This window comes from Dermochelys coriacea, chromosome 23 (genome assembly GCF_009764565.3).
Source record: "Dermochelys coriacea isolate rDerCor1 chromosome 23, rDerCor1.pri.v4, whole genome shotgun sequence".
NCBI lineage: Eukaryota > Metazoa > Chordata > Testudines > Dermochelyidae > Dermochelys > Dermochelys coriacea.
This window is the reverse complement of record NC_050090.1, coordinates 10,614,609-10,728,743: the sequence shown is the minus strand read 5'-3', so window position 1 is coordinate 10,728,743 and position 114,135 is coordinate 10,614,609. Positions and strand designations below refer to the sequence as shown.

General features: G+C 50.9%; 3 protein-coding genes and 2 long non-coding RNA genes across 5 annotated transcripts; 3 read left to right on the top strand and 2 right to left on the bottom strand.

Moving 5' to 3' along the window:
• The first annotated feature begins 9,209 nt into the window (after positions 1 to 9,209).
• LOC122457259 lies at positions 9,210 to 17,182 on the top strand. Its single transcript, XR_006276735.1, has 4 exons — positions 9,210 to 9,293; positions 13,677 to 13,701; positions 16,215 to 16,264; positions 17,151 to 17,182. It is a non-coding gene; the product is annotated as an uncharacterized LOC122457259 (long non-coding RNA).
• Positions 17,183 to 20,125: 2,943 nt separating this feature from the next.
• Positions 20,126 to 20,641, top strand: MZF1 (myeloid zinc finger 1). The gene has a single exon (XM_038382237.1). It carries the CDS (start codon positions 20,126 to 20,128, stop codon positions 20,639 to 20,641), a length of 516 nt encoding a protein of 171 aa, XP_038238165.1.
• A 3,021-nt stretch (positions 20,642 to 23,662) lies between these two features.
• Positions 23,663 to 44,898, bottom strand: LOC119846894. Its single transcript, XM_043501678.1, has 8 exons — positions 43,850 to 44,898; positions 42,344 to 42,539; positions 39,050 to 39,917; positions 32,424 to 32,474; positions 32,204 to 32,213; positions 29,563 to 30,441; positions 28,241 to 28,415; positions 23,663 to 26,279 (listed from the first exon to the last, which is right to left on the bottom strand). Exons 1-8 carry the CDS (start codon positions 44,585 to 44,587, stop codon positions 25,396 to 25,398), a joined length of 3,801 nt encoding a protein of 1,266 aa, XP_043357613.1. The 5' UTR covers positions 44,588 to 44,898; the 3' UTR covers positions 23,663 to 25,395.
• Positions 44,899 to 58,587: 13,689 nt separating this feature from the next.
• LOC119847436 lies at positions 58,588 to 81,629 on the bottom strand. The gene is made up of 7 exons (XM_043501677.1): positions 81,587 to 81,629; positions 80,876 to 81,071; positions 74,820 to 76,104; positions 67,546 to 67,841; positions 66,213 to 66,916; positions 65,158 to 65,353; positions 58,588 to 62,659 (listed from the first exon to the last, which is right to left on the bottom strand). Exons 2-7 carry the CDS (start codon positions 81,027 to 81,029, stop codon positions 61,770 to 61,772), a joined length of 3,525 nt encoding a protein of 1,174 aa, XP_043357612.1. The 5' UTR covers positions 81,030 to 81,071; positions 81,587 to 81,629; the 3' UTR covers positions 58,588 to 61,769.
• Positions 81,630 to 81,941: 312 nt separating this feature from the next.
• On the top strand, positions 81,942 to 97,498 carry LOC119846956. The gene is made up of 5 exons (XR_005290034.1): positions 81,942 to 81,997; positions 89,174 to 89,376; positions 91,690 to 91,797; positions 94,780 to 94,903; positions 95,786 to 97,498. It is a non-coding gene; the product is annotated as an uncharacterized LOC119846956 (long non-coding RNA).
• The last annotated feature ends 16,637 nt before the right edge of the window (positions 97,499 to 114,135 follow it).

The window sequence follows — 114,135 nt, the reverse complement described above, 5'->3', positions numbered from 1 at the left end:
ATAAGGTGACCGGACGCCCCGATAAAATCCCGAATTTGAGTTCTTTGTCCCAATATTTTGTCTGTTTCATCTGGTCACCCTAAGCGTAGACGTACCCAATGAACCAATGGTTTCAGAGCAGCAGCCGTGTTAGTCTGTATTCTCAAAAAGAATAAATTTGTTAGTCTCTAAGGTGCCACAAGTACCCCTTTTCCCAATGAACCAAGGGTCTCAGAACTGATAACACGTCAGACTGAACAGTTGTTACCAAACAACAGAGAAGGTCCCACATCAGCCCCTAGGCAAAGCCCACAAATTGCCCCGGGGGTGAGCACCCTCAGCTGATAGCACTGCTGGGAATGAGGGGAGGGAGCATCACACCAGAACGTGTAGCATATAGAGAGAGACCTGCAGTGCTGCAGCCTGTCACCCGGCCTCAGACCTCCTGTTTCTGTGCCGGGCAATCCCTTTGTGGGGCTGACCTGCACAAGTGTGTAACTAGGGTTACTGGTTGGCAGGAGCTTAGCTGGGGAAGGGTCCATGGGGCTGTGTAGCACTGGATTTACTGTCCACCCCTGGAGATGTGGGGTCAGATCTCGTCTCGACTCCTAGTGGAACAAGGTGGGTGGTGGGGCCCATCAGAGTGCACCTCACAAAGCCCATATAGAGCATAGTAGGGTTTGGAAACTCTGTTCATTCGAGGCGCAGGCCTAGACTAGGAGGGGGGAAAACAGGACAGGACGGAGAAGCTGCAGGCTGGGATAGCAGGGAAGCTGTGGATATGGACTGAAGGATGCCAACAGAGCTGGGGCTGAGGGAGGACACCCAGGGCTGGGATCGCAGGGGGCTGCAGGCAGCGATGGTGTTTGTCCCATGGGGACCCCCTGCACTGCTCAGTTCTAGGGCCCCTACCAGTGACCTGGCATGTGTGGTGTGTGCAAGGTCACGCTGTGCAAAGGGCACCATTCAGAGCCCTGTCTAGAACAGAGCAAGACAGAGCAACTGATGCCTGGTGAGCCAGTTCTGTCTTTTAGGGGGCCCCTCAGTGCCTCAGGATTCCCAGCAATTGTACGGTTTGCAGGTATCTAATGCCACCACTAGCTTCAGGTCAGGATTGTGGGTCACCAGCAGAGCTGTGGGGCAGGACAGCCCAGGGCTGGGATAGTAGGGGGCTGCTGGTGGGGACTGAGGAGCACCAGCAGAGCTGCATGTGTGGGAGCCCAGGGCTAGGATAGCAAGGGACTGCAGGTGGGCAGTGCAGGGAATGAGGGAAAGGAGCATCACACCAGAACATGTATCACGTAGAGAGAGGCCTGCACTGCTGCAGCCTGTCACCCAGCCTCAGTCTTCCCATTTCTGTGCCATGTAAACCCTTTGTTGTGCTGATCTGCATAAGTGCGTAACTCTAGGGTTAGTTTTGGCAGGAGCTTAGCTGGGGAAGGGCTCCGTGGGGCTATCTGGCACTGGTTTTACTGCCCACCTCTACACCGGGGGGTCAGGACCAGTCCCAGCTCTTGTGAGAACAAGGTGGGTGGTGGGACCCATCAGAGTGCACCTCACAAAGCCCATGTAGAGCATAGTAGGGTTTGGAGGCTCTGTTCATTTGAGCCCAGGCCTAGACTAGGAGTGGGGGAAACAGGACAGGACTGAGGAGCTGAGGGCTAGGATAGCAGGGAAGCGGTGGGTGGGGACTGAGGAATGCCAACAGAGCTGGGGCTGTGGGAGGATGCCCTGGGCTTGGATAGCCAGGGGCTGCATGCAATGGCGGTGTTTGTCCCATGGGAACCCCCTGCAAAGCTCAATTCCAGGTCCCCTTCCACTGAACCTCACATGTATGGTGTGTGTGAGGGCGGGGGAGAGGTAACAGGGCTGGACAGGACTGTGGAGCTCAGGTCTGGATAGCAGGGAGGCAGTGGGTGGGGATTGAGGGGCAGTGACAGAGCTGGGTGCAAGTGGGGAGCCCAGCACTGGCAAAGCAGGAATTTTGCAGGTCAGAACTGAGCTGTAACCACAGACCTGTATGGAGGAAGTTTACCCAGCCCCTGGCTCAGGGCTTGTTTATATAGCCCTATAGTTCGGCATATGGGGATATGATGATGTGCAGTTTGCACCAAAGTGCTGTGCTGTAACTACCCACTAAATGGTACCTAGCTGGTCCACTTCAAATAGGACTATTGGAAATGTAAACTAGGAACCTTTTAGTTCACACCCACAGCATCCACAAGGGATTGTTACAGTGCAACACTTTGGTGTGTATTGCTATTCACACTCCTGTAATCTGATTGGCCAGTGAAGATATAACTTGAGTTTCACCAGTCCATGTGCATTAAATTCACTCTCCGTTGTTCAGAATGATACTGAAATCTGAGCTGCAAACCCTGCAGTGGTTGGCTATTTCCAGGGCAGGGGGAGATGATCATGGACCACCGTATAAGGTCCATACAGTGTGTGGTGATTTTTCTATCTTATTGTATCATGGAAGCACAGACACGCATTTACTAGGGGTTTAGCCAAGTACCTGCTTCTTCCCAGTCTCTGAAATGGGAATAGAAAAGCGTTAGACCCAGAGACACACACTGTGCGGTGCTACACAATCCCTAGTGACTGGGGTTAGTCACAGACATCCCACACCCGCACTCCCAGACCCAGTGCAGGAGCTGGTAGGTTTGACTGGAGCAGGGCTGGCGGTTAGTGATATGCACCAACATGCAGGAGACATGGGGAAGTTACAGAGTAGTAGCCGTGTTAGTCTGTATTCGCAAAAAGAAAAGGAGTACTTGTGGCACCTTAGAGACTAAAGAATTTATTTGAGCATAAGCTTTTGTGGGCTACAGCTCACTTCATCGAATGCATTCAGTGGAAAATACAGTGGGGAGATGATTTATATACACAGAGAACATGAAACAATGGGTATTATCATACACACTGTAAGGAGAGTGATCACTTAAGATGAACAATTACCAGCATGAGCGGGGGGGGGGGGGGGGGAGAAAGAAAACCTTTTGTAGTGATAATCAAGGTGGGCCATTTCCAGCACTTGACAAGAATGTCTGAGGAACAGTGGGGGATGGTGGTGGTGGGGAAATACCGTGGGGAAATAGTTTTACTTTGTGTAATGACCCATCCACTCCCAGTCTCTGTTCAAGCCTAAGTTAATTGCATCCAGTTTGCAAATTAATTCCAATTCAGCAGTCTCTCATTGGAGTCTGTTTTTGAAGTTTTTTTTGTTGAAGAATAGCCACTCTTAGGTCTGTAATCGAGTGATCAGAGAGATTGAAGTGTTCTCCGACTGGTTTTTGAATGTTCTAATTCTTGACGTCTGATTTGTGTCCATTCATTCTTTTACGTAGAGACTGTCCAGTTTGACCAATGTACATGACAGAGGGGCATTGCTGGCACATGATGGCATATATCACATTGGTAGATGCGCAGGTGAACGAACCTCTGATAGTGTGGCTGATGTGATTAGGCCCTATGATGGTATCCCCTGAATAGATATGTGGACACAGTTGGCATCTCTCAGCAGGGACAGCAGAGACCTCAGCAGCTCAGAATGAGGAGTGGGGGCAGTCAGGGCAGAAGTGGCTGGAAGTGGGTGTGGAGCACAGGGCAGGTGGAGACTAAGCAGGTGGGAAAGTCAGTGCAGTCCCGTGGTAGGTGTTCTCTGTGGGAGGGGGTGGGGGCAAAACTCAACCCTGTGCACCAGGACAAGGACATTTATTTCCCTCTTAAGTCCAGAGGGTGAATTTCTCCCTAGAGGAGCTGGGACCTTCTCACCAGGGACAGGAGACCAGGGTGGAGGCAAAAGCTTCAGGCTCATCCAACATCCCAGGTCCCCCAATCACCCAGTGACGTTTCATACTGGCCCAGCTGTGCCTTCATCAGGGGCTTCTTGGTCCCCAGGCAATGAGGTGGGGTGGGAGACGTTTCCTTAGTGATATGTTTAGACTCAAATAAGCAAACCAGGCACCTTCAAGTCTCATGGGAGCAGGAAGAGGGGCTGGCTGAAGCATCTAACCCTGGAGAACAGAGGGGGGCAGATCAGAGCAGAGAGAGAGAGACCGGCGCTTCCCTTCTGCTGAAGTCAGACAGATCAGTGGGGACAGGTGGGAGCAGGGAGTTACGGCGGATTGTCTCCTCCCGACCACGTCAGCAGCAGAAGCCTCTGGGCTGTTTCCATCCTGATCTGTTCCCCCCACTACCTCAATGATTCTGTCTCTGTGCCTCTTGCTGCCCGGTGAGTATGCAGGAATCCTGCGCTAATTCGCAGCAGGTTGGGAGGAAACAGAACCAAGAGCATTCTCTGGGCTAGACTGCTGGCAAATCCTCTTTAGCGGGAGAGAAATGGGAACCAGTGTAAACACTGAGTATAAGAGTTACTGGGCCAGATCCCCAGCTGGTGTAAATCAGTTTAGCTCCACTGGAGTCAATGCCGGTTTACATCAGCTGAGGATCTGGCCCTCGAGAGAGCTGAAGGGAAAGCTCAGCCAAGGTCTGTGTGCGTGAGGAACCTGTAATGCCCGAGATCTAACATCCTGCCTGGTTTGCTTCTTCAGGAACACACAAATCAGGATTTTTTTCCTGTCTATTAAGGCAGTTTTTGTCCTGAAGAGGGATCTCAGAAAAGGGGGGGATTTTATCTCCAGCACTAACCACACGGCACCTTTCTCTTCCCAGCGCTGAGTCCCAGCAGCCAGGAGATCTGCTCAGCTCCTGGTGAGTCCATTTGTCTGTCTGTCCCCAATCTACCCATGGCATTTACCCCTCTGTCTCTAGGGCATCCAGCCACTGCCCTCAGGCTGTGCCCCGCTCAGTGCGGTGTCAGCGGCAATGGCACAGGAAGGCAGACGGGGCTGTGTTGGATCCCAGCAGATTGAACAGGTCTCCCAGTCGACCTCTCCCTGGCCAGCTATCTCTCAGCTCTGCTCTTATTCAGGGCCGGTGTGGGTCAGAGAGTCACGTCCATTCCCATCCCACATCCGGGGCACTGGCCCTGGGGAGCAGAGAATGCCACAGCTCTGACCCCAAGGGAATTACCTACTCATAGCACCAGCTCCCAAGTCCTTGTGGCTGCAGCTCTCTCCTCTGGAGCTCACCCCCTGCATGGACTCAGGCTGCACCTCATCCTTAAATGTCAGCAGCGTCACTAGAAAGCAGCACTATCAGAAAGGACCATTAGCTCACCCAGGCTGAGCTCCTTTATGACCTGGGCCAGGGAGCTGTGCCCAGCGACCCTGCACCCAGCCCTGCAAGGGCTAGCAGAGCCATTTCTTTGCTGGCTGCCTGGGCAAGGCAGCGGCTGTGGGCACCACTGGGCTGGGGTAGGTGGCAGGCCACTATTGACCTGCCCAGCAACAGAAGCAATTCCCCGACAAGTTCAGAGCTGGGTCCCATGACTCTAGTTAGTCCAGGAAAGGGAGGATCCTCTCTCTGCCGCTGCTCCAGGATCTTCCATTAGCCTGGGCCTGGAATTGCTGTCGGTGACTCCTGTGCCAGCTGGGGGCTGGAGGCAGGAGGGGCACAAGGACAAGGAGGATGTTAGAGTAGACGCCGAAGGGGCTAGGGACTGGACACAGCTCCTTAGCTATCAGCTGGTGAGCTCCCTGGGGCAGCGACTGGCCTTCACTGGATGGGCTGCGGGGGCAGGCCGAGGTGTTGGCCGGGCCCTAGAAGCCCTCAATGGCCGGGAGCCGGCCTCGCTGTGGGGTCGCCTCTCTCCCAGCCGTACTGCCCCATCTGTGTCAGCGGAGTGCCCACATCAGGACCCCTTGTTCTAGAAGAGTGCGCAGCACCAGACAATGGGAGCCCAGCTCGGCTGAACCTCCAGCTCTTCCGCAACCCAAATGATCCTGGCTAATGAAACTCCTGAGCACCAGAGAGAGCTCGTCCCGCATGATTGCCCAGCTGGGCTGGAATCAGAGCCTCCATCTGAGACATGGTACAGATACACCCGCCATTTACCTCCTGCCCCATCAATAGCACTGGGCACCACCAATACCCCACTGAAAGCTCTGACGCATTGCCCTTCCCAGGCGCTCTCCATGGCCCCACCCTCTACCTGAACCAGATGTCTGCCCAGCCAGGGGACTCTGTATGGCTCCAGTGCTCTGTTATCTCCCAGTTCCTGGCCACCTGTGTTGTCTTCTGCAAGGACCGGGAGGAGATTTCATCCCAGAAGAGCTTATTGAGGAAACTCACCTATGGCTATGACCTTGTGGTGTCCGGGGGCAGCTTTGGGAATTACTTCTGTGGGTATGAGATCAGGGACAAGGACAACCGAGTGATCAGATCCCAGCTCAGCCCTAACCAGCACCTCAGCCTCACAGGTAAGGGATGTGTGTGTGTGTATCCCAGCTCAGCCCTGCCCAACAACTCAGCATCACACAAAATGGGGAGGTGATTGGCAGAGCGAGAACGACAATTAAATAATAACCACCTGAAAATCCAAACGCCGAAATTCATGAAATTTTGAAATGAAAAATTTCCAACAAAACATCTCTGTTCAAAATTTGACACAAGGAGCCCCACCCCCAATATTCACCATCTCAGCTCAGAAGGCCCAACCCAGACAGGTTGGGGATGGGAACATAATAGAAATGTCAGGCTGCAAGGGACCTCAAGTTGTCATCAAGTCCAGCCCCCTGCACTGAGGCAGGACCAAGTAAACCTGGATCATCCCTCATAGGAATTTGTCCAATCTGTTTTGAAAAACCTCCAGTGACAGGGATTCCACAACCTCCCGTGGAAGCCTATTCCAGAGCTCAATTTGGAAAGTTTTTCCTACTGTCTAACCTAATCCTCCCTTGCTGCAGATTAAGCCCATTACTGCTTGTCCTACCTTCAGTGGGCACTGAGAACAATGGATCCCCATCCTCTTTATAACAGCCCTGAACATATTTGGACACTATTATCAGGTTCCCCCTCAGGCTTCTTTTCTCAAGACTAAACATGCCCAGTGTTTTTAACCTTTCCTCCTAGGTCAGGTTTTCTAAACCTTTCATCATTTTTGTTGCTCTCCTCTGGACTCTCTCCAATTTGTCCACATTTTGTCTACTTTTCCTAAAGTGTCACACCCACAACTGGACCCTGTCCTCCAGCTGAGTCCTCATCAGTGCAGAGCAGAGCGGGACAATGACCTCCTGTTACATACAATGTTAGCCCTTTTCACAACTATCTCACACTGCTGACTCAGATTCAGTTTGTGATCCATTCTAACCCCAGGCCCCTTTCAGCAGCACGGCCACCAGCCAGTTATTGCCCATAGTGTAGTAGTGCTAGGGTAGCGTATGGGCCTGGAGTGGGGCCATGCTCTGCTCTGATCTCTTGTGTATTTATTGCCTAGGTGATGACTCCAACAGCGGTGGTGTCGGGGGTTCCTCCCTACAAGATAAATTATTCTGAAGCGTTTCTTTATTTTGGAGACTCTATTTAGGGAATGGTGGGCTGGGCAACCCCCAGTCTGAGTGTGAGCACCGTGATGGTAGATGTAGAGGAAACACACAACGAAACAACAGGGTCCAATGCGGCATTCTCTCTCCCTGCAGCTCTCCAAGGCTTTAACAAGCATTGCTGATCCAGGCTGCATCTTTGCAGGGCAGGAAAATGGCTCTTTCAAAGGGGGAATCCCAAACCTTTCTGATGGGTGGGAGTTTCATCTGTAGTTCAATGACCCCCCACTGCTGAACCAGCAGTTAGTGAATTATTTCCTCCCTCTGCAATCACTGTATTTGTTGTTACTCTGGAAGGAGGCACCAAATGGCATTATCACACCTGGACTCACAAGTTCTTTCTGTCTGTGTAATTAGTTATTTATGCTCTCTGCTCCAGTCCTGGAACAGAGGTGTCACAAATAGCATGTGGGCAACCCCCTCTTTCAAGGACTCTCAGCCCAGAACAGTGCCTGGTTCACAGGCAGCACCGGTGTCCCAGGAACTGACTTTAGCAGAGCCCAAATCTGACTGTTTGCCCCAGCTGCCCCCAATGTGTCTGCATCAACAAACCAACACCCAAGGAGTATGCCTGCAAAGGCTATGTGCAGAGCTTGCATGGAAAGGTAAAGATGGAGTCAGACTTTGTATAACTCTTGTCAGAGCGATACTAATTTTATCTGTGCCTCAAGAGCTCCTGGGAACACAGAATTTCTGTCCTGTGAGAAATTCTGACCTTTTACATTTTATTTTCATCTTGAATCAGGATGAAAAGTCAAAATTTCAAATTTTGCAAGGAACAGAAATTCAGGAACATTTCCATTCCGAAAGACTGAAGAGCCTTGTCGAAAGGTTTTGATTTTGAAGAAACAGCATTATCTGATGGAAAATTCTTCCACTGGATATTTGTAGACCAGCTCTGCACATGTCTCTGCATGCTGTACTGATCTCTGGAAAGCTCTCAAGTGTGTGCTCGAGTCCAACCCTATCCAGGACAGCACCTATGTATGTGCTTAACTTTAGGCACCTGCTACAGTCCCATTGCTAAAACTAAAATGGTCGTTTGAAGTTAAGTTTGTACCTCAGTGCTGCCCTGAAACATGATGCTTCCCTGAAGCAGGGCAGTTCCCATATGGATGTTTCCTGCCTTGAGGAACTTGCCCTTAGAGCTGGGGGGAAATCCAGGGTTATTGCCACAAAAAATTGTGAAGAAAACTATTTCATTCAAAACTTGTTATGGAAAATGTCAGTGTTTTGATGAAAAAATATTCATGAAACTCAACAAAAAATTTTTGTTTTGACTAGACAGTTTCTTTTTTTGGGAGAGCAACAAAACAAAACTATCAGTTAGAAACAGAGAGAGTTTCACTTTGTTTAGTTTCAAAGCTAATGGACATTTTCCTTCCATTTCTGGATTTTGAAAACCAAAATGAGACAAAAACTGTCAATTCAAAACAAAACAAAACGTTGTCTTTCATTTCCAAATTATTTTTGTGGAAACAAAACAATTTCCAAACAATTCCTTGTGTGTGAATTGTTTGGGAGAAAGATTGTGATTTCAATTAAACTGTGTTTGGATTAAAAAAAAAAGTTTGGCAAAAACAAATGTGGAAAAACTTCAACAAACTTTACTCACAAAGAACAGCCAATGATGTCGTCCAGCAGATAACTGCAGAGTGAGCTCCCCGGGTATATTCATGAGGACATTAGGGGTCACTTACCACGGGACTCCGCCAGCTCCAGCTTGTGGGGACTTGCTGGTGGCTGCTTGGAGAGGCCATTCACATCGAGATTCTTTCCTAAGGCCAGATCTAAAGCTCCTGTTGGGAATTACAATCCCTGCCATCCTGGTTCTGGCTGTGGTGCTTTATCTGCTGGGAAAGAAAGGTGGGTATGAGAGTGAGGCCAAAACTTGTTATTGAATGTAGACAGACATGGCAGAGACAACCCCTTAGATACCCTGCCCTAATGTGTCTGGGATGGGGGGAGAGAAATGATCAAAGACATGGTGAAATCGATCATTCATTTTTGGGAGGCTGGTTGGGGAGAAAGATCAAAGGGATGATGAAAGGGATTATCCCTTTGACTCCCTCAGGGAACTGATGGGCAGGATCCCCTGGGAGAATAACATGAAGGGGAAAGGAGTCCAGGAGAGCTGGCTGTATTTTAAAGAATCCTTTTTGAGGTTACAGGGACAAACCATCCCAATGTGTAGAAAGAATAGTAAATATGGCAGGCGACCAGCTTGACTTAACAGTGAAAACCTTGCTGATCTTAAACACAAAAAAGAAGCTTATAAGAAGTGGAAGACTGGACAAATGACCAGGGAAGAGTATAAAAATATTGCTCGGGCATGCAGGAGTGAAATCAGGAAGGCCAAATCACACCTGGAGTTGCAGCTAGCAAGAGATGTTAAGAGTAACAAGAAGGGTTTCTTCAGGTATGTTAGTAACAAGAAGAAAGCCAAGGAAAGTGTGGGCCCCTTACTGAATGAGGAAGGCAACCTAGTGACAGAGGATTTGGAAAAAGCTAATGTACTCAATGCTTTTTTGCCTCTGTCTTCACAAACAAAGTCAGCTCCCAGACTACTGCACTGGGCAGCACAGCATGGGAAGGAGGTGACCAGCCCTCTGTCAAGAAAGAAGTGGTTCGGGACTATTTAGAAAAGCTGGATGAGCACAAGTCCATGGGGCTGGATGCGCTGCATCCGAGAGTGCTAAAGGAGTTGGGGGATGTGATTGCAGAGCCATTGGCCATTATCTTTGAAAACTCATGGTGATTGGGGGAAGTCCTGGATGACTGGAAAAAGGCTAATGTAGTGCCCATCTTTAAAAAAGGGAAGAAGGAGGATCCTGGGAACCACAGGCCAGTCAGCCTGACCTCATTCCCTGGAAAAATCATGGAGCAGGTCCTCAAGGAATCAATTCTGAAGCACTTAGAGGAGAGGAAAGTAATCAGGAACAGTCAGCATGGATTCACCAAGGGCAAGTCATGCCTGATAATCTAATTACCTTCTATGACGAGATAACTGGCTCTGTGGATGAGGGGAAAGCAGTGGACATGTTGTTCCTTGACTTTAGCAAAGCTTTTGACACGGTCTCCCACAGTATTCTTGCCAGCAAGTTAAAGAAGTATGGGCTGGATGAATGGACTATAAGGTGGATAGAAAGTTGGCTAGATTGTCGGGCTCAACGGGTGGTGATCAATGGCTCATATCAAGTGGAGTGCCCCAAGCGTTGGTCCTAGGCCCGGTTTTGTTCAATATCTTCATAAATGATCTGGAGGATGGTGTGGATTGCACCCTCAGCAAGTTTGCAGATGACACTAAACTAGGAGGAGAGGTAGATACGCTGGAGGGTAGGGATAGGATACAGAGGGACCTAGACAAATTAGAGGATTGGTCCAAAAGAAACCTGATGAGATTCAACAAGGACAAGTGTAGAGTCCTGCACTTAGGACGGAAGAATCCCATGCACCGCTACAGACTAGGGACCGAATGGCGAGGCAGCAGTTCTGCAGAAAAGGACCTAGGGGTTACAGTGGACGAGAAGCTGGATATGAGTCAACAGTGTGCCATTGTTACCAAGAAGGCCAATGGCATTTTGGGATGTATAAGTAGGGGCATTGCCAGCAGATTGAGGGACGTGATCGTTCCCCTCTATTCAATATTGGTGAAGCCTCGTCTGGAGTATTGTGTCCAGTTTTGGGTCCCACACTACAAGAAGGATGTGGAAAAACTGGAAAATGTCCAGCGGAGGGCAACAAAAATGTTTAGGGGTCTGGAGCACATGACTTATAAGGAGAGGCTGAGGGAACTGGGATTGTTTAGTCTGCAGAAGAGAAGAATGAGGGGGGATTTGATAGTTGCTTTCAACTACCTGAAAGGGGGTTCCGAAGAGGATGGATCTAGACTGTTCTCAGTGGTAGCAGATGACAGAACAAGGAGTAATGGTCTCAAGTTGCAGTGGGGGAGGTTTAGGTTTGATATTAGGGAAAACTTTTTCACTAGGAGGGTGGTGAAACACTGGAATGCATTACCTAGGAAGGTGGTGGAATCTCCTTCCTTAGAAGTTTTTAAGGTCAGGCTTGACAAAGCCCTGGCTGGGATGATTTAGTTGGGGATTGGTCCTGCTTTGAGCAGGGGGTTGGACTAGATGACCTCCTGAGGTCCCTTCCAATTCTGATATTCTATGATTCTGTGATCATTGTGATTAATTATCTGTATTACGGTAGCACCCTGGAACCCCAGTCAGGGATCAGAGCTCAACTGTGCTAGGTGCTGTATATGACGGGTTGGGTCACAGAAACCCCCTTGGGAGTGCCACCTGATGTGCTGAGACTACCTCTGAGCCCGTTTTCCCTGCCAGCTTGGGACTTCAAAACCTTGCCTGGTTGTGCCAGACATGCTAGCCTGCTACAAACACAGACCCAGGTCTGAACCACATCCCCTAAAAGCTGTAGGCTTAAGTGAAAACAGCTTAAGAAGTGCTCCTGTCTCCAGCACTTAGATACCCAACTCCCCATGGGGTCCAAACCCCAAATAAATCTGTTTTACCCTGTATAAAGCTTATAAAACTCATAAATTGTTCACCCTCTATAACACTGATAGAAAGATATGCACAGCTGTTTGCCCCCCCCCCCGCCCAGGTATTAATACTACTCTGGGTTAATTAATAAGTAAAAAGTGATTTTATTAAATACAAAAAGGATTTAAGTGGTTCCAGGTACTAACAGACAGAACAAAGTGAATTACCAAGCAAAATAAAATAAAACATGCAAGTCTAAGCCTAATACAGTAAGAAAATTTAATACAGATAAAATCTTATCCTCAGAGATGTTTCAATAAGTTTCTTTCACAGACTGTATGCCTTCCTAGTCTGGGCACAATCCTTTCCCCTGGTACAGTCCTTGTTCCAGCTCAGGTGGTAGCTAGGGAATTTCTCATAATTGCAACCCTTTTTGTTCTGTTCCACCCCCTTATATATCTTTTGCATAAGGCAGGAATCCTTTGTCCCTCTCTGGGTTCCCACCCCTCCTTCTAAATGGAAAAGCAGCAGGTTAAAGATGGATTCCAGTTCAGGTGACCTAATCACATGTCACTGTAAGACTTCATTACCCACTTGCCAGCACACAGGTATACAGGAAGATTTACAAGTAAACAGAGCCATTTACAGTCAATTGTCCGGGTTAATGGGAGCCATCAAGATTCCAAGCCACCATTAATGGCCCACACTTTGCATAATTACAATAGGACCTCAGAGTTATATTTCATATTTCTAGTTTCAGATACGAAAATGATACATACATACAAATAGGATGTCCACACTCAGTAGATTATAAGCTTTGTAATGATACTTTACAAGAGACCTTTTGCATGAAACATATTCCAGTTACATTATATTCACACTCATTAGCATATTTTCATAAAATCATATAGAGTGCAACATCACACTGTACATTATTTATTAGGTATATTACTGTCGTGCCCTGGAGCCCCAATCGGGGATCAGGAGTCAACTGCGCAAGCTGCTGCACAGATCAGTAATGAAGGGGACAGACCCTGTCCCAGAGATGGTCACAATCTAGGAGTCAGCCAGGGGAATGTGTACGGATGGAATATCAATACACAGATCACTAACTCTGCAGTTCAGGAAGGCATCCCCTAATGAGGAAGGGCCATCACATCTGTGCCCATGTGTAAGTGCTTTCCTGACTGAGGCCCTAACAACTCTGGAAATAGAGCTCTGGACACAGCTCTGCCTTCCACACACAGCATCCACAGCCCCAAGCTTTCACAGCACTCAAGTCACCTCAACAATCTCGAGATTGGCTTAAAACTCATGGGATTTCCAAGAAGTCATCAGTGTGGGGTCTTTGTATTTGCCTGGGGGATTTGATCTTTGTGGGCCTTTGGGTCACATTTTCAGGCTTTTCTCCCCAAACAGCATGGTTATATTACTTCTTTTTTTTAATGAAAGCTGAGATTCTCACTGAACCCCCTGACTCTCAGACCTGGGGCTTTATGTAGAACATCAAATGCCATGAAACTGATTCTTAAGTCATCAGACTTGGCCACACCGCTCCCAGGGGCAGTCAATGGGGCTGGTGGAGGACAGCGCTGGGCTGGGCCATGGGGATGGGTCTCTGCATTAATATGATGATGAATTTGGACCATGTCACACATTTTCTCTCTCTCTCTCTCTCTCTCTCTCTCTCTGCCCACAAGGAAACATGGCCACATCTCTGATCACATTGTCTCACTGCTTCCAGTTGCATCTCTACCAAGGGAACAAAGGTAGGAGGAGATTATTCCCTCTCCCATCTTGTTTTCTTTCTGGGTCTGTTCTCTCTGAATCAAATAAGGGCCAGCAGCTGCTCCAGAGTCCAAGCGGAGCTCAGCTCTCTTGCTGTGGGGGAGGGAGGGTGTTTCAGTCTGGTTGTTGTGCAGGAATTTTTGAAAAGGCCAGGGAAGGATGGATCCCTGGTTGGGACGGGATCTGGGGATTAGGAGGAGACACTTTAAGGAAGGGTTTTGCCAAAGAGGCGTGTTCCCATCGAATTCACCGGCAGCAGAATGGGCATGTTTGAAAATTGCCCTGAGGTGTTTGAAAGAATGAAAGTGATCCCATTTTACACTCAGGGAGTGTCGGGGCTACTCGTCCACAAAGCAGCATCGACCGACCCAGCCAGTTCCCCAGAACTGTGTCTGTTCTTCTGGGGCGGGGCTAGTAGTGGCCAGGCCTGGCTGGGAAACAAGTCCATCTAGCTGCAGTGGGTAACACGCAATGTTAAATCCATCGGCTGCAGCTGCATGGGCAGCACGGGAGTCCCCCTTTCGGGGAGGCTTTCCCCAGCCCCACCCCTTCTGCCCAAGGCCACTCCCCTCCCCTTCTGCCCCCCCTCCTGGAGCCTAAAGCCCCCCACCATGGCCAGCGGAGCCCCGCCTCAGCCACCCTGAGTCCAGGCCCACTGGCTGGCCCAGGCCACCAGCGACTTTCCCCAGATGTCCCAGGCTGCTAGCTGACCGGCCTGCCTGCCCTAGCCTCAACCCCAGCTGGCTTGGGGGGAGAGGCTGAGTGAGGGCAGGAAGAGGAGCAGCATGGGCAGGGCCATAGGGGAAGAGCAGGATGCAGGAAAGGGGCCTTAGGGCAGAGTGTGGGTGGGGCCTTGCCCAGCTGTTTTGGGAGGCTTAGCTTCCCCTGGCCTATGATACCCACCATCCATGTATAGCTGGTTTAGTGCCAGGCAAGGCGCGTCCACACATGGACTTGCCCCGAAACACCCACAGTGGGTTCACTCACAGAATTCATGAATTTGGTGCAGGTCTGTGGGGGGTGGCCAAGGCGCTGCCCCCTCCCCACGCCTGCTGGGGAGAGCTGGGCAGCAGGGACGCCTGTGGGGATTCAGAGCACACTGTACATGTGAATAACACACAGGGCAGAGGGGGAGCTTCCAAGTGCTCCTGGCTCCCTGTCTGCCCAGCACCACACCCAGAGACCCTGCAAGGACCCTGCAGAAAGTCTTTAAGGGTCACTTCCCATTGCTTTGCAGCCAGCACCTGCCACTCAAGGTTCCCTTGACTAATGCTGCCTTCCCCCTCTGTCCCTTCTGTAGCCTGCTGGGCTCACTGCAGCCTTCCTGAGGGCCACTGGGCCCATATGCTCATTCTAAGCCCTGAGGGTGGGGCAGAGAGAGCCAGGTGGGAGACCAAGGAGTCCATGGGGTGACCAGATGCACACAGAGAGGGAAAGGTGAATGGAGAGACTAGAGGCAGTTTCCAGGCTCTGGCAGTGTTCTGCCCAGACTGGGTTCCCAGTGCAGCGACTCTGCCAGTAAAACTGGTGGGGGTAGAGAGGACACGACACACAGACCCTCAGTGCTGAGAGCCCCCACCCTGACTCCCAGCTGTGTATGTTCCCTGCCTGCCTCCAGTGCTCCCCACCCCTAGGGCTCTGTAGCTGCCTCTCCCCAAAGATTCCTTCCTTCCCTGCTCCTCCCATATGACCATACTGTCCCACCAGACACCCCCACCCTGCCTTCCTGTGTCATGGGAGCTGGTTAGCAGACTGGGCCTGAAAGGGGGCTCTGAAGCTGCATTTCCACATTATGCAAAGACATTAAAGTCGAGCCTTAAGGACCTTCAGCCTTTTTACATTGTGAGCAGCCCCGGGCCAAAAATCCAGTTTTATTTGCGTTAAAAAAATTCAAATAAAAATTTTCATCAAAACTATTCACAGAAAATGTGGGGTTTCAAAGTGAAACAAATCAAAATGTCCATTTGAAAGAAAACAAAATGAACATTTTGTTTAAGATTTTTTTCACTAAAAATTTCATCAAATCAAACAATTTTGGCCAAACTTTTGACTTTGGTTAAAATATAGTTCATGAAAAAGATTCCTGTTGAAAAATGTCACCCAGTTTTAACTTTGTGAAAATGACAGTGTTCTCTTCAACTTCTATCCTAATTTGTCATGGATTTTCGGTTCCCCCCCGAATCTTAACTCCATGCTAACATAGTGGGGTTTGGTGGTTGGTTTCTGGCCATTTGCTGAAGTAGAACAGGATGTTCAAGTCTCATCTTTATTAGACTTTCCCTACATAAATGGTGAAGCCGCTACCTTCCCTGATTATCTTGAAGTAGGGTTTGCTGCCTTTCCACGGAGTGTGAGCTGAATCCTAGTAGGAAAACCAGCCATGGGAAGAAATCTACTCACAGCTGGATCTCTGAAACCTCCTCCGTGTAACTAAGGTGACAGTGAGAGAGCATGTGGCATCACTGGTACCCCCTGTCCTTATTTCTCCCCACAGGGAACAAGTCCAGTGCGACACCAGCAACACTCCTGAAGATCATATTGAATGTAAGAGCTTTTGGAGAGTATTGGACTTACTGGGGTCACCTGCACATGAGGGAGAAATGTGGGGGCTGGGAGTAAATGTGTTAATTGGTGGGGGATGGACAGATCCCAGATCAGACTGTCTGGCCAAGAATTACAACAACAAACTGCCTGTGATCAAAGTGAATGAGGAGAAAAAGCTCTTGTGGTCTCAGGGCTTTTGCATCTGAGTTCCTGAGGTTCCTTTGTCCTACCCTTTGCCTGTAATCCCCAGTCCTGCATTGCTGTAGTTTAGGGGACTGAGGCAAAATGTTACCACTTCCCTTCCTTCATGGAAAGGACACATCCCAGGGAAAGCTCCCATTGGAAAGTGTCCCACCCCCTCCACTGGGAGCTGGGTCCAAGATTGCCTCATAGGCATAGTTTAGGTGCTTCATCCTCCTGGTCTCTTCTTTGAACCAGGCTGTCTGACTCTCCCATTTTCTGCACCACTTTCTCCCCTCTTGGAAGTAGTACATCATGGGAGTCCCTAGTTGCAGTGAATCATGGGAGATGAAGTCCAGCCTGTAGAGGAGAATATGAGCATAAGGCACTCATTTTTTGAACAAAATCTTGAAGTTTTCTGCCAAAAGCTGACCCTGTTTCTGACAAAAGAGCTCTGTGGAAACCCAGACAGACAGTTTCCACTGAACATCTTCAACAGCCGTATTAAATCCTTCTGCTTTGGTATCCCCTAGTGACCCTGCTCAGGATCAGGCTCCATTGTGCTCAGTGCTGCCCATGGGGGAGCCCTGCCCTGGCTGGGAGAGGGGTGGGAGCCATGGGGTTATAATTCATGCTCAGTGAGGTGCCTTCCCTTAAGGGTATTTACAGCCACGTGACAATGTGTAACTGTCATACTCTTCCCCAGATGCCTTGGTGAATTGGCTGGGAACCTCCAGGGTGAGTGACAGCTTTTATTAACGACAAAGTGAAGTGATAGAAAAGAGCAATTTCTTTGCCTGTTCCAGCTCGGCAGCAACCTGAGGGCTTGGAACATGGATTTACTCAGGATTCGGGTTGTGCCTTTACCCTAGTCTCACTGCTGGGGTCACAGATCTCCACCCAGGAGCAAGTAGCTGCCTCCCATAGCTGCTGTTAGCCTGGCCAGTCAGGCCCTACCCCCCATGGACACACAGACACGCATCCAGGCAAGAGGAAAACATCCTTCCCAAACTCCACACCACGGTGATAGGGGAGATACCTCCACAGCCTGAAAATCTATCTGGCTAAAGAGGGGCTTTCCCCACCAGCCTCTGCAGTCAGACAAATAATCAAGGCAGAGATGTTCAAGGTTAAAAGTTCCCATTAAAACTCCTGGGAGCTGGACATTCCAATCCCCCAGGCAGGTTTGAAAACCTCCTTCAAAATAAAAGGAGTACTTGTGGCACCTTAGAGACTAACAAATTTATTAGAGCATAAGCTTTCGTGAGCTACAGCTCACTTCATCGGATGCTCCCGATGAAGTGAGCTGTAGCTCACGAAAGCTTATGCTCTAATAAATTTGTTAGTCTCTAAGGTGCCACAAGTACTCCTGTTCTTTTTGCGAATACAGACTAACACGGCTGCTACTCTGAAACCTCCTTCAAAATGTTATCCAAGTGGGAATTGGTTCTTGTGAGACAGATCCTATTAGTAAAGCCCCAGCACCACTTGCTGGTAACCCTCCCCATCACAGCCCTACCAAAGGGGAAGGAAGACAGGCAAGGGGTGAAATCCTGGGAGTTTCCCATTGACTTCAATGGGGCAGGATTTCCCCCAATAGGTTTGTATGGGATGTAGGTGTCAGAGGGGCGTGCACGGTCTCACACTGCTAGCAGCTGCTGTGCGGTGGTGTACACACCCTGGGTATCATGTTAGTGGCAGGGAAAGCTGCTAACACAGAGCTTCCTTCCACCAATTGCTTCCTTGTGATAATTATTTGTCCATACTCTGGCTGATATTGTCAATGAACAATAACCTTGGATTTTTATTTCTCCTCCTCTAAAGATCCATGGGAGGAGTTTGGGTCACTGAAGTTCTGTCCTAGTATTATTATTATTTTTATTATGTAACATTTTATTGAGCATTTAAAGCAGTGTCACAAAGGGAGGAGGTGTGTTCTTCTATCATGGAGGTATAGCTGGTCTCCTCAGAGTTAAGGTTGAAGTTAGCATCCCGTTATAGTCTGATTTTCACACACACACACAAATCTATTCCAGTGGATATGAAATTTGATAACTATGTCTCATCACTGTGTAGATCCTGTCCCGAAAATTTGGGGCAAAGAACTCAAGTGATCTCAGAGAGATGGAGTCTCGTTCACTTTCTGGAGATTTTGCTAGTATTACTTTGGTTGTTCTTATACTAGCAAATGCCAATTTATCCCTTAGAGATTTTAGTAAATGACTGTAGGACAGGGTATTACTTACAGAGATATTTATGACTCGTGAATTCAGAAGCTGGTTTAACCCCATCAAAATTATATACATAGGTTCCGCTTTGACCCATGATGGTCCCTTCTGACTTTAAAGTCTATGAGTCTATAATAACACCCCATCGCAGGGAGAACCTGGCACTACCTGGATGGGTCGGCGGGCATGGAGAGAAGATGAAGGGCTCCTCTGCCCAGTTGGCAGGTGTCAGGGCAAAGCCCAGCAGTCTGGGGAGCAGAAAAGGGCCAGGCCAAGGCTGGGGAGGGGGAAATCTGAACTGGCTGCCTCAGAGGGGCTTATGGAGGATGTGTAGTCGTTGGTGTTTCCCAGCCTAGATGCCCATTAGAACAGCTCCTGATGTACGTACAGCAGTGCTTTCAGATGGACATTTTCTGGCTTCATTTCTCTGGCTTTAGGCTGGTTAGTCAAAAAAGTAACATTACTGTGGTTTATCTTAAAGCATCCACGGTCCCAGAGAGAAGAGACACCGACATACGCGACCATTGGTCTGCAGTGGGACAGATGTCATTAATGCTCCAGTTGCTGAAATGCAGGACTCGTCAGTGTGCAGCTGAATCACAGAACCTCCCAAAATCAGAGGCAACTGTAGAGGCCATGCAGCAAGGCATTGGGGGACCTTCTCTGGGGCCACATCTGGACAATGCACAGCACCCTAAAGTGCTGTAGGACACTGGAATATTCTTAGGGCAAATGTTGCCTGTTTTTCTTTTGGAAAAAAAGTTTCTTCTGAATAAAATTGGGAGACTTCATTACCCACTTGCCAGCACACAGGTATACAGGAAGATTTACAAGGAAACAGAGCCATTTACAGTCAATTGTCCGGGTTAATGGGAGCCATCAAGATTCCAAGCCACCATTAATGGCCCACACTTTGCATAATTACAATAATTACATGTTATTGTAGGACAGGTGCCGGGATCCTGAGCAAAGCCGAGATACAGCCTCATGAGGAAGGGCCTGAAAACCTGGAGCTGCCTGACATGTTACAAGGGGGATCAGCAGAGACTGCTTGCCAGAGTCCTGAGCAGGAAGAAGCCAGCGAGAAGTAGAAGAGGAACCAAGTTTGGAATGTGTCAGATCCCTTAGGGGAGTGCGAGAACAGATTCAGACTTCCCCAGCCACTTCCACAGGGCAGACCTGGGACTATGGGAGATCTTAATAGCCAAGAGAAACCCCATAAATGTATAGACTGTAGGGAAAACTTCCATGAAAAGCAGGAACTCTTGGCCCATGGGAGAGTCCACAGAAAGGAAAGATCCCATCCCTGTGCTGAATGTGGGGAGAGGTTCAAGCATCAGTCAGAGCTTTCTGAACACCAAAGATCCCACACGGGGGAGAGCCCCATTCCTGTGGAGAATGCGGGAAGAGCTTCCGGCATTTGGCCACGCTTGCTGCGCATTGCCAAATCTACATGGGGGAGAGACACCATCTCTGTGGTGAGTGTGGGAAGAGGTTCAGCTGCCCCTCAGATCTCAGTGAGCACCAAAGGTTGCACGCTGCTGAGAGGCACTATTCCTGCCCTGAATGCAGGAAAGGATTCAATCACCCCTGCGAACTCAGCAGGCACCTGCAAATGTACACGGGTGAGCACCCCTTCCCCTGCCCTGAGTGTGGGAAGGGGTTCAGCCAGAGCTCGGATCTCAACAAGCACCTGCGGGTGCACACGGGTGAGCGGCCCTTTCCCTGTGCTGAGTGCGGAAAAAGGTTCAGCAGTAGGTCGGATCTTAACAAGCATCTGCGGGTTCACACGGGTGAGCGGCCCTATCCCTGCACTGAGTGTGGGAGGAGCTTTAGCCAGGTCTCCACACTCACCCTACACCAGAAAACCCACACTGGAGAAAGACCCTACATCTGCTACCTGTGTGAAAAAAGGTACACACACCCATTAAACCTCGTTAAACACAAGAGAATCCACATGGGGGAGTGACCCTGGGGAAGGCTTTAGGAGGAGAGAGCCTCTGGTGTGCTGCCAGAAAATCAGCAGCATCATGATGGCAGATCCTAAGGGACAGAGCCTCCTTGCAGATCGAGTGCCACCCAGACTGATTTCTAGCTAGAGCCTACCAGAGAATTCAGCTAGACAAGTGAGACCTTCCCAGACGTGGACTTCGCTCCAGACATATGTGTATAATAATGTGAAACTGAGGAACAGGAACCACTACTACAGAGTTTGAGAGACATTGGCCCCTGCCCCCGACTCCCACCATCTCCTCCCAGAACCAGTGGTTTAAACCACTGGTTCTGGGAGGAAGGGCTTCCTCTGAGGAGTTGTCCAGTGCCAGAAATCCCCCAGAAGCAATTAGTCCCTTACTTGCTTTTTACCAATCATGGGGTAGCTTGTCTCTTCCCTGCATCCGTGTGAACTTATTTTGTTCCCTGCTCTGGCTTCCTCGGTGGCTGGGATGGAGCCTACTTGGGGCTCTCTGCATTTGGGTAAGGGAGGTTTCTTTAGGTGTGTTTGGGATTCCCCCGGGACTTGCTAGGGCTGTGAGCAGGAAGAGGTAGAGAAAGAGTTCGTCCCATGGGTTGGGGAGGCCCCAGCATCCACCTGAGAGATGGCTCCGAATCTTGCACCACAGAGTCAGGTAAGATCTTTACAGATTCCAGACCTGATTGTCCTCTTACAGCAGTTTTACATTGTCATTCTCTTGACTTCAGTGGAGTTACTCCTGATTTACAGCAGTGGAAGTCTGGGCAGGACCAGGACCAGCATCCCCTGGAAGCGGAGAATATATTTTATTCCTGTCAGGATTCTCAGAGCCCCCGCCTAAGTGATTTGAGATATAGATGTGGCCTTTGGGTAGAATCAGGCTGTTGGTGTCTGAGGACTGTTTGGAACTTCCCAGCAGATTTAGGATCTCTCCTAGATCCCTCCTCCCATAGACTCTTCTCATGGGAGCCACGTAGTAGTTCTGAATGGTATTTTAATCCTACACTTCTAGGATTGCTGACCATATTTCTGCAAAGGAAGCAATGCTGTGATTTGCATGGGAGGTGCTTTCAGGGTTCCTGCAGCTCATTGGCCCAGGCAGAAAAGTTACCCGGTTCCTTTGGCCTTTATTTTATTTTCAGAGCATATTTTTTGGCAATTCATGTTGTACTGAACATGACCACAGTCCCTTCTCTTACTGCACCCTCTCCCCAAATACTTGATCCTGAACCAATTACAGCCTGCCTTTTAATGTGGATTTGATTGTTTGGTATCGTTAGGCCCGATATTTCCTTCCCTGATTCATTTAAAACTCCAGTTGCTAACGGAAAAATCAATTACAACCCTAAGATTAGGAGAGACCCTGAATTTTCCCACTTTCAGTGACTTGAAATGTTTGCAAACTCTGGCTTTATTGAAACCAGCTTAGGAAAAGGTTGTTCAGGATTCAAAATAAATGACGTCTCCTCAGCACCAATCCTCTCCTTGTATGTGTTCATCTACTGATTTCTTGTGGTGTTGGCATTCACAAATGCAGATCCAGAGGATAAGGGTCTGTCTACACAGAGTCGGGAGCACTAAGTAACAAGATGATGGGTTACATGCCTCAGAGTGGCTTTAGGCTATGTCTACACTATGCACCTTTTAGTGACACAGCTGTGCCACTAAAAGGTGCACAGTGTAGTTGCTCTTTGTCAGCAGGAGAGAGCTCTCCTGCTGACAAAGTGCTATTCACACAAGTGCTTTTCGTTGGTAAAACTTTTGTTGTTCGGGAGGAGTGTTTTTTTCACTCCCCGAATGACAAAATTTTACCGACGAAAGTCCAGTGTAGACAAAGCCTTAGAGAAGAAGTTAGGAAAATAAGCAGCATCTATAGGGGCTTTGGTGGTTGCCTTTACTCCATAATAATGACCATTGGGAAGCAGAGGTCAAGCGTGCCCTGCAGGTTAATGACTTACCCAGTGCCGTACATCTTCCTGTATTCATCCATATAGCATGGGAATAGAGCAAGTCACAACACTCAGGCAAAGGAAGCTGCAACAGAGTGTGAATGATGCAGTTCTTTGACCAGGAAGGACTTTTATGATCACCTAGTCTGACCTCTTCCGTAACACAGCTATAGCATTCACCCAGTGACTTCCTCCATCAAGCCTGGTTAAAATGTGTCTTTGAGAAAGACATCCAGTCTTGATTTAGAAATTCTAAATGATGGAGAATTCACCAGATCCCTTGGTAACCTGATGCAAAGCTTACATATCCTCACTGTTACAATTTTCATCTTGTTTCCAGTTAGACCTTTGCAGACTTCAGCTTTGGACCTCGGATTATGTTATGTATTCATTTGCAAGATTAAAGAGCCCTATAATATCAAATACTTTGATCAAGTTGCCTCTTGACCTTCTCATCGTTAAGCTAAACAGAGTGAGTAGGTCTTGTCAGTGCCTCACTGTATGACATGTTTTCCTAGCCCTCGGGTCATTATTGTAGCTCTTCTATGACGTCTCCAGTGTTTAAAGTGGACACCGGAACTGAACCTACTATTGAAACTGTGATCTCCACAATGACATGTAGAAGAAATATCAACTCCTTATCCCAGCCTTGGGGATCATTGCTCCTGTTATTCTTACACAGGGTATTGTGACTGGGGCTCAGAACTGGTTCCACTGGGCTTGTCCTGAAAATGACCATGTGAGTCATAGCCCCATTGGAGCCAATTCCCCACCTCCCTGCCAGCATCTCTCTCCATGGTGGAACCTCCAACATTTACTAAGAGCTGAGCTGCTCTCCACTAGCAATGGGACTAACACCTCATTCTCACATATACGAGAAGCCACCAGCCCACAACCGGCCCTAACTTTCAGCTACTCCCAGCCTGGACTAAGCTTGAAGTAAGGCCCCAAGATGAAAGACTGCCTAGCCCATTCTCTCTCTGATGTTGTTTTACCTCTGGGTAATTTAATGTAATATTTTCCCCCAGTGGGGTTTGGACCTGCATAAGCCAAAGAGCTGGGAACAGGCTTCAGTTCTCATAAATGTTTTTTATTAAAAGGTTTAACCAGCTTCTATAGAAATAGACACAACAAGCAGGAGAATGGCTGTCCCAAAACACCCTCCTACATAATCCTCACTGAGAGGTCTGCCTATGCTGCTGAGAGTTAGGGACACTTGGGAGGATAACTGTGCAAAGGGCCTGGAATGTCCCCAACCCTCATCATTGGATAGAAGCAAAGGAGTAAGAAGAAAAGGTTTATTTGTGGTGATGCTGGTAGAATGGGAGGGGGGAGGGGAAGGTGTGTGTCAATCTAGTAATAAGTTAGATTTGATCTAGGGGGAAGAACTAAATGATGGAGGGCCCTGAAGGGGATGGGGGAAGCAGGTGCTGTATAGGAGATAAGATGGGATCAGAGAGGGATCGGTCTCAGTGATGAGACTGGTGGATACTGAGACAGGCAGGGGTGAAGCAGCAGAGGAGAGAGGAGCGTGCTGGTTGGACGTTTGGGTAATGAGTATGAATGACAGATAGCTAATTACTAATTAAGGGACAGTTCTGTAAGACAAGTGACTAGGGAAGGAGTTAAGTACACTAATGACTGAATTAAATGTTAAATTCATTATAATCAGGTGAACAGGAAATCATATAAATAAATCAGAACAACAGCAACTGAGGTATGTCAGTGAGTTAAATACTGAGGGTCCATTCCTGCACTGAGCTCCAAAGGAGCCTGTTCACATGGAGCTCCTCTGCAGGATCAGAGTGTACGTAATCTGTTCAAAACCTCCCGTAAGTACAACTGAATTGGTAGTTGTGGTCAAAGGCAGCTGAGCAAAAAGACAGCTACTGAAACAACAGGGGAGTAAACAGAAGTGATATCAGAGTAGTGATCAGGGCAGGAGCAGAAGACAAGGGTGAGAGACGAATAAATAGCTGGTTATTCAAGGAAGGTGCCCAATTAATTAAGTAGTAAGCAGTAAATGCATCATCAGTGGTGTTAGTTGAAACAAGGGAGCAGGAAGAGTCAGCCAGGTGAAGGGGATTTAATAATGCACCATGGCAGACTTTAGACATATTTACTGGGTGGCAGCTGCGGAGGGACAAAAGGACTGGGATGCAGCTAGGGCCAGTGAGGCAGAGGAGGGAAGATGGCAGCTACACAGGTCAGTAGTGGGGGCAGAGGAGCTAGATTGCCTGTGATGGAGGTGCAGTCCCTGGTGCCTCCTACTCAGTTACAAACCAGGCATTACAGGGGCCAGGCAGTGAGAGGTGCAGTGAGCAGAGGGGTGTTTGAGTGCTGTTGGGAAGCAGGGCTGTTTCTCCTGTGGAGTTGATGGATCTCAGATGTTGGGGCCCTGGACAACAAAAATCCTTTCTCCGCTTCTGGCTGGCCTGCTTTGCTTATGGATATTACAAATACACACCTGCCCCAGAGCAGCAGAAAGGAAACCAAGGCTCTACAATCGCCTTACCTCCTTTCTGCAGCACTTCAACATATGGAGAGAGCTATACAGGAGCTAAGTGTTATTAGTAAAAGCAGATAAGAACAGAATATCTTCTGGAGGTTTCAGGCACTGGGACTCCACCTAAGCCTCCCTCATTCTCCTGTAGGATGTGAGGGGGTGATAATGGCATAAGGGAGGGTCGAGGGCTAATTTCCCTCAGGCTCTGTAGTAGTGGCTCACATTCTTCTGCTCCAATCACATATATAGGCTAATGGGAGCAGAGCTCTTGGTTAGTCTATAGTCTAAACATGGTCTCACTTATTTCTGACTGCGGCTCTGGCATGGATTCTCTGGTGACGGGCCAGGGAGGATTTGTTACTGAAGCTCTTCCCGCATTCAGGGCATAGGAAGGGCCGCTCGCCCGTGTGGGAGCGCTCATGCACGATGAGATCAGCGAGGTACTTGAAGCTCTTCCCGCACTCAGTGCACGGGTAAGGCCGCTCCTCGGTATGGCTTCTTTGGTGTTTAGTCAGGTTGGAGAGCTGGCTGAAGCACTTCCCACATTCGGCACAGGGGTAGGGCCGCTCACCTGTGTGGGACCGCTGGTGCTTGTTCAAGTCTGAGGGGTGAGTGAAGGTTTTCCTGCACTCAGCACAGGAGTAGGGTCTCTCCCCTGTGTGCAATCTCTGGTGAGTGGTCAGTGTGGAGAGGTGGCCAAAGCATTTCCCACACTCTGCACAGAAATAGGGTTTCTCTCCTGTGTGGGTTCTCTGGTGCGTCTTGAGATGAGCTAGGCGGTTGAAGCTCTTCCCACATTCAGCACAAGGATGGGGCCTCTCACTCCTGTGGACTTTGCCATGCTCTGTAAGCTTCTGCTTTTCCCAGAAGCTTTCCCCACAGTCTCTACATCTGTGGGGTTTCTCTGTCCTGAGAAAATTGCTTTGATGGTGAAGGTCCCCTATGGTCCGAGGTCTCCCCGGTGCAGGGAGCTGGATTAGTCTCCTGAATCTGCTCTCACGTTCCCCTGGGGGATCTGTCTCGTGTGCTCGGCTCCTCTTCTGCCTCTCACAGGCTCCTCCCTGCTCATGTCTGTGGGTAACACTCTCCCTCAATACCCTTTCTGGTACGCTGGGCAGCAGCAGGTTTTCAGGCCCTTTGTCACAAGGCTGCTCCTCAGTTCTGCTCAGGATCCCAGCACCTGAATGGAAAGAGAATCCATTTCATGTGCTGCTGTTGTAAAGGAAAGTCACTCATCTCATAACCATGACTGTGGCAGCCTCACATCTTCCCCACTGGAGATGCCCCAGAGTCAGCCACGCAGAAATGGAGCTGAGGGGAGCTGTGGAGGAGGAAAAGTCAGGAAGGCCCACATCCCCATTCTTCATTCCCTTCCTTTTTCCCCCTCAGACCCCACCAGAAGGTTTTCATAGCCTCCTTCTCCTCCACTTCCCTGCTGTTCCCCCTCCTCCACAGCCTCAGCTCACTGCGCCGCCGGCACCCCGAGCTCCTGGGGTAGCGGCAGCTGCAGAGCCAGGCTCTGACCCGGCGCTCTGTGCTGCGCGGTGGCGTGGCTGGCTCCAGCCGGGCAGTGCGGTTCTAGCGCCACCAGTGCTCCAGGCAGCACGATAAGGGAGCGGAGGGGGGGTTGGATAAAGGGCAGGGGAATTTGGGTTGGGTCAGGGGTTGCGGGGGTGGATAGGGGTTGGGGCAGGGAACTGAGGGATTGAATGGGGGCAGGGCTCCCGGGGGGCAGTCAGGAAGGAGGGGGGGGTTGGATAGGGAGGCGAGGGGCAGTCAGAGGACAGGGAGAAGGGGTGGTTGGATGGGGCAGGGGTCCGAGGGGGGTAGTCAGGAATGAGGAGAGGTTGGATGGGGCAGCGGGGGACAGTCAGGGGTGGGGGTGCCAGGGGCAGTCAGAGAGCGGGGGGGAAGGGGGTAGATGGGGTAGGGGTCCTGGGGCAGCTGTCAGGGAATGGGGGGGTTGGATGGGGCAGGAGTCCCGGCGGGGGCCATCAGGGAATGAGAAGCAGAGGGAGCGGGGGCCGGACCGTGCCTGGCTGTTTGGGGAGGCACAGCCTCCCCTTACCGGCCCTCCACACAATTTCCGAAACCCGATGCGGCCCTCAGGCCAAAAAGTTTGCCCGCCCCTGCTATACAGGCTTCTTTGCCCGCAGCCTCCCTTCTCTCACTCCTGCCCTCTTGGCTCACCTCCTGTGCCTGTCTCTTTACCTCTTCTCCTAGCTGAACATCCCCTTAAATCTTTCAGTCCCCTTCACTTTTAGCCGCCTCTCTGCTCCTGGTTTCTCTCGCTCCCTTCAGCTCGCCCCAAGTAGTCTGTTTCTCTGGAGATCAATTCCCGCAGAAGCAGGACTAACCCATCTATTTGGTACACCCCTCCATTCCACGCAACTGCTTTTCCTGCTCTTTCTCAGGTGATCAGAAGGTGACTATCATGTTACTTTAAGTGGATTTCTGTAATAAACGGATTAGCTATCCTGTGTATGTGCCCTTTTGCTAAACCATGTCAGAATCCACCCTCAAGCCTGCTGCTGCCCAGGACAGTTTGGTCCTCCCAGGATTTTTCAGCCCATCAGCATCACAATGCCCAGTGCTGAGGCTCATTCTCCAAGCTCTATTTTTTACTATATCATACATTACACCAGTACATGCAGATATTCTTGTTCCTGAGTTTGGCAGTGAATTCAGAGGGCCTGAATTCTAGCTCCTGCATTCCCACTGCTACAGCTCCCAGAATGCCAGGAATGACACAGAGGATAGTTCAACATCATGGGGGCAGGTGGCAAGGACTTGGGTCTGCACAGCTGTTCCTCTCATGGCCAGCCCCACTTCACTCATGCAAAGGCACTGGAGCTTTCCTGGGCTAGGGATGATGAACTGTGACCCACAATACCTACCCTAAATTCCCTTAATGAGCACCCTCTGCCACCATGCAGCCCCCTCTCTTTCTCAGGCATCACTCTTGCTTACCTGTAGATGGAAGGCTCTATACATCATTACAGTTCTCCAGAGCCATTGAGTTCCCCTCCCCGGACCCTCTGACTTAGGGGTACCCTTGTTACTGTCATCTATGCCCCCTTCCCTTGCTGCCCCCACCTTGGTAAGAAGAACACCCCTTATTCCCCGTATGTGGCTTATTACCAGTTTCCTGTAGTGTTTGACTCTCCTTAGCACAGGGCAACTTGGACTTGTTTTGTCCAACCTCCTCTGGGGAAAGACACTTGTGATTGGGCTGAAGTTGCTCCAGCTGTGAGTTCTGAGATTCCCATAATGCTTCAGGGGTCTCCACTTCCTCAACCTTTACGTGCACTGTGACCTAGGAATGAACCCAGTACAAGCACATCACTTTGGAGCCAGGCCTGAGAATCACAGGGAAGAGCTGTATCTAAAAGGCCCTGCTGGCAAAGCACTCCATGCCCAGGGGCTCCTAGCCCCTTACAGGGTCAATAGGACTTTGAGGACCTGCCTCACTAAAGTACAGACTCATCCCTCTGATGAGCTGAAGCGGGAGCCACAGAGGTTAATTTATTGGAGCCATGTCCTGTCCCAGCCAGTCAGGGCCAGCACTGCAACTGGCATCCATGCAACTGGGGCCTTGTAAAGGACTGAGCAGAACATTAGAGGCATCAGGCACTCTACTGTCAATGTGCCTGGAGAGTATCCAAAGTATTCAAATTGGCAGGGTCCCACTTGCCCCCTTGATCACTGTCTGAATCACCTGTCCTGGGGATTTGGCCATCCTGCAGTAGGGGTTGATAACATCTTGTAGATCACGTCTGCATCTCAAACTTTGTTACCAAATGGAATGCCACAAGCTTTTCCTCTCAGCCTTGCGCACCCACACATTTCCTGGGCATTCAGGCAGAGTCCTACCCTCGCTTTGAAAATCCCAGGGCATCCAGCTCTCACTAGAGCTCCCAGGTGCACCTGCATGCATACTTATACCGGCTCAGGTTTTTAATAATGTTGCCCTTGTTGAGCAAAAATGGCTCCTTCCTTGCCACCTTTCCACAGCTGCAACATCCAAAATAACCTGCTGAACAACATGTTTAAACACAGTAACCAATTCTCCCTCTCACCTTCCCCAATCTGACTGGGGCTTCACTATTGATCCAAGCCCTGGTGAGGCACTGAGTGCACTATAACAGCAGCCACAGTTGCTCATGATGGGCCTGCTGAGAGGTTCTGAGTGAAGGGGACAGGTGGGAGGCAACAACATTTAAAAAGAGAGAACACCAGGATCTGCAGAGCAGAGTGTCACAGAGCAGGGAGCTCTGGAAATCCTGGTAACTGGGGACCCAGCTGAGTCCTGAGCCCCAGACCCCAGTGCTGAGAGCAGGATTACACAGAAAAGCCCCACTCACGTCCTGCCTTGAGAATTCCTGTGTTCACCCAGCACCCAAACCTACCCCGTCACATTCCCTGCAGAACCCAATGGACATTTCCCCTGCACCCGCTCTCACCTGCTGCTCCCAAACTCCAGCTTCTCGCTGTCCCAGCTGGAAATCCTCTGCCAGGGACACAGCCTGGGCACAGGTCTCCGGGTGACGTACCCAGACCCAGCTCTGGATTTCCTCGGGTAGGATGGTCAGGAACTGCTCCAGGATCAGCAGCTCCATGATCTGCTCCTTGGTGCGGATCTCCGGCTTCAGCCATCGATGGGAGAGTTCCCGCAGGCGGCTGCAGACCTCTTGGGGCCCTCTGGCCTCCTGGTAGCGGAACTGCCTGAAGTGAAGGCGCTGCATCTCCGTGCTGATGTTGCAGCCTCGCAGGATGGCTGCCTTCACCTTCCCGTAGTCTCGGGCATCTCTGGCATCCAGGCTGCTAATAGCCTGTTGGGCTTTTCCAGTGAGGGATGGCAGGAGTCGGGTCACCCACTCTCTTCTGGGCCAGTGGCAGGCTTCAGCCACTTGCTCAAAGGAAGCCAAATAGACCTCGATGTCATCCTCTGGTGCAAGCTCAGGCAGTTCTGGGTTTCCCCAGGCCTGGGCTGATGCCAGTACAGCCTCAGGAGAGGTCCAGAGGGCTCGCAGCATGTCCTGATTTTGATTTTCCCAATGCTGGGGGATCTTCTCCCGTGGCTCAGAGCTGGATTTTTGTTGTCCTGTCTGGGACAATGGGGGACTTGCTGAGATGGGAGGCATCACAGCAGTGTCTTTCTCTTCTCTCTCCGATTCCTTCCCTGGTTTGGGGCCTGCTGGATTTTCTGTTTCCACTTTGACATGTGGTAGCACCACTTGTAGTGGACCCTGGATCTGCATCCCCAGGGGCTTTCGACCACGGTGCTTTGCAGCCATTGTGTGTCTTGTGAAAACAGCCTTATCCCAGCTGAGGTAAGTGCTCTAGTTTTCAAAACTGCATCTCTCCCTTATTCCTGCTGGAATGGTCCAGGCTCCTGGAGCAAAACACTGAATAGGGATTTCACTGTGGAACAAGGACCCCAGTAAACAGAAGGGAAAAGAGACACCCAGGCCTGAGTCACCCAAACAGCCAGAGCTGTAACCCCTGCTCCCCTTCAGCACAGACTGGCCCCTGCTGACCCCTAATCCGCTACTGACAATTTAGCGCTCAAAAATCACAAGTTTAGCTTTATCATCATGAGATTTACAATAATAAATGGTGGGTTCTGTTTTGGACCCTGTAGGATTCAGGTTTCCAAGCTTTTCTCTGCAGCCTTCAGGGCTAGGAGCTTCATTCATTTTAACCAATGCAGGCACTGAGCTGAAGCTCTAAGAACAACATCAAATATCCGGGGGGTTGTAAGAAATGACAATAATGGTCATTTCAGCTCTCTGCCCAGCTCCCAGCACAGGCAGGCCCCACCCTGAGTCCCTGACCCCCATCCAGCCTGGCCCATAACCCCACGTTCCTGCCCCCAGCACAGACAAGCCCCTCCCTGACCCCTGCCCATCCCCCACATGTAATCCCAAATCCCTGCCCCCAGTGCAGACAGCCCCACCCTGACCATCCCCCACCCATATCCCCAGCTCCCTGCCCCCACTCACATCCCTGTCCCTGCCCACCCCCAGCATAGAGAGGCCCCTGCCCATCCCCCACCCACATCTCTGCCCCCAGCACAGAGAGGCCCCGCCCCAACCCTGCCCATCCCCCACCCATATCCCCAGCTCCCTGCCCCCCAGCACAGGCAGGCCCCTGCCCATCCCCCACCCATATCCCCAGCTCAGGCAGGCCCCTACCCATATCCCCAGCTCCCTGCCCCCCAGCACAGGCAGGCCCCTGCCCATCCCCACGTCCCTGCCCCCCAGCACAGAGAAGCCCCGCCCCAACCCCTGCCCCTCCCCCACCTGTAACCCCAGGTCCCTGCCCCCCAGCACAGGGAGGCCCCTCCCTCACCCCACTGCCCAGGTCCCGGCCTCCCCCCGCCTCACCTCGCCGCCCCGCCCAGTCGCAGGGGGAGGCCGGCCCGGTTCCCCAGACAAAGAGCTTCCGCCCCCGCCCGCGCAGGGTTAATCCCTCCGCGCGGGGATTGGCCGCGATCGCTGTCAGTCAGTCAGAGCCCGGCCCCGCCCCCGTTCGGCCGCCCGGCGGCTCGGGCCCTAGACCGGGGAGGGGGCCGCGGGGCAGGGCTGACGCTGCCGCAGCCGGGGCCGCCCCTCTGCAGGGCGGCTGGGCCTGTGGCTCCCGGGCAGGGGGGTCCTGCAGCCTTGGGCAGGGGCTGCCCGCCGAGGGCTGGAGACCCCCGCCCCAGGGCCGGCTCCCGTCCAGGATCACCAGTCAAGGGGATCCAAGGGGCTACTTCCCCCGGCGTCTTCCTCGGGCTGACTGCTTAGAATCATAGAATCATAGAATATCAGGGTTGGAAGGGACCTCAGGAGATCATCTAGTCCAACCCCCTGCTCAAAGCAGGACCAATCCCCAATTTTTGCCCCAAATGGCCCCCTCAGGGATTGAACTCACAACCCTGGGCTTAGCAAGCTAATGCTCAAACCACTGAGCTATCCCTCCCCCCTGCCCCCCTGGAGGGGCTCTGGAGACGCCCTGCCCCAGACACCCTTCAGTTCTCAGGAACCTGCCAGCCCTGACCTGGGAAACCCCATTTCAGGCCTCTCTGGCCCCTTTCTCAGCTCCCCTCTGAGTCCTCACATGCTCCTCACTGGGATGAGACACGCTGAACAAAAGCAACAGGGTAAAAATCCACCCCCATCTGGGAGGGTACGTGGGGCCAGGGGGTCAGAACAGGGCCTTGGTCTTCTGAATGCATCCGATGAAGTGAGCTGTAGCTCACGAAAGCGTATGCTCTAATAAATTTGTTAGTCTCTAAGGTGCCACGGGTACTCCTTTTCTTTTGACTAGCTGAAGTTACCGGCCAGGTGTGCTGGGATGTATAGGAGGATCATACAGGGGGGTTTCTGTACTGTGGGGGGCAGCACAGGGGGTTACGGGTCTGGGCAATATGTAGGTGATTTGGGAGCTGAGTTTATTGCAGTTCTCCCTTTCCCATTACCCAGCCTCCATTGAGCCAGGGCCTTTTCTTCTGCCACCGTTCACAGAGTCGTTCCATTGTGTGTAGACCTGGCATAGTTAGGCTGAAATTCGTCCTCTCTTTGCCATTTAGATGTTGTTCTCTTCTGGTAATTCTCGAGACCTGGGTCTGTGGCCATATTTGTTCCCAGTGTGGTTGAAGGTCGAGGAATTGACCTCAGAGGAGATAGCATCTCCTGTAGCATTATGGCAGTCTCAGAGCTCCTAGCCTCAGTAATTGCAGCCCAGTCCTGAGTGTATGTCCCAGACTCTTGGGACCAAAGTACTAACTGCCCTGTGTCTTTAAAAAAGAGCTGTGAGCTCTCCAAGAAACTGATAATTAGCATACATAGGGATCGGGACAGCCTCTCCACTGTGTAAGGTATTGGGGGCACTGAGGGGATAATGGGGAGGGAACTCTCTACGGCTGAGAATATGGAGGGACAGGTTGGCTCAGGGAATTAAATTGAGGCATGGAACCCTTTATTGCTAGAGCATTGTTCACTCGATTGGATAACAGAGATTGCACAGTGGTAGTGGGGGCCTCACCAAGGAGATTGGGAGATAATCGGGGTCTCAGCTGACAGGTGTTTCAAGAGAGGAGCAGATGCTTGGTGCTCATGCTGCGTGTTGCATCTCATTGGAGCCTTCATAGGGAGAATCCGGTGTCTCAGAGGGATGAGCCGACATACAGGCCTTCAGGGCATATGGGGCAGGACCTATGGGTCTGGGGTTGTGGTAGCTTGGCATCCCACAGTGAAACAGCCACCTCTTTTTGCCATCCCCAAGTCCCCTGTTCATATTCTATCCAGCAGGTGCTGTCTTCTCACAGCCCTGCTGCAGGGGAGGCAGAGTTGCCAGGCAGTATTGGGGGGGGGGGTTGAGTTTCTCACTATCGTGTAGTTCTTGCCATCAAGTCTGTGAATGTTCCCCTACTCAAAATGGCCGTCGTCTCCCATTATTTCCAGCTGGTCTAAAGCTAAGTTGGCCTCAGTCAAGATGGTCCCCATTTTCCTGCAGCCTTTGTGTGTGGCAGTGAGGCTGCCCCGGTATAGGTGGCTGCCCGTGCCAACTCCCATTGTTTTCAAGGAGACTGAAGCCAAACTTCTCAGGGAAAAGGACTGGGGCTCAGTGGTTGGAGGGACTGGCGGGAAACGAGGAAATGGGACTGCAGGGAGGAAGACGAGCTAGGGCAGTGGTTCTCAAACTTTTGTATTGGTGACCTCTTTCACACAGCAAGCCTGTCTGCGACAGCCCCTTATTAATTAAAAAACACTTCAAAAAATATTTAACGCTACTATAAATGCTGGAGGTAAAGCAGGGTTTCGGGATGGAGGTTGACAGCTGTGACTGCCCACATAATAACTTTGCAATACCCTGAGGGGTCACAACCCCCAGTTTGAGAACCCTTAAACTAGGGGCAGAGCCCCTTTGAGCAGCCAGCAGGCATGCTGCCACGGTGGTTTGGAAGGATTTCTAGAGCTGAGGCTGAGGCCTGGGATCTCTGCTGTTCCCTGGACCCTCCGACTTCCTTCTGATATCTTCCCCAGTAGTGTAAGGTTCCAGGGCCTTTCCAGGGAGGGGTGAGCTCCTCCTGTGGCCAGCCCCACGTGCCCATCCTTGCCACCTTCTTGCACTATAGGTCCATCAACATTTTGAGTAGGGGGTGTAATTTCCAGGTTGAGCAGCCCTAGCCACATTAGCTCTGATTGAGCTGGTGTGCTAAAACAGAGTGTAGCCATGGCGGTGTGGGGGCTAGCTGCCCCGAGAACATGCCAGGCATCTTGTTGGACCGGTATGTGTAGGTGGCTAATCCCTCCCACCACTCCAACTACACTCTATTTTTAGTATGCTAACTCAAACAGAGCATCTCCTCGAGCTGTGAGTTGCATCCCAGGTTGAAGTGTAGATATATCCCTATGTCAGACAGGCCTCAGTGTCATGTTCCTTGGGCAGTGGGAGTGTAGGACCTGGGATCCAGCCCGTCTTGGCTCAGAGCCACACTGGGATTAGGAATATTTATGAGTTGTTGGAGATGGCAAAACCTGACCTAGACCTGGCTCCTCTTCCTCCACTTTCACTGGAGTCTCCCTCACTCCTCCTATGAAGTCTACAAAGCATGTCATGTCCCCCCTCCAGTCCTTATTCTTGGCCCTTTTGCTCTTCTTTTGGCAACTCACAAAGTCCTTGGAAAAGGACATTCTGCCATTCCATTTTGATATCTCAGGGTTGCTTTCCTGCGACATGCATGTTTCCAATACTGACTCCTCAGCAGCAGCTGTCAGAGCCCTTTCTGAGGATTTGGCCAACAGCTAGCCTGTTAGTCAGGGGTTGTTGACAGTGGTAATTCCTGAGTCTTGTCTCCATTACAGCTACCCCTGTTCCTTCCCAGAGAGCAGGTGCACCAGGAGTGAGTTATGACCTAACTTACCAAATCACACACTCATCTGCACTGAGAACAGCTGGGCTGCAGGAAGCCAGACATCCAGTCACAATACACAAGACTCACTAACTACCTTGGAGTTGAAGTTCCAAGTCTGGTTTTATTTTGCTGGTTCAGAGAGCCCAACACTCCAGGACACGTGATGTCTGCATGGGAACTGTAAGATGCCTACTCCAAAGGGTGAATATCTCTTCCAGGCATTCAGTGCAGATGCAAAGATGCTGGGCTGGTATCCATTCTGGCTACCCTGGTTCTTACACCTGTAACATTTTGGGGTAAGTGACACCAATTGCTTCCTCCCTACTATTAATTCTCAAATACTGTAACATCTTTTCTGGAGCGTTAGGTCCCTTATCCCCACTGTGTAGTTCCGCCTGGACTGCAGACAAAAAGGTAGGGGACAGATGGCTGGGGGTGGAGAGGATGTCCCTTTATCACATGGAATGGAAATCATGGGAATATAGAAAAGGAGTACTTGTGGCACCTTAGAGACTAACAAATTTATTAGAGCATAAGCTTTCGTGAGCTACAGCTCACTTCATCGGATGTAGCTCACGAAAGCTTATGCTCTAATAAATTTGTTAGCCTCTAAGGTGCCACAAGTACTCCTTTTCTTTTTGCGAATATAGACTAACACGGCTGCTACTCTGAAACATGGGAATATAGGAATTGCCAGGCTGGATCAGACCCAAGGTTCATCTAGTCCTGTATCCTGTCTGACTGCGGCTAGCATCAAATGCTTCAGAGGCTGGTGTAAGAACCACCCTCCCCATAGCAGATATAGGACAATCCACTCCCACATAAAGTCTTATCCTGATTGCCTACAATTAGAGATTGGTTTAAACCCAGAAGCATAAGGTGTAATATCATCACCATAATTTTGTTTGTAATAATTATTGTAACTGGATATAAGAATACCCACATATGTATCCAATCCTTTTTTAATCTTGCTAAGTTTTTGACCTCAGGGACTTCCTGTGGCAATGAGTTCCTCTGTCTAAATTACATGCTGTGTGAAAAAGTATTTCCTTTTATTATTTTTCAGTGTGGGAGTCTGCTAATAACATTTGCAGATGACACAAAGTTGGGAGGTATTGCCAATATGGAGGAAGACCAGAATATCATACATGAATATTTGGATGACCTTGAACACTGGAGTAATAGAAATGGGATGAAATTTAATAGTGCAAAGTCATGCACTTAGGGACTAATAAGAATTTTTGCTATAAAGTGGGCACCTTATCAGTTGGAAGTGACAGAGGAAGAGAAAGACCTGAGTGCGTTGGTTGATCACAGAATGCTTATGAGCCATCAGTGTGATGCAGCTGTGAAAAAGGCTAATGCAATCCTAGGATGCATCAGATGAGGTATTTCCAGTACAGCTATGGATGTGTTATTACCATTATACAAGGCACTGGTGAGAGCTGGAATAGTGTGTGCAGTTCTGGTCTCCCATGTTTAAGAAAGATTAATTCAAACTGGAACAGGTGCAGAGAAGGGCTATTAGGATGATCAAAAGAAAGAAGAATCCATCTTAGGAGAGAGAACTTAATGATCTTCGCTTGTTTAGCCTAATCAGACAAAGGCTGAGAGAAGATATGGTTGCTCTCTATAAATGCATCAGAGGGATAAACACCAAGGAGGGAGAGGAGATATTTAAGTTAAGGGCCAATGCTGACATAAGAACAAATAGATGTACTGGCCCTCAGCAAGTTTAGGCTTGAAATTAGATGAAGGTTTCTAACCATCAGAGGAGTGAAGTTTTGGAACAGCCTTCCAAAGGGAGGAGTGGGGAAAAAACATCCAACTGGTTACAGCTGAGCTTGATAAGTTTATGGAGGAGATGGTATGATGAGGTTGCCTACGATGTCATCTGGCCCATCTGAGACTGCTAGCAGCAAATATCTCCAATGGCCAGAGATGGGAAACTAGATGGGGAGGGTTCTGAGTTAGTACAGAGAATTTTTTCTCAGGTGTCTGGCTGGTGGGTCTCACCTACATTCATAGGATCCAACTGATCTCCATATTTGGGGTAGGGAAGGAATATTGGCAGAGACCCTGGTGGTTTTTCGCCTTCCTCTACAGCATGGGTCACTTGGGGGGTTTGAACTAGAGTAAATGATGGCTTCTCTGTAACTTGAAGTCTTTGAGTCAAGATTTGAGGACTTCAGTAACTCAGCCAGAGGTTAGGGGCCTATTACAGTAGTGGTTGGGTGAGGTTCTGTGGCCTGCGATGGGCAGTATGACAGACTAGATAGACTTTAAGGCCAATAGAGACTATTAGTCTAATTTGCCCCCCTTTAGTTTCATTCAGTGGCCCCAGTTTTATGTGTTATGAACCAAGGAGAATAGAAAATTTCCTGATCTATCTTTATTCCTGTTATTTTATATGCTATTATCTTGCCCACTCTTATTCATCTCCTTGCTAAGGGAAACAACCCCCATCTTATCCATCTCTCTTCATAGGAAAGTTCTTCCAGGCTTTGATTATTCCCTTCATCATTCTCTGAACCCCCTCTAGTTCTGCAATATCCTGTTTGTGAAAGGGTGACCCAGTTCAGTATATAAGATCCAGATCGGGCTGCACCACTGATCCTCATATTGCCCAGTGTCCCCATGCACATCTCAGTCTCTCCTATAAGCGTTTCAGTTCTCCCATCCCCAGTTGTCCCAATTTCTGCCTCTCTCCCTTACCATTCAACAAATGGAAACCCCCAAGGAGTCTGATAAACCCATCATTATAGTGATTGGGAAGTTAGAACTGCAGATAAGAAACAAAAATGACAGAAGGGCAAATGACACAAGATAGCTAATTAAGGGACATAATAATGCAGTTAGACAGTGTCAAATGACTAGTAAGAATTAAGTATGTAGAACAATAATCGATAATGAACACTATTCACTTAATTACAATGACTGTTCACATGATTCAACGAAAAAATACGAGAAATTCAGAAAAGCAGCAGACGAGGTAGGTCAGTCAATAAAAATAAAGGCCCTGATCTTGCTTGTGGGGACCTCATTGCGGGATCAAGGCTACATGCTCAAAATCTCGGCAGAAACTGCTAAAGCGATAGTTGTACTGATGGGCAGCTGAACAGTCACACAGTATGGACAAAAAAAGCACGTTGCAGAGACAGCAGTAAATAAAGAGTTAACATGGCAGTGAGCAGGGCAGGAGCAGCAAACTAATGAGGCAATGAATAAACACACAAGATTAATTACACAGCAAACATAAATGCTTAGTTTGGGACAGGAAATAGCAGGAAACTCCTCTCAGGAAAGCAGGAGATGGGATGATGTGGCAGACTTTAGGCATAGTTACAGAGTGACATCAGAGGGCTTGAAAAGTCTGGAGTATGGAGAGGGTGATTGTGCAGGCCACAGAGGCAGAGCTGGTTGACACAGATGTGGCCAAACGCCTCCCCCTGGATCCACAGTTCCCAGCAGTGCTGGGTCTGATGCCTCCTCGTGAGTTCGACATAAGCAGCAGCCCTTGAGGAATTCTTTGGTTCTTTTTCCTCATGGAGCTGAGAGATCTCAGGCCTCCCAACCCCTGGGAGAAATCCCTTCCCTATCTTGAGTGACCTGCTCACAGCCTGGGCAAGTCCCTAGGTTATTGCAAACACACACCCCCACCCCTACCCCAAAACAGCAGAAACACAGAGAGCCTGTAGTAGGCCACTGCCCAGCCCTTAGAGAAGCTACAGGGAAACCAGAGCAGATTAATTGATGTTCATGTGGACACGAGAGACAGGCTGCTCAATTGCTAAGTAGAGTAGGTAAGGGAGAAGTCCCTGCTCAGGGGTTTCAGGGGCTGGGACTCCTCAGAGAATAAGGTGAAGCCACCCTCTGTTCTCATGGTTCTTAATCCACCTCATGGGGTTTGTGAGGGAAGGATGGAACTGGTACAGGGAGAAGGGGGCTGATTTTTTTCCAGTTCCTGCACTAACTGTTTCCATTCCTCTACTTCACATTATTATACACACACAGCTGGAGTGGCGCTCTTGGCCTGCAGGTCTCACTTGTTTCTGGCTGCGGCTCTGGCGTGGATTCTCTGGTGACGAGCCAGAGAGGATTTGTTACTGAAGCTCTTCCCGCACTCAGGGCAGGGGAAGGGCCGCTCGCCTGTGTGGGAGCGCTCATGCACGGTGAGATCAGCGAGGTACTTGAAGCTCTTCCCGCACTCGGTGCAGGGGTACGGTCTGTCCTCAGTGTGGCTTCTTTGGTGCATTGTCAGATTTGATTGCTGGCTGAAGCGCTTCCCGCACTCGGCACAGGGGTAGGGCCGCTCACCTGTGTGGGAGCGCTGGTGCTTGTTGAGGTCTGAGGGGTTGGTGAAGGTTTTCCCGCACTCAGCACAGGAGTAGGGTCTCTCCCCTGTGTGCAGTCTCTGGTGCGTGGTCAGCGTGGAGAGGTGGCCAAAGCTTTTCCCACACTCGCCACAGGAGTAAGGTTTCACTCCCGTGTGGGTTCTCTGGTGGGTTCGGAGATGGGTCAGTCTGTTGAAGCTCTTCCCACATTCAGGACAGGGATAGGGCCTGTCCTTCTCATGGACTCTCCCATGGGCCAGGAGGTCCTGCTTCTCCCAGAACCTTTCCCCGCAGTCTCTACATCTGTGGGGTTTTTCCATCCTGTGAACGCTGCTCTCCTGGCTTTTAAGGTCTCTTACGGCCCCAGGTATCCCTTGAGCAGGGAGCTGTGGGAACACCCTTGGCAGAACTCGCTCATTCCCATCTGGGTTTCTCTTCTGCCTCTTGCAGGCTTCTTCCCGCTCAGGTCTGCGGGCGACACTCTCTCCTGATCCACCTTGTGACGTTCGGGCCAGATCCAGGTTTTCTTGCTCTCCCAAATGGGGCTGCTCCTCTGCTTTGCTCAGGATCCTGGCACCTGCTGGGTGGAAAAGAGAATTTATTTGAGATCCTGCTGTTGTCAGGAGGAATCACTGGTATCCTTGCAGCAGGTGTGACTGAGGCAGCTTCAGGTCCCACCCCAGAGGAGATACCCCCAGCAGAAGCCCCAAAGTCAGCAATGCAGAAATCAGGGCCGGAGGCTCACTCGGGACTTCCATTTGTTTCTTTCCTATCAGCTCCCCAGTTTTCTTTCTGCAGCTCAATCCACACAGACAGCACTGGCCCAAACTCTTTGTTAATCTGCTCCATTCTACAGAACCTTTCCCTGCAGTTGTTAGGCAATCGAGCTCCCTCTGCTTCCTACAAAAATCTGCATGAAGATACTAACCACACACAAGCCCTTCTGCTGAACTGGGCAAGTGGATGGCAAGGACCATGAGGAACAGCCATGCAGCATGGACTCAGCCCTCTCTGCTAAGGCCCTGGAACCTAGCACTGTCAAAGGTGATGGACTGATTGCCTCTGAGGACACTAGTATGGCAGCCATCTGTCCCAGGAACCTGTGTCCGAGGGAAGCTTCATGCAGGGGCTTGGGTCCCTATTGACATCTCCTGGAGAAACTGCAGTTTAGAAATTACAGTTTAGTCTGTGAGAGACAGATAATAGACAGACATGACTGTAGAGACAGAATGGCACAAGGGAGAGGCTGGGGAGCCATCTGACTAGGATGATGGCTGCATATGCTGAGACCAACAAAGGGCATCAGCATCCCAGTGGGCAAGAAGCAGTGAGGCTGGCAGAGAAGCATCAGATTGTTCCCCCAGCCCCTATGGGCCGGCCAGGGTGGGGATGGAAAAGCCTGGCACAGCAGGAATCAGAGGGAGCACGTTCTCTGTTAGCCACCTGGCTGTTACCAGCCTTGCTGGATATGGCACTGCCTAAGGCATGATTAGACAGCTCAGCAGATCCACCCTTATAACAGTTAGCGCATCACAGGAGTTTATGCTGTGTGCGTGAGAGCGAGCAGGACAGTCCTAGAGCTGCCTGAGAAGGATTAGGGATGGTTGGGGGTGGGACTTCCCCTACTAATAAGGATCTCTTGGGTGGGACTTAACACCTTTGCTAGATTGGGGAGGAACAGCTGAACACATCTGCTAAAGAAAACCTGGAAGGAGCCCAGAAAACTGCCAGATCATCATGCCCAGAAGAGGTAACTGCTCCCAGAGCAAATAGTGCTGTGACGGCTGCTTGATGAGACCAGTTCTTTGCCAGCACCTGCTAAGGGTCTGTGGAAGAGCGGCCCGCTGATAACATAAAATAATGCCAGAGAGAACTAAACCCCAGCAATTTCTTCCCCTTCCTTCAGCAGGTTCCTCAAAGAAAGAGGCTCCTCAAAGGATGCCTTGATGGGGATAGAGCTGGAAGGGAAGGTGAACACAGAAGATGCCACCACTAGAGGAGGGAAACCTACCACCTGACTTGATGCACAGGAGACAAGTCAGCAATAGGGGCTATAAGAAAGACTGGGAAAGGGTCCATGACTGTATAAGCCAAGGCAGGGAGCACCCACCTGCTAGACAGAACTTCTTGTAAAGGTGAACAGTCCCACCTAACAGCATCTGCACAGAGCCCCTGGGTCAGGTTAGACAGCGAGAAACATGCCAGAGCCCTCTCTGTACTATAGTGCCACCCTTGCTACCTCCAGAGAGGCTGCCCCAGGGATGGAGGCCAGGCTCCCTCTGGGATAACGTCCCATGAGCGTCTCACTATCTCGGGCCCTTCCTGCTTAGGATTCTCCTCATTCTCATTTATCTGCTGGAAGAGTAAGAAGGTAACCACAGCTGCTCTGTTGAGACCATCAGGGTCTGAATCCCCTCTACATGCTGGGGAGCAATTTAAGAGGTGCCAATTCTGCCCTCACTCCCCATATTAGCACCTAGAGGATGGATGGGAGGAAGTGGCTCCTTCCAGGAATCAGTCAGGATGCACGGGAAGGCCTGAGGGACATGGGTCAGGAGGAGAAGGCACCTGCTTAGTAGGATCCTGAACAGGAGACACGAGAGATGGCAGAAGGAGGCAGCCACTTGATTGGGGGCAGCTAGAGTGCAATCCAAATTGTATCCATAACTCCATCTGTTACACGAGATATCAGCCTCCACACAGGCTCTTCCTCTGAAACACCAATCCCACCTGTGAGCGCCTCGCATACAACACCCACCTTCCAAGGTCTCTAAGGTTCCTGTTAGCTATGAAGCCCACAGTCACCACCAAGATTGACCTACCACCATTATGTGGCCTGTTCTGCAGGCACCAATCCTGCTGTGCATTAACCTACAGATTGATGGCTCCACACCTCAATATAAATCCTCTGAGCCATAAAGTTCCCCACATTCTCCCCTCCATACTGTCCCCTCCACACACCCTTTCTTCAGAAAGGCACCCCTAACCCCCCACATGGCTTATTACCAGTTTCCTGTAGAGCTTCGGTCTCCTCTTCAGGGGCATTTGGCAACTTGTATTTGCTCCGTCCCACTTCCTCCTGGGATCCCCACGTGGTATTGGGCTGTGGTGGCTCCAGCTGGGAGCTCTGAGATTCCCATAATGCTTCAGGGGTCTCCACCTCGTCTGGGGTCACTTCCTCGACCTTCACACGCACTGTGACCTGAGAAGGAACCACATGGGTCACCGTGGAACCAGGGCCTGAGAATTACGGGGGGAGAGTCATATCTAAAAGGCCCCATTAGCAAAAAGAGGCCCACCCCCAGGGCGAAGGCTCCCCCAGCCCCTACCAAGGTCAATAGGACTTGGAGGGTCTTCCACACCGAAGCACAGGCATACATGTGGGCAGGCTCACCCCCAAAGTGATGAGCCAAAGAGGCTGACCAAGAGGAGCCCTGCCAGTCAGGGTCAGTACTGAACACTGCACAGTACCATACATCCCTGCCACTGGGGACACGACAGACACGCGGCATTCTGCAGCCTGCGAGCCTAGGGGGCTTCCAGATGGCTGTGATCTGCAGAGTGACAGACCCACAGCTGTCCTGAGGGACACCCTGGTATGCAGGAATTCTCAGCAGTGGACAATCTCCCTCCGCACTGGGCCCTGCAGACACCACCAACAGCTTGGGGGAGGATCCTAGAGGGAGGTACCACACCCCTTCCTCCAGGGGGTACAATGAGGGAAGAAATTCTGGGTTCTGTCCAAGTGGGAGCCCTGCTCCCTCGACCTCTCCACCAGGGTCTGATTACAGCGTGCTTGTATGCTGATCGCTAATTGGCATTTAGATGTCATTAGCATATGGCGATGTGTACTTAGTGGCCAAGTCTGCTCAATCCTGAGCCCCCCATGCCCTCCTGGGCATTCCAGCAACTTGGGCACAGTTGACACCAACTGAAAATTCCCTGGACACAAAATGTCCGTTGAACCTTTGTCTGGGCAAAGCCGGGTACCTGCCCTTTGGCTTCAGATGGGGTCATTTTTTGTGATTAGAAACTGCCCCTTCCCTGGCTCACATGCCAAGTAAGCAGCATCTAGCCCTGAGCAAGAAATGCTTCCATAGTAGCACATTTTGAATCCGTGACCGGTTCTGCTTGCAGTGCGTTACTGAGGCATCTCTACCAGGTCAAGTGCTGAGGAGATCCTCGTCCTGTCACCCTCATCCCCAAGAAGGGCTGCTGAAAGGTACTGAGTGACTTTGCATACTAAAGAGGCAGTGCCATTTACAAACCAGAGAACACCAGGGTCTGCAAAGCACAGTGTCACAGAGCAGGGAGCTCTGGAAATCCCAGTTGAGCCCTGAGCCACAGACAGCCCAGACTCAGTGCTGAGAGCAGGATTACACAGAACAAGCCCCGCTCATGGCCTGCCTTGAGAATTGCTGTGTTCACCCAGCACCCAAACGTGCCCTGTCAAATTCCCTGCAGAGCCCAAAGGAGGCAGCCCCCTGAACATTCCCCTGCACCCGCTCTCACCTGCTGCTCCCAAACTCCAGCCTCTCGCTGTCCCAGCTGGAAATCCTCTGCCAGGGACACAGCCTGGGCACAGGTCTCCGGGTGACGTACCCAGACCCAGCTCTGGATTTCCTCGGGTAGGATGGTCAGGAACTGCTCCAGGATCAGCAGCTCCATGATCTGCTCCTTGGTGCGGATCTCCGGCTTCAGCCATCGATGGGAGAGTTCCCGCAGGCGGCTGCAGACCTCTTGGGGCCCTCTGGCCTCCTGGTAGCGGAACTGCCTGAAGTGAAGGCGCTGCATCTCCGTGCTGATGTTGCAGCCTCGCAGGATGGCTGCCTTCACCTTCCCGTAGTCTCGGGCGTCTCTGGCATCCAGGCTGCTAATGGCCTGTTGGGCTTTTCCAGTGAGGGATGGCAGGAGTCGGGTCACCCACTCTCTTCTGGGCCAGTGGCAGGCTTCAGCCACTCGCTCGAAGGAAGCCAGATAGACCTCGATGTCATCCTCTGGTGCAAGCTCAGGCAGTTCTGGGTTTCCCGAGACAGGGTCTGGAGCTGACACAATTTCAGGAGAGGTCTGTTGGGCCTGCAGCACCTGCTGTCGCTGGGACATCCCTTCTTGTGGCTCCGTCTTGACCTGGTGTAGTCTAATCCGGGACCATCTGGGAGTTACAGAGATGCGGGGTGCCACCACGGGATCTTTTGCAGCCCGCTCGGATTCCTTCCCTGGTTCTGGTTCCATGGGATCTCGCTTTTCCATTTTCTCTTTAGTGGGCCCCACCTGCTGCCGCAAAGCCTGGACCCGGGGATGCAGGGGCTGTTGCCCCGTCTGCTCTGCAGCCGCTCTCTGTTTTGGGCTTTGGCCTTTTCCCGGCTAAGGTCTAGGCTCCAGTTCTCAAACCTGCTTCCCTCCTTCGTGCCCCTCTTGGAAACACTGGGGAAGCTGCAACGAAACAGTTCCTATGGATCTTCCCGCGAGACGGGAGAGCGTGACCCACAATACACAAAAGGAAAAAGAGACCCTGCCTCAACTTCCCCAAACGCGCACAGGCCTGTGCCCCCTGCTCCCGCCCCGCCCCGCCCCCCGCTCTCCGCAGGGGCTGGGCGCGTGGGGCTCCCGGCACAAAGGAACGCAGCCGGGCCTGGGCGGCAGGAACTCCCCCCGGCGAACGCAGGGTTAATCCCCCCTCTGCCGGGCGAGGACTGGCCACCGTCGCTGTCAGTCAGCAGGAGAGGCCGGCTTAACCCTTCCCGCCGCCGCTTCCCAGCCGGGCTGGCGTCTCCCCGCGCGGCTGCGCAGCTCGGCCCGGGCGAGCGGGGCGCTGCTTGGGCGGGGTCCGGCTCTCGGCCGGCTGCCCCCGGATGGGATTTGCCGTCCCCGCCCTGCTCCGGGACTCGCGTGAACGCTGCCGCACCAGGCTGCGGGGCGGGGGGGGAACCAGGCGCTGGCCCGAGGCCGGGCGCTGAAGCCCGTTTCCCCCATTCTGCGCCCCTTGCAGCGGGGCGGCCGTAACAGCAGCGGGGGAGCCGTCACAGCCGCGCAATGCCGGGCTCGGGAGGTGATCTAGTGCAGCTCCGAGGCAGGAGCCAGCGCCCCTCCGTCCTGCCCCGCGGGGCTTTGTCTCGGCGAGCGGCTGAGGACAAAATGAACCAAGGAACACAAGGCTGTTCCGAGAGGAAAAAGAAAAGGAGGACTTGTGGCACCTTAGAGACTAACCAATTTATTAGAGCATAAGCTTCCGTGAGCTACAGCTCACTCCATCGGATGCATTTGGTGGAAAAAGCAGAGGAGAGAGTGATATACACACACACAGAGAACATGAAACAATGGGTTTATCATACACACTGTAAGGAGATCAGAGTAGCAGCCGTGTTAGTCTGTATTCGCAAAAAGAAAAGGAGTACTTGTGGCACCTTAGAGACTAAAAAATTTATTAGAGCATAAGCTTGGATGCATCGAATGCATCCGATGAAGTGAGCTGTAGCTCACGAAAGCTTATGCTCTAATAAATTTGTTAGTCTCTAAGGTGCCACAAGTACTCCTTTTCTTACTGGAAGGAGAGTGATCGCTTAAGATGAGCCATCACCAGCCGATTCCTCCGAGAGGAAAGGCTCTCATTGCCTCGCCACTAATGCTAGGTGCCTGGCAACAAAGAGGGCATTGGCATGGCTCGTGTGTAAGCCTAGGTTGTCTGCTTGGCGTTCGTGACACCTGCTGGGACGATTCCCAGGGCTGGCGTGCTGAATCCATGGGTACAACCTGTCTAGCAAGGATGGAGTGGGAGGGGCAGCCTATGCCCAAAATGGGATTGCCTGTTTCTGAATCATTAATAACGTGGAGAAAAATGATCTCGAATGCTTATGGATCAATGTCGTAGCAGGTAGCCCAAGATGTGTGTTGGCTGGTGTCTGCTACAACCTCTCTAAACACACTAGCGCAGGGATTTCCCTACATCCTTGGGGGGGGGGGGTGTATACTTCCCCTGAATTTCCCCAACAACCCCCCCCCCCAGTTTTGTGAACTCGTTACATGCAGTGTTGCCAATTTAGTGGAAATTTGAATTGAAATTGAAACATTAATACATGCTTTAAAAGCATATACAGTGTATGATAAAATAGTATCTGAAAAAGTATAATAGATTTGAAAAGTATGAACATAGTCTAGCTTCCTTATACGGCTGTTGTTTTTAAGGACAATGTCAGTGCATTCCTTTTGGTGATGTTGGCCAACATAATAATTTCAAATTATGATTTGTAAGCGAAGTCTAAATGAGCTCTCCCTGACAGCTAGTGATGAGCTAGGGGCTGGGGGGAAAGGCTTCAGGACCAGATTGTATTTACATTCACACCTAATCTGCCTAGGTATTCAGCAAATAGAACTGTGTTGCCCAAGTGACTAGATTTTGGCTCAGGTTGGGTTACAAATCACTTGAATGCGGTGTGTGGGGGGTAATGAAATGTTGTTGTTCTTATTATATGAGTAAAGGGCAGTAGAACTGTACTTAGCCTGTGCTGATTGAGGGCATCAAGAGAGAGGGTGGGGACAGGTGTTTTGCTTGATGGTCTGCCTGAGTCACAAGTACTATTTGACTTGCCCCTCTGCTCTGTTTAAAGACAGATCTGAGTAGGCTCCATAGAGAGTCTTTTGTTTTGTTAAGTGAAACCACTACAGCTGAAATTACTGATAATCAGGTCTAAGTGCTTAGACCTGCTGTGGGACAGTGTTTCTGTGGAAGAGATGGCCCAGTCTGCACTAGCAGCGAGGTTCCCCCACTGAGAGCTCAGCTGAAATCACTGAGAGCTGGATGGAACCTCAAGAGACCAACTCAGAGGTCACAGTGGCAAGTGGCAGCAGAAGGTGATGGCATAGGGCCATTGGCAATAGAGAGATGGAGTGAACAGTGGTACAATGAACAACAGTGACCAGAGTGAACAGTGAGCAGCTGGAGGAATGAGCAAGGTGCCTTCTTGCCCCCCATGTGGGAGATGAACTCATGTGAAAGCACCTCTGAATTCTGATTCTCCACTGACCAAGGACAACATCGGTGAGTGTTATTGAGGCTGTTAAGAATGCTGGAGACACAACACAGTTCATGCAAACAAACATGGCTGTGGCCTCACACTTTCTATTTGAGCAAGAGATACCACACACTACAAACTGGAGGCCAATGTTAAGTGCATTGTCACTTATTCATCCTGAAGTTGAACTGGTTCCGAATGAGACCAGCAGGAAACTCAACTGACTGGCTAGAAGCATGTGGTGCAACAGTGAAAGACTCAACAGTTGAAAAAGTGAAGAACTTCTCTCACCACATGCAAAAAATTTGCATACATGGCTGATGAATGCACCAATGCAAATGGGCATCAAGTATTAAGTCATTTTGTTCGTTATCTTGATGTCAGTGGTAGGCCAGTAGATCCATTTCTAGGTGTTCAATTTATAGAAGACACATCGGCTGCATCTGTGACAACCTACATCTTAGAAGAGTTAAATGCTTGTCAGTTGGCCCCCAAACTGATGGCTGCTTGTGCATTTGATGGAGCTGCAAACTTCTCTGGAAGACATGGTGGAGTACAAGCTTTGCTCAGAGAAAAGTCTCTCCTATACACACTACAGAGGCCATCTATTTCAACTAGCGCTAGTACAAGCTGCAGACTCTTCAAAAGACATTTAAAAAGCTATAAATTTCGTATCTTCATTATATTCTTTTTTCAGCAAGAGTCCAAAAAGACTGAATATCTTGGAAAATATAGAAGATACACTGGGACTGAAGTTCAAATTAGTCCAACCTGGGAAAACCCTCTGGCTTTCTCATGAGTGATCCTTGGCTGTTGTCTTAAAATTACTCCAGCCGTTATTACTGGCTTTGGAAAGTATCTACCAAGATGGGATGGATCTAAGTAGTGAGGCTGGTGGATTACTTTTGCTGGTATGTTCAGAGAAGACTATTGGCATTCTCTCTTTTGTAAGTCTACTGTTGAAACCACTTGGGTCATGAAACAATGCTATCCAGGCATCTGCTACAACAGTAGTTGATCCAAATGTAGCTTCTATTGCTGGACAAAGATATATCAGAGAGCTATCCATTGAAAAAGTACTGGAAGAAGCAAAGACTTCAGTCCAGAAGTTGACTAATGAGACATTTTATATTGAATCCTTAAGTGAAGAGGACAAGAAGTGTTTAAGACAATTGAAAAAGTACGCAGACTTGATTCTTAAAAATTTACAACAGCGACTTCTAGATTCTACTCAACCTCTACATAGCTTTTACAGATCCCTGTCCTATAAAACACTGACAGTTGACTGGAGGGAGGCACTACCAGCAATGGGGCTGTCATGTTCTCAGGACAGAATAGAGAATTTGAACACAGAGTGGAATATCGTACGATGAATAAAGATTTGACTTCAACTTCTTTTTTTTAATCATCACTAGTGGCTCGACCCGATCTTTGTGCCATGTTTCCTGGGATGAAAGAAGTAGGAATTCATCTCTTGCTACTTCCAGTCACAACAGCTACAGTTATGCTTTCTTTTGCCTCATTGAATAGAATTTTGTGTTCTGAAAGAAGTCGTCTTCTACCTGATCATGTGAATGAACTAATGAGCATATCAGCTGAAGGAATGGAAGTACCGGACACACGAGAAGCCACCAAAGATGAACACACTGCATTCAAGAAGTTCATTAACAGAGTTGTGCAAAATTATAACAAGAAACCAAGAAGGATGTAGAGGTAGTGTTTCATGGAAGGCTTGAGTAGCCAACTTTAATTTGTGTGATGGTTTTAAAACATGAGTTAATCTAATAAAATAGTCATGAAATGTTTTTCAGTTTTTACTATGGTGCCATATAGCCCACCTTCACCTTCACGGTCTCACCCCTTATTGGCCCTTTGCCCCTCCCATCAATTTGAATACCCCCCCCCCAATTTCAATTCGTGGGGAAAACACTGCAGTAGGGTACTGGATGATTAGCTCCTCATGCTCTATAACAGGGCAGATTGCCCCTTTGAGGGCCTGGAGGTGGGGACAGGGAGCAACCAGCTCTGTTATGGAGGGAAGCTGCTCAGGCAGGTGCTGGGAATCCGCTAACCCAGCTGAACAGCACCTAGGGCTTGGGTCTAATTTCTATCTTGAGGCTATAAATGAGGGCCCAGGTCCCTGAGGGAGGCAGGGCCCAGGAGAGAGCTGAGAGTCTCTCTTGGGGCTAAAAGAAAAGGAGTACTTGTGGCACCTTAGAGACTAACAAATTTATTAGAGCATAAGCTTTCGTGAGCTACAGCTCACCGAAGGCTCTGAGAGGGTGAACCCCCCTGAACTGAGGAAGGTCCTGCCCCTTTAGTTACTGGAGGCTAGGTGGTCACAGCCCAGAAGACAACCATTGCTTTCGTTATTACTCCACGCTTCCTTTCTGTTGGTACAGTGAAGAATAAACAGAGCTCTGAGGAAAGGGCTACAAATGGAACTGAGTGCGGCTGATCAGCCCAGGCTGCTACTCAGAGCCACCAGCTGCCATGCACCAATCTCTAATGTGTAGTAGAGAGAAAAACTGTGTGGTCATGGGGGACTTTAATCTGAGTAACATACAACTGGAAGTCTCATGCTGCCAGTACTAAAATAATCCTGGAATTTCTGAACATTACAGATGACAATTTCCTAACTCAAAAAGTGTTGCATCCAACATGGCGGAATTATATATTAGACCTCATCTTGATAAAGAGGAACTGATCACAGAACTATTAGGTAATGGTAGCTTAGGTACAAGCGGTCATAGTATGGTCACATTTAAAATGTGCATGTAGAATATAGTCCAGACCAGTAATTATATAATGCTTTAAAAGAGCCAGTTTCACAAAGCTGAAAACAGTTTTGAGCCAAATCAGCTGAGAGGAAGAATTTAATTGGAAAAACATGAATGATAATTGGGACTTGTTTAAAAACACTTTACTAGATGCCTGAAAAGCCACAATCAAGGAAGAAGGCCATATTATTTAAAAAAAAACATGGTTTACAGGGGAAGTGAAGGCAGCTATAAATAACAAAAAATGATAGATCACAAATAGAAGACAGAGGAAGTTGATAATAATCAATATAAATCAGAAGCTAGGAACTGTAGAAAATTGATAAGGGAGAAATCTGTGGTTAGCAGAGTTAAGGAAAATAAGAAGGAGGTTTTTTAAAGTATAGTAGGAACAAAAAGAATCCTGACAGTGGTATTGGTCCCTTCCCAGATGGATATGGTAGAAATATCAGTAACAGTGCAGAAAAGGCAGAAGTATTCAACAAATATTTCTGTTCCGTATTTGGAAAAAACGGATAATATAGTCTCATCATAAGGTGATTATTCTCTTTGGATTTGTACAAGTGGAACATCACCAACAGTGCTGCCTAGTGAGCAGGCACGGGTGTGGCAGGTCACCTCCCAGTTGCAAATATCATCCTGTCCTTCAATGCCCCTTCAAGGGTTTCCAGTCCTTCCCTTTAGTATGGGGACTTTGGGGGGTCTGGGCCCTCGAACAATCAGGGTCTTCTCCAGCTAGGTTCTTCCCCAAGAAGAAGACTCCTGTTGTTGTCATGTCTTTGTGGAATGGGTAGGGGAGCACGTGCCTGCCCTCTCCACCGGGCTCCAGTCCAGGGCCCAATGGTGGGCAGCTTTCCTCTGCATCTTGGGGTGCTAATCAGCCCCCTCCCCCAACCACTTCCTACACAAGTCTCCTTTTCCTCACAGTGTAAATCAAAAAGTCTCAAGTAAAGTCTCTGACCTGCACAATCAGTCCTCTGCCTCTTTTTTGTAGGTTTGCTCAAGTCTCTGGCAATGAGCTCCTGGGCCGTACTTCTCCCAAGAACTCAGAGCAGCTATCTGCTCTCTTCCATTGCCTGCCTCCTTCTGAGCTGCTCTGCTTCCCCTTTCAAGCCCCTCCTCCAGCTTGTGCAGGCTTTGTAGGTGTAGTTGTGGTGGGATGCCTGGGCCCAGAGCTGTTCCTTAACACCTTGCTCTTCAGTGTGGGGTTTGTACGCATCAACATGCCATTCCACTAGTATCTTGCATGGGTGTTAAACAGCAGCTACTAAAGTTAGACATTTTAAAATCAGCAGGTCCAGACAACTTGCACCCAAGAGTTATAAAAGAGCTGGCGTAGGAGCTCACTGGATCATTAATATTGATTTTCAATAAGTCTTGGGACACTGGGGAAGTTCCAGAAGACACAAAGAAAGCCAATGTTGTGCCAATATCTAAAAAGGGTAAATGAGATGACGCAGATAATTATAAGCCTGTCAGTCTGACATTGATCCCAGGCAAGATAATGGAATGGTTGATATGAGACTTGAGTAATGAACAATTAAAATAGGGTAACATAATTACAGTAATATCAATAACATGTGTTTATGGAAAATAGATCCTGTCAAACTAATTTGATTTTTTTAATGAAATTACATGTTTGGTTGATAAAGGTAATAGTGTTGATGTAATATACTTAGACTTCTGTAAGGTGTTTGACTTGGTACCACACAACATTTTAATTAAAACTCTAGAACAGTATAAAATTTAGCTCACATTAAATTGATTTAAAACTGTCTGATAGATCTCAAAATGTAATTATTCACAGGGAATCATTATTGAATGGTTGTGTTTCTAATGGATCCTGCAGGGATTGGCTCTTGGCCCTACACTATTTAACATTTTTATTAATGACCTGGAAAAAAACAAAATCATCACTGATGAAGTTTGCAGATGACACAAAAATTGCGGAAGTGGTAAATAATGAAGAGGGCAAGTCACTGATATAGCACGAGCTGCATTGCTTGGTAACCTGGGCACAATCAAACAACATGTGTTTTAATATGGCTAAATGTAAATGTATCCATCTAGAAACAAAGAACTCAGGCCAGACTTATGGGCGGGTTGAGGGAAGCGGACTCTGTCCTGGGAAACAGTGGTACTAAAAAATACTTGGGGGTTGTGGTGGATTGTCAGTTGCACATGAGCTCCCAGTGTGATACTGTGGCAAAAAAGGCTAATGTGATCCTTGGATTCATAAACAAGGGAATCTTGAGTAGGAGAGAGAGGTTATTTCACCTCTGTGTTTTGCTCTGATGCAGCTGCTGCTGGAGTACTATGTCCAGTTCTGGTGTGCACATTTCAAGAAGGATTGAAGAATGTGTGCACAATTCAAGAATTAGTATGGGAAGCAAAAGTGGATGGGAACCTGGGAGGCAGTGACCATGAGATGGTCGAGTTCAGGATCCTGACACAAGGAAGAAAGGAGAGCAGCAGAATACGGACCCTGGACTTTAGAAAAGCAGACATTGACAACCTCAGGGAAGTGATGGGCAGGATCCCCTGGGAGAATAACATGAGGGGAAAAGGAGTCCAGGAGAGCTGGCTGTATTTTAAGGAATCCTTATTGAGGTTACAGGGACAAACCATCCCGAAGTGTAGAAAGAATAGTAAATATGGCAGGCGACCAGCTTGGCTTAACAATGAAATCCTTGCTGATCTTAAACACAAAAAAGAAGCTTACAAGAAGTGGAAGATGGGACAAATGACCAGGGAAGAGTATAAAAATATTGCTCAGGCATGCAGGAGTGAAATCAGGAAGGCCAAATCACACCTGGAGTTGCAGCTAGCAAGAGATGTTAAGAGTAACAAGAAGGGTTTCTTCAGGTATGTAGCAACAAGAAGATCTGCTCCAGGAATTACTTTGAGGAAAGTTCTCTGGCCTGTGCTATACAGGAGGTCATGCAGTCATAGGCCTTAAGGCCAGAACTGACCACCAGATCATCTAGTCTGACTTCTTCTATATTACAGGCCACCAGCACCACCCGCACAATAAACTCAATAACTGAAATTAGGCCAAAGTGTTATAGCCCTGAGGATTCAGAGTAGCAGCCGTGTTAGTCTGTATTCGCAAAAAGAAAAGGAGTACTTGTGGCACCTTAGAGACTATCAAATTTATTTGAGCATAAGCTTTCGTGAGCTACAGCTCACTTCATCGGAGCCCTGAGGAGACTCAACTAGTACGTTCCACAGGCAGATAATAGGAAGGACCAAGGTGCACCAGTGCCTGAGGCCCCCGCAATGGCAAACAAATGATTAAGTGAGATACACCCAAATAATCCTGGCATGTGACTCACTCAGAGGAAGGCAAAGGCCAAGGCAAAGGAAAAAACAATCAAAAACAAAAACTCATAGTCACTGCCAATCTGACCTGGAGAAAAATTGCTTCCTGACCCTATATATGGCGATCAGTTAGACTCTGAGCGTGTGGGCAAGAACCAGCCAGTCAAGCACTTGAGAGACAGAATACCTCAACCCAGCTCACCTAGTGTCTCATCTCCAGCCATCCTGGAGGATGCTTCAGAAGAAGGGGATAGCAAAACCCTCCCATAATACACTGGGGGGGAATCCCTTCTTTACCCCTACAAGTGGATTGCTTGATGAGCTGGATGCACGCAAACAATGTGTGTTTTATTACAGCCACTTGTACATCTAGGAGCAAAGAATGCAGGCCACATTTACAGGGTGGGGGACCCTATTCTGGGAAGCAGTGATTCTGAAAAAGATTTGGGGCTCATGATGGATAAGCAGCTGAACATGAGTTTTCAGGGCAATGTTGTGGCCAGAAGGGCTTGATCCTTGGCTATCAAATAGGTGTAGAGTTTGTGTTCCCTTTGTATTTGGCACTGGTATGACCACTGCTGGACTACTGTGTCCAGACCTCAATTCAAGAAGGATGCTGATAAACTGGAGAGGGTATAGAGAAGAGCCATGAGAATGATTGAAGGGTTAGAAAACCTGCCTTACAGTCATAGACTCCAGGAGCTCAATTTATTTAGCTTAACAAAGAGAAGGTTAAGGGGTGACTTGATCACAGTTTATAGACTTCTACATAGGGACAGTGCTTAACTCCTGTGGGCTGGCCTCTGTAGCTCCTGCTCCAGCCATCATGAGGGCGTTAGATGGCTTTGGAGAGAGCCTGTAACCCTCTGGCTTGGGCCTCAGTGAGCAGGAGCTTCTGAGGCTCCTAGACTCCATTAGGGCAGGAATGGAGCCTTCTCCTCTGTGCCCCGGCCTTCATCCCCTTCTTGCTCCTTGCACTGATTTGTCCAAGTACCCCGCTGTGGACCACTTCTCTGCCTGCGGGTGGGTGGACTGCTTTGCCGGTGGTGCCTTGTAGATACGCCTCTCCTCTGTAATTCTCAGGCTCTGGCGCCACGATGACATATCTGGCTTATGCCCAGGTCACAGAGTGTGTGTGGTCGTGCAAGTGACTTCAGAGTGTCCTGAAGTGTAATGGAAATCTCAGAAGCAACGGCAGCTCAGTCACAAGTGTTTATCCAGGGATAAAGTGGGAGTGAGTAAACTGCCAGGACTATGATACAAGTTGTCCCATGTCCTTAGGGAGGAGCTCCACTGCAAATAAGCTGTGTATGTGGGACAGTGGACCTCTTGGGTGAGGCAGTGAAGGGCAGCAGGGGAGGAAATGTCCAGGGCTGATAGTATTGGGGAAAAGAGATGGCTCAGAAAATTTAAATGGGGGCAGGCACCTTTAACTAGGGCACCATACAGCTGGCACCTGAGGAAAGGGGGAGGCTGCATGAAGGGGCTGGCTGCCTCACCCACTGGGGACAGTAGGGCTTTCCCAGCTGCAGGTGACTCAGGAAGAGGTGCTTGGACTTTGGAGGCTAGGTGCTGTATGGAGGGTGCTCACACTGAGATTGAGAGGAGGTGGGGGTGTATCTCGCTGAGGAGCTCCCAGGTTGAATCAGATGTCGCATGGGAGGCCAGTGTCCCACATGGAGGACTATGGGGCTGAGCATGGGAGGTAAATAATGGCTTGGCCGCCTGCAGTAAGGCTACCTCCTGTATCTGCTGTTCAATATTACACCCAGCATGTGTCATCTCCTCGTGACCCATATCAGGGTAACAAGCCTGGAGGGGGGGGAAGCGGTAGACGTGGCATGTCTTGACTTTAGTAAGGCTTTTGATACTGTCTCGCATGACTCCCTCATACAACAAACTAGGGAAATACAACCTAGATGGAGCCACTATAAGGTGGGTGCATAACTGGTTGGAAAATCATTCCCAGAGAGTAGTTATGAGTGGTTCACAGTCATGCTGGAAGGGCATAACGAGTGGGGTCCTGCAGGGATTGGTTCTGGGTCCAGTTCTGTTCAATATCTTTATCAGTGAGAGAACACTTATAAAGTTTGAGGACGATACCAAGCTGGGAGGGGTTGCAAGTGCTTTAGAGGACAGGATTAAAATTCAAAATTGTCTGGACAAACTGGAGAAATGATCTGAAGTAAATAGGATGAAATTCAATAAGGACAAACACAAAGTACTCCACTTAGGAAGGAACAATCAGTTACACACATACAAAATGGGAAATGACTTGCTAGGAAGGAGTACTGTGGAAATGGATCTGGGGATCATAGTGGATCACAAGCTAAATATGAGTCAACAATGTAACACTTTTGCAAAAAAAGCAAACATCATTCTGGGAATGTATTAGCAGGAGTATTGTAAGCAAGACATGAGAAGTAATTCTTCCGCTCTACTCTGCGCTGATTAGGCCTCAACTGGAGTATTGTGTCCAGTTCTGGGCCCCACATTTCAGGAAAGTTGTGGACAAATTGGAGAAAGTCCACAGAAGAGCAACAAAAATGATTAAAGGTCTAGAAAACATGATCTATGAGGGAAGATTGAAAAAGCTGGGTTTGTTTAGTCTAGAGAAGAGAAGACTGAGAGGGGACATGATAACAGTTTTCAAGTACATAAAAGGTTACAAGGAGGAGGAAGAAAAATTGTTCTTCTTAATCTCTGAGGATAGGACAAGAAGCAATGGGCTTAAATTGCAGCAAGGGCGGTTTAGGTTGGACATTAGGAAAATCTTTCTAACCGTCAGAGTAGTTAAGCACTGGAATAAATTGCCTAGGGAGGTTGTGGAATCTTCATCATTGGGGATTTTTAAGAGGAGGTTGGACAAATACCCGTCAGGGATGGTCTAGATAATACTTAGTCCTGCCTTGAGTGCAGGGGACTGGACTAGATGGCCTCTTGAGGTCCCTTCCAGTTCTATGATTCTATGATTCTATCACTCAGAGCTTCCCACCCACCCTGACCAAGGCCTGGTAGGAGCCCCTTTCCTCCGTCATCCTTTTCTTCATGAGCCGGGAGAGTGAGACTGTTTCAGAGTTGCCTTGCCCATTTTATCCTGAGTCTGGTGTTATTTGGTGTTTCCTCACACTCTTGTGATTCGTTGCATCTGCTCTGCGAGATTTACACTATGCAGAATGGCCACCACCTCCCTCTACTTTCAACAGGGATGAAGACAAGATTGACTACCTCAGTCAATCTGGCCACACTTTTCCTACAACCTTTGCATGCAGAAATGGGGCTGCCCATAAGTCAAAATGTCCACCAACTCCCAGTGTTTTCAATGAGACTGAAGCCAGAGGTTAGGAGGGGGCCTGAGGAGTCCCCCTTGGAAACGCTGACCCGGAGGTTCATAAGAGTCTTTGATTATAAGGCCAGAAGCCACTGTGATCCTCTCATCTGACCTCTTGCATAACACAGGCCCTAGGACTTCCCTGAACTAATTCCTGTTTGATCTAGAGCATTATTGCTGTGCACTATGTTAAATGTTGATCCTGGTACATTCAGACTTACTAAAGGATGGGAGACTCACAACCCAGAAGGAAAATTCAGGTTTTTTTTAATCTCATTATCGTTAAGCCACTCTCGTGATTTTTGAATGTTTGGGATTGGCCCTAGGGGCGATGAACTCTCTTCTGTCCAGTAGAGAAAGGAGTTGGGGCACTCGAGCCCTGATAATCACCAGCAGAGAGGTTGTGGTAACTGTCATTACAATTAATATTCTGTTGCAAACAGATGCCCTGTCTAACGAATTGTTCTGGGGTACAGCCAGCCTTTTTCCATGAATCTTCCAGGCAGAGGGTGTTGTCTCCAGGACACATCAGTCATCTCCACATAGCGGTATCCCCTCCACCTTTATTCCAGCTGCTGCGACTGCTGTTTGGATGGGGGATTCTGGGCTGAGGCCTGGAGTCCCTGCTGTTCCCTGAAACCTCCCATTTGCCCAATAGCCCATCTCTGGTTCTAACACAGGAACCTGCACATAATTTTTCTCCCTTTTCCTGATGGTGGCAGTTACAGAGTTTCCCTCCCATCCCATGTAACCTGCACCCAGGACCAGCAAAGCTTTAAGCCTTTATCAGTCTGAGTCAGGTCCCTTCTGATGTATAAGACCAGGGTCTACCTAGCCCCATTTAAAGTTTGGGCACTACAAGTGCCAAGGCCCATAGTGACGATAATGCACCTGGTGCCTCAAGCCCCTGGTGTTCCAAGGTTTTCCCCAGACAGTTAGCTTTTGGTATTACATTCCCACCCCTGCCAGGACCTGGGGGGCCGGGTGAGCACCTATGTGCTGCTCTGCTGAACTTGCTGTTTCAACCTCCGATTTGCTTGCAAAGCTATTGTCCCAGTGAGATGGCTTCACACCCTCTTCCTTGCTCCTCAGATATGGCAGAACCCAGCATCTGTACAGTCACTTCAGTTTATAGTTGGTCTCATGGAGGATAGGTCCATCAATCTCTATTAGCCAAGATGGACAAGGATGCAACCCCATGATCTGTGTATCCCTAGCCTCTGACTGCCAGAAGCTGGGAGTGGACAACAGGAGATGGATCACTGAATGATTGCTTGTTCCATTCATTCCCTCTGAAGCACCTGGCATTGGCCACTATGGGAAGACAGGACTGGGCTAGATGGACCATTGGTCTGATCCAGTGTGGCCATTGTTAGGTTCACATAGAGTCTCCCCAGGGAGTTTCTGAGCACCTGCCTAGAGTTATGCCAGGATGGCTTCTTAAGAGTCACTCATTTTTCTATGCAGTGTGAACTTTACGTGCCTTTTGGGGGAGGGCAAGATCTATCTGCATGCCTCTTCCTATCATGGCTAACCCTAAGGCTTTGCCCTGTGCTTACTGCATATTTTACAGTGGTGCCCTTTTTTTAAACAGTGAGATAACAATTGTGGATAATTATCAGGTTGTAAAATCCTAAGTGGAGACAAGCTGCTCATAGTGTTCACAAGGCAGCTGGGTGAGGTCAGAACTTTGCCCCCAGTCCATGGTTGACCTTCCTGGTTTACCTCACAGTAACTCCACTGTGTGTGTACAGCAGGAGAGCTAATACACGTCAATTATCCTATGGTTAACCCCCCCCCTTTTTTTGGTCAGTGAAGACATAGCCTTAGTGTCCTCCCCTTACAGGGACTTTGGGAGCTCCAACGATGGGAGTGCAGGAGCTGGACCACGCACCTTTCCTATGCTAGATGCCAAACTGTGGGGATATCTTTGAGGCATTGCACTTGGATCGTCCTCTCCTCCCTCCATATTCACTGGAGTTGTGGAGAAGGGACTGTGCTAACTTGAAATTGTGTGATATGAGATGGTGTTATAACTATTACGTGAAACTCTATGATGAGGTATGTTGTGGCACCAAGAACATGGGCTACTGGGTGCCCAGAGACATAGAAGCTGCGACTTGTGCAGGGCCGCTCTAGGCAGCTCATTTGGAGCTTTTGGGGGCTGAACGTGAAGATTGTTGGGTGGCTCTGAAAGAGACAGGGAGCAGGTGTGCAGAGGGGGTAGATTGTGATCAGAAAGAGAAGCATGGCTGAGCTGTAATTGGATTAGGCTTTCCCTCCTGCAGTAATGTAGCAGGGTTACTGAACACTATTATGTATATTGTATTTATTGGTGTTAGTAGCTTTTCAAACCCAGCAGATTGAGATGCAGTCAATCAGGTTTTGAAGAGATCTGCAAGGCCCTTGAAATAGTTAAAACAGCCAGGATCACCCACTATTGACAGGGAAGTGTCCAGAGAGGAAGCGTAGAGAGATAGTGACCCAAGAGAGTGGTGTTGAAGAAGGTATGCATCCAGGACTGGTCGTGACAGGAGCCCTGAAATTTCTCAGCAGAAGCCTGCAAATCTTCTCTGAAGCCCTCAGAGCCCCTCCTTCCATCAGAGCTTCTTCAGTTGGTATTTGGAAAGAGTGGTAAGTTGGCCGAGAGCTCACTTGCTGGTTAGGGGTTAATGACACAATGGTAACAATGCCAAAGTCCTCTCTACACTACAGCTTCCACTGTTGTTTCTGCCAATGGAGCTACACTGGAATACACCTGGAATTACAGGTCCTCATTTTCAAGCTGTACACGAGGCCTGTGTGCTGTGCGCTCCCTAGCCCCTCTGGAGCTGCAGGGAAGCAGCCATCCAGTCACAATACACAAGATTCACCATCCACAGTGGAAGTTGAAGTCTAAGCTCTGGTTTTGCTTTGCTGGCTCACAGAGCCCAAAACTACAGGATATCACGACATCTACATGGGAACAGCAGGATAGCTGCTCCCGAGTGAGACGGCTGCTCCCGAGTGAGAGTAACTCTCTCAGGCACTCAGTGTGGATGCAAAGATGCTGGGCCTGCATCAGTTCTGGCTACCCTGGTTCTTCCCCCGCAACATCTTGGGCAGAGTTCCTCCGAATATTGCCTCCTCAACAAGGAAATGAAGCACTTATGGGGATGGCACGTGTTCTTCACTTACCAACGTAAACACTGTAATCGTAAATCTGTCCCTGTGAATCGCTGGGCCACTTATTCTCATGGTGCACTGCTGGCTGGGCTGCAGTGAGAAAAGCAGAGTGGCACTGGGCTGCAGCTGGAGATATAAGGGCTGTCCTTGAATCACGTTACCAAATGTCTCGACGCACCCCTTAGCTTTTCCTATGAGTGCTAGATGCCTGCCACCACCACGCAGGTCCCACTTTCCACCCCTTCTCCCTGTTCTCAGCCAGAAACTAAACCCATCCAGGGAGACTGATAAAACATCATTACAGTGAGCTGGGAGTCGACAGGGCAAGAAGTCAGGGGGACAACACCGAGAATGGCAATGGGCAGCTACACAAGGGCCAAATCAAGAGAGTGGGTTTAACTGAGTCAAAGGAACAGGGAAAGAGAGTTAATTAAGTGTGCAGAGCAGTGATTGATTGACAAGGAGTGCTGTTCAGTACATTACAATCAAATCAGCAGGAAATAAATAAAAAATACCAGCAATTCAGAAGGGTAACCAATGAGGTAGGGAAGATCAGAAGATTTTAAACTAAGGCCCCAATCTTGCATTGAGCTACACACAGGGACCCCATTAGCCAGGCAACATTCCAGAGGAATCTGTCCACGTGGAGCTCCGTGCAGGATTGGGGCCATCTGATCAAAATCTCACACCAATAAAACTGAATCGGCGGTTGTGCTGATGGGCAGCTGAGCCAAGGAGCAACCGCATGGTCTGGATAACGCAACGCACTAGAGACAGGGCAGCAAACAGAAAGAGCGTTAACAGGACAGGAGCAGAAAATCGGGGGGTGATGATTAAATACAGAAGAGTACACGGAGAACATCAATGCTTAGGCTGAGATAAGAGTCAGCTAGAAGAGCCAGTCGGGTGAGCGGGAGGCAGGGAGTCAATGCAGCAGACTTGGGCCCTGGTTACACGCAGCTGCTGGGAAAAGATGATAGAGGGCTCTGAAGCGCTGGTGAGGCTGGGTGCCGCTGAGTAGGGCAGAGCATGGAAGAAGGTGGGCTGTGCGGGGGCATCAAGGCAGAACTGGTTGGCAGTGAGGCAAGAGGTAGAGTTGGTCCAATGACTTCCCCTGTAGGTGCTGTTCCTGGTACTGCTGGGCTGGGGCCTGCCAGCCTCACTGTCTCTGCCTTCACTACAGAGTTAACTTGAGTTATCTGCGGTCCAGTGACTCCTCTCGAGTTAGCCAAGCTTGGCTGAGAACAGCCACGCTGCTGTACCCACACAGGGTCTGCGCTCCCTAGAGTATGGCACTATGGCTTCTGGGCACACGCATTTCCCAGTGAGTAGTGGGAACATGTCTGTCCTTTCTGGGCACACTAGGGGAATCGTGGGAAGGCACTGGAGAACTAGTGATATGCAAGTGGTACAAGCCTAGAGCCACACTACAGAGGGATTGTATTAGCAGCTGATGAATTGTGCTCCAATTTTAGCCTATGCCCCCTCCTTGGGGTCACAGCAACACTGCACCCCACTTAAAGGTACTGTATGTGGATGGGACTCGAGTGAGGGACAACACTTGAGTTACAAAAAGTTAATTTGCAGCAAAGACAAGCCCCTAGAGTGGCCCTCTCCTCACTAGTTCAAGCAGGAAGGAGCAAATCACTGCTGGGGCGGTTCTGGAATCGGGACACCTCAAAGGACTAAGGTGAAGTCCCAATTCATGCCCCCGGCGTCCGTGAGGGGGATGCTTCTGTTAGTGGGCAGGGGGCTAGCTTCTCTCAGGGCCTGCTTCACATTATTATACACACACGACCGGAGTGGAGCCCTCTGTTGGGAGGGTCTCACTTGTCCATGGCTGTGGCTCTGGCATGGATTCTCAGGTGACGGGCCAAAGAGGATTTGTTACTGAAGCTCTTCCCGCACTCAGTGCAGGGAAAGGGCCGTTCCCCAGTGTGGGAGCGCTCGTGAATGGCGAGGTAAGCCAGGTACTTGAAGCTCTTCCCGCACTCAGCACAGGGGTAGGGCTTCTCCTGTGTGTGAGTCCTCTGGTGCATCGTCAGGTTGGAGAGCTGGCTGAAGCGCTTCCCGCACTCAGCACAGGGGTAGGGCCGCTCGCCAGTGTGGGAGCGCTGGTGCTTGTTGAGGTCCGAGGGGTTGGTGAAAGTTTTCCCACACTCGTCACAGGAGTAGGGTCTCTCCCCTGTGTGCAGCCTCTGGTGTGTAATGAGCGTGGAGAGATGGCCAAAGTTCTTCCCACATTCGGCACAGAAATAGGGTTTCTCTCCCGTGTGGGTTCTCTGGTGCGTTTTGAGATGGGTCAGTCTGTTGAAACTCTTCCCACATTCAGGACAGGGATATGGTCTGTCCTTCTCATGGACTCTCCCATGGGCCACGAGTGCCTGCTTCTCCCAGAACCTTTCCCCACAATCTCGACATTTAAGGGGCTTCTCTGTCCTGTGAATGCTGTTCTGATTTTGAAGGTCCCCTGTGGTCCGAGGTCTGCCCGGTGCAGGAGGTTGGATTAGTCTCCTGAATCCACTCTCACGTTCCCCTAAGGGATCTGACTCATTCCCAACTGGGCTCCTCTTCTGTCTCTTGCAGGCTCCTTCCTGCTCAGGTCTGTGGTTAATGCTCTCTCCTGAATCCTGCTGTGATATGTTGGGGGGCTGCAGGTTTCCAGGCTCTTCGTTGTGAGGCTGCTTCTTAGTCCTGCTCAGGATACTGGCACCTGCTGGATGGAAGAGAGAATCCAGAGATTATTTCATCTCTCGTATTTACAAGTGGAAGTGGGTGAGGTTCCTCCCATCCTTCCACTGGAGAGACTCCCAATAAGAGTCAAACAGTCAGCCATGCAGAAATAGGGGGCTGTGGAGGGGCACAAGCAGAAAGCCCCACATCCCTTTCTCCTTCCTCTTTCCCCAGGGCCCACGATAGCTTTTCCTCAACTCCCAACATTTCCCTTTCCCTGTGCTCCAGCCCCTCAATTCCCCTCCAGGCTCCCCCTCTCTCTTCCCTCTTCTCCTGACCATAGACCGGGGTGGGCAAACTACGGCCCGTGGGCCAGATCCAGCCTGTCAGGCCTTTGGATCGGCCCACGGGACTGCCACCCCCGTGGCGCCACGAGCCCCTGGCCGCTCCCGGAAGCGGCTGGCATCATGTCCCTGCAGCCCCGGGGGAGGGCAGAGGGCTCCGTGCACTGCCCTCGCCTGCAGGCACTGCTCCCCACAGCTCCCATTGGCTGGGAATGGGGAACCTCAGCCAATGGGAGCTTCAGGGGAGGTACCGGCAGGTGAGGATAGTGCAAGGAGTCCTCTACCGCCCCCCCCGCCCCCAGGGGCTGCAGGGACTTGGTGCCGGCCGTTTCTGGAAGTGGTGCGGGGCCAGGGCAGGCAGGGAACTGGTCTTAGCTCCGCTTCCACCCCAGAGCCCACACCCAAACCCTCCTGCATCCCAACCCCCTGCCCTGAGCCCCCTCCTGCATCCCAACCCCCTGCTCTGAGCCCCCTCCTGCATCCCAACCCCCTGCTCTGAGCCCCCTCCTACATCCCAACCCCCTGCCTTGAGCCCCCTCCCACACCCCTCCTGCACCCCAACCCCCTGCCCTGAGCCCCCTCCCGCACTCTGCACCCCCTCCCACACTCCACACTCCCTCCTGCACACCAACCCCTGCCCCAGCCCTACATTCATGGCCCTGCATGCAATTTCCCCACCCAGATGTGGCCCTTGGGCCAAAAAGTTTACCCACCCCTGCCATAGACCTTTCTCTCTCTCACTGCTGTATCCCTCTCTCATTCAGGACTCAACTCATTTGTTCTTTTGCTAATTGATTCCTCTGTCTCTTTGGTTCCTTTGCCTCACTCAATGGACCTGCTGTTTAGGTGACAATGATGTTCCCTACAGAAATCCACTTACAGGTTAGAGCCAGATAAAAAACAAATGGATACAAATTTTTGGCAAAAAATTGTGAGGTTTCAAAGTGGCATTTGGAAACGGACCCACTGTGTACTTTTGCGATTTTTTTTATTTTTCATTTATTGAAATGGTCGGCTTTATGTGAACAAAGCATTTAGATGCAATATTTTATTTACAAAACGGGATGAATAATTTTGTGAAAACTGTCATTAGTGTCAGCAATTATTTGCAAAAAGAGTTTGCTTTAGAAAAACGTCCACTTTTCACCAAAAATTAAAAAAAAGTTTTTGTTAAAGAAATGTTGAATATGGGGGGGACAGGACTCCTTAAAAGCCACCATCAAAACAAGTAAGCAAATCATGAGGGGTTCCTGTGTTAGAGCCAGTGAGGCAGAATATTCAGCCTGGACTCCAGGGGACGAAACCCACTGTGGTCTTCCTGAAAACGCATTGCAACTGCAGGCACTGCGACGGGCTGGGCAGGGTACAAGCCTAGGACCGGCCAAGCCTGTTGGTCGTAACATGCCTGGCAAGGAGAATATTCTGCTCAGACAGCTTCTGCACAGAGCCCCGCAGCTTGGTCACATGGTGGGAAACACTTGTGAGCCCTCCCTATGCTACAGCTCCCACCATTGCTACCCTGGGGAGGGTGACCCACTGACAGATTACAGCTGTGAGGGATTTCCAGACTAGTGCCAGGCTTGGGTCATGTTCCTTTTGGGCTTCCCCGATAACATCCCTGGAGCTTCCTTCAGGCCTTTCCTGCGGAGATACTCCTCATTCTCACTCAGCTGGCCAGAACAGGGAGAAAATAAACCACAGCCCCTCTGCTGAGGATCAGACCCCCCATTGCCCTAACTCACTACCCAGAGGAGAGGAAGGGTCCATCCTGCCTCAGTCTCCCAACTGAGTGCTCAGTCCATGGATGGGGTGACGGAAGGGGCTTCCACCAGAGCTGGCCAGGATGCATGGGAAGCCCTGAATGACATGGGCCAAGCTCCTGCTAAGTAACACCACAGAATAGGACCCACACAAGGAGGGTTCACAACCGCACTGGCTACGGGGCCACTCAGCTCCCACGGTCCCATCCCCACTGCCTGGGCCACTTATCACCTAGGAGACACCCACTGGCCACCCCAACCCCACACACAGCCTCCCACGTTCTCCAGGCAGCAATCCTGCTGGGGAGCCCCCCATGGCCTGAGCCAGCCACTCCCCTGTTCTCCCCACACACACTCAGCCTGAGGGACTCCCTTCCCCATTGTCCCCTCATTGTTCCCGGGAAGACCTGCCCCAAGCCCCTTCACAAGCTGGTTACCCATTTCTCGTCCAACTCGGGGCTCCTTTCCAGGGGCGCCTGGCAGCTCATACTTCCTCAGTGCCGCCTCCTCTGGTGATGCCCATGTGGGATGGGGCTGTGGTGGCTCCAGCTGGGCGCTTTGAGATTTGCATAATGCTTCAGGGGCATCCATCTCCTCTGGGGTCACGTCCTCAACCTTCACATGCACTGTGACCTGGGAACCAACCACATGGGTCACTGGGCAACCAGGGGCTGAGAGTCAGGGGGGAAATCATACCTGAATAGTGCCTATGGCAAAGGGCGCCCTCTCCTCAGGCAGAAGCTGCTTTGGCCAGCAGGGCCTGTTCCTAATGGGAGAGGTAACTGGAAGGGGAGGCTAAGGCTATGACATATAAGCCTGGGAGGAGTTTGGACCTCAGGGAAAGGCAGGCTCCCCATGAAGCTATCCAGCATCTCTGAGAGAAGCTGAAGGAAAGAAGCCACACCCTGTCATGCAGGACCCTTTGGCAATTTCACTAGTACTTGCAGCTACTACCCCTCTCGTCCTGCAAGGTGAGGCAGCTCAGGAGACACGCCTACCCCAGGACATGATGGCTGCATGTGACACATAGAGGATGCTCAGGGCTGGGTCCCTAGGATCAGGCCATGCTACGTTGCCTCCTACCAGCACACGCTGGATTCACACGGAGCCCCTGTCTGTTAATGAGGCTCCCTATCAGTTCAGATGTTGGTAGAGGTCACTGCACTCTCCCAGCAGCTGCAGATACTAGTGAAATTATTGCCCAAGGGTCCTGCATGACTCTGCATAAGGGAGGCAGTGACATTTATACCCAGAGAGAACGGCAGGGTGTGCAGAGCAGGGAGCTGTGACAGCCGCAATCCCTGTGCTGAAAGCAGTATTACACAGAACACGCCCCACTCATGTCCAGCCTTGAGAATTCCCTGTGTTTACCCAGCACCCAAACTTGCCCCGTCAAATTCCCTGTAGAACCCAAATTCCCTGCAGAACCCAATGGAGCCCCCTAGACATTTCCCTGCACCTGCTCTCATATCCCAGCCTGTTGCAGTCCTACCTGGAAATCCTCGGCCAGGGACACTGCCTGGGCGCATGTCTCTGGGCAATGTTCAGAAACCCAGCTCTGGACTTCTTCCGGCAGGATGGTCAGGAACTGCTCCAGGATCAGCAGCTCCATGATCTGCTCCTTGGTGCGGATCTCCGGCTTCAGCCATCGATGGGAGAGTTCCCAAAGTCGGCAGAAAACTGCCCGGGGCCCCTCGGCTTCCTGGTAGCGGAACTGCCTGAAGCGCTGGCGCTGTGTCTCCGTGCCAACATTGCACCCTCGCAGGACGGCTGCCTTCACCTTCCTGTAATCTCCAGCATCTCTGGCATCCAGGCTGCTAACGGCCTGCCAAGCTTTTCCACTGAGGGCTGGCACAAGGCGGGTCACCCACTCTCCTCTGGGCCACTGGCAGGCTTCAGCCACTTGCTCGAAGGAAGCCAGGTAGGCCTCAATATCCTCCTCTGGGGTCAGCTCCAGCAGCGGAGGGTTTTTTGATGCAGGGACTGATGTCGGCACAACCTCAGCAGGTGTCCGTAAACTCTGTAGCTCCTCCTGAAATTGATCTTTCCAATACTGGGACATCCTGTCCCACTGCTCAGTCCTCAGCTGCCATCGAGGACTGACTGAGATGGTTGGTCCCAGGACTGACTGCTTCCCGTCTCTCTTCAGCTCATTTCCTGCTTTTGGGCCCATTGGATCTGCTGTTTCCATATTCTCTCACGGAGCCTGGATATGGAGACCCAGGAGCTAGTGATTTGTCTTCAGGGACCAACTTATCCCCGCTGGGGCCTGCGCTCTAGTTCTCCAACTTGGGTCTCTCCGTCAGTCCTGCTGGATGCGTCCAGGCTCCTGGGAGGGCTGCAGCAAAACAATTAATCAGGATGTTACTGTGTGATGGGAGAGTCAGAACCACAACAAACAGAGGGGAAAAGAGAGACCTAGCCATGATTCACCCAAACACCCACCGACCCATAACCCCAGCTCCCTGCCCCCCAGCACAGACAGGCCCCTCTCCCACCCCACTGCCCATCCCCCACCCATAACCCCTGCCCCCCAGCACAGACAGGCCCCTCTCCCACCCCACTGCTCATCCCCCATCCATAACCCAGCTCCCTGCCCCCCAGCACAGACAGGCCCCTCTCCCACCCCACTGCTCATCCCCCATCCATAACCCAGCTCCCTGCCCCCCAGCACAGACAGGCCCCTCCCCCACCCATCACCCCAGGTTCCTGCCCCCCAGCACAGACAGGCCCCTCCCCCACCCATCACCCCAGGTTCCTGCCCCCCAGCACAGACAGGCCCATCCCCCACCCATCACCCCAGGTCCTGGCCACCCCGCCCTCACCTCGCCGGCCCGCCTGGACGCAGAGCGAGGCAGGCCCGTTCCCCAGACAAAGAGCTTCCGCGCCGGCCAACGCAGGGTTAATCCCTCCGCGCGGGGATTGGCGGCGATCGCTGTCAGTCAGATCCGGCCCCGCCCCTGCCCAGCTGGGCCGGTCTCCGGGAGCGGGGGCCTCGGGAGCCCGGCGACCCCACTCCACGGGGATGGGCACAGCCCGAGGCGGGCAATTCCCAGCAGCTTCTCCCGGGGTGCAAGTGGGGGGTCTCCCTGCCCGCTGCTGAGCGGTGGGGGCCTGTGTGCTGGAGTTACAGGGCTGTGCAGGGGGCTCAGGGAGCTGGGGTACAAGTTGGGGGGTACTGTGCAGTGGCTCAGAAAAGAGCCTGTGCTGGGGCAGGGCAGGGAGCTCAGGGAAGGACCTGTATGGGCTGGGGGTGATGTGCAGGGGGGTTACAGCCCTGCACAAACACCTAGACTAACACCTGTACCTTAGCTGGGGAGAGAGTTCATTAGAGTCCAGCCCATCCCCACCTGGGTCCTTATCATGGGGTGCCCTTTGCCACATCATAGTGAAGCGGGAGCCAACCCGGCATGTTAAGAGCTGGTGTTTCAAAGTGTTCTGAAGTCCACGCACAAGCACAAATTGCCATGAGAAATGGCTGCCTCCTCAGGGCTCAGGTATTAATAACCCAGCTCCCTGCCCCCCAGCACAGACAGGTCCATCACCCCAGGTTCCTGCCCCCCAGCACAGACAGTTAATATTTTTGGTGCCAATGTGGGGTCACTCCCTCTCAGGGCTGCAGAGACACAGCACCTGGAGTAGAGGGTCTGTACCTGTTGCTTGCTCTCACACTGTTCTTGGCACACAGCTGCGGCTGAATCCATGCTCCTGGAGTTTACCCAGTTGGGTTTGACCCCAGCTAGTGACCAATGCTCTGTGCCAGGCCAGGGAAGCAATATTTCAGCAACTAGAGGTTCTGTGTGACTCTACAAATGGGCTCACCTGCCAGAGAAAGTGATTTGTGCAGGCACTGTGGGACAGGCGCACCAGGAGCCTGGCCGCTGACTCTGGTCGTTAGCTTTGTGGACAAGCTCAACTCCTGTTATGGTCAGTGGGTGGTTTAGGAAGCTGGATGACAGTCCATGAACTAAGGCAATGCCCGAGGAGCATGAGTTCAAGTCTTCTGCTCAGCTCGTTTACAGAATGGCTGATGGGCACATTGCCACCCTCTGCCTTTGTTCTTCTCCAGGGGGCTACTCTTGGAAGTAGTTCCCTGGGTGCAGGCCGTATTATAGAGGAGCACTAGAGCCCGTTATCCAAAGTGCTCCAAAATCCATGTATGTAGGGAGACTGTCTAGAAAACGTCCCCTCTGAGCAAGGCCCCAACCTGCCTCATTAGAGATAACAGGCCTGTATCCTTCCTGAGCGTTGGAGGACAGCAGGGAAAATGTCCAAGAGTAGCGTGGGGGAAACTCTAAGGCCTAGTCTTCACTAGGAAAAAGGGTGAGTTGAGGCCAGACTCAGCAAACACGAGATAGCTCAGTGCAATCTGAACTTGAGAATTTCCCTAGTCAAAACACCCTCCTGAGGACTCAGTAGTTGCTTACATCCATCCATCCTTGTGGTAAGGAACCTTCTGGAACATCGCCTCCATGAGCCCGGATTGAGCCTTGCACCAGACTGCTAGTACTGGCCAGAACCAGCATGCAGCAGAGTGGTGTGTGTAACCCAAGGCAGGGTGGGGTTCTGCTAGGCACTGAGAACATGCACGGCCATGAAACACTCCTCTATTTCCCTGTCACCCCTGAAGGGACAGTGGCAGCTGTTCTAGTGGCCCTAAAATGCTACAGCCCATTACAAATATTGTCACAGATTGTGAGATTTCGAGTCGAGGGACCATTGGGATAATCTACATGACTCTCTGCATGGCCCAGACAGGAAATGGGGTTGTCCTGCCCTCTAGTTGCAACTGCACCCTCCTCAGCTGGCAGGATGAGTGCTGACAACCAGCTGCAACTGCATCCTAGATTGGCCCACTGCACCTAACCCAGCAAGGGGATGAAGAGGAATGATGATACAGGATTGTGTTAGACACAGCCTACGAAACAGCAACCTCTATTAGGGATAGGGCAGGTTTGGTGTGGTCCCCATACCAGCTGCTAGCCCCAGGGGAGCAGAGGAAAGATTGTGTGGGGCTGCAGTGTGGGAGATGTTTCCTTAACTCTGTAGTTGCTGGTTTTCTGAGTTGTAGGTTTGGCCCCACTCAACCTGCTGGGAGGGCACTAGGCAACCCGACCTAGGTTTCTGGCAGTGAATTTGGCTCTCTTTCTGTCTCTCTCCATCTGAAACCTGCCAGAAGTCCCTCCCACCACACAGAAGTCCATCCTCAAACAGTTGCTTTGTCTAAAAACTTGCCCCCTATGCATTGTTACTACCTGGTCTCACACTGCCCAACCCAGCCTAGGATGGCGGGTTGTGACCTGTTGTGGAAAGTGAGATTTAAACACTGGACACTCGGGTGCGAGACTAGAGACTTGTTATTTCCAGCAGAAACAGGAGTGAAATATGGAAGTTTGAAACCTAGAGCTTGGATAAGGCTGGGGCCCCCAGACAGAGAATGGCTGCAAAGCAGGGGAGCTGTCAACTCGTCAGTCTCCAGGTTCAGGCTCCAGGAGAGCAGGCAACTAAAGTGAAAATTGAAACCCGTGGTCCAGCGGACCCTGACACATGGAAGGAACCAAAGGGAGCAGAGAAAATCCAAGTAGCCACCTTTGGGCAGCTGCTGAGATGGCACAAGCGGTCAGGAGTGAGCAACAGGAGGGGTTGCTCCAGTGTTGAGGAGTCCAAGTTCAGAAGGCGCTGCAGGCCCTATATAGACCCTGCGTGAAGCTGTGTTGGCTTTAGCCCTAATGGGGAAACACAAAGCGGTCAGAGATGATGCTGGATGAGGCCTTGGCTTCCTTTGAGTGAATGGCTGAAGCCTGCCAGTGGCTGGGAGGAGAATGGGTGACCCAAATCAGGGAATCCCAACAGGCCTACAGGAGCCTGGATGCATGAGGTGCTGGAGCCTGTGGGAAGGTGAAAGGAGCCATCCTGCAAGGGTGTGACATCAGCATGGACACGCAGCACCTGCGCTTCATGCAATTCCACTGCCAGGGAGCCTCGAAAGGTTTACAGTCTTTTGATGGCTGAAGCCAGAGATCTGCACCAAGGAGCAAATCACAGAGCTGCTCACGCTGCAGCACTTTCTGACAATCATGCTTGTGTAAATCCGCAGCTGGGGCTGGCTTTGTCATCCCTAGGGACCTGCAGAGGATCCGTAGCCAGGACAGCGAGACACTGGGACATAGGAGCATCAGGCGAGAGCAGATGCACAGGCCTCCTTTTGGACATGCAGAACATTTGACCTGCCAGCTCTGGCATGGGTACAAGAAGGGGAATTCTCCAAGCAAAAAGGGGATGGGGCTTGTTCCACATAACTAGCTCTTAGCACCCTCCGGGCCTGAGGCCAGACTCACAGATTAGGAATGTCTTGGAGGTGTTGGAGTTTGTAGTGGCTGATTTACATCCTCCTCTTCTTCCTCCACTTTCACTGGATTCCCCCCCCCCCCCGCCCATTCCTCTTCTGAAGTTTCTAATCCCTTGTATTCCTTACGCAGAGCATCTTCCCTCTTCTTGTGGCAACTCACAGAGTGTTTGGAAAGGGACACCCATTCATAGAATCATAGAATCATAGAATATCAGGGTTGGAAGGGACCCCAGAAGGTCATCTAGTCCAACCCCCTGCTCAAAGCAGGACCAAGTCCCAGTTAAATCATCCCAGCCAGGGCTTTGTCAAGCCTGACCTTAAAAACCTCTAAGGAAGGAGATTCTACCACCTCCCTAGGTAACGCATTCCAGTGTTTCACCACCCTCTTAGTGAAAAAGTTTTTCCTAATATCCAATCTAAACCTCCCCCATTGCAACTTCATCCTGCCCTGGCATCTCACAGCTGTTTTCCTGGGGCATCCTGGTTTTCAGCACCAACCCCTTGACCAAAGCTATGAGATCTTCTTGGGACAATCTGCCGAACATCTCACCCTAACTGGCAGAGGAGATGACACAGTGGTAACAGCACTATAATCCTACGTCTTCACCACAGCTTGCACTGCCGCTGTGATGGCTCCTTAGCCCCCGAGACTGCAGGAAAAGCAGCATCCAGTCACAGCGCACACGATTTGTTAACTGCGGTGGCAGTTGAAATTGCAAGTCTGGTTTTGCTTTGCTGGCTCTGGGAGCCCAGTGCTACAGGGTGCATGACGTCTGCATGGGAAAAGTAGGACACCGGTTCCAGAGTGTGAACTGCTCTTCCGGGCACTCAGGATGCAAATACACTGGCCCAAAGGCTTGGGCCTGCATCAATTCTGGCTACCCTGGTTCTTACTCCTGTAACATCTTGGGGTGAGTTCCTCCAAGTGTTGCCTCCCCAAACAATCAAATGAATAGCTGTGCACAGGGGCAGGCGCTCTTCCATTATCCATGGAAATTCTGCAATAGCGTTACTGCCTCCGGAGCACCAGGCCCCTTTCTCCCACCGGGTACTGCTGAGTGGGCTGCACGGAAGGAGCCAGAGTATTATCTTGGTGTAATCTGTTTATTTCAGACATTGTACCCAGGTCCTGTTTCCCTGGAGAGAGGTAGGAACAAAGCAGTGCAGGCAGCTCCCTTACATAGAAACTTCAGGTAAGGTACCCCGGGCCTGTTCCACAAAGCAGCTATTTTGCACCTCTGCCGCTGTCTAGAGCTCACAGCCAGCTCTCTGCAAAGTGCTCAGCACAGTACCTTGTCCCACCCAGCTCCTGTAGGCTTCTCCTGGGAAACCCCTTCAGCACCAGGAGCCCTAGGAGCAGATGATTTGTCAGATGGCCCTGCAAGTCAGTCCTCTACCCCACCCCCATCCCCGTGCATCCAGATGCTTTGCGTCACAAGTCTCAGCTTCCCCTTCTGTTAGACTGAAGGGGAGTGCTGAAGCCCATCCATTCACTTTAACTCAGTCTGCCATCATCTCTGCATCCACGACGCCCTCAGCTTCTTTCAACAGGGAAGGGTACATCTAAACTGCTGGCTTAGCTTGTGTTCTTACATGGGTTTTAGCCTAGCATCCCCACACAATACTTAAAAAATGTGCTTGCTTGCCTAGCTGGGGTTATTATTTACATTATGGTAGCGTCCAGGAGCCCCAGTGGTGGACCAGGCCCCCATTGTGCTAGGTGCTATATAAAAGACGGTCACTTCCCCAGAGAGTTTACACTGGGGAAGTTGTGCTCCAACCGCCTCACTATCCAGCGAGGATGCACCAACACATATGTAGCTGAGCTGGTGTTTAGATAATCCCTGCCGGTTTATGTACACCCTTCATTCCATGCAGCCTGCTCCATGTTCTGGGCAGCTCAGCACAGTTCTGCTGAGCGGTCAGAGAAGTGCCCACCAGCATGATGCTACCTGAGTTAACCTCTCGTGTGTGTATAGCAGGGAGCCTGAGTTTGGGAAAAGCATCCAAAACATTCCCTTGTATGAGAAGCTCTTGCAGAGGCTGGTGGGGTGGGGATCAGCAGATGGCTGTGCAGAGCAAAGGTACACATTACAAACCTAAAAAGAAAAGGAGTACTTGTGGCACCTTAGAGACTAACAAATTTATTAGAGCATAAGCTTTCGTGAGCTACAGCTCACTTCATCAGATGCATTTGACCATCTCCCACAAGGCAAAGGCTGGCACCTGACAACTACCTGCCCTTACTAAAGGGCTGTCAACCAAGCACCCGTCCCAGCCTCACAGGCTTTTGAGCAGGGACCAAATGGGTTTTAGCCTGGGGGAGATGGAGGAGATCCCAGCTGAAGGGGGGTGGAGTCACAGGAACAGACTGGCCTGGCATGGCCAGCTCCTCACACAGCTCCAGGAAGGTCTGCTTCCTCATGCAGGAGTTCTGGAGCCATTGCTGGTCACCCCAGGTCTGCAAGATGATGTGACCCCACTATGCTGTGCTAGCCAGAAGCCCTGGGCTACATATAGGCAATGCATAGCAACTGCAGCATGCAAAAGGTGTCATCAATCTGCCATGAATTAACTCCCCTCCAAGACCCACTGCTGCCATCTGTGGGTCAGCAACTTGTGCTAAAATGCTGTCTGTTGTCATTAGCCCCTCCATCTGTATTCTGTAATAACGGTGAAGCCACAAGTAGGAACAGCTTTTCCAACCATGCTGGATCCATGGCATGGCACCAGCTGGAGTGGGCAGAAGTAAGAATTGTGCAGGGCCTGAAGTGCCTTAGCTACAGGTGTTGCTGGCTAAGAACACTTCAAAGGGGTCTGGGAAAGACAGACAAGCTCTCCCACAATACACCACAAACCAATTCCTAGAGTGGCTCCAGCACCCTGGCATACACCCCCAGAAATCCTAGCGCCGAACCCCTGTCATTGCCATGTGACTGTGAACATGGCTATATGGGTCTGGATTGTGTGGGGCTCTGCAGGGTGGACACTCACAGACAGGCCTGGCAAGCAGGAATTCACAGGCATGGGAGTCCAGACACACCTACATTCTGCCATGTGGACATCCCCAAAGTGACCAGGCACTGCTGGGGGGTTCAAGCCTTGAGACTCCTCAGGGGAACAAAGCAAAGACCGGCCCTCCTCATCACCATTGGGCTAAGTTTTAATAGTTAACTCAGGTGATTGGCATTTGGGTCTGGGCACCCTGGTTAGCCTAACCCAGGTGTGAATGTCCCTACTGCAAGCCCTACCTGCATTACTGTGTCTACACTTCCCTGTGCATGTCCGGTCTGGGGGCAGATCTTGTAGTTCTTTGTTTTGAGATGCTGTACGATTCCTTCCCAGTCAATGATGGAAGAACCTGTCTGTCCTTCAGGATGCATTGTGGGAAAGCTATGAGCACTGAGGGGACTTTGCCTGGTCCTCACTGCAACGTGGGTGAGTTTTAGCCTGAGTTTAACAACAGCCTGAGCTCTAGTCTAATCTGTGTAAACTAGCCTGGGATTAAAGCACCGTGAATCAGGGTCAGAAGACTTTCTGTGTGAGTAGTAGGGGATTGGGCTAAAACCCAGAGGAAAGCCTGGGTTAACTGCACAGCGAAGACAGACCTACATTGTGTGTGACAGGGTAACAGGAGTTGGGTTTTGAGGCCTGATTTCCCTCAGGCTCTGCAGAACCGTTTTCTGTTCCTCCACTTCAAATATTCCTGGTGAACACCTGGAGCAGAGCTCTCAGCAGGGATGGCCTCACTCATCCATAGCTGCAGCTCTGGCATGGATTCTCTGGTGCCGGGTGAGAGCTGACTTGTTGCTGAAGCTCTTCCCACACTTGGCGCAGGGGAAGGGCTGTTCCCCGGTGTGGGAGCGCTCGTGAATGGTGAGGTAAGCCAGGTACTTGAAGCTCTTCCCACACTCAGCACAGCGGTAGGGCTTCTCCTGTGTGTGAGTCCTCTGGTGTACTGTCAGGGTGGAGAGCTGGCTGAAGTGCTTCCCGCACTCGACGCAGGGGTAGGGCCACTTACCTGTGTGGGAGCGTTGGTGTTTGGTCAGGTCCGCGGAGCTGGTGAAGGTTTTCCCGCACTCAGCACAGGAGAAGGGTCTCTCCCCCGTGTGCAGTCGCTGGTGTGTGGTCAGAGCACAGAGGTAGCCAAAGCGTTTTCCACACTCCCCACAGGGGTAGGGCCGCTTGCCTGTGTGGATTCTCTGGTGCTTGCTCAACCCTGTCCGGGTGGTGAAGGTCTTGCCACACTCTGCACAGGGGAAGGGTCTCTGCCCTGTGTGGGCTCTCTGGTGCCTCACGAGCGTGGAGAGGTGGCCAAAGCGTCTCCCGCACTCAGTGCATGGGTAGGGCCTCTCCTGCGTGTGAGTCCTGTGGTGCATCTTCAGGTTGGAGAGCCGGTTGAAGCGCTTCCCGCACTCGGCGCAGGGGTAGGGCCGCTCGCCCGTGTGAGAGCGCTGGTGCTTGTTGAGATCCGAGGGGCTGGTGAAGGTTTTCCCGCACTCATCGCAGGGGAACAAGCCCTCCCCTGTGTGGGTTCTCTGGTGCGTAGTCAGCGTGCAGAGATAGCCAAACAGTTTCCCGCACTCTCCACATGAGTAGGGCTTCTCGCGCGTGTGGCTTCTCTGGTGGGTTTTGAGATGTGCTGGACAGTTGAATTTCTTCCCACATTCGGCGCAGGGATAGCGTCTCTCTTTCTCATGGACCTTGTCATGAGCCATGAGCTCCTGCTTTTCCCTGAAGCTTTCCCCACAGTCTCGACATCTATGGGATTGCTCTTGGTGAAGGTCCCCTGTGGTCTGAGGTCTGCCCTGTGCAAGGAGCTGGGTCAGTCTCCTGAATCTGCTGCATTGTTCCTCTGGGGGGCCGGGCTCCTTCCCTGCTGGGATCTTCTTCTGCCTCTTGCAGGCTCCTTCCTGCTCAGGTGTGTGGGTAACGCTCTCTCCTGATCCACTCTGTGATACTCCGGGGGGCAGCACCATTTCAAGCCCTTCGTTGCGAGGCTGCTCTTCAGCCCAGCTCAGGATTCCAGCACCTGCTGGATGGAAGAGAATGCAGAGATTATTTCATCTCCCGTATGTCCAATGGTGGGAGTGACTGCACATCCCTCCATGGGAGAGACCCCCAGGAGGAGCCCTTCTGTCCGCTGCACAGAAATAGGGGGCTTTGGAGGGGCACAACCAGGAAGCCCTGTGTCTCTGACTCCTTCCTCTTTCCACAGTGCCCACAATAGCTTTTCTCTGCCAGTCCCATTACTTCCACTCCAAACTCCCTCTGCCCCCTCTCTGTCCCATCTCTTTCGCTCTTCTCCCACCTACAGACTCCTTTATCCCTGGCCCTCTCCTTTTCTTGGCTCCCATTTACATGAGGGATCACCTCTCCCGGTGCTACACTGCCACAGCTGAGATCAGCAGAGGTGCTTGAGTTGGATCCTCTGTGGGAGGAAGCTGTTGGCAGGAGATTCTCTGGGAGGAGTCCTAATGTTGGATCTCACTCCTCCATTTGGTCCATCAGAGCCCAGACATGTTAGCATGCTGCAAAGCCCACCTCTTTCTCTTCTCACTAAGGCTGTGAGAAGGGGGCAGACTGAGATGGATGTATTTACTGTGGGTGTTTTTAAGGTATAGGATATGCACCTAGAGCACTGGAAGAGCACCCTGAGTTGGGTTTTAAAATTTGAAAATAGTGCTACTCATAAATCCTGCTCTCCATTCAGGCCCCAATTCATTCATTCTTCTGCAGATCAATCTCCTTGTAAATTGCACTAACCAATCTCTTTGGAGCCCCTGCCATACTAGACAGAGCTGCTGTACAGGCTATTTTTAGGCAGTGATCATGCTCCCCACCCATATCCACTTCCACGTTAGAGGTGATTGAAAATCGAAAGATATCTTTGCAAACAACTTTAAAGTTTCAAAGTTGTTTTGTTCCCCGGGGTTAAAATGGACCATTTGGGGGGAGAGGGGGGGTTACATAAGAATGGCCCTACTGGGTCAGACCAATGGTCCACCTAGCTCATTATCCGGTCTTCCAACAGTGGCCAATGCCAAGTGCTTCAGAGGGAATGAACAGAACAGACAATCACCGAGTGATCCATCCCATGTCATCCATTTCCAACTTCTGGCAAACAGAGGTATAGGGACACCCAGAGCATGGGGCTGCATCCCTGACCATCTTGGCTACTAGTCATTGGTGGACCTATCCTCCAGAAACTTATCTAATCCTTTTTCGAAACTTATTATAGTTTTGGCCAAACCCTGTTATAGTTTTGGTTTGAGTTGGTATCAGGGTTCCCTCCCCACTCTGAACTCTGGGGTACATATGTGGGGACCCACATGAAAGACCCCCTAAGCTTATTTCTACCAGCTTATGTTAACAACTTCCCCAAGGCACAAATTCTTCCTTGTCCTTGGACTGTATTGCTGCCACCACCAAGTGAGTTAGACAAAAATTCAGGAAAAGGACCACCTGGAGTTCCTGATTCCCCAAAATATCCCCCCAAGCCCCTTCACCTCCTTTCCTGGGGAGGCTTGAGAATAATATACCAACCAAATAGGTAAACAAGGTGAGCACAGACCAGACCTTTGGGCTTTTAGGACACTAAAAACCAATCAGGTTCTTAAAAGCAGAACTTTATTATATTAAAAAAAAAAAAAAAAAGTAAAAGAAGCACCTCTGTAAAATCAGGACGGAAGGTAATTTTACAGGGTAATAAGATTTAAAATCACAGAGGATTCCCCTCTAGGCAAAACTTCAAAGTTACAAAAAACAGGAACAAACCTCCCTCTTAGCACAAGGAAAATTTACAAGCTAAAACAAAAGAATCTGACACATTCCTTGCTTTACTTACAATTTTTGTAATCTTAGATACTTATTTCAGGTACGGTTTCAGGAGAGGTTTTTATCCTGCCTGGTCCCGCTCTCTGTCCTGAGAGAGCACAAACCTCCCCCCACAGATTTGAAAGAATCTTCTTACCTTATTGGTCCTTTTGGTCAGGTGCCAACCAGTTTATTTGAGCTTTTTAACCCGTTACAGGTAAAGGAGAGATTGTATGCTCCCTTAGCTGTATGTTTATGACAGTTGGGTTTCTGACTTTAAATATAAATATTTTATGAAAATCATAACTGAAATATTTTATTTATGTAGAAGTAGGTTTTACGTGATGGAAATTTAGCTCAAGAGTCTGATTTTAAATAGGCACAAAAATGGCAAATGTCAAGTGTCAGCAACATTCACAAAAAGTTTCAATTCAGAAAACGTTATTTTTCACCAAAAAAAGAACTTGTGTTAGAGCAGCCTCTTTAGAGATACCAGCAGTTGTGTGTGTGCTATTCTGCAGACCTACCCCTCAGCAAGAGCCTAGGGAACAGACCACGGGACTCTGTGTTACGCCACAGGGAGCTGGAGCTGGGGTGAGAATCTGGACAAGCTCAGAGTCAGTTTGCTGAGCTGAGGATGTCACAGCTGGGCAGCACAGCACTGCCCTCTGCGGTGCTGGGTTTCATTCTGCAGGTGGTATCTCACTCCCGCGTAGATCACACCACTGCCCTCAGACATTCCCCGAACCCAGAGAATGGATGGATTCCATTTCCTGCACTCCCCGACCAGAGATCCCAAGTCCCAGGGACGAGAAGACACAGAGGACCGTCTGACCAGGTGTGAGTGGATGGCAAGGACTAGGGGCTGGACAGTTAAGGAGTGGCCATTCAGACCAGACACCCCCCTTGCTACTAAGGCACCAGAGCCAGGGATGATAGACTGTGACTCTGATAAAGCTAGTAAAAAAGCCATCTTGGCCCACTTTGCTGTGTGTGAGGGAAGCTGCAGGCAAAGACTCAAGCCCCTAAAGACACCCCCTTGCCAGAGACTGACAATAGACTTAAGTGATTGTGCAGATGCTCGATGAAGCCAGCTGAATAGCATAAAGAAGCAGATGGAGAACTACCACCTGTGCATGCTGAGACTGCAGGAGCCAATGTCAGGAAAGGAGCATCTACCACTCAGGTAGGCGAGCAGCAGTAAGGCTGGCAGAGTAGAACCTCTGGACTGGCAGAAGCGAGGATGTAAAGCCAAAGACTGATGGGGGATATACTGCGCCTCAGGAGAACGTAAAACATCTGGGGAAAAGCTGCCAACCCCAGGGCCTGAGAGGTCACCTGCTTTGCTGGCAGCACCCTGGCCACTCAGGCCCTGGCTGGCATCACACGTAAACAAGACATAATTAGGGCTGGGTCCATCCCGCCTTGTAAGTGATGGTAAAAGTGTGACTGGCAGAGGGGCATGAGTTGAACACAATTGGAGAAGGGTCAGGGATGCTGGTCACAGGCGGGGTGGTATCTAACGCTGGCTAAGAGATCATTCTTGGTCTGGACTCCCCAACTTTCCTGCCTTGGTTTGGCTAGGGGGGAGCTGTAAGGTGGCTAACAGGTCTCGGGTTGACAACAGGATGGGATCTTGGGCTGAGAGGGGCCACTGGGCATTGGGAGTGACATGAGCGGGGAATGAAATCCTGTCAGAGCTGCCAGCAATGGGGAGGAAAATGAGGGAGTTTCTGTGTTAGACCCAGCAAGCCAGGATATTGGGCCTGTAGGAAGTGGGAGGTTCCAGAGAGGCCCCAGCCCCAGCATCCCCCTTCCAAACACCAGTGACAGCAGCTGGAGCAAAGGTGGAGGGGACATCTCAGTATGAAGGTGACCAGTGTATCAAGGGAACAATACCCTCTCCCTGGAGAATTCACAGGGAAAATGCTGGCCATGTCCAAGAGCTGGAGGGATGATGGCCTCTCACCTTGGGCACTAGCTCATGGGCCTGGTATCCGAGGCAATAGAAAACTTATGCCTGAGTTGGGCAGAGATCTCCTTGGCCCAGCACAGCCCAGGCTATGCTGAGCCATTGCCAGATGTGTATGGACAGGCTGTTTCCTGCCCTGCTCACAAGGGCCAACTCTTTTGCAGCCCCTTCCGATTGTTTCCGTTCCTCCCCAGCAGAGAGCAGTGGATGCAGTGAAACCATCACACCGGAGTCCAGGCACTGCTCTAGCCTTGGGATCAGGAACTTTGGGATTGTCTTGGGGGGACATGGTAACAGAGAGGGATACGTATCGAGGAAGAGAAGCAGCAAGTGCTGAAATGGGCTGGGTGGGTATCCAGGCCAAGGCAGGGAGAACCCACTCATTGGACATAGCCCTGGAAAAGTGAAAATTCCTGTCCGACAGCATCTGCACAGAGCCCTGACTCAGGTTAGGCAGCGGGAAACACAGAGCCCTCTGCATTACAGCTCCCACCATTGCTACCACGCAGGGGCTGCCCTGGGGATGGATCACAGCTCTAGGGATTTCCTCTCGAGTCCCAGGCCACAGGTACCCCAGTAAGAGTCTACTGCCTCAGGCCTTCCTGCAGAGGGCCTCTCTGCAGCGGAGACTGTCATGATCTGAATCCCCTGCATCTCTCCCCAGCTGAGAGGGATCCGCCCCCCAGACCTCAGGGAGTGGATGGGGAAGGGCACCCGCTGGGTAATACCACTGGGAGGCGTTCACTGCTGCAGGCTATGGGGCCACCCAGCACTCACAGTCCCATCCCCACTGCCTGGGCCACTTGTCATCTAGGAGAAACCCACTGGCCACCCCAACCCCACACACTGCCTCCCACGTTTTCCAAGCAGCAATCTTGCTGGGGAGCCCCCCTCCCCGGCCTGAACCAGCCACTCCCCTATTCTCCACACACACACTCAGCCCGAGGGACTCCCTTCCCCATTGTCCCCTCAGTGCTCCCGGGAAGATCTGCCCCAAGCCCCTTCACAAGCTGGTTACCTATTTCTCGTCCAACTTGGAGCTCCTTTCCAGGGGCGCCTGGCAGCTCGTACTTCTTCAGTGCCTCCTCCTCTGGGGTTCCCCATGTGGGATGGGGCTGTGGTGGCTCCAGCTGGGTGCTCTGAGATTCCCATAATGCTTCAGGGGCATCCATCTCCTCTGGGGTCACGTCCTCAACCTTCACGCGCACTGTGACCTGGGAACCAACCACATGGGTCGCCGGGCAGTCAGGGGCTGGGGGGACGTCGGGGGACGTATGGATGGGGGGCAGAGTCAGTTCTGACCAGTCCAAAGCCAAATGCAATGGGGAAGACCAGGAGACAGAGGCCACAATGAAGCACAGCCAGGCCCCTCCCTGCCCCCCCAGCTCACCCCCCCACCTGTAACCCCAGCTCCCTGCCCCCCAGCACAGCTAGGCCCCTCCCTGCCCCTCATCCCCCACACCTGTAACCCCAGCTCCCTGCCCCCCAGCACAGCCAGGCCCCTCCCTGCCCCCCAGCTCATCCCCCCCACCTGTAACCCCAGCTCCCTGCCCCCCAGCACAGCCAGGCCCCTCCCTGCCCCCCAGCTCATCCCCCCCACCTGTAACCCCAGCTCCCTGCCCCCCAGCAGAGCTAGGCCCCTCAGCTCATCCCCCCCCACCTGTAACCCCAGCTCCCTGCCCCCCAGCAGAGCTAGGCCGCTCCCTGCCCCCCAGCTCATCCCCCCCACCTGTAACCCCAGCTCCCTGCCCCCTAGCACAGCCAGGCCCCAGCTCCCCCTCACCCACAACCTCAGCTCCCCGCCCCCCGCCTGACCTCGCCGCACCGCCCGGACGCAGGGGGACGCGGGAGGCCGGTTCCCCAAACAAAGCGGCCGCCCCGGCCAGCACAGGGTTAATCTCTCCGCGCGGGGATTGGCGGCGATCGCTGTCAGTCAGGTCCGGCCCCGCCCTCTGCCCAGCTGAGCCCGTGTCCGGGGCGGGGGAGCTCAGCCGCTCAGTCCGGCCCTGGGGCGGAGCCTGCCCCTGGCGCCCTCTATCCTCGCCCCGGAGTCCCGGGTCCGGCAGGGGGCGCTGGGGAGGGGCCCGGAAGCCTTGGGCTGAGGCTGCGTGCGGGGAGCAGGAGGAACCGGGCTTCGGGGGTCAGTGCAGGGAGTTGGGGTTAGGGGCGGGTGGAATAGGTAGGGGGCCTGTCTGTGCTTGGGGGCAGGCAGCTTGGTTATGGGTTGGGGGCAGGGGATCAGGAGCCCTCTGGGCTGGGGGGCAAGGAGGAGCCTGTCTGGGCTGCTTGGGGGCAGGGAAGCTCAGGAGTGGCTGGGAATCTCCTCCCCCCCCCCCCTCCCGTGAGAAGCTGTTTGGGTTGTTGCTGGAGGGGACCCAGCTCACCTGCTCGGGGGAAGGGGGTGATTTTTCTGTTTTCGTGCCATGGACATTGCCTGTGTGGACTCTTGTAGGAGTCAGGAGCCCTGGCAGTGTTGCTGGAACAATTTGTATAGTGGGGGTGCTGAGAGCCATTCAACCAAACTGTAAACCCTGGATATGATGGAAATTGCTTCAAGCTGGGGATGGGGGAGCAGCACCCCAGTTCCAGCACCTATGAGCCCTGCACTGTAAAGCCTGCTCTGCACTGAGATGTGAGTGAGTTCCCCTTAGCAGCTAGCCAGGGAAGGGAAACATGTTACAATAAGCTGTCCTGTTGAAAAGGACTGATCTGGCTAATGCTCTCCACATGCTCAGGGCCTTTGGGGCACTTACTTGGGCTCTGGGGGTAAGTCCATACTGCAGTTCTGAGCAAGTGTCCTAGCCAGGACAGACCATGCAGCTCCAGTTGGCGCCCTACAAACAGCAGTGTGGACACTGCAGCATGGGCTAGCCACCCGAGCTCAGCACCAGGAGCTGGATTCTGGCAGCTGGCTGGTGCCCTAAAGTCCATGCTGCTATTTGTAGCTTAAGCACAGAGAGCATGAGTTGGGCTGGGAGGCTTGCTGCCAGCTGCACTGTAGAAATACCCTGTCTCCTTCAGAGCTGGTCATAGCTCGGGCAGGAACTGGAGAGGAGAGATTCAGCCCCGTCCTGTGGGAGTTAGAGCCCAGAGCTGGGAGGGAACATTGCATTGGAGTCTGCACTGTTGGCAGCTTCAAGCTCTCCGAACTCATGAGTCAGGCCCCACCCCCCAAACTACAGGAGTGGCTTAAAATTCATAGAGTTTCTAAAGAGTGATAAATTTGGGTTCTTTGTATTTCCCTTCTATTTTCTGAAACTTTCAGCTGCACTCAGGGCACACCTTTCAGCTTTTCTCTGTGAGCAGGAGGGCAAGATATAGACTGTTGAAATGAAAGCTGAGGTCCTCCTCTAATCACAGGACTCCAGGAGCTGGGGCTTTGAGGGAAAAAAACACTAAGTAACCCAAGACTTGCAAGAAAATTGTGAGAGTTGGCAACACTGAGAAGTGCCCCGGGACTGAGAGGGGATGGATAATTATCCTTAGCATTTCTATAGCACAGGGCATTTACTAATTGAGATGGGCAGGGAGTCACTAAGAGCCTGGGGTGTCCCCAACTGAGTCATTATTGTCCTGACTTTAATATCTGACCCTCCTGAATCTTGCCAAATAATTGACGGTTGCCACCTGCTCGGTGTCCCATGTGGTCAGGTTAATACTGCACTGGTGTAGTCTGGAGGCTCTTTGGGCAATAGCCATGGAGTGAGTTTTGTCCCAATTAATAACCTGCTTGCTTGCCTTGCTTGCTTGCTGCTGTTGCCCAAGCAGGTTGGTGAATCGCTGCAGCTGATGTTGGCTAAATTGAGCCAACAAGACCATGTCATTGGTGTAGTCAAGTTCTCAAAGCAGCATGGAGTTCAGCTCCACACCACGGACAGCTGCCTCCTCAAGCATATCCCTCAGCCAGTCAATGCTGATACTCCTGTGGCATGTGTTGTGTCTGCGTGGTTGTGGGCTAGCAGTGGTTATTGCTATAAGGGGTGGGGGTGGAAGCAGTGACTCTGTTACCAACCCCTGCCATTCCCCTGTTCCTCCCCTTCTATGAATTTGCCCTCCCCAGGGGTAAATCATGGCCCTGTGCTCCCTGCACCCACTCTCTGCAATGACCTAGAGGAGGCACCAAGCATAGAGAACCTAGGGCCCATTGGATGGAAGGTGGGACACTGACCCCAAAGCAGAGGCACAACATGGCAGTTTCTGCCCCTGTGCACTTAGCGTCATCCAACCAGATGGGGTCAGATCCTTCTCCAAACTGAGCCACGCCTGGTGCTGATAACGCCATCCCACAGCCCAGCTGCCTGCTTTCCACTTCCGCGGCATTTAAGTCACGGGTGTCATCCCACAGGTTATGTCACGCCAAACCCGGCTTAGCTTGTGCACAGGGCCCAGCCAAACTGATCTAGCCAACTGAAACCAACAGAAGTGTCCACACGGTTTTGCACCGGTTTAACTAAAGTGGTTTTTAAGCTGATTTAATTTAAATCAGGGTAAATTTTATGTGTGGGCAATGTCTATCCTGGCTCTTACAATGGTGCCCATCACCCTAGTGTTCTGATCTTCCCAAGGAGAGAGCTCAGACGTTCTCTCAGGCAATCTCTGGGAATGTGTGTGTGCTGCAAACCAGGGGAAATGCAAACCTCGGGGCTCTTGTAGCAAAGGTGGGGGAGGCTGCAGCACATGTAACAATAGCTGTTCTGTCTTGCACTGCAGCACCGGGGAGGCTGCTGTAACATAGAGCAGCCCCGTGGCCTCCGTATGTTATGCCAGGCCCCATTTCAGCCCCACGGGCAGTCCGGGATCAGAAGGGCACAGAGATGGCTGTGTTCCCCCTTAATTGCTTTGGGTTGTGCTTCCTGGAGATGCAGCATGAGAGTTCACCCCAAATTCCTTCCTGTTCTTCAGGACCAGGGGAGAATTGCTTCCATCACAGAGCGGGGTGGAAAGGAAGGCTAGCCCAAGGGTTAGGATGTGAGCCTGGAATGTGGGAGACCTGGCTCTGCCACAGACTAGCTGTGTGACCTTGGTCAAATAGCTTCATCTTTCCTGGTCTCAGCTCCTCACCTCTGAGCTGGGGTTGATGATAACCCTCCCCTTCCTCCCAGGGGTGCTTTGGGGACAGATTGTGAGGGACTCAGATACTATGGGGGCTGTAAAAGTGCCTGAGACAGAAACTCCAGTGTCCGCAATAGGGCGAGCTGGGTTGAGTCCCCTCATGGGGAAGTGGGGTTTATTGATGGGCAGGTGAAAAATGACATGAATCCTAAGGGGCTGGGAAGCTTGAGCCCAGCCTCCACTGTGCTTCCTGCCCTTTGGAAACCCAGCTCTGGCTGAACCCATTTCTGATGCGCTTGGCTGAGTGCAGCCAACTTTAAGGGTTTTAAGACAAGTCTCATGATTTTAAGACAAGCCTCATGATATTTGGTGGGTTTCTTAAAGCCCCAGCTCCAGGGACCACGTGAACCTCAGAAACAAATGATAAGTCACATTCCAGCCCTCCCAGTTGAAGAGGAAAAGGTTGAAAAGATGAGTGGAGGGCATCCTAAAGGCTCAGGCACCAGGAGCCATGGGAAAGGAAGCCCAAATGTATTCCTTCAAAACACACCCCAGGGTTTTGAAGCCAATCTGGTGATTACTGGATGCTTGAGTTTGTCAATATTGAGCAGGGATGTGCCCAGGCTAGATCTGAGGCTGGCTGGCTGGGAACACAGTGCATCCCTTGATTGGTGGGTTCAATGTTGGTCTCCAGCCTCTGCTTTTGATTTGATCCAGCCCCAAGACTCCCGTGCTGCATTTTAGTGTCTGGAGGAGAGGGGTGGTGTTGTAGCATCAGAAGGGTTTCTTTAGATCTAGTCCCCTGGCAGCATTTGTCTCTGATTTCTCTGCTTAGGATATGAGTGGTTGAGCTTCCTGGGTTAGACACAGCTGCTGCTGGCTCCATTGTGAATGTGATCGAAGCCCTGGGGTCTGTACCAGGGACAGACCTTCATTAAAATCCCCTCTGTGCCCAGCTGGGATGTGACCTTCTCCAGCGGGAACCAGCCTCCTAGGGCAGCCCCAACATTAACACCTGAGCTGGAGGCTCCAGGTAACAGAGAGAACTGGGGGGAAGAGTTGGGGATGGGCAGGAAAGTGACTCTGCACAAACAGCCCCAGGACCCTCCAATCTCCTGGGAATCTGCTCCCTTGTTGAGGTCCCTGCAGGAAGGAGCTGGGATGCAGTGCCAGGGGCAGAGGGGATCCTGAACAGGCCCTGGGAGGGTTTGCCTTTACGTCTCTGGGGATGGAGTCAGGAAGGGAAGAGGGTGGGGGGAAATAAGGCAGAGTGGGAGAGACAGTGCAAGGTAGTAGATTTAACCAGCTCTGCCCAGTGAGGGAGGTTACAGGGAGAGGAGAGGCAGCACAGAGGAGATAGAAGAATGGGCGCTGTGTATTAATTCTCCATATTAAACTCTTCCCCCATTACTGACCCCCCCCAGAAATAAGCCATGGGGTCCTCCCAGTGGATAAATCTCCCCCATATCTAAGTGCTGACAGGGACCTGTTTGCTCCATCAGACGCATCAGAGCTAAAAGGACTTGGGCTGACCGTGTCTCTATGATGAATTCCACGCAACCCTCCTTCAAAGAATGCAGGCCATACTTACAGGTTGGGGGGGCTCTAGCCTGGGAAGCAGTGATGCTGACAAAGATTTGGGGGTTGAGGGGGATAATCAGCTGAACACGAGCTCCCAGTGCGACGCTGTGACCAAAAGGACTAATGCAATTCTGGGCTGTATAAACAGGGGAATCTTGAGGTTATTTTACCCCTATATTTGGTCCTGGTGTGACCACTGCTGGAATCTGTGCCCAGTTTTGGTGCTCACAATTCAAGAAGGATGGTGATAAATTGGAGAGGGGTCAGAGAAGAGTGACAAGAATGATTAAAGGATTAGAAAATCTGCCTGAGAGTGACAGACTCAAGGATCTCAGTCTATTTAGCTTAACAAAGGGAATGTTAAGGGGTGACTTGATTACAGTGTATAAGAACCTACACAGGGAATAAATATTTGATAATGGGGTCTTCAATCTAGCAGAAAAATATATTGCATGATCCAACGGCCAGAAGTTGAAGCAAGACAAATTCGGACAGTAAATAAGGTGTAAATGTTTGACGGTGCGAGTAATTAACCATTAGAACAATTTACCAAGGGTCGTGGTGGATTCCCCATCCTTTACAATTTTTAAATCAAGACTGGATGTTTTTCTAAATGATTTGCTTTAGGAATTATTTTGAGGGTTTTCTCTGGCCTGGTTTCATAGAATCATAGAATATCAGGGTTGGAAGGGACCCCAGAAGGTCATCTAGTCCAACCCCCTGCTCAAAGCAGGACCAAGTCCCAGTTAAATCATCCCAGCCAGGGCTTTGTCAAGCCTGACCTTAAAAACCTCTAAGGAAGGAGATTCTACCACCTCCCTAGGTAACGCATTCCAGTGTTTCACCACCCTCTTAGTGAAAAAGTTTTTCCTAATATCCAATCTAAACCTCCCCCATTGCAACTTGAGACCATTACTCCTCGTTCTGTCATCTGCTACCATTGAGAACAGTCTAGAGCCATCCTCTTTGAAACCCCCTTTCAGGTAGTTGAAAGCAGCTATCAAATCCCCCCTCATTCTTCTCTTCTGCAGACTAAACAATCCCAGCTCCCTCAGCCTCTCCTCATAAGTCATGTGCTCTAGACCCCTAATCATTTTCGTTGCCCTTCGTTGTACTCTTTCCAATTTATCCACATCCTTCCTGTAGTGTGGGGCCCAAAACTGGACACAGTACTCCAGATGAGGCCTCACCAGTGTCGAATAGAGGGGAACGATCACGTCCCTCGATCTGCTCGCTATGCCCCTACTTATACATCCCAAAATGCCATTGGCCTTCTTGGCAACAAGGGCACACTGCTGACTCATATCCAGGTTTGTCATAAGGGGGTCAGATGAGATGATCACAGTGATCCCTTCTGGCCTTGGAATCTATGAATCCTTGTAAATACTATGAGGCTTCCTGTAAGTGATCCCAGAGATCTTGTGGAGGGATCTGGACCCTCAGTGTTTGTACCTGTCTGAATGTAAATGACTATTCCTTACCAAGAGCTATAGCCACATGCAGAGGGGGATTCTTAATGTTCAGCTGTTTGTCTTTTAAAATAATAAATCTCTGAACATTCCCAGGACTTCAAAGCAGTCTTAAAATAAGTGATGTTTTGCTAGGGAGAAAATGCCCATCAAATTTAATCCAAAATGGAGTTGATTGGACTGTCTGTCAGTGTAAGGGTTTAAATCAGGAATGGAATCTTCCCAAAAGATTTGCTCTAGCTCAATGAGACGTTACTTACGGGCTTCATGCAGGGATATTTTCTGGTCTGTCTTATGCAGGAATCCAGACTAGATGATCACAATGGTCACTTTCTGCTCTCAATCTATTAAATTTCATGCCCTTGTGTGAGCACTTTGCCCATCCCATCAGCATTGTCTTCATTAGCGTGATTAACTAGTGATAGAAAGGTGTGATTTATGGATGAAGAGGTGAGATGATGTATGCAGTATTTTTAAAGATGACCTGAAAAAGATCAGATCATTGGTTTTGTGACCATTTTTGCTCCTTTGTGCTCAGTCAAGGCCTGGGAGATATTTTATTCCTTTTAAAATGACAAAATATGGCATTAGCCCTAATTTTCCCAAATGAATCTGTGGGGAACTGGAGAACTAGTAGCTTTGTTACATCCAAGGAATCTAGCACATGAAATCAGGAGGTTTTTTTTATGTCAGTGACCATAGAATATATGTGGCTGATTGAGAGAGGAATGTGCTTTTTGTCAGTCAGTTTAAGTATATTTTCAAAATTGGTTTGTTTTTGTAACACAGCTTAACTCCAGACGCTCGGTGGAAAAGGTCTGTTAGCTCAAGAATCAGCAACTCCTGGGCAGATTGACGTTCGTGGGAACAACATGAGGAGCAGAGAGAGGAAAAGCCAGTTTCTTCCTCTGACTCATTGCTGTGTTGCTGGGGGAAATGTGCTGCCCTTGGGGACAGTCGGGGGAATCTCCCAAAGCGGCTCCTTTCGTTTTGCTCTTTTCCAGCGTTAGGTTCAGAGACTCTGTTCGTGAGGGGTGTAAACCTGTCTCGGTTGGTTAGTCCGGGTGGCAGGAGCTGGGTCTGTTCTGGAATAAAATGATTGAGCGTTTTCAGCATCCTGGTGTCTAGAACATCTGTATGCAGGGAAAGAGCCTGCGGTGAATTGGGAAATGAAATGTCCTAAAGCCCCGCCAACTCTTCTCCCTCCCTGACAGGCTGCAGAATAATGTCTGATTCACTGCAGCTCAGCGGCTCTCAGACTTGAGTGGTTCACATCCCCCCTCAAACACGTGTGGATAGAACATCAAGCTCCCACTGGGCCCGGGAGTCACATACCAGAGTTTGGTACCTCTGCTCCAGACCATCCTGTCCTCCCAGTGGATGGGGAAGGAAAACAGCTGCTGCGGAGCTAACTCAGGTAGGGGATTGCTGGGGAGCTGAGGGGCGGGGGGGGGGGTTCGTCTGGATGTAGGAGAGGGACAGTTATACAGAAGGAGAGGAGAAGGTGGAAAACCTGTTGGGTCTTTTGCTTTTTACCCAAGAAACACAATATGGAGAAATCACAGCTGGGTTCCAAATAACTAACGACACCCAAACACACAAGGCCAAGCTACAAAGGCACTGCTGCCTGGACTGGTTTCTGTAAGCTCAGTGTCTGCCTGCACTGCAGCCCCAGGTGTAATTTCCAGCTTGGGTAGGCATACCCTGCAATGGAGAACATGGTGAGCACTGCTAGGGGGCTCACAATTTTTTAAAGAGATACTACCCTACTCTTAGACATTTCCCCTTCTTCAGTGTGGGGCCTGAACCCTCAGGGTGAGACCCAGCGGGGGGGGATGGAAATTCCCCCTTGTGACGAAACAGCCCTCTCAGTGAGCTGGTATCCGAGGCTTAGTGCCAGTCAGCAGCACTCAAAGCTACAAATCCCTCCGGAGGGTCAGGAGATGGGCTTGAAAGCTACAAGTCCTTAACCCCCGCCCCCAGCATTTGTGGCAATTTTATTTCCCTTCTGACTTTTAAGGCTTTTTGGGGGGGAGCTGCTTAGTCCCAGAGTGTGTGTGTGTGTGCATCTGCTCCCAAGGTGTGTGTGTGTGTGCGCGCGCACCTGCTCCCGGGGTGTGTGTGTGTGTGTGTGTGTGTGTGCGCGCGCGCGCACCTGCTCCCGGGGTGTGTGCATAGGCACCGACTCCGTAAGTGCTCCGGAGCTGGAGCACCCACGGGGAAAAATTGGTGGGTGCTGAGCACCCACCGGCAGCTCCCCGCCAGCCCCCCGCCCAGCTCACCTCCGCTCCACCTCCACCTTCTCCCCTGAGCGCACCCCCGCTCCCTGCCAGCCGTGCTGCGCGAAACAGCACAAGCCTGAGAGGGAGGGGGGAGAAGTGGAGCGGTGGCACCCTCGGGGGAGGAGGCAGAGCGGAGGTGAGCTGGGGCAGGGAGCGGTTCCTCTGCACGCCCCCCCAGCTCACCTCCTTTTCCTACGGCCCTCCCCGCCCCTCCGCTCCGCCTCCTCCGCTGAGCGCGCTGCCGCTCCGCTTCTCCCCCTTCTCCGCGCGCAAGCCTGGGAGGGCGGGGGTGGAGGGGAAATGCAGCACGCCCGGGAGAGGAGGCGGGGGCGGGTATTTGGGGAAGGGGTTGGAATGGGGGCGCGGCCGGGGCGGAGTTGGGAGGGGCCAGGGGCGGGGTGGGCGCGAGCACCCACCGGCTAAAGTCGGCGCCTACATGTGCGCGCACCACATCACAGTGACAAAACTCAGCTGCAGCAGCGCACGTGCAAAAATTTAGCCTCTCAGTCCCCTGCTCTCAGAGGGACTCTGCCCACTGACCCCCCTACCCTGGAACTTGTGATCCTCTGCATCCCCTCTCCTGTCACTATCCTGCCTCCTGCTACCACAGCCACTCTCCTGCCCCACACTCCCCTCTGGCCACCTGCCCCTTTAGGCCTTTCCCTTTACAGTCTCCTACATCCCGTATCTGCCACCCTATATTGGCCCCACGCTCCCTATTCACCTATACCCCAAAGCCTCCTGCCCTCCACCTCCCTCTGCCCTCCCTTCTGCTCCCCACAGCCCCCTGACCCTCCACAGCCTCCATCCTGCCCCCGCCTCCCCATCCCCTCCCCTTACCTTCTGCATTCCTCTGCCCCCAACCTCATTCCTGCCCCATATTCCATTGCACCCCTCAGCCTCCCCCACACCTCCTCAACCTCCCTCCTACCCCCCATGTCCTCCTGCCTCCTTCAGTCTCACTTCTGCCCCCACATTTCCGTTGTTCCTCAGAGTTTCCCATCCAGTCGAAACCCGGAGCCATATTCCCTGGGGAAAACGTGGCTTCAGTCTCACTGAAAACAATGGGAGTGGGTGGCCATCTTTACTAGTGCAGGGGCACACACCAGAGCTGCAAGGAGACAGTGGCCATGTGGAATAAGGGCAGTTTGACTCTGACCCCCCAGTGAGAGTAACAGGAAACAATGCATGAGTCGGAAAAGGGAAAACGGGTGAGCTCTGTGAGCTAAATATTAGGAGCCCTGTGAGAAAATTTCCAGAGCTGGCAGCTCGGGGTGTCCTGGTTTCCCCGCAGATACAGATTGTTTTAAGTTAAAGCTTTTGGGAATCGCCCCAAGAAAGTTCTCTGGTCTTGGTGGGCCGAGCGACCCCCAGCCCTGCCCCTGACGGTGCTGCTTTGATTGTGGCTGCGGAAACAGTTTCTGAGTGGGGGAATGTCGCTGTTCCAGTGGCTGGTTGTGCACTTCACTGAGGGGGAGTGGGAGGTGCTGGACCCCGGCCAGAGACCCTCGACTGGGACGTCGTGCAGGAGAATTGCGATGCCGTGACCTTGCTGGGTAAGGATTCCTGTCCCCTCTGTCACACCCCCGGGCAGCTTCTGCTCCAGGTTCTTTCTGGGTCCTTAGATTTCAGGGGGATCAGCCCCATAGCCCCTTGAACCCCTGTGTGAGCGACTGTCACCTCCACACCCCCACCCATGGGAGAGGAGATTTGGAGACATAGTGGAGAGGCTACTGGCTCCATCTCCATCCCCAGAGCTTCCAAGGGAGAGGATGGAGGTACCTCGCTGCATCTTTACATGTAAGCGTGCACTGACGCAGAAAGATTTTGCATGTCCCTGCCTTCCCAGGACTGTTCCTGTGCCTGGAGAGGGCTCTGGTCTCAGCAGGGCTAGAAAGGGGGAAGAAGTTGTGCAACTACACTGTGCCCGAGTCATAAAATCCCCCAGGGCATGGAAACTCCTGAATCTCCTGCAGGAGGTACCTCATGCCTCCCAGGAATCACCTGACCTCCCCAGCGGGCCTTCAGGAAAAGACAGTTACCTTTTCCGTAACTGGTGTTCTTTGAGATGTGTTGCTCATGTCTGTTCCACAATAGGTGTGCGTGCTCGCCATGTGCACTGGTGCCGGAAGTTTTTCCCCTAGCAGTTCCTGTAGGGGGGAGTGCCCCTAGCAACCCCTGGAGTGGCACCGGCCTGGAGCGGTATAAGGGGGGGGCTGTGCTTCTCCCACCCTCAGTTCCTTCTTGCCAGACAACTCCAACAGAGGGGAAGGAGGGTGGGATGTGGAACAGACATGAGGAACACATCTCGAAGAACACCAGTTACGGAAAAGTTAACTGTCTTTTCTTCTTCAAGTGATTACTCATGTGTATTCCACAATAGGTGATTCCAAGCTATATCGGTTGGAGGTGGGTAGGAGTTCACAAGTTCTAGGGACGGAGTACCACCCTGCCAAACCCGGCATCATCCCTGGCCTGGGAGACGATCGCATAGTGCGAGGTGAACGTGTGAACTGAAGACCACGTGGCGGCCCTACAAATGTCCTGGATGGGGATGTGGGCCATGAAGGCAGCCGACGAGGCCTGCACCCGAGTCGAGTGTGCCCTCACAATGGGCGGCAGGGGAACCTCCACCAGCTCATAACAGGAACGGATGCACAAAGTGATCCACTGAGAAAGCCACTGAGTGGAAATCGTCTGACCCTTCGCATGCTCAGCCGAGGCGATGAACAGTTGCGAAGACTTTCTGAACGGCTTGGTCTGCTCGAGGTAGAAGGCCAGAGCTCGCCTCACTTTGAACATGTGGAGACAGCATTCCTCACTAGTCTCGTGAGGCTTGGGGCAAAGGACTGGCAGAAAAATGTCCTGACCCATGTAATAGGCGGAGACCACCTTTGGGAGGAACACAGGGTGTGGGTGGAGCTGGACCTTGTCCTTATGAAAAACCGTATATGGCTGTTTGGAGTTTAGAGCCCTGAGCTCCAAGACCTGCCTGGCCAACGTGATAGCTACCAGGAGAAGTGAGACCAGGAACACGTGGCCAGTGGTTCAAACGGGGCCCCTGTGGGATGAGCCAGCACCAGGTTTAGATCCAACTGTGGAACCAGGGGCTTAGAATATGGGTAGAGATGGTCCAAACCCTTAAGGAACCAGCCGGTCATAGCATGGGAAAACACCGTGTGCCCTTGCACTGGGGGATGAAAGGCTGATATGGCCGCCAAGTATACCCTGACTGACGAGGACGCCAGTCCCTGGGCCCTCAGGTGGAAGAGGTAATCAAGAATAAGCTGGATCAGGGCAGCCATCGGGGAAGCACCCTGGCCTGCCCCCCACCTCAAAAACCGAGACCACTTCACCACATAGGAGTGGCGAGTGGAGGGCCGCATACGTTCAAGGAGGACGCGCTGACTCTGTTCCGAGCATGTCCTTTCCTCGCCACTTAGCCACTGAGCAGCCATGCCATGAGGTGAAGCATCCCTAGCTTGGGATGGAGGAGGCGGTCCTGGTCCTGAGAGAGCAGGTCTGGGCGGAGCAACTGTCAGCCCCGGGAGGGTCCCGTACCAGTGCTGCCTGGGCCACGCTGGGGCAACAAGGAAGACCCTGCCTTTGTCTGTCTTTATCTTCTCCAGGGCCCTGCTGATCAGAGGGAACGGGGGAAAGACGTAGAGAAACTGGCCTGACCAGGACAGGGTAAAGTCATCGGAGATAGCGCCCCTCCCTAGGCTCCCTCTGGAGCAGAACCGTCGATTCTGCTGGGTCTCAAATAGGTCCACCTGGGGAGTACCCCACCTTCGGAAGAGCTGGTGAGCCACTTCCGAGTGTAGAGACGACTCGTGCTGAGAGGAAAAATCCCTGCTCAAGCAATCCGCTTTCACATTCTGGGCGCCTGGCAGGTGGAAGGCTTTTAGGTAGATGTTGTGGACTATACAGAGGTCCCACAGACTGAGGGCTTCATGGCAGAGGGCAGAGGATCGGGCCCCGCCTTGCCTGTTGATATAGAACATCGAGACTGAGTTGTCTGTGAGGACCCTGATTACCTTCCCCTCCAGGTGCGAGTGGAAGGCCATACACACCACCAGTCGCACCGTCCTGAGTTCCTTGATGTTTATATGAAGGGGTAGGTCTTGTAGAGGCCACAGGCCTTGGGTTTGAAAGTTTCCCACATGGGTCCCCCAACCCAGCTCCAACGACGGGGCCCTGTCCCTTGGAGCATGTTGTTTGGGACGGACCTCCACCGCAGGGAGGCGATCACCGAGTTCGGCACTATGAGGACTTTGTCCATTTTGTCTATGGCCTGGGAGAACCGCAAAGCCAGCCAGAGCTGGAGGGGCCTCATTCTGAGTCTGACGTGACGGACCACATATGTGTACGCAGACATGTGGCCCAGCAGTTGCAGGCGAGCCCTGGCTGTCGTCACCGGGAACCTTGTGACCGAGTCGATGAGTCCTTTCAGGGTCTTGAACCTATCTGTCCAGTAGCGCCCCAATAAATTCTATGCATTGGACCAGGACTAACGTGGACTTGACGTTGTTTATCAGCAGGCCCAGGGCAGTACATGTGGACAGGACGAGCGCCACATGATCCCTCGCCTGCAACCTGAAAGGTGCCTTTGACTAGCCAGTCATCCAGATATGGGAATATTTGGAACCCCTGGCATCTGAGGTAGGCTGCTACCACTACCATACACTTTGTAAAGACTCTGGGGGGAGTGGACAGACCAAATGGTAGGACCGTGAATTGGTAGTGGCTCTGTCCCACCATGAAAGAGAAGAGGAAGCGTCTGTGCTCCTCGAATATGTGGATGTGGCAGTACGCATCCTGTAGAAAGAGGGCAGCGTACCAGTCCCCGGGATCCAGGGAGGGGATGACGGAGGCCAGGGAAACCATGCAGAACTTGAGTTTCACCATATAGTGGTTCAGGCCTCGCAGGTCCGTGATGGGCCTAAGCCCCACTTTGGCCTTTGGGATAAGGAAATACCAGGAGTAATACCCCCTGCCCAGGAACTCCTAGGGCAGCGCCTCTATAGTTCCTAGGTCCAGGAGCTGCCCCAGCTCCTGCTCGAGCAGAGCCTCGTGAGAGGGGTCCCCCAGGAGGGACGGGGGCAGAGGGCGGTTGGACGGGGAGGAGGTAAACTGAAGGGTGTAACCTCGGGAGATGGGGTTGAGGACCCATAGGTCTGAGGTGAGCCGCGATCATTCTGGGAGGAAAGCACACAACCGATTGGAGAAAGGGAGCTTTATTGGGGGTAGGTGCCTGCTGAGAACTGTCAGGGTACCCCCGAGCATTTCATCAAAAGCGCCTTTTGCCCGCCTGCTTGGCCTTAGAATATCCAGGCTGGGGGGCAGGCCGGGATTGCCCTTGCGAGCGCTTTCTATAGTCCCGCTGCTTTTTGTGGGCGGCCTCGTACTTTGGGAAGGTGGCCTGAGTGGGAGCCTGCTGCGGCTTGAACATGGGTTTTGCCAGAGGAGGGACACAGAGGCCCAAGGTCTGGAGGGTCATGCGGGAGCCTTTCATGCCATGCAGCCATGTGTCTGTTTCCTCAGCAAACAGAACCTTCCTGTCGAAAGGGAGATCCTGCACTGACAGCTGCGCTTCACTGGAGAGCCCGGAGAACAGAAGCCATGACACCCGTTTCATGGACACCGCCGAGGCCATGGACTGTGCGGCCGTGTCCGCTGCATCTGAAGCGGCCTGCAGGGATGCCCTTGTGGCCGCCGCCCCTTCCTCCACGAGCACCTTAAACTCCTTCTTATTGCGCTCCCGGAGGGAGTCCTCAAACTTGGGGAGGGATTCCCAGAGGTTAAACTTGTAGCGACCCAGGAGAGCCTGATGGTTTGCTGCTCGTAGCTGAAAGCTTGACGACAAATTAACTTTTCTCCTGAAAGTATCCAGCCTCCGAGAGTCTTTGTTCTTGGGGGTTGGGACTGGCTGTCCCTGCCGCTCCCTCTGGTTGACCGACTCGACCACCAGGGAGTTGGGTGCCGGGGTGGGTATACAGATACTCGTGTCCCTTCGTGGGTACAAAGTACTTGCGCTCTGCCTTTTTAGAGATGTGAGCCAACGAGGCTGTTGTTTACCACAGGGCATTTGAAATTCTTGCCACCCCTTCATGGAGCGGCAAGGCCACTCTGCCCAGTGCTGAAGGGGACAGCACATTGAACAGGGAGTCTGAGGGCTCTTTCATCTCCTCAGCCTGGAGGTGGAGGCTCGCTGCCACCCTTTCTAGGAGGTCTTGGTGGGCCCGGTAGTCCTCCTGCAGGATGGAGGGGGGCGGGGGCACAATCGGCTCCTCTGGACGGGGCGAGGCTGGTGCAGTGCTTTGGGTGTTGTCCGGCATCGGAGGATCCACCATCTGGTCAGACTCCGGGCACGGTACTGAGGACACGGGTCCTACTGACCTTCCTGGCGGTCTAGAGGTGGATGCAGCCGGTGCTTCCGAGGCCCCGGTCACCAAGTGACGCTGCGCTGGAGGCCATAGTTCCCACTGGTACCACTGGGCTGGCCACGACACTTGGTGCCATTGCTCTTGCTGAGGCCCCAGCGGGGCCGGCTATTTGGGCTGGCTAGCTTGGTATGTAGACGGGCGGCTGTGAGGGGAGGCCAGGCTGGCGTATGATCCACTGCTGCCTCTGGACCGGGAGTATCGGTGGTGCCGGGATCTACGTTGGCCACAGGAACGCGATGTCGATGCGGAGGAGCGGCGCTGAGGATAATAGCTGCTCTGCAAACGGCCTCGACGGGCGGACCCAGGTTGGCGAGACACCGGTGATCAACAGCTGGGGCTACAGTGCCTTGGTATGGGAGTCCAAGCGGGAACAGCGTCGACGATCGTGCCACAACCGACTGCAGTATCTCCTGCAAGACGAGGACCGTTGGTGACCTCCACCACGGTCCCGTCGATATTCGCTTCATGAAGACGAGCGGTGCCGAGAGTCTCGATTGGATGGCACCTATCCGCACAGTCTGGCTGGCGTTGAGGACGATCCACATGCACTGAGCCCTGAACGGTTGCTGAGCGGTGTCGGGAACGTTCCCTTGACCGAGCCCAATACGGCGACTGCGGTGATCCCAGTGGCAGCTTGCCTCTGGACCGTGGGGCAAACATCGGCGAAGCTCCAGGCACCGGCATGGACATAACGTCCCTGTTCTGGGCCAAGGTACTCGAAGCACCACAGGCCTGGCAGGAGTACTCTGAGAAAAACGAGGCTTACACACAGCTGTGAGTTATTGGCTTTACTGAAGGTTAGTGACCCACCCGCAACGGGGACTCCAAGCGTTGCAGTCACGGAGGCAGGGAACCCAGCACACCGGAGCACTGCCTGGGACGGAGTCCGACCGAGGGGCAGACAGTCAGCATTAATAAGCATTAAACAAAAACAGCTCATGAATATAAAATTAGGTGCTTCTTAAAGGGGGGCTTTCTACTACCTGGCGAAGGGCCATGCAAAGCAGCTGTGTCCTTCAAGAACTATCTATATCCTGCAATAACACAGCAGCTGTATCCTTCAAGAGCTATCTCCTACAATAACAAAGCAGCTATCTATGTCCCACAGTAACCTCTCGGCTCAAGAAAGCAAAAGTTCCCTAGCTAGGCCGTAACAAAGTCTTCCGCAGTCCCTTACACTCCCTGGCTGCCTGGAGGGCTTTGGGCGTAGATGGCATCCAGACATCCAGAGAGGCCTGCACCGAAGGGGCTGGACTACTCCGCTGAACGCGAGTCAGTGGCTTAGGGCCCAATGGGGATCGAGGACTACCCGACATGGGCCTAGCCTCTGTCCCAGACTTCTGATGGTGCCGTTGCAAAGAGGGAGTCTTTCCAGTCCTCTTGGCGTGCCCTGTGGACAGGGAGCAGTGCCGACTGGATGATGGAACCAGAGGGTCTCCGCGTACCCACCCCGCATCAATTCTGTCTCAGAATGACTAAATTGTTAGCTCTTTGGGGCAGGGGTCACTACTGCTCTGTGTTTGAGGCCCCGCTTTTGTCTGACCCTTTGGCACAAAGGTAACAAACATGAATAATGACAAGAATAAACCCTTGGGCTCACCTATTTTACTTCCTCTGAGCAGGTCTTCCAGTTTCCAGTCCTGACATGATCTCCCGGCTGGAACAAGGGGAAGAGCTGTTGGGTCCTGGACCTCCCAGGGCTCTGAGGAAAGAGGGACCCTGAGAAACGTTCATACAGGTGAGGAATTGGCTACGTGGGCATGGAAACCATCCACCATTGACATAACTGGAATTGCCACTGAGGCCCCATGGGGTCCCCCAGCTCTGCTGCATCTCACCCAGATCACGATTGTGCCCAGCCAGAGTCATATCCTCATGGGAGATGTCACTCATGTCTCTTGCCTCTCAGCAATTGCTCCCTTCTCCTGAATGTTCAGATGGGGTGTGGCGGCAGAATTGGTCCCCTCTTCTCTGGGGAAGGGCTGGTGGGGGTTTGGGCTCCTGAGTTTTCAATCTCCCCAGTAATTATTTTGGTTTTCCCCCCTTTCTGAGGTTGCCTCTCCCCCAGCATAGGGGATGACCCCTGTCTGGATACTCCCTCTGTCCCGGCAGGCGATGGGATGGTGAATGAAAACATGGAGACAAATCTTCAGCAGGAAGTCCCTGAGCAAGTGGAATCACACGGGATGGCACCGGGACCATCCAAAGGGAACATTTCCTGGAAGGGTGAGCAGGGAGCAGCCTGCGAGGGTTGGTGCGGGCCGGAGAAGCAGCAGGGAAACCCCCCACTGAAGAGATGGGGTAACTCCACTCAGAGAGGTTTGAAGGACCGTAGTGAAACCATGCTCCAGCTTAGAACCCACACTAAAGAGAAACCTTATGAATGTCCTGAGTGCGGGAGGAGCTTCAGTCGCAACTCACACCTTATTGTGCATCACAGGATCCGCACAGGAGAGAGGCCCTATGACTGCGTGGACTGTGGGAAGGGGTTCACTCAGGGTGCCGACCTGACAAAGCACCAGAGAACCCACACGGGAGAGAGACCCTATCACTGCCCCGAGTGCAGGAAACCGTTTGCCACTTTCTCCTCCTTTATTTCACATTGGAGACTGCATACGGGAGAGAGACCCTACAAACGCCCCGAGTGCGGGAAAAGCTTCACTGCCAGCTCCAACCTTATTGTGCACCAGAGAACCCCCAGTAGGCAGAGGCCATGGACATGCCCCGACTGTGAGAAAAGCTTCAGCGTGAGCTCCAACCTTATCGCCCACCAGAGGATCCACACAGGAGAGAGACCCTATAAATGCCCCAGTTGCAGGAAAGGGTTCACTCGGAGCTCCCACCTTGTTTCCACCAAAGAATCCACATGGGAGAGAGACCTATGAATGCCTGGGCTGTGGGAAGAGCTTCAGCGAGGGCTCAGACCTTACTAAGCACCAGAGAGGATCCACATGGGAGAGAGACCCTATAAAGTTCCTGAGTGTGGAGAAAGCTTCAGCCAGAACTCAAGCCTAATTAAACACCAGAGAGTTCACACCAGGAAAAACCCCCTATAACTGCCCTGAGTGCGGGATAAGTTTCCCATTGAGCTCCACCCTTATTGCTCATCAGAGAACCCACACAAGAGAGACCCTATAAATGTCCATTCTGTGGGGAAGGCTGCAAGCGGAAGGTCTCTCTAATGTCCCACTAGACACACCACAGAGAAGGTGGCAGGAGCTCTCCATGAACGTAATGATTCTGTGCCCTGCTGATGCAGTCTACAAACATGCTTCATTTGAGGATGGTCTAGGTAGAGGGGGGCCAGGTGGGTGGATGTTTTGAGTTTCAGTGTGGCCAGAGGAGGGAGCACTGGGTCCTGGGGAGACAGGTCATTTCAAGGTCTGGGGGAGCAGGTGTTGAAATTAGTGACTACACACACTTGCCAGGTCAGAGAAGAGGTGAAGATGCCCCATTGCAGTTTGGGTCCATGTTGTCTCTGCAGCTCCCGAGGCCTCTCAGGGTGGGGGTGAGGGCAGAGGATGCTCTTATTATTAATTATTGGTGTTATCACAGTGCCCTAGTCATGGCCCAGGACCCCTCTGCACCAGGTGCTGTGCAAACATGGAATGAAAAGCCGGTCCCTGCCCCAAAGAGTTTACAATCTAAGTTGAGAGACGGGACAACAGATGGAGACGGACAGATGCAGGGCGGGGGTCCAAGGAAGCAGACAGTAATGGTAGCATGACGGGTATCGCGCTCAGCACATCAGCACCCTAACCACTGTCAGATTTTTTTGCAGGCCTCACCACAAAGGAGAGTTTTAAGTTTTTCAGGGAAAGAGTGTGGGGGCCCGTGGGGCCAAGGAATAAAGCAGTAAGAGCTGCTGATCCGAAGTGACAGGATGAACTCTGTAAATGCAGGGGCTAGGGCTGGAGATTGGGGAATTCATGAGAGAGATGGGGGATTGCCCTGTTCCCAAGAGGGCCGTATGCTGTAGCAGTGAGAGCAGGGGGAATTGGGCCTCCGAAGTCCTGGGTTTAGTTCCTAGCTCCAAGCGGGGAGTGTGATTAGGATGGGGGTGACTGCGGTGCTCAATAACCAGCTCTGCTAGTGTCACCTCATCCCAGTCACTTCCCCTCCTTTCTCTGCCTGTGTCCCTTCCATCTGTGCAATGGGGATAAGTCACACACCGTCCCAGGGAGTCGTCGCTAATTACTGTGTGCTCAGAGGCTCAGGAGGACAGAGGTGCCAAGGGAGGGGAAGTGTCATTGTTACTGTGTTTCATTATTATCTGATCCTCTCCCATCCCACCCCAGCTGTCTCATCAGTGGAAGGGCCTTACTGAGCTGAAGGGAAGGGTTTCATCTGTTTCTAGGAGGGGCTCAGCTCACATTTTCACATACTGGGCTTATTCCTGAATTAACTGCCCTGGGAGGGCTTTTCTCTTTGTTTCTGGATGGGGCAGGGGAGAGGTGGGGTCCTGTTTTTTCGGTTTTCAGCAATAGCAGAGACTGGATCGAACGACAGAGGAGCCCCCTTCCAGTTCTATGTTCCTGCTTCTGGAAACGCAAGTTACAGAGGAATGTTTATGTCTTGCTAAAGTTTTTACCTAATCAGATTCTGATTTTCCCAGATAAATTCTTAATAAAATGTTTATTGTGAATCCCTCATCTCCCTGAGAATTTCCTGTTCTCGAGCTTGAGATGTGGCGAGCGAAATGCCAGACACGGACATTCCCCGGCCCCCCTGTTATTTGTTCCCCATCAGCAGGAATTGCTGGCTCCCCCATATCCAGCCATTCAATGATGTCTCTGTTCACCCGTGTTTTGAAGTGGGGTCGGGTGCCTCCACATCTTTGTTCTTGCAACTGTTTGTGCCTCAGGGCTCAGTCTCGGAGTCCTCCCTTCCCCTCTCCTGGGGGTTAATTGCTGCCGGGGTAAAGAGCCACCCAAGCAGAATCCAGGCACTCCAGCTGGGTGTGAGCCCCCGAGGCCAGTTCCCAGTAGGCTGGAGCCAGGCACATGTCCAGATGGGGAGCAGCCCAGCTCCTTGTCCCCAGCACTGTCTCTAGCGTCTGTCTCCACTCAGCTCTGTGCCCAGTGGGTCTGAACTGTGACCTTTTTCTGTGGACGGAGAGCAGTGCAGGGCTCTTTACGTCCTGGCCACACTCCATCCCAGCTCAAACCCTGAAGGGCACTGAGACAGGGACCTATAGATCAGCCAAAGTTGGGAGTTCGTGTCCCCAAGAATAGAAACTAAAATAGCTAAAAGAGATTATTGTTAATCACCTAGGCAAAAATCTCTCATATTTTGCCTATGGATAAAACCTCTCTCTCCCTCCCAAGCTAGCTAAAAAGAACTTGTTTAGGCTAACTAAAGAAGGTTGAGGGGAGATATGATTGCTCTCTATAAATATATCAGAGGGATAAATATAGAAGAAGGAGAGGAATTATTTAAGCTCAGTATCAATGTGGACACAAGAACAAATGGGTATAAACTGGCCACCAGGAAGTTTAGACTTGAAATTAGATGAAGGTTTCTAACCATCAGAGGAGTGAAGTTCTGGAATAGCCTTCCAAGGGAGGCAGTGGGGGCAAAAGCCCTATCTGGCTTCAAGATTAAACTCGATAACTTTATGGAAGAGATGAGATGATGGGATAACATGATTTTGGCAATTAATTGATCTTTAAATATTCATGGTAAATAGGCCCAATGGCCTATGATGGGATATTAGATGGGGTGGGATCTGAGTTACTACAGAGAATTCCTTCCTGGGTATCTGGCAGGTGAATCTTGCCCACATGCTCAGGGTTCAGCTGATCACCACTTCTGGGGTTGGAAAGGAATTTTCATCCAGGGCAGATTGGAAAAGGCCCCGGGGTGGGGGCGGGGGTTCGCCTTCCTCTGTAGCATGGGGCACTTTTCCATTTACAAGGAGTGGGTGGGACCCCAGAGAGACAATTCCCGCCTTATGCAAAAGATATATAAGTAGGTGGAACAGAACAAAGTGGGCGGCCATCATGAGAAATCCCCTAGCTACCACCTGAGCTGGAAAAAGGGCTGTAGCAGGGGAAAGGATTGTTCCCAGACTAGGAAGGCATCCAGTCTGTGAAAGAAGCTTATTGAAACATTTCTGAGGGTGAGATTTTATCTGTATTCAGTTCTATTAATCTATTAGGCTTAGATCTGCGTGTTTTATTTTATTTTACTTGGTAATTCACTTTGTTCTGTCTGTTACTACTTGGAACCACTTAAATTCTACTTTCTGAATTTAATAAAATCACTTTTTACTTATTAATTAATCCAGAGTATGTATTAATACCGAGGGGGGGGGCAAACAGCTATGCATTCCTCTCTATCAATGTTATACAGGGTAAAATGGATTTATTTGGGGTTTGGACCCCATTAAGAGTTTAACATCTGAGTGTTAAAGACAGGAACACTTCTTAAGTCTGCAGCTTTGGAGCACATGGTTCAGACCCTGGTTCTGTGTTGGAGCAGGCTGGCATGTCTGGCTCAACAAAACAGGGTGCTGGAGTCCCAAGCTGGCAGGGAAAGCAGGGGCATAAGTAGTCTTGGCACATCAGTTGGCAGCCCCATGGTGGTTTCTGTGAACCGACCCGTCACACTGTCTTTCACCCCAAATTAGTATGGGGAACATTTTTGTCTTGTGAGTCAGATCCTTCCATATGGGAATAATGTTTTTTGTTTGATTGGTTTCAGAGTAGCAGCCGTGTTAGTCTGTATTCACAAAAAGAAAAGGAGTACTTGTGGCACCTTAGAGACTAACAAATTTATTAGAGCATAAGCTTTCGTGAGCTACAGCTCACTTCATCGGATGCATTTGGTGGAAAAAACAGAGGAGAGATTTATATACACACACAGAGAACATGAAACAATGGGTTTATCATACACACTGTAAGGAGAGTGATCACTTAAGATAAGCCATCACCAGCAGCAGGGGGGGGAAAGGAGGAAAACCTTTCATGGTGACAAGCAAGGTAGGCTAATTCCAGCAGTTAACAAGAATATCTGAGGAACAGTGGGGGGTGGGGTGGGGTGGGGGGGAGAAATACCATGGGGAAATAGTTTTACTTTGTGTAATGACTCATCCATTCCCAGTCTCTATTCAAGCCTAAGTTAATTGTATCCAGTTTGCAAATTAATTCCAATTCAGCAGTCTCTTGTTGGAGTCTGTTTTTGAAGCTTTTTTGTTGAAGGAAGCCACTCTTAGGTCTGTAATCAAATGACCAGAGAGATTGAAGAGTTCTCCAACTGGTTTTTGAATGTTATAATTCTTGACGTCTGATTTGTGTCCATTCATTCTTTTACGTAGAGACTGTCCAGTTTGACCAATGTACATGGCAGAGCGGCATTGCTGGCACATGATGGCATATATCACATTGGTAGATGCGGAGGTGAACGAGCCTCTGATAGTTTGGCTGATGTGATTAGGCCCTATGATGCGGTCCCCTGAATAGATATGTGGAGAGAGTTGGCAACGGGCTTTGTTGCAAGGATAGGTTCCTGGGTTAGTGGTTCTGTTGTGTGGTGTGTGGTTGCTGGTGAGTATTTGCTTCAGATTGGGGGCCTGTCTGTAAGCAAGGACTGGCCTGTCTCCCAAGATCTGTGAGAGTGATGGGTCGTCCTTCAGGATAGGTTGTAGATCCTTGATGATGTGTTGGAGAGGTTTTAGTTGGGGGCTGAAGGTGATGGCTAGTGGCGTTCTGTTATTTTCTTTGTTGGGCCTGTCCTGTAGTAGGTGACTTCTGGGTACTCTTCTGGCTTTACGTAAAAGAATGAATGGACACAAATCAGACGTGAAGAATTATAACTTTCAAAAACCAGTTGGAGAACACTTCAATCTCTCTGGTCACTCGATTACAGACCTAAGAGTGGCTATCCTTCAACAAAAAAGCTTCAAAAACAGACTCCAATGAGAGACTGCTGAATTGGAATTAAATTGCAAACTGGATACAATTAACTTAGGCTTGAATAGAGACTGGGAATGGATGAGTCATTACACAAAGTAAAACTATTTCCCCATGTTATTTCTCTCCCCCACCCACCCCCCACTGTTCCTCAGATATTCTTGTTAACTGCTGGAAATAGCCTACCTTGCTTGTCACCATGAAAGGTTTTCCTCTTTCCCCCCTCCCCCCCGCTGCTGGTGATGGCTTATCTTAAGTGATCACTCTCCTTACAGTTTTCAAAGTAGCAGCCGTGTTAGTCTGTATTCGCAAAAAGAAAAGCAGTCTCTAAGGTGCCACAAGTACTGCTTTTCTTTCTCCTTACAGTGTGTATGATAAACCCATTGTTTCATGTTCTCTGTGTGTGTGTATATCAATCTCCCCTCTGTATTTTCCACCAAATGCATCCGATGAAGTGAGCTGTAGCCCATGAAAGCTTATGCTCTAATAAATTTGTTAGTCTCTAAGGTGCCACAAGTACTCCTTTTCTTTTTGCGAATTCTTGAACTGAATCAAATAAGAAAAGGATTGAAGACATTTATTATACAACATCGCCAGCTACTGGATATTTACGGGAACAGCAGAGAAAATGAGAGATGAAATCTGAGCACTGGGCAGATCATGGACCCCTATTCTGGAGCCCCTGTGCCTGGGCCAGCCATGCGGAAAGGACTGTTCCCCATCCCAGAATTAAGAGGATAAGAGGTTATGACATTTCATTTAGAGATTGTATTTTCTCTTCTCTTTGTTAATATAAGTAACCATAGGTTATCTAGCTGAGTCTGCACTCTCTAGTGAGACATCAAATAACCATATTTTACATTTTAACTTCTTTATCCATCCAAGCAAATTGGCCTGAAAGAGATTGACAACAACAACTTTAAGCAATTGTTTTTGCTGTTCTAAATTTGTTCCTTTTCAGCTGAAGCCATTTGAACAGTAGAAACCACACTCTTAAAAGTGCTTTGAAGACAAATGCATCCCTGTACTTGGGATAAATGTGTTTGGTAATAAAGCACTGAGAACAGATGATCATAAATAAATGTAATAAGAAATTTTTGTACCTTGCATTGTTTCTTGGTATAACTCATAAGCCTCAACTCTATGATAATTGCTTTCAAGACTATTGTGTGTGGTACACACCTAGAACATTGGTTGTGTCTACACTTGAGTTGGTTAAGCATAAGTACTATGGTTGGTTAAGCATAAGCAAGTGTCCTGATGTGAGAAACACAGTTCAGGTTAAAACTTGACCTGAAAACAATTCAGTGTTAAAATGAGTAAGCTAACACTCCCTGGCCTCAATAAAAAGGAATTATCCTATTTGATTCCAGTCTGTAGTGGACCTAAAACTTATCCAAACTTAACCTAGTTTGTTAGATTTTAGCTTTAAAATCTAGCTGGCACCTCGGCAAATTCATAAAAATGGACGTCTTTCATGCTTACACCAATCTGGCTGCTGCTCTACACACCCTGCTGTGAGGTGTCGCCAAGGATAAGGCTGCCTGGAACGATCCTCTAAACTGGGATGAAGGCTGCCAAAGGGCCTTCAAAGGCTTGAAGCCTGCCCTGGTGAAGGCACTGATACTTCACCGTGTACACGGACAACAACCCTCAGTACATGTTGTTAGAGAACTTATTCCTTCATTCTCCCACTTCCCTTGTCTTTCTCGCATGAACAGAGAGCAACAATACCCAAAGACAGAAGGTGCAAACAATTCAATGTTTATTGGGGTGAACTTCCAGCAATCTTAAATCCAAATTCCTTTTTCCTTATTTTCGAATCCCAACTTACTTCCTATTTGCTCCTAATTTATATAGTAATATTCTTAGCTATACTTTAACCAGTCATTCTCCTGAAATTTAACTATCCAATCTGAACATACTGTAACATGGTTAGCCACCACCTTAATTAGTTTACACCCAGCAAAATTAATTATACAGTAGACAGAAACAATCACAGAACCAGACAGAGACCATGCAAATAAACAATAGCAAAGTAGGAACTATAATGATAAAACAATACAGAAGTGAGGATTTCACAACGACATCTATAGAGATATAAGGGTTTCTGAGCTGTGTCTATTGATAAGTGAATTCTTACCAAACAGAAAATTATCAAACTAAATTTTCTTTTACCTCTTCTAGGCTCTTCCTTTTCTTTGGAGGTGATCAATCAGATCACCTTCCTATCTGCCCCAGAGTGCCCTATTTCAATGTGACTAGTATGGAATGTGAAGTCATGACCATACGCTTCCCAGTTTATGGCTGCTTCCACTGCTTAGCCACAGGCCTTAGCTTAAAAACTCAGACTGTCACAGTGAGAGAAGGCCCTTACAGGAGATTCTTTCTTTTATATCTCTTTTACTAGCTAAATGATAAACATACACCTAAATTCTTAAAGTAAGGCCTTTAAAGACAGGCCTGAATATCTATATCCTAACACATATCTGTTCTGCCAAACTGGGAGCACTAGAACAACGCTGGGCATCCAGCATGGGCAGTGTGTGCACCCCCATTTGGGGAGGCTAGCCACCTGCCCTGACCCTTCTGCCCAAGGCCATGCCCCACTCCGACCCTTCTGTCCCCCTGCTATCACCATGTAGTCCGCCAGTGCAGCCCCAAATCCCAGCCAGCCCGCTGGTGCCCAAAGCAGCCCCGAGCCTGGACTGCCCAGAGGAGTTCTGAGCCCCAATGCAGCCTGGCCCTGTGGCTGACGCGGGGAGCACTGGTGGAGGTTTTGGGAGACTTAACCTCCCTCAGCCTCCATTACCTGCCACCCATGGCATCCAGAATGGCCAGATACATCTCCTCTTGGAATTCTGGTATTCCGATGTCCTGATCAGGCTGTTGACACCACCAGAAGCAGAAGTGCCTGGTGTCCACAAAGACTTAGAGAAGTTACCATTCACGGCCATCTCCACTGAAGTGGGCCAGGCTCCTAAGCATCTGGGGTCACCCCGGAGATTCATGAGGAAACCCTGGAAGAGTCTGAAGATGGTGTAGGCCTTTAGATCCACACCACGTTTGGAGCCCTGTTATCCAGAAAGTAAGTTAAATTATCCTGCCAAGTCTTTGGTCTTTGCCCCTGAGTGGAGCAGCCTATCACAGGAATGACACAGCTGCTGAAGCAGTGAGTCTAGCTACAAGAGGAGGAGAGCAGGCTGGTAGGCAAGACATGGAGTGAATCATCCAGAAAGTACTGTCCAAGACAGCAGCTGAGATGGTTCTCCAGGCCTCCCATGATACTTATAACTGGTGTACTTCAGCTGACTGAAAGACTACTCTCAAAGAGTGGTTATCGATGTCTTGCTGTGAAATTGGGATGGGATATCTAGTGGGGTCCCACAGGGGTCAGTCCTGGGTCTGATGCCTATTCAATATTTTCATTAACAACTTGGCTAATGGAGTGGAGAGAAAGCTTATAAAATTTGTAGATGACAGCAAGCTGGGAGAGAAGCCCTTTGGAGAACAGGATTAGAATTCAAAATTACCTTGACAAATTAGAAAATTAGTCTGAATGCAATAGGATGAATTTTAATAAAGACAAGTTCTCAGTACTTCACTTAGGAAGGAAAAATCAAATGCATAACTACACAATGGGGAATAAGTGGCTAGGTGGCAATATTGCTAAAAATATCTGGGGTTACAGTGGATCACAAAAGTGTATCAACAATGAGACACAGCTGTGAAAAAGGCTAATATCATTCTGGGTACATTAAGAGAAGTGTTTTATGTAAGACATGGGCGGTTACTGTCTCGCTCTACTCAGCACTGGTGAGGCCCCAGCTGGAGTTCTGTACCAACCACGAGTTTGGAAAGATGTGAACAAATTGGAACGAGTCTAGAGGAGAAGAACAAAAATGAACAAAGGTTTAGAAAAGGTGGATAAAGAGGAAAGGTTTAAAAAAACTGGGCCTGTTTAGTCTTGAAAAAAGAAAACAGAGAGGGGAGCTGATAGTCTCCAGATATGTTCAAGGCAGCTATAAAAAGGATGGAGATCAATTGTTCGCCATGTCCACTGACGGTAGGACAAGAAACAATGGGCTTAATCTGCAGCAAGGGGGGTTCAGGTTTGATACTGGGAAAAACTTTCTAACTATCATGATAGTGAAGCTCTGGAATAGGCTTCCAAGGGAGAATGTGGAACCCCCATCGTTGGAAGTTTTTAAACACAAATTGGACAAACCCTTATCAGGGATGGTCTAGGTTAACTTGGTCCTGCCGCAGCGGAGTGGGATGGACTTAGTGACTTTTCCAGGTCCTTTCCAGTCTGACGTTTCGATGATGATTCAGGCCACCTTGGACCGAAAAAGACCAAGCTGAATGTTGGCAGAAAATTTTACAGGGTGGTGATGGCTCAAGCGTCCAGGAGTAATGCAGTAATTACCCAGTTTGCAGCAGCAGAAGAAACCTGAGGCCAGAACCAGGGCCACTCTCTGGCAGGCAGAGACCAGTGCACCCTTGGAGTTGGTAGTATTGGACTCCTGGAAGGTGGAGCCCAGCCACAGTGGTGCATCCTGTATTCTGACCATGGTGGATTACAGACATTTTATGGTTCACATCCTCTCAAGTCCAGGTCTGTAGTCATGGCTACATTGTGCCTGGGGCCAGAGCCATCACTTGGGTAGGGTGAATCGGGGAGACCACTCTGGGTCCTGCACTTTGGGGGGCCCTGCAGGCCTGTGTGGTTGGCCGGGATGGTCGGACACCGAAGACGAATCTGTCACTGCCACAGGGCTGCCATCTTGTTGGCTGTTAGAGGAGACAGCGCCCGGCTTGGCCAACTGCTTTTCAGTGCAGCGAGTCCCCCACCGTGGCCAGAGCCATGAGCTGCTGTGGCACTATGGCCAATAGCCCCACGGTAGAGGCTGGTAACTTCCAGCAGCAGCAGGTGGCTCAGCACCAGGCTGGATCCATCTCACCGGCCTACCCGCTGGGGCCCCCAAGCTGGTAGGGACTGACTTGTCCTGGACCCTGCATCCCCCAGGGACAGCTCTGCCTGAATCATCTGTGATGCCCTTTCAGTGAGTGCTCAAACCTGAAATGCACAGAAACCCATACAATCTCACAGACACCAGTTTTATGTTTATGGATTGGCACCAGCTCAGTTAGCTCAACACTAAATTCCTCCCACAAAGTCAGATTGTCCATGCCTGTGGAATTAGCACCATCTTTTCTCTTTGCATCCTGTTGAACATCTGCCTTCATCTTAGGTCGAAAGCAGGTCTTTACGGTCGTCATTGTCCAGATGCCCTAAAGCCTGTGAAGAACCATGGCTCAGTTATTGCGAGTTTTCAGATAACAAGTTAAGGTTTCATTTTCATTTTCACAGGATGCTTTAAAAACCTTTACTTTGCATCTAGGCCACTCTATCACATGGCTTAACATTTGCCTTCGGGATGCTGAGTGACATTAACATCCTTGAGCTCCAGGACCTGCCAGCCTCCAATCTCCCGTCGGGGTTCTCAGGGCTTCCCAGCTCCCGGCTGCGGAGCCGGCAGCCCAGCCCTAGTTAGAGTCAGGGCTGCCAGTCATCAGCTCATCAACTGGACTCGAAACTGACAGTGCTACTCACATGCTAGGGGAGAATGATTCCTTCCCCTTCAGGAGTCACAGGGTGGGGTCTCTGGCTTGGGTCATAACAGGAGGTCCTATGTCACGGTCCATTTCATAAGAGGCATCTACCAATTCTCTCACAGCGTTGGCACCTATGCTTGCGTCATATTGCTGCTTTTTACTATCTGAATTCTTGTGGCCAGCAGCGGTAGCCAAGCGATAAACATCCTGCAGTTTTTCTCTAGGTCGGGAAAACATACTACAGATGTGTCTCATAGTTTTCTTCATCCTCTGATACCCCAAAGTACAAGTTATGGATAATCTTGGCTCTCACCCAAACATAAAAAGATATGCGGTGACTCCTGTAGCATCGTTCTTTATGTTATTGTAGGCATGCACCAAAAGCACAACAAGCTGTATTCAGGTTGCTTTCTGCCTCTGGATGTAAAATCTCCAGCATATCCAACAGAGACCAAATATATTGCTCTGGCTGAGCAGAGTATGCAGTATGCAGTATCAGTATGCAGTGTAAAAAGATTTGCTCGGGTCAGCAAAGACTAGGACTGGAGCATCAGTTAGGAAATTCATTATTTCCTGAAAAGCCCTTTCACATCTCTCATCCCACTGTGGTGCAAATGGTTCTAAGGGGACCTAGTTTCTCTGCTCAGGAGACTTTGAGGACCTCTCCTTTTTCTTGGTCTTAGAATTGTTCTTGCTGGATGCGTATCTCCATGTAAGATCATTTAGAGGTTTTACAATGGTAGCATAGTTTTTCACAAATCTGCTGTAGTAGCAACTAAATCCGAGAAAGATCTTAAGCTCTCTGTAATTATTTGGGCTGGCCATATAGTGAGCTCTTCTATTTTATCCGGATCAGTGCTCACACCTTCTTGGGACACGATATGACCCACATACTTCATTGAGGTTCTGCAGAACTGGCACTTATCAATGGAAAGCTTCAGTCCATAGGCCTCCAACTTGTCCAGCACTTTAAGAACTCTTTCTTCATGCTCCTTCAAGGTCCTTCCAGATACAATCAGGTCATTCATATAAACCAAGACTTGCAGTAAGTTCACATCTCCCACAACTTCAGGTGCCCCAGAAATCCCTTGAGGCATGCGTTCAAACTGATAAAACCCTAAAGGGTAGATAAAGGCGTCCTTCACCTTATCTTCTGCTCCCCAAGGAATCGGGTAGTATCCACTTTGAAGATCCAATACTGAGAACCACTGACTTCCCAGCAAACAGTCTCAGACAGGGGTTCTCACAACAAATTTTTTGGTGGCCTCAAAGTGCTGGCAGCCATGCTTGTGGCCATGCTGACAATTTTTCCTCAAATTCTTAATTTACTTTAGGAAAAACAGATAAATATACTCATAAATATGTCTAAATCATTGTAATTTATTGAGTCTTTTTGCAGACTCAATAATAAAAATAATGTACAGTTGTCTCTATTCTTTACTAGACCTAAACAGAATAGAAACACAAATAAGGTTTCTATTCTATTCTATTCTATAAAAAAAAAAAAAAAAAAAAATAGCCAGAGCCTCGCGAACCAGCTGAGCGGCAGCGAACCAGCGGAGCAGCGGGGACAGCAGAGCAGCTCACAGCAGGAGTTTGCCTGGGACTGGTAAGTATCCGAGTGTGTGTGTTTGCTTGCTGAGGAAGTATCCGAGCGTGTGTTTGCTGGGAGGGCAGGGAGAGAGCCTGAGTGAGTGTCTGATTGGCTGCTAGCCTGCAGGGGGCGGGCATTAGGGTGTCTGTGTGTTTGCGTCAGGGAAGCCTGGCTGTTTAAAAATAGCCAGAGCCTCGCGAACCAGCTGAGCGGCAGCGGAGCAGCGGGGACAGCAGAGCAGCTCACAGCAGGAGTTTGCCTGGGAGTTCGCCTGGAGTGAGCCCAGTGAGGCTTACATCTTGCCAACGTCTCTGAGGAAGCTCATAGTAGGTAGGTGATATGGAAGGGGGGGGTTCAGCTGTTGTGACCTGCACTGGATGTGCCATGTTTGTCTTTCTTCCACAGGACAGAAGCGACTTTGTCTGTACAAAGTGCAAGCTGGTCTCCATATTGGAAGAGAAGATTGAAGGTCTGGAGCAACAGGTAACGACCCTGCGTTGTATACGAGAGACTGAGGATTTTCTGGACCAAACTCAGGATAGCCTTCTAGGGGCACAAAGCTCTAAAGATATAGAGCAGGTTGCACAGAGGAGCCAAGAGGCCAGTGAAGAAGCTTGGCAACATGTGACCTCCAGAAGAGGTAAGCGGAATGTCCGGGTTCCAGTAACACAGACACAGGTAACTAACCGCTTTCATGTTCTCTCCACAGGTACCAATGCGGAGAGTGGACCAGATGATATGTCTGGGGGGAGAAAGCAGAAGGAGACTCCGCTGGTTGGGAGGCATGAGATGCGATGTCCTGAGGTTGGGGGTTCCACGACCACCACTCCCAAGAGGAGAAGGCGGGTGGTGGTGGTCGGGGACTCTCTCCTCCGGGGGACTGAGTCATCTATCTGCCGCCCTGACCGGGAAAACCGAGAAGTCTGCTGCTTGCCAGGGGCTAAGATTCGTGATGTGACGGAGAGACTGCCGAGACTCATCAAGCCCTCGGATCGCTACCCCTTCCTGCTTCTCCACGTGGGCACCAATGATACTGCCAAGAATGACCTTGAGCGGATCACTGCGGACTACGTGGCTCTGGGAAGAAGGATAAAGGAGTTGGAGGCGCAAGTGGTGTTCTCGTCCATCCTCCCCGTGGAAGGAAAAGGCCTGGGTAGGGACCGTCGAATCGTGGAGGTCAACGAATGGCTACGCAGGTGGTGTCGGAGAGAAGGCTTTGGATTCTTTGACCATGGGATGGTGTTCCATGAAGGAGGAGTGCTGGGCAGAGACGGGCTCCATCTTACGAAGAGAGGGAAGAACATCTTTGCCAGCAGGCTGGCTAACCTAGTGAGGAGGGCTTTAAACTAGGTTCACCGGGGGAAGGAGACCAAAGCCCTGAGGTAAGTGGGAAAGCGGGATACCGGGAGGAAGCACAGGCAGGAATGTCTGTGAGGGGAGGGCTCCTGCCTCATACTGGGAATGAGGGGCGATCAACAGGTTATCTCAAGTGCTTATATACAAATGCACAAAGCCTTGGAAACAAGCAGGGAGAACTGGAGGTCCTGGTGATGTCAAGGAATTATGACGTGATTGGAATAACAGAGACTTGGTGGGATAACTCACATGACTGGAGTACAGTCATGGATGGTTATAAACTGTTCAGGAAGGACAGGCAGGGCAGAAAAGGTGGGGGAGTAGCACTGTATGTAAGGGAGCAGTATGACTGCTCAGAGCTCCGGTACGAAACTGTGAAAAAACCTGAGTGTCTCTGGATTAAGTTTAGAAGTGTGTGCAACAAGAGTGATGTCATGGTGGGAGTCTGCTATAGACCACCAGACCAGGGGGATGAGGTGGATGAGGCTTTCTTCCGGCAACTCACGGAAGCTACTAGATCGCATGCCCTGATTCTCATGGGTGACTTTAATTTTCCTGATATCTGCTGGGAGAGCAATACAGCGGTGCATAGACAATCCAGGAAGTTTTTGGAAAGCGTAGGGGACAATTTCCTGGTGCAAGTGCTAGGGGAGCCAACTAGGGGGAGTGCTTTTCATAGAATCATAGAATCATAGAATCATAGAATATCAGGGTTGGAAGGGACCCCAGAAGGTCATCTAGTCCAACCCCCTGCTCAAAGCAGGACCAAGTCCCAGTTAAATCATCCCAGCCAGGGCTTTGTCAAGCCTGACCTTAAAAACCTCTAAGGAAGGAGATTCTACCACCTCCCTAGGTAACGCATTCCAGTGTTTCACCACCCTCTTAGTGAAAAAGTTTTTCCTAATATCCAATCTAAACCTCCCCCATTGCAACTTGAGACCATTACTCCTCGTTCTGTCATCTGCT

Excerpts from the sequence above, each read along its gene's own strand:
- MZF1 (XM_038382237.1), top strand. The coding sequence starts at position 20,126 with ATGGGGGAGAGACACCATCTCTGTGGTGAGTGTGGGAAGAGGTTCAGC.
- LOC119847436 (XM_043501677.1), bottom strand. The coding sequence starts at position 81,029 with ATGGATGCCCCTGAAGCATTATGGGAATCTCAGAGCACCCAGCTGGAG. Across the intron at positions 66,917-67,545 it reads CGTCCAGGCGGGCCGGCGAG|AGAATATGGAAACAGCAGAT; the intron begins GTGAGGGCGGGG and ends AGGCTCCGTGAG. Across the intron at positions 62,660-65,157 it reads CCGAGTTGGACGAGAAATGG|CAGGTGCCAGTATCCTGAGC; the intron begins GTAACCAGCTTG and ends TCTTCCATCCAG.
- LOC119846894 (XM_043501678.1), bottom strand. The coding sequence starts at position 44,587 with ATGGAAAAGCGAGATCCCATGGAACCAGAACCAGGGAAGGAATCCGAG. Across the intron at positions 39,918-42,343 it reads CGAAGCTCTACAGGAAACTG|CAGGTGCCAGGATCCTGAGC; the intron begins GTAATAAGCCAT and ends TTTTCCACCCAG. Across the intron at positions 32,475-39,049 it reads AGAGCCGCAGCCAGAAACAA|TACAGAAACCCCCCTGTATG; the intron begins GTGAGACCTGCA and ends TGCCCCCCACAG.